Genomic DNA, 144,179 nt, shown 5'->3' on the forward strand with positions numbered 1-144,179 from the left:
TTCCACAAACACAAACACAAACCCAAAAGCATGATTACACTCATCATCCTATTATGCTCATCTATTTAGTCAACTAAACGTAACTCCTTGATGAACAAAAGAACATACATTCACAAATGAGGTTTCTCCCAACCATCATTACACAGAAAGAAAAGGAAAAAAAATGTATGAATTTTACATCCTATCTACCAGGAGGTAGAAGGTACTTGACTTTATATGGTTTTCTAGGATTAGAGATAACGTAGTGAAATTTGATATTGCTGAACTACTACTCCAAGTTGTGCATGCTCCAACCTCTGAGCTGCAGCTTCTGCAATGGAACATAAGCAATCGGAGACGATGACGACGCTGAGGACGGTGATAATGATGGTGACCATGAAGATGAGCAAGATGATTGCTTACCTATTGGATACAGGATTAGGACCAGTTGGGACTTCATGGGCACTGTCATTGTAGAGTGAAGATGGAGGAGAGGCTCTGTTTCTAGTATGGAATGCTTGAGTCTCCAAGAGATCGCGGCTCCGGTGGCTCGCTGCGACATTTCCGGCCATCGACTCATCCTCAACAGACCTTATACACTTGATCTGCAGCCAGTGACAGCCATTTCTTGCAGGCCAGAGGAACAGTAGCAGCAGGAAGAGCAAGAAGACAACCAAGATAATGGTATTTGTGGAGTTGGGGGTTCTAGCATTGTTGTCATACTCAGCCATGCACAAGACACATGAATTGTAAGTGTCGACAAAGAAATGCAAGAGGGTTGCATGTTTATTAAACAAAGAGATAATTTCAAAGGAAGCAAAGTCCCAAGAAAGCAAGATTCTGCAAAGATAAAGTTGAAACATGTCTTTACTTTGCTGCATTGTGATGCATTGGCTTAAAAAATGGCATCATCTGGGGATATTTGATGCAGGTGTTAGCTGTCAAAGGTTCTGGATCTGGACCCGCCTAACCCGATAAGTCCGGACCCTTGACCTCCGTAACTTGGACAGCATTTACGCAAATTGGTCTTTGCTTGGTCTGGGATTCATGCCTGCCTGGATATGAACTCGAACCAAGTTATATGTGAACAAAGTTGGCAGTCTAGGTCATCTTTAGTGAGTCAAAAGAGACCAGGTCAGGTGGGTCAATAAAGATCTTCGCCTTGGTACAGTTCACCTTGGATCTTGGCCTAGCTTTTTCTTTTCAGTGAACAACTGCCTGGTCTGTACTTGACTGATAAGAGTCCTCATCTCTTTCCAGGTGGAGTTTCATGAGGGTTTATGTAAGTTTCATGTCACAAATATTACCCATATTTTGAAAATATCATGATTTTATCATTGATATTCTCAAACACCGATTTAATCTTGAAAATGTCTTGGTGTGATAAAGATAATGTTTATTATGAAATATCATGATACCAATCCAATAAAAGCTACTTTTTTAATGTTTCTTTATTTCATAAATTTCTTTTATATTGTTTATATTTGCCGATATTTTCTTAGATTTTCCTTTTTTTTAATTCATTGAAACTTTGTCTCACAAGAAAATCATAATACCTAAAGTTTATAGACTGTCACCTCGAGAGCCCATCTGACCAGGTCCCTGACTGATTCACCTCGAGAACGGCTTTACCTGATTCCCAGCGGCCTCTTTTATGGGCTATTACAGATCGGCTTATTGAAAAGTTACAAAAAAAACCACAAGTATGATCAGAGCTAGTAAACTTGCTGAATGAACCAAAAGTGAGGTGTTCAAGCTTGGCTCTTTTTTGTGATGAGTGGAGCTCCTCACTTAGCTCTTTTTTGCAATGAGTCAAGCAGAGCTCGAGCTGGCTCATTTCAAGAAAAAAAAAACATTATTTTAAAGCTAGAAGTAAAATTAATATTTTAGACCCATCGAGCTGTTCAAGCTGGCTCACTGAGAGAGAGAGAGAGAGAATGAACATGATTTCTTAGATAGAATCAATAGGATTCAACTTTAAACATGTTTTTGGCAGGCAAAACACTTCAGCTATTTATTCTACACTACCTTATATAATATAAAATATATCCAAACTATATTTATTATTACTTAACGAGCCTATACAAGTCAAGCCTAGCTGAACACCCATTGTTCATGTTTGAGTTGCCGAGCCTATTTTACGAGTTCGAATGAGCTCTTTACAAGCCAAACTACAAGTGGTGCACTCACTTCCCTGCCCTAAGTAAGGTGTTTTATCATATGCGACCAGTCCTTGAGATTTTTATGACCAAGTGTATGAAGTATGAACTTCAATCTTTTCATGGCTAAAAAGTTGCAGTACAGGAAGTTCATCCTCCCAACCATATCTATATAAATGTTCAAAGTTCAAAACCATGTTCAATCGAAGCTAGTCTTCTAACCATGCAAAGTTCATGCAGAAGTATGTCAGGACTCTTCCGAGCTCATTACAAGGCCCAATAAGGTTCCATGTTTGTTAGAGTCCTAAGGTTTACAGACTGCAATCTTTAACCGGTTGGATCAGGTTGGTCCCAATCTGGCTCAGCTTAATTGTATAAAATAATCAAAATCCATTTTCCATGGTCATGGATCCTGAAACCTATTAGAATTGTGTATTTGAAGATGTATTATGTTAGCATACATAAAAGTGTCGCTGTTTTGGTAGGCTTGTGAAAGTTGCCAAGCTGAAGAAACGTCACAAGTTCGAAAACACATCATTTGCCACAAGGCTAGGGGTGTCAACAGGTCGAGTTTGGTTTAGACCCAGGTGGAACCAGACTCAAACCTGAACTGAGATTATGGTATCGGGTCTGGACCCGGTTTCAATCGTACCCACCATAAGAGAAATCATGCCTGAATCCTATAAAATATTTCATGAACCAGAACCAGACCATAAACGGTAAAATAATATTTTTTATCTTTTTTACATTGAAAATTTGTGGATCTTAGTTGGAACTCATGTCGGGCTTGGGTTTGGTATATAATTTCACAAACCATACCTGACTCCATATATTAATCGGACCTGAACCTTCTTATTTATCACCAAACCTTGACCCTAGCTATTAGGGTTTAGTACGGGTCAGATCCAGGTCAAACCCAACCCATTAAAAACCCTACATAAGGCAAAAGGAAGGCATATTACCTGTTGATCAATGAAGGACTTGGGGTTTTTACACCAATAAGCTCGTGAGCGAGTGAGGTAGTTTTTCCTATACATCAAAAAAAGCACCTAGAGTTTTTCTTATAATAAAAAATACACCTATGTTCTTCATATTGTAAAAAACACATTTGAATTTATGCTCCCTTAATCACAAACACATTTCTATCAAATTAACTTTTGCTATCTTTAACCCAAGTTGAGTTAATAAGATAAAGTTATTGGTTGGTCCTCTAAACAAAATCTTTTTCTTGAGAAAAATTTTCAAAAACATACCTAAACTTATGATGACAATAAAAAACACTCCTAGGTTTTGGTAATTGTAACACACGTTTATCAGCAACCTTAATGGAAGCAAACCATAGATTTTTTTAATTTCTTTTATCAACCATAAAAAAAAGTTCAGGTGTGTTTTTAACAATATTGAGAACTTAGGTGTGTTCTCTTATTATCACCCAAAAATTCAGGTACATTTTTTTAAATTTTCCAAAATAAAAAATAGTTGTCTATCTTAGCCCACTCATCCTTAGGACCAAACCTAACCCGAGTCTAGGTCCATGACTACATTCCTTTTGAAGGTCAGCTTAGCCACACCCAACCCATGAACATATGCACATAAGCAAATGGGTGGTGAGACTTAACCAACTCTTCACTAACCAACGACTCGTGGAGGCTGCACCCCTCCCTCTTCCCCTCCTTCCCTCTCCCACCCATTCGCCGACTCCACCACCAATCTCTTCCTCCCTCCGCCGCTCTTCCACCACCCATCCTCTCCACCGTTATCACCACCACCAATGGCCATCTTCAATACCTCTGCAAGCAAGGCAATCTCGGCGAAGCAATCCGCCTTCTCATGAACCAAGAAGTTGATCTATCGGACCTCCAACTGGGCCAGAAAACGCATGAGTCCCTCATCCTCGCCTGCACCCACCTCAAGGCCCTCCGGCTCGGCCGAATCGTCCACCGGCACCTCGCCGACGGCAGGTTCTTCCATGACGCCTTCCTCGCCACCAAGCTCGTCAATATGTACTATGCCTGCAACTCGATTGACGAAGCTCGGCTCGTCTTTGATGTCGTAGAGAACCCATCGATCTTCTTGTACAATGCCCTCATTCAGGCGTTCGCCGTGGTTGGCCATCTCGACGAATCCATCTGCGTCATTCGGCGATTGATCGAAGACGGTGGCGTCGTTTCCGATCGCTTCACGTATACTTGCATTCTGAAGGCTTGCTGTGTTCCTGAGTTGCTTGTGCTTGGGAAGAAGCTTCATGGTCATGTTCTCCGAAAGGGGTTCGAGTCTGACGTCTACATTTCGACCACCCTGGTCGATATGTATGCGAGATGCAAGTGTATCGAGTATGCACGCAGAGTGTTTGATGAAATTCCTGAGAGAAATGTCGTCAGTTGGAGTGCGATGATTGCGTCTCATGTGAAGAACGGACAGGTGGAGGATGCATTGGAGATTTTCAGAGAGATGATGGATGAGGGCGTCGCACCCAATTCGGTCACTTTGGTCAGCGTCCTTCAGGGTTTCAGTGCATTGGCTGCTCTGGACCAGGGGAGGATGGCTCATGCTTTTGTTCTTCGAAGAGAATTGGATTCGGTTTTGCCTGTTAAGAATTCGTTGGTGGCAATGTATGCAAAATGTGGTAGCTTGGTTGATTCGAAGAAAGTGTTTGATGGAATGACTAAGAGAGACACTGTTTCTTGGAATTCCATGATAGCTGGGTATGGTGTTAATGGGATTGCAGCAAAAGCTATAGGGATTTTCAAGGAAATGATTCAAGCGAGAGTGCCATCCAGTGATCTCACGTTTTTGAGTTTGTTGGGTGCTTGCAGCCACGATGGGCTTGTCGACCAGGGTCTGCAATTCTTCGAATCCATGGAGATCAAATACAAAGTTTCTCCGTCTGTCACATTATGCTTCCATGGTTGATATCCTAGGTCGTGCTGGACGATTGGATGAAGCTGCCAAGATCATAGAAAAAATGCCAAGTGAGCCTAGTGCAAGTGTGTGGGGTGCATTACTGGGTGCATGTAGAATTCATGGCAATGTAGAGCTAGCAGATTGAGCAACACGGTTTCTTTTCGAATTGGAGCCTTTGAATGCTGGTAATTACGTACTGCTTACCGACATATATGCAAAAGCAAATATGTGGGAAGATGTTGCTAGGGTGAAGAAAATGGTTGAAGAACGAGGATTGAGAAAACTTGCTGGTTGTAGTTGGATAGAAGTGAAGAAAGGGATCTATTCTTTTGTTTCAGTTGATGAACCGAAACCTCAAATTGTGCAGATTCATGCATTGCTGCTTAAGATTTCCAAAGAGATGAACAATGGGGTTACGTTCCCGATACTGATATTGTGCTTTATGAACTCAAGCAAAATGAGAAGGACCAGATCTTATTGGGGCACAGCGAAAATTTGGCTCTAGGTTTTGGGCTTATCAATACTAGTGGTCGTGAAACCATTCGGATCACAAAGAACCTCCGGCTATGCGAAGACTGCCACTCAGTAACAAAGTTCATTTCCAAGTTTACAGGAAGAGAGATTCTTGTGCGTGATGTGAATCGCATCCACCATTTCAAAGATGGGTCTTGCTCATGCTCTGATTATTGGTAATAGACTAATAGCTAATATCCCAAGACTCACCTGTCACTCAGTGGCCAACATGCATGTTTGGTGCAGCCTAAGAATACATGGGCAGAAAATAGCCATGGGGCCCTCAAAGGGAATCATCATTAATCAAATTCATGATTCCTTTGATATTCAAAAGAACAGGAGCAACTTGGCCATCTCATTAAGAGGCACAATCTTAACCAAGCTCAGTTGAGTGGCTCTGTTGGGGCTCTAAGACCGTTTTCAGGACATCGATATCAATGGTTTTAGTTCCACAACTGCGGGTCATTCGGTTGAAAACTCATGAAACTGCATTTCCACATGGGATAAGTTCTCTTAAGCCATCCATATATGTGAAGCCTGGTGTACATAGGCGGAGCTAGGAGGGGCAGGACAACAGCCCAGTCCTGCATCCCGAAACAGTTAAATTTTTTTTCAAAAGCCCAGTCCTAGCCCAGCCCTGATTCCATATGAAATAGATTTTTATCCATTTTTTTAGCCCAGTCCTAGCCCAGCCCTGACTGCAGCAAATAGTTTGATTTGTTCATATGAAATAGATTTTTATTAATAATTGTGGCCATTTTTTACAAACCAGTTTTTTTTTCCTACACCCCTGTTTGCCCCCCCCCCCCCCCTCCCCTCACATGAATCCTAGCTACACCACTGCTGGTGTAGTGGTCACAATATACAGTATAACTCAAAGGTACTAAAGGATTGCTGTGTTCGTTGAATGATAGGGGGAAATTTATCTGAAAATTAAGTTAAGGTCTATTCAAAGGACTTGAGAGGCTTCATGGGTAAGGTCCTATCTAGTGTCCTACTCCAAGAACTTGTACAGCACAAGATGCAGAGCCCGCAGGTTGACATGTGTGCACCTTTGTAGTTAACACAGTTGCACAATGCAACGCCTGATTCAAACACCCCCCAATTCTTTGTTGTGAATCGGAAACAATTGGTTGATTCTGACAGTATAAAAAATAGCTTAACCAAACATAGCTTATAATTAGAAGAGACTAGAATTTGAGAAGTACTGTATGAACAGCAATTTTCATGATTTTTTTTGTTGTTTTCTCTTAAATCTAACCGTACTAATGTGATCTATATGCTTGGTTTTATAAGGACCAGCTCTTGAATCATCCAATTATGATGCCTAAACAAGATTTTTTATGGCTTTAAAATTGATGGCTCATAATCTTCATTAATATTCAATTGTCCAAAAGTCTATTTTTTCATCGAAAATACACAATCCAACAGTTGATTTCTAACAATTTCACAATCCCTAACACAGGGTCCTTTATCTTTCTAGTTTCTAGGCTTTAGGGAAGGTCTTTCTTTCCCTTCACTTTAAAAAGCTTTGGTCTATATATTTTGAGTACCTCCTTGAACCTAGCCAATTTCTCAGATCGGGTTTTCACCTGACTCCATGAGCTAAGCGTCCGTTTTACTTGGAGGTGACATGTCTTGCTGCGCGGCTCTTGAGTATTAGGGGCTCTTGGGAAGCTTCATGTACAACCATATCTTGGGTCTCTGTAGGATACCCAAAACGTTTCGCTATGGCTTCCACAAGTGTATGAACAATTCGATCGTCCGGCTTGGCCTCCAGCCTCATGTCCTGGGGTTCAGTGATTCTTGGCCTCCATATGAGTCATGGGCCTATAATCGCCATGCCTCTCCTTCCAATCCTGCTTGCATGAAGATTCGTCATAAACTGAATCCTTCTGGCCAAAACGTGGGGATCTCATGGACGGTTTAAGGGACTCCCTTTCACGGGTCCTCCTATATGTTATACACGTGGCAAGCTGGGCGATCATTGACCTCTTGGCTACTTTGAGCCCATCTCCTCAATATTTCTTTTTGGGAGGCCTTAAATGGGTGCTTGACTTGGCCTTTGGAATCTTTGATAGCTTTGATGAGATCAAAAGCGTCTGTGCACAGAAATAGCTTTGATGAGATCATAGTAAGGGATACAGTAAGGAGTACATTATAACCACAATTCAAGCTTTAGTTTTCATGTAACAGAGGAAGAGGATGCTCTAAGATGCTGATGAAAATGAAGACATTGGTTAGCCCCACCCAAGTAATTAAGTCACTGATTAATGTATCCAATAAATCTTTAATTTATCAGGTACTATAGCATGATAACACATCAAAAGGGTTGGAAAAACTGAAGTACCAACACTTGAAAACCAACATTTATACTTACAAAATTCAATAAGATGACAGCATTTACATCAAAGGCTTACTCTTGGGAATAAGAGCTCATGAGTGTACAGTAAGAAAGCTGTATGCAGTTTATGCAATCTTCAGGATCAGAAAAATAAATTCTTATTTTTTTGAAAGAAAAATAATATATAGATTAATGGATAGGAAGGATTAACACATTACAACGTCACAGCGAGTGATGAGTTAACATTCGCTGTAAAAGAAAAGGAAAAGGGATACAGAAATCTACAATGAACATCCCTTCAAACCTCCAAGCCAGTCAAGGACAGTAAAGTCACTATGAACCCACAGCGATGACCACTTCTACTGACCACAGGTTACCAGATGATGGATCCAAATGCTCCAGTTGGCCAAATCCATCAGCATAGAATGCCAACCCGCAAAGAAAATGATAGCAGGGGAATTGACGACAGCAGGAAGGTACGCAGAAGTAGAGAAGCCAGCAGAAAACCGACAAAAACAACTATGTGAAGGAGGATCCCGGCCACTAGAAAACATGCCAAAAATCAGCCAATATCAATTTTTGCACCATCAGCCCCGATCGAGCAGGACCTCCATGAATCTGATAACACATTAGAACGAAAGAACAAATACACGGAATGTCCCTGCATGAAGGAGACTAGAACAAGGGCTGACAAAGGAGAGTCAGCTCCCTTCCAAATTATCATGCAAGCCTTTGAACACCCATTGAGCCAAATGAATCTCCATGCAGTTAGAAGCCATACCCGCCAAGCAAACAGTCATTTCTTACCGAAAACTTGCAAGTGCAACAATTGGAAAGTGCAGTCCCCAAAGTTGAGGTTCAAGTCACCCCAAGCCTTAAAGAGCAGAGTCGTAGTAAAGGCACACTCCCAAAATAAGTGCAGAGAACGACGACTTGCAAGATAAATACCATGACGCTTGAGCCTAACATCAGTGTTAACCTTACCTTACAGAACCAGCCACCTCATTAGGGAACTTCTAAGTGGCAAGCCGCGCTCCCACAGTGAGTTCTTAGGTAACCATTGCGCCCAAGGATTGCTCATGGCAAGATACAACGATGCAGCCTTATATTGACCATCACCCATCAATGACCATTGCGACAACTCCCCAATGAGAGGACCATTTGTTAAAAGCCAAAGAAGAGGGGGTCTCTACGAAGAATAATATCCCAAGAGCCCGATGCATTGGACCAAATCTCATAAATCCGACAATGTAAAGACATAATACCCCACCACCAATCATGTCAAAAGAAAGTTTTGCCCTCATCCCCAACCTGAACTTTGAGGAAGGAACAAAGAGGCTTTGAGGCAAGGATCCACCCCTTCCAAATGCCCGAATTCCTCTTCCATTTGGAGTTCTCTACCCAGTTTTGAGGCCAGCCCACTAAGTCATATTTATCAAGAAACAATACGGATAGCTTACTATCACCTCGACCTATCTACCATTGTCACTTAGCCATTAGCCAAAAGTGCTAAATTAAATTTATGCAAGTCGTGAAGCCCCAATCCCCTGAAGTGAAGTGATTTGGCTATTTCAATCCACCAAGTTTTTTATGAAAGAGATTAAGCGGGTGATTACTTCTCTTCCTAATGGCAAATTACCAGGTTTAGATGGATTCACCATTGAGTTCTTCAAATACAATTGGGATTTTGTCAAGCACAATTTATTCTTAATGATGAATGAATTTCATTCTAATGCTAAGGTGCCCAAGACTTTGTTATTCTTATATATTCTCATACCTAAAGATGCCCAGGCAGAGGAGATTAACAGGTTTAGACCAATCTCTCTATTAGGATTCACTTTCAAGAATATATTGAAATCTTTGATTGTGAGAGCCAATCCCCTTTTGGATAAGATTATTTCGGACTTTTAGAGTACTTTCTTCTCGGGTACGAGACTTTATGAATCTTGGATAATGCCTCCTCATGAAACTTTGCATTCCATTAAAAGCTCAGGTGTGTGCTATTTTGTCCTAGAAATTGATTTGGAAAAAGCCTTTGACTCTATTGATTTAAATTTCATGTTTTGTTGTCTTAGCAAAATGGGGTTTGGCGATAAATGAATTTTCTAGATTAAGGGGCTGCTCATAGCTGCCTCAATTATGGTCTCTATCAATGGGGAGTATGGGAAGCCGTTTACCCCCTCTAGGGGTTTGAGACAGGGTAATCCTCTATCACCTATTCTTTTTATATTGGCTATAAAAACCTTATCGGTGATGATTAGATTGGTTGAAGAGGGGGGTGTATTTCGGTCAACTTGTTTCATGATGACATGTTGGTGTTTGGTGAAGTATAGGAGAAAAACTTATGGGCACTTTGGATCATCCTAAAATGCTTTTAGGAAGATATCGGGGCTACATATGAATGGTAACAAATGCCAAGTTATGGTGATAAATGACCCTACATGTGTTATGCAAAAGCGGGCTTCTATCATATTTCTCTTCCTATGAATTTCTTGGGCCTTCAGCTACACTTTAGATACTTCTAAAGAGGTGCATTGGGCTAAGTTGGAGAACCACATTAGAGTGAAAACTCAATGGTGTGCATCTCGCCTATTCTCAAAGGCGGGAAGGATTAATTTGGTAAGATTTGACCTCTCTTGCTTGGCTTTGCATTATATACTTATATTCAAAATGCCAAGGATGGCTGAAAAGCCTATAATTGTTATTTTTCAAAAATTCATTTGGAGTGGAAAATTAGACGGGAAAGAGGAACCAATGCATGTGGTAGTGCAAGAGTATCCTCATATCTAATGCCATCAATGACCAAAGAGACCATGTTGTTTACTCTACCACAGGAGGTATGGAGCCAATGCACCTTAACACGTTGTCTCCATCTAGTGTTCTCCCTCACCCGCCACTCACAAAAGAGCTAGTGCAGAAAACACCAAGATTTCATTGACCTCACCAATGGGAGCTCGCGTGGTTGGTAGGAGCTGTCGGTGCATGTCTCCTTGTGAGGAGACGTAGGTTCAAAACCCAGTGATACAGTTGAATAACTGGTGGGGGTCTGCCTAACCCAAGCTGCCATTCAAAAAAAAAAGATTTCATTGACCTCTGAATTTTGCATATGCCTCTAGGTTACCATTCGCTTCAATTGTTTGGCCGTTTTCTCAGCAGATAATACAGTAAACCAGATCAACAGATAACATGGTTATTAAAAGTGCTAAAATCAAAATAAATGAAAGAGAAATTGCACATTTAATTTATTCAAAGATAAACTTTGAATGACTACATAAAAGAGGAGAATTAAATAAGAATGCTGAAGTCAAAATGAGAAAATATGTTAAGCTATTAGCATGGAGTAAATTAAGAAACCTCAAGTCAAATGAGCAAATATGTTCAACTATTAACACAAATACTTCCACAAGCTTATGCAGAGGTGTTGCTCCATTCATTTGATGCATAGATTCTAATGACAACCACCAAAATATGACAAAAACCCAATCAGGATCAAACAGACTTTTATGCAAGCCAAAACATACAGAAATGGTAAATCTAGAAAAATAAAACCAAATTTCAAAACAAACAAAAAATTTAAAAGAAATTTGAAACTTAGCCAGAGAGGTTAAGAGCTTGAAGCAACATAACCAAAACTAATAAAAGAAAGACAACTCTGGAAACCATGGTGCAGGTACACCATCCAGCCTAAAAAGTTTTGTTTTTCAAAAGAAAAAATCATTCATTAAGTGGAGTGAAGTAGAGATAGAGAAAGACAATGGACGATGAAAGGTCACCCAGTGCCAAGCAAACAAAAAAGGCTACATATCAAACAGGATAAAGGAAGGCTCCACAGTTTTAAACACGACCAATACGGCATTCCCCAAGCCAAATAAGATCAAGCCCCTGCCTTTTCAATCCAGCCTAGAATGTAAAATTCCCCACAAATCAGAAAGTTTAGATCCCCTCTTATTCAGTATAATCAATACACATGGGGAAGTTCCACGGACCAGTACAAAGAAAAAGTGAAACCTCAACTCTAGACTTATGGAAAAAACCTGTGTGGTACGTAGTGCTGCATGAACGAAACAAACAATGGTGCATGTACAGTGAGTGGTGACACCATGTTTGAAGAGAAAAACATTAAGCCCAGCACCCACTGGTTCGTTTCTTGTTTTTCAGCTTATGGTGTTTTTTTCACTTTCAAAAAAAAAAAGACATAGTAATTGAAACACTTGGCATAAGAGCCAATGACATTTGTGAAAATAAAGAAAAAAACTTCATAATTAGAAACCGTACACACTGAAAATCGTGAGACGCATGGTAGAGCTTTCAAGTATAAGGTGCAAAACACACACACACACATATATATATATATATATAGTAGAGCGCAGTGGCGGAGCCACGGGTGGGCGGTCGCCCACCCTAGAATTCGAAACCGAGTCGACTCAGGACCCGGGCTATCGATGCGTCTAGAGCCTGTCGAAATGGTCGAGGGGTAAAACCCTCGCCACTTTTTCTCTTTCCTATGTGCTCTGCCCTTCTGTTTCGGCATTCCGTCACCGGCAACCCCATTCGCCGGCTCTCCTCCTCTGTCCTTTGCATCCACCGGCGACTGTCGCCGGCCTCCCTTCGGTGAACCCGCGGTGCCCCCCAAGCTCTGACGACGCGAGGCACCGGTGTAGCAGTCGGACCTTCCTCCTCGTTCGCCGACGACCATTGCTAGCCGGCGTAGCCGCCGACCGTCGCACTGTCGCAGGTAACCTCCCCTCTCTCTTGCTTTTCTAGTCGATCGGCAGACAGACACGATAACCCTGCTTTTGAAAACACGATAACCCTGTTTGCGTTTTCTAAGAAACTGAAGCCTTCGGTTTCTCAGAAACCGCAAAGCGTCAGATGACCCATGTCGCCGACCGAAAGACCTGCCGGCGACGACTGCCAGCACGACGCCCAGCGGACTTCGGCGAACATCTGATCCCCTGTACTTTTCGGCGATGGCAGCTGGATGGCCGACCAGAGCTTAAAAGTTAAAACCCCCTTGACCTTACAGAGAAGCCGTTAAATTTCCGGTGAAAACGGCGACGCCCGGCGATAGAAACCATTGTTGGCTCCCCAATGACGATCCATGGTCGGAATCCCTTTGAAAGAAACTCATTCAACGATGGTTTCAGGATTCCGGCCAACTCGGTGGTCTGGTGATGGTTGTGATCTTGTGATGTCGGTGATGAAACATGGATGTCGGCGGCGCCGGAGAGGCCGTTGGTGATCGAAGCCCCTCAGGGCCTCAACTCCTCGGCGAGCATCAGCAGGTAATCAAAAAATCGGCAGTTGATCATGGCTATGGGTCACTGACCGAGGTAGCTGACCCTCACCGGTGGAAGCAAAAAGGGAAAAAACCCTGCTGATGTAAAACAAAGTCTATCTGCCAAAATATTTCGTTATACTAAAAAATCTGAAACATTTCTCGCATCGAATGAGAATAGATTTTGTCATGGTTTGAAATTCATCACAAATTTGACTTTTATCAAGAGCTTAATTTTCTCTGACTTTTGAGTTTGCTTGATTTTGGTAAGCTGAGATATATTTCAGTATCTTTGCTTTTACATGTAATACATCTTTTGAAGTTTTATGCCTAGCCGATTTGTTCAGAATGCATGACTGTCTTCTAGTTAATCAATTAAAACATATTTTTTGTTTTCATTATTATATGATGTTAAGGGCATCTGAATATGGGTACGTAGAATGGTTGTTTCCTTTGCATGTTGATTCTTCGCTCTAATGCTTTGCTTTAGTTATATATACTTGCAGATCAAACAATAAAGCATATCTTTTCATTTATTTGTTGTTGTTTATGATTTTTTTCCCCATGTGTTTTATCATGAATTTATTGTTACCACTTTACCTCTCTTTCCATTCTGGTTCTTGGCCATCTACTTAGATGGTCTATTATTTTGGATGCAAAATCCACAATGGATCAGTCCTTTTGGCTTTTGTAGATCAACTGGACCCTTTTATAGTTCACACTTCTGTTGCAGTTTCTATGCTCATAAAGTATAGGACTACAATTCTCTGAGACTTCTGTTAGGTACTATTTGTGGTGTCAATGTTTTGCTTGGGGATTAGGTTGGCCAGTGTGAATGCCTTCTGCTTGGTTGTGCTATCTGAGTAGGAAGATGTATAAGATTTATCATGCCAGGTCATTGAATGGAAATGGTAGTTCATACATCATCTGGGTCGCTTGACTTTCCCAACTTGTGTTTTTCCGGTGGAAGGCTTCACCCCCTTTGCCTCTGCGAGCCCTTCCCGACAGGGGACTTTGCCCTCTGTCCCTCGATTATCGGTTGGGGCTTTGCTTCTGATTGCCACTTCATGCAAGAGATCTGAGCTTATTCGAGAAGCAAAATTTATGTGAATTGTTGAAACACTTGCATTGGATGAACTTGAAACAGGATGAGGATTAAATCAAGAAATAAGTTCCAAACGACATGGTGATACTCGGTGGGGTTCTCATTACGATGCTTTGGTTAATTTACTCAGTATGTACTCTTCTGTTATTCAAGTGTTAGATTTCATTGCAGAAGATACATATTCAGGAAAAAGCTCAGATGCAATTATTTTATATCATCAGTTGCAAGATTTTGAATTTGTTTTTTGCTTACATTTGATGTGTAAAGTTTTGGGAATAACTAATGATCTTTCACAAGCACTTCAGCGAAAAGATCAATGATGCTTTGGTTACTTACATAGAGAAGGAGACATTTGATACCATTAGTGATGATGTAATTATGAATTGTTTTCAAAATATGAAAAATAGAAGATGTCAATTGTAAAATTTTCATGAATTTAGTTGTTTGTATTTCTTAAGTGAACAATCTTTGTTTTAGTTTAAAAGTACAATTTAAGGTTTTATCTTATTATGTTCACAAATTTAGTTGTTTGTGTTTGTAACAATTGTATTTTAATTCAAAGGCTTATTTAAGTTTTATCTCTCCATGAACGGTTGTTCCTCCAGTGAAATTTTTTGGCTCCGCAACTAGTCCGAATAAATGGATCGTCCTTCAAGACCATAGCACTGTCCCCGAGACCCGAAGTCTGCCCACCCAAGGAAAAACTTCTGGCTCCGCCACTGGTAGAGTGTATCTACTTGATGAGTAGGTGTTTGAGCATTTAATCAAGTTGACCGTCCATGAGACACAAAAACAAAAAACAAAAAAGTCAAAAATGAGTTTTTCTCCTAAAAATACTTCGTCACTCAAAAAATGTCGCTAAAGAGTTAGGGATGCGCACATCATTACAAAATTATAATTATGTGCACATCCTTTTGGACATTTGGTGACCCTTTTTGAGCGCCGCTAAAGGTCTCAGTTCTACTGGGACCTTTAACGGCACTCAAAAAGCACCGGTAATACCCTTTTAGGCATGTTTTAACCCATTTTTTATGGTATTTTATTTGTTTTTGCACTGGCCATCCATCAATAGCACGATGGACGGCTAGCATGATCAAGTAGGTACTCAAGCACCTATTGATCAAGCAACTAAGCTCTACTATATATATATATATATATATATATATATATATATATATATATATATATATATATATATATATATATATATATATATATATATATATATATATATATATATATATATGGTAATGATAACCTTCTCAATAAAGATTTTTTGGTATTTTTTTTCAAAATTCTGACCGTACATTTGTGTTCAGCTTGATTGATTTAAGGATCATGAATTTTGGATAGAAAAAATGGTATTTGGAGCCTCAAAATTTTATGAATGATTTTAAAATTTATAAAAACCTATCCATGAATCGAATGCTCCAAGAGCTGATTCTTATAAAAACAAGCATAATGAAATTTTCGCACATTGTGGGCAGTTGATTTTTACACCACTTTAAAAACCAAATTACTTGTGAGAATCACAAGATTCAAAACAAGTTTCCTACTAAACAAAACATGGAGATCACATCCTCAACATATGATCTAAAAAAACATGGAGATCACATCCTGAACATATGATCTAAAAAAATTTTGATTTTTTTTTTTAAAGAAAACAGTGATTTCTACTACTCTTGAACTTTTGGATATAACCATGTCGATGTCAAAGGAACGTCTTGAAATGGAGGGTAGAAATGGGAAAATGTCCAACATTAGCAGAAAGCGCCATTCTGCAAAAGTCAAGCAGAATAAGGAACAAGGAAAGCACGTTCTTCTCCAGGGGCCCAATAACCCTTCTTATCCTCTCAACGGTGTCCAAAGAATTACATTTATACCCTTTACTTTTAGATAATTAGCCGTGAAAAGGTTTCTCACTCTTCTGCTGCCAGTTCTCGGACGAATATGGTTGAAAACTGAAACCGCCATTACGAATGTCACTGGATCGAATTTTATCTGATATCTCACCAAAATTGTCTTTGTTTAGTCAGACTGAAACCGTATCTGATTATAATCGGATGCGTTTTGGTTTTTTGCCACCAAATCCTACAGATATGCAGATTTGATGGATATCCGAATCCGATTACATGTAAAAAAGTGGATTTGGTATGAGCTTTCTACCACCTGAGTCTGAATCTGTTTAAACATCCTTGCCTATCAACTGAAGCAGTCACTAGTTGATGCATTCAAGACCCGGTTTTTCAAAGAACCAGTGGACTCTGGTTAGTATCCGAATCAAATTATAAGCTATTCCATCTATCATTTTCTGTTCTATGGGTTGAACTAGTTCCACATCAGAGTTACCGGAAATGCCATAGGAGGATGGGAAACACATTTCCTAGAAAGCCATTCTCAAAAGGAAAAAACAATGCATTTCCAAAATGTGTGAGAAACACCAAAAAAATTATAGGAAACATGTTTCCCATACTGTAGGAAATGTGTTTCCCGCCCTAAAGAAAACACGCTTCCTATATTTGAGAAACATGTTTCTCATGCGTTTCCTGCATGTTTTTTCCAAGTGCTTCCCTTATATGTGATGCATGTTTCTCATGTTTGGCAAGTTTTTTTTCGTGTTAAACATTTCCCATTTGTTTTCCAATTCTTTTCCGGATCATTTTCCAATTCATTTCCCGTTTCCTCCTGCACATGCACATGAACGTCGTTTCTCATTTTCATTTCCCAAGACATTATACGCCTTTGTTTTCCTTTTTAGCAACCTTGGTCCGAATCCATGGATTCAGCCTGTTCAAACATGATTCCGATCAGCTAAGACCTTGCACCCAACCAAGAGTGTGACCCTGTTGTCCAGAAGTAAAATGGCACACACAATTTGGCAATTTCAATGTTGTCAGCATCAAAAAATCGATACGATACTGAACTGAATCAGCTTTTTTTAATAAATGTAAAAAATGCTTAAAATTAATTGTTTTAATAGTTTTAACACGTCCCATTCTGATTGACACAAAATATTTTTAAATTATTTTTTAGTAACTTGAGAATCGGTATCGGCCGATTCACCAGAAACGTTAGCCAAACGACCGATACCGATACTGACAACATTGGGTAATTTGTCTTCCCAAACGATGAATAATGCCAAACAGTTGAATAGGGTATGACTGTCGGCACAGTAAAATATTGAGCAGGGCAGGGTCAGATATTGAGTGGGATATTTTGGTAAATCACATGAACCCTGGCCCCACTTCTATAGAAGCAAACCCATAAACATAAATAGGGACAGAGCTAGAGAGGAAAGCAAACACTCAAAGAGAGAGAGAGAGAGGATGGTGAAGAAGGCAGTTCTGGTTGGTATCAATTACCCAGGCACAAAGGCAGAGCTCAAGGGCTGCGTCAACGATGTGAGGAGGATGCACAAGTGCTTGGTGGAACGCTACGGGTTCGAGGAAGAGAACATAACCATCCTGATCGACACCGATCGCTCCTACACGCAGCCCACCGGAGTCAACATCCGGCGAGCCATCACCAACCTGATCCAGCACGGCCGACCTGGAGACATCCTCTTCTTCCATTACAGTGGTCATGGCACCCGCCTTCCGGCCGAAACCGGCGAACAAGACGACACCGGATACGACGAGTGCATCGTCCCCTGCGACATGAATCTCATCACTGGTAGACACCATCCTTCTAATTTTTTCTCATATCTGCAATTCAGCCATGTTCTGGCAGTCTCACTAGTTAGATTCACAATGTTAGGAATTGGTCTGAACATGTGATGTGAGTACCATCATCGTCCAGATCGCAGCCCTTATAGAACAAGAAGCTACAGTACAGACCTAGATAAAATCCAGCATGACTTCAGACAGATCAATGAGCACATCAATAACCAATGATTAGATCCACATACCCAGTTATTAGTTTCATCTTGATAATCACTATATCTGGGTAAGACGTAGGATTGCTGATCTTTGATCACAACAGATGATAGTTTCAGTCCAACCATTGATTTTCATCATCACCATAACACCACCATCATCACCATTAACATTCTTGTCATCGTAGAAACCTGAATCTTGAATAAAAAGGGAACACTAATTGAAGAATCTGATCTTTGGTTTTCAGATGATGATTTCAGAGACTTTGTAGACAAGGTTCCACAGGGCTGCCGTTTGACCATTGTATCTGATTCATGCCATAGTGGGGGCCTCATAGACAATACCAAGGAGCAGATCGGCGAGAGCTACAAGAGGGAGACACCAGAACATAAAGGCGGTTCCTCGGGCTTCGGCTTCAAAGAATTCTTGCACCAGACGGTCACGGATTCGTTCGAGTCACGGGGGATTCACCTTCCTTCCAGCGGCCACCATCAAAGGCATCACAATTATGAAGATGATGATAGCAGCGCCGGGTACAACAGCCATGGACGTATCAAGAACAAGTCTCTACCGCTCTCGACCCTGATAGAAATCCTCAAGGAAAAGACTGGAAAGGATGACATTGATGTCGGGAAGCTGCGACCAGCATTGTTTGATATCTTTGGAGAGGATGCCAGCCCCAAAGTGAAAAAGTTCATGAAGGTGCTGCTTGACAAGCTCCAATCCAGTGACAGCAGTGGTGGATTTATGAGCGTTGTGGGAAATCTGGCTCAGCAATTTCTCCAGCAAAAGCTTGATGAAACTGATGGTGATTACGCAAAACCAGCGCTTCACGAACAAGTCCATAGCACCCAGGAAGTGTATGCAGGATCTGCTAAGAAAGCGCTGCCGGATATGGGAATTCTCATTAGCGGATGCCAGACGCATGAAACTTCAGCTGATGCCAATCCATCAGGCCGGGCTAGCGAAGCATACGGAGCACTGAGCAATGCTATCCAGACCATTCTTACAGAGAGTGATGGTCCCATCACAAACCAAGAGTTGGTGTTGAAAGCTAGAAAGATGCTTACCAGGCAAGGATTCACACAGCATCCTGGTCTCTACTGCAGTGACAGGCATGCTGATGCCCCATTTATATGTGATTAACCAGCTGCATAATTGAGGGGTGGGCAATAATGTGTGGGATGGGTTCATATGCGAGTGTGTTTTTTCTTTTTTCTGTTTGAAGTGGCCATGCGTACCAGTTTGCCTTAAAGTTACTGTGCTCTTTGTAATAAAACAAACAATGACAAAGCGTGTCCTTTTCGATCGTAAAAGAATGGTGTATGTCAACAGAAGATGACTGCTTTCAATATCTTCTTAATTTTGTGCTTTAATAATGTCAATTTTACAAGTCTGTTGTGTAAAACAAAAAATGAGCATGCATATTTCTGCATGAAAATTTTAGATTACATGATATACAATGTGACAACCCTTATGGTAGCCAGTAACACCTTGTGAGAAAAAGGAGAGCCTTTCGACACCGACCATGTCAGAAACTGTAGCTTGCAGCCTTCAAAAAGTAGCCCTAAGTTTATGTGTTCGAGGTGGTACCCCACAAAAAATTGATACAAACACCAAAAACAAATCCTTCTACAACTTCAAAGGTCAAGATCCTGAACCCATTGCAGATCTGCAAAATGAAACATTAATCAGTAACAACGTTAACATGAGACCACTAGTTGAAGTCCATCTTGAACTCATGAATGTCTTTTCTACATCAGAATGAATTAGTTCAAAGCCTGATTATTAAAACTAATGGTCACAAATTATTAAACCTGCAGACACTAACATATTACCATGCTGAATTTATGTTCAGCCTCTAAAATGCATAGAGATTCAAGGGGTTGCAAAATCCAGTTGAAGAATAACGGAACTTCGTATATGTTTAACCAAAGTATGGTTGTAAATATATGCTAACAGTCGTGTAAATTACGAAAAAGAACACTACCTTGTAGTACAGAGGGAACTGCTGGATTTGGAATGAAGAGCCCAACTATACGTTGCCTGTCTTCAGTAGTCTCTAAACGTACAACACGTAACCGAGTGTGTCTCTGATGAACCTGCTGATATAAGAAACCAATTAGCAAACATAAATCAATCTCTAATACATCAACCAAGAACTGAAAGAATCTGGTATTCCAACAATCATTTTATCTCCTGCTATAGCATTTTAATTGGTAATGAGACCTGTCTCTATTGGTCTTGAATGAAAAGAAAAGCCTGTAAATTGTGAAATCGATGGCATGATTTCTTCAATAGTCACACTTGTGCAAAACAAGGCTGGTTTCTAAAAACAAGGAATAATCCCAAAAGCCACAGGAAAGCTCTGTTATTGCACTTGAGAGATATTAATGGAAAGGGACACATTTTTCGATACTAACAATATGTTGCAGATTGCAAAATAGTAGTAAGTAATTAGGAATTTCAATCCGTCTGCTGCGTACTACACATTATTACCACTTATGTGCAGGGTGTTTCAGTCACTGCCGTAGTCATATTTATTTTGCTTCTTATGAAGTGACAAACAGTAGTTTTTCATTAAGAAAATAAAAAGTTTCCTTTTCCTACCTGTCTTTTCTGCTCCTTTCACATTATTAAAGCATTTGAGTCAACCAAAATTTGAAGCTGAAGCTATAATCTAAGATTCAAGATAATCTGGAATTCTCCAGCAAATTGTCTCTTGTTTCTAGCATAAAAAGCAATTGACAAGAGCTGAACCCAGTCATAACCAGAATATCAGCTTGATTTGAAAGACCCTAACTTCTAACGTAATGCAGACTTCATTGTGACACCACATTTGAACTCACTATATTCCCTGACCATACTTCAATTTTCATCACCAGATTTGAGCCCAATATCCTGATCCAAGGTGCCAAACTCAAACGCTCAGTGCATGTGCTTGATCTGAACCCAATATATGACATTAAGACAGCAACGATATAAATAAGCATAAAAAACGCTCTTGAACCTCATCCTAAAATGGACTACAACCTGCGATTATCTAATGAAGCAAATTTAACTTGAATTACTCTAAACCTAATTGTGACACCATATTGAATCAAATGAGAGCCACATGGACCCAATTTTCAACATTAAATTTGAACTTGATTCAAATCATAATATGAAGCTGATAAGAAGCACTATATCACCCTAAACACACCCCACCTGTAACAAACCCGAACCCAATGGTAATATCAAAACAGCATCTACGCGTAATCAGCAAACAGAACACAAAATTGCAACTTGGACTATTACAAGTACCATACAAGTTACAAGACCATAGATGTAATTCCAAATTCACCTGTGGGAAATTGAAGGCGATGAACCAAAACAGCATCTATACATAATCAGCAGCCAGTAAAAAATTAATTAAGTCTTTGCTCTTAACAAGAAAACCAGGAGTTTCCACTCTCCTGCTGTCCATTGTTAAGCATTTTCTATTGGAGAGGAAGACAAAAGAATTCAGAGATTCTTTATGTCACAGACATGTCAGAGGAACTCATGAGATTCAAATTCATCATCAGCGGTTCGCTTTCAGATTAAAAAACTTTTTGCTACCTTCTGACAACCAAGTATTTGTCTTCTATATGAAGCCACAAAAGAAATTATTTATCCCCCCAAACTGATAATGCATTGTTCAACGGATCATGAACTTCAAAGGGCTTGGGTTAAGAGGGAGTGGACATTTGCCTGATGAAATAAATGCTAGTCAAGGATTCAGTGTCACCCACACAAAGTGTAGAATATGTAAGAGGTAAAAAATAATTCGAACGGTATCACTTGTCATAGCAAAGTCATGGAATAACACACAAGCAAATATGTGCAGTTGCTATTTCAAAGTCATAACCAACATAGACTACCAATGCCATCATTTTAGCAGTATCAGCTCATCATGCTACAAGGAAGAAAAATCAAAGCTGTGACAAGGGGATGTTAAAAGTTTTTTTTTAATAATTTAACATGATAGTCACTAGACTACAATAGAAGATCTCAAGTGATTGAATCATACTATTAAAAAAAACTTCAAAAATAAAATTCAAATACTACAATGTACGCAGCAAGCAGGTTATGAGAACATATACCTGCTTAGAGAGGGCTTTTTCAATAGTTCCCCACACAGGAAGAATAAGGCCTCCTAAAACACTAACTTCTTGTAGTCTCCTTCCAACAGTACAGAAATTGCCATTCTTACATTTAGGTCCATGCATGCACTGTAATGTAAATTAGGAATAGACATATCATTTCAACCGACATTTTGGTTACAGAAAGGCATGAAGAACAACTTTCAGTACCAAAACTTTATCAGTTCTTAATAACGGTGATGCCTTCAAATCTCTGTTTCGAACTGTTGCATATGCACAAAGTTTCACAATGACAACATTTCATGCATGGTATTTCACCAATCTTGCATGGTGGCAACATTCAGTTGAGGAAAAACTGTAAAGCATACAAACAAACAGAAGCATAAAAAATTTTGAAAGAAGCAAGTTGTAAATATGCCTTTCAATCATTTAGTTTGAAAACAACACTAGATTTCTAAAAAACCTGAAAGAGTTTTCCTTCGTGGAATTTGGATACTAATAGTTCAAACACATGCATATCAACCAATTTCCACAATTAAAGTTGTTGCAATTATCCCATGGGAAATGCAGAATTTGAAAGATGCAGTCAAAATAAATTGATGCAATAGTTGATCTTATGATTAACATATCTCACTAAAATTATTGTGCAACACTTTCCTGAAGGTCAACAGAAAAGATAATCAAGAAACATTTCATAAAATGGTTGGACAAAAAAAATCTGAAGTGTTTGGAGAGCAGAAAGAAGTATCGCTCGTGGTGAAATTACTCACCTGCTTAGAAGACATGTTGTATTCTTCCTGCCAACCCTTCCGAGCTTTCTCCAGTGAAGGTACTTTTCTATACTTACTTTGAAGCTCTTCTAAAGGCATTTCTCTTGACCACCAAATAAAGGATAAAATAGATTTTTTTTAATGTTTATCTAAGACAAAATGGAAAGGTTAAAGCCTAATGAAAATATCTTCTCATACCTTACAGCTTCTCCAACTGCAGGACGAAACATTTTGAACATATCCGAACCAGAGGTAGAGCTAGTAAGATATGAAGCAAACAAATAGAAATGTGAGACAAGTATTCAGAAAACAAATTCCAAAACAGAAAAGAATTATTTCTTGATAAAACTTCCATAACAAAATGTCGCACTGATTCCTAAAGTAAAAGAAGAAATTTATCATTATAAAACTAACTTGTGATATAGGCTTCCTTCTGTTTTTTTGGTGGTGGGGTAGGGTATTAAGTGAAGTAAAGCCTACACTGAAAAATATGACCAAAGGATAACCAATCAAAAGTAGAGACACCTCTGCTTAATGTGGCACTGAACCACCGTAAAGCATGACACTGCTCTCTTGATTTACATAGACGTTGTTAAAAGAGAATATTTATGGGTTTGGGTAGCAATATGTAATTATGGCAAATTAGATTGTCTCCTTTTGTAAACTAATTTTAACTAATCCCTTTAAGAAGGGATTAGTGATTAATGAGAGAACGACTCTCTCTCTCTCTCTCTCTCTCTCTCTCTCTCTCTCTCTCTCTCTCTCTCTCTCTCTCTCTCTCTCGATTTCCCTCTTTCTGCCTGTGGGTCGGCTGGTCGCTGGATCTAGGTCTGGCAGCCAGGCCCCTTTCAGGCCTGATTCAACACGGTATCAGAGCTGGACCCTCATCTGGGATTCCACTGATGATCGGTGATGTTGAAGATGCTCGTGGCGTGTGGATTCTACTGTTGATCGGTGATGTTGAAGATGATCGTGGTGTGTGGATCGTGGAGAAGATCAGATCGAGTGGAGATCTGATGCAAAAAGTCGTGGAATCAGATCGAGTGGAGATCTGATCTGTCAAAGGTCATGAAGAATCAGATCAAGCAGAGATCTGATTTGTTGAAGGTCGGGAAAAAAAATTTTGTGGCAGATTCAGATTAGGAATTGCAATCAGGCCTCGCATGGAAACTGGTTGTGGATTAACGTGGTAGAGTCAAACCATATATCAGATCTGACTTAAAGTCACGACAAATCTGACGTGAAATTTTTTTTCCTGGTCACAGATCAGATCTGGGTTGGTCTAAAAATTTTTTTGTGAAGATTGTGATCAGATAACACCTGAATCTTCTCTAGGGAGACTGTATACGTGCAGGTCCTGTCTGGTGGCTTGTTGAGTCTCAATCAATTTCTTGGAGAATATAAAGCCTTTGCAAACCTTTTTTCTTATGGGTCTTCTGTCAAGCTAGATGACTCCAACTATGCCAGGTGGTCCCGGACTTTTATGATGTCTGTTTCAGGTCATCGAAAAAAGCATATTCTATTAGAACAGGAACCAGCAGATAAATCAGGAAAATATAGCACATGGGATGAAGATAATGATATCGTTATGTCTTGGATTATAAACAGTGTATTGCCTCATAGTTGACGGTCTTATTTACTATACCTCCGCTAAACAGATGTGGGACAATCTTTGAGATACGTACTCCCACGAAACCAATGTTAGTTGCATCTTGCAAGTTGAGCAGGAGATTTATCAACTGCAGCAAGGAGATCAAACGTTGTCTCAATATTATGCATCTGTAAAATCTGCTTTTGAAAGGTTGAATACACACAGGCCTCTATGTTGTACAAAGCAGAAGTCCCATCAGGAGCAAACCATGGTTGCAAGATTTCTTACTAGGCTATCATCTGAATTTTCTGTTGCCAAGGTTCATATGTTGACTGGATCTGATGTCCCGACTCTTGCCGAGGCTTACAACCGCCTAAGCAAATTAGCTATCACTCTTCCACAGACTCAGTCTGATTCACAAGCATCTGCTCTTGTAGTCACCCCGGGTCGTGGAAGAGGAAATTTCCTAAATACTCATGAAAGAGGTCGAGGTAGACTTCAGTGTACCTTCTGTGGAAAATTGGGACATCTTGAAGACGGGTGTTGGGACAAAAATGGTCGACCCCCTTCTCAGACATCAAACATGTCCAAGGCTCAAGTTGCAAAGCTTGACACAGAGACTCCCACTGACTCCTCCAATAATTTGGTCACTCTTAGTCGTGCAGAGTACGAAGAATTAATGTCTCACCGCCCATCTAGATCGGGCACAGTTACTCCCATTGTTGATGTTGCTTGCTCCGCAGGTGATGGATCAAATTACCAAGGTAGTAGATGGATTATTGATTCAAGTGCCTCTAGGTACCTATGTGGGACGTCTAAGAAATTTTCTAAGTTAGATCCCATGTGTAAACATCACAATGTTGTCCTTGTCGATGGGAGCTCATCACCCATTGCGGGTCAAGGAAATGTTTCCATCTCTCCGTTACTTCAGTTGACAAAAGTGTTATTAAAAGCGTGCCTCAAGGCGCAAAAAGCGCGCCTCGCCTCAAGGCGAGGGCCTTTGTGCCTTGAGGCACAAGCATAAAGCGCAAATGCCCCAAGGTGTGCGCCTCATACGCCTTGAGGTGCACGCCTCGGAGCGAGGCGCTCCTCAAGGTGAGGCGTATACGCCTCTCACTTTTAATCCTATTTATTCATCCATTCATTCAGAGAGAGAGAGAGAGAAAGACCTACTGGAGCATGCCGCGGACGGTGAGGGTGTTCCATCGCATGATGGTGCGATGGCACTTGCAGAGGCGGAGGGCCTCGAGGGTCCGCTAGTGGAGCTTTCGGGTCCCTGGCAGCCCTCTCACCAGCGTTATGTACAGGTGGGGGCTCCACTCGATACCCACCCTCGCCTTGAAGAAATTGAACGCGTTGTTCATCTCTCTCTCTGTGAAAACAGCCAAGGTGAAGAGTGAAAGGGGTTGAGGTTGAGAGGTTGTGCCAAAATGATTAAAAGTGGGATGTGAAAATGAAAGAACACAAAGGTCAAGTTTCCTGAGTGAAGCTGCAAATCAAGGCAAAAACAGGGGTATTATTTTAAAGACCCGAAGAGATTTTGAAGGGTACCATCACCCCTGGGTAGTAACTGAGTAGCTTGACTGACTGACTTTGGTACAGAACTTTTAGACAAAGATGATGGGGTCAGTAGAATATGTTTATTGAAAATATGTTTATAGGAACGTGAATTAAGGTATGTTGAGTCTTTTTTGGTGGAATCGGATACGCATTCGATATTATCCATTTGTTGTAGAATTGCCTAATTTTTTTAGGGGGGTGTTGGCAGTGGATCGAGAAAAAGGGAGTTCAATTCAGGATTCGTGTCGGCCCTGTATTGTTTGGCCAACAATTCAGGTGAATGACCAATACCGATACTCAAGTGAATAGTTTTAAATTGACTAAAAAATAATTAAAAAAGATTACATGTCAATCAAAACGTGACATGTTAAATTTATTAAATTAATAGTAAAATAATAATTTTAAGTATTTTTTATATTTATTAAAAAATAACCGATTCAGGGTAAAAGGTATCTATTTTCTGCCGATACGATACGACAACCCTCTTTGAAGAGAGTTGGCAAACCAACTGCTAAGTGAGCTCGGCAAACAGGACTGAGCAGCTCATGTAGTACGAGCCTAGTCAAACACCCACTATTCGGCTTGACTCAAACTTATTTAGGATTGTCTAAATGAGCATACGTGATACAAAAAATAATATGTTGGCTCAATTAGTTGGTCGGTATTCTTGTAGCCAATGGGTCATGGTTCCATTCTCATCACGGACCTTTAAAAAATTTCAGTTATTTAAACTAAATGAGCTAGCACGAGTTGAGCTCAAACTCAACTTGAATCATCTGAGCCAGAATTAAGGGTGTCAAGAGGTCGGGTTTCGTTGGATTCAAGTGTGTTCAAACCCAAATTTGATTTATGATACTGGTACCGAGTCCGGATTCTGGTTTAGTGAGACCTACCACGAGAATTCATAGTCGAACCATATAGGAATTGCATAACCAAACTCTAACCATAACCAGTAAAATAATATCATTTATATTTTTTACATTGAAAAGTTGTGGATCTTAGTCGAAACTGGGGTTCTAATCGGACCATATATTAGTCAGTGTTTTTGAATTTGACCCAGGTTCTAATCGGACCTCCTTGTTTATCACCATACCTTGACCCCATATGGTTTGGTACGGGTGTTGGTGCAGGAAAGATGCATCATGTTTTTCATGTATATTATTTTTTCACCAGTGAAATTACTGATTTTAAGTTGGTTGTTGCTTTATCAATAAAGCAATTTTTATTTATTTATAATTTTAAATATTTTTTATAGTTTTTTTTAAATTTAAAAAAAAAAATTGAGGCTTCCGCTTTACGCCTCGCCTTAGATTTTGATGGAGTGCCTCGCTACGCCTCAACGCTTTTCACAACACTGGTTGACAGATGTGCTCCATGCTCCTTCCTTTCCTCAGAATTTATTATCAGTTAGCCGTATTGCAAAGGAGCACAATTGTAGAGTGATCTTTGATCCTTTGTGTTTCAGGATTTGCTGACGGGGAAGAGTATTGGTGGAGGCTATGAAGAAGGAGGTGTCTACTATCTACATCAACCACTTGGAGTCGTGCACACCATGTCTGAGTCATTCTCTAGTTCTTATCAATGGCAGCTTCGTCTTGGTCATGTCCCGTTGCCAAAACTTCGTCGACTTCTTCCTCAGATTCCACCTTCTGCCTCATTCCAGTGTGAAGCTTGTCAATTGGGTAAACACCACAGGAGTTCTTTTCCTTCCAGTCAAAGTCCATCGGGTCAAAGGTTGTTTGAGCTTCTTCACGTTGATGTATGAGGGCCTAGTAGAGTTTCCAGTAGGTCAGAGTGTCGTTATTACTTAGTCATTGTCGATGATTTTTCCAGATTGTCATGGGTGTTTTTAATAAAAGACAGATCGAAAGTTCCTTCGATCCTTATGTCTCTCATTATTGAAATAAAAACTCAATTTGATTCTCTTGTCAAGATTATTCGCACTGACAATGCTCTTGAGTTTAAAACCAATGGGTTACAACTGTTTTATAGAAATCGTGGCATTCGACCTCAAACTACTTGTGCCCATACCTCCCAACAAAATGGGGTAGCTGAAAGGAAGCATAGACATCTTCTAGATGTTGCACGCACCCTTATGTTACAATCAAGCATGCCTCCATCATATTGGGGAGATGCCATTCTTACAGCTTGCTACCTTATTAATTGCATGCCGTCATCCTCGTTGGGAGAACAAATTCCCTTGAAAATCCTATATCCCAATGCACATCTTTTCTCGATCTCTCCCAAGGTGTTTGGGTGTGTTTGCTTTGTTCATAAACTAGGGCCTCATCGAGACAAATTGTCTGCTCAAGCCATAAAGTGTCTTTGTGGGCTATCCAAGAAACCAAAAGGGGTACCGGTGCTATGATCCCATTTCTCGTAGGGAGTATGTCAGTACGAATGTATCTTTTTTTCAGTCTGTTCCTTTCTTTTCAAGTACCGCCTCCAGATTACAATGCGATCAGGGAGATGCTATGCCTTTACCTATCCCACCTCTTCCCTTGGAGTCAATTCCTATAAGCTTTCCTATCTCACACACTCGAACGCATTATCATGACCCTCCTGTGGTCTACTCTCGTAGATCTCCTCTGAAATCAGAACCTACACTACCTGCTTCCTCAAAAGTAAGTCCTTCTGCCATGATTGAAGTCTCTACTGTGGATGATGACTTGCCCATTGCTATCAGGAAAGGTAAAAGGCAATGCACTTTACATCCCATTTCTAAGTTTGTTACAGATGCAAGACTTGGGAGTCATATGAAGAAGTTCATCATAGCTCTATCTGTTGCATCTCTTCCGCTTAATCACCATCAGGTAGTATTAGACCTCAAATGGAAAGTAGCTATGCAAGAAGAGATGGATGCCTTAGTTTCACGAAATACCTGAGAGTTGGTTACTCCTCCTGTTGATGCTAATATTGTCGGGTGTAAGTGGGTCTACACCATTAAGTACAATTCAGATGGCTCAATCGAACGTTACAAAGCCAGATTGGTGGCAAAAGGGTATACACAGACGTACGGGGTAGACTTCTTTGAAACTTTTTCTCCAGTGGCTCGCCTTAGCACTATTCGGATTGTTATATCAATGGTTGTACATAATTGATGGAGTTTATGTCAGTTGGATGTGAAGAATGCATTTTTGTATGGTGATTTGTCTGAGACTGTGTATATGCAACAACCTCCGGGGTTTGAGGTTCAGGGGGAGTGTTACCAGGTGTGCAAGCTAAAGAAAGCAATATATGGTCTAAAGCAAAGTCCACGTATGTGGTTCCAGAAGTTGTCTGAGAGTATGTCTACATTTGGCTTCAACAGGTCAGCATCAGATCACTCATTGTTTGTTAAGAAAACTCCCACGGGTGTTATGGTTATGGTTGTATATGTGGATGATATTATACTCACAGGAAGCAATACAAAGGATATCTCTGATACCAAAGCTCATCTTCAGAAGCACTTTGTTACCAAAGATCTTGGTCCTCTTAGATATTTCTTGGGTATAGAGGTGGCTCAAAACAGTGAGGGGTTAGTTCTATCACAGAGGAAGTATGTACTTGATTTGTTGCAGGAAACAGGAATATTAGGAGCCAAACCTGCTAATATTCCAAATGGATCCTAAACTTCACATGTTTGATGAACAAGCAGTAGAAGTTTCAGGTCTCTAGTTGGTAAACTCCTATACGTTACAGTGACAAGACCATATATTTCCTTAGTTGTGAGCAAGATAAGCCAGTTCATGGATAAACCAACCCAAGTGCATTGGCAGGCGGCAATGATGATTCTCAGGTATTTAAAATCTTCTCATGGAAAGGGACTACTATACAAACCAAGCTCCTCTCTCGATATAATTGCCTATTCTGATGATAACTATGATGGAGACATTAATGATAGAAAGTCCACTACGGGGTTATGTGTGTTTATAGGTAAAAATTTAATTACCTGGAGAAGTAAAAAGCAGACGTAGTAGCCCGATCTAGTGTTGAGTCAGAATATAGAGTCATGGCTCAAACTGCAACTGAAATGATATGGGTTAGATCAGTTCTTAGAGACCTACAGGTAAAGACCGCAATGCCAATGGTGATGAGATGTGATAACAGAAGAGCCACCTACATTGCTAACAATCTGGTGTTTCATGAGAGGACGAAACACATTGAAATTGATTGTCACTACATACAAGATCTAGTGCAGATAGGACAAATCTCTACTTGTCATGTTGCTTCAGAGGATCAAGTTGTTGATGTGTTTACTAAACCTCTTGCTAGTGTGGGCTTTCTTCGATGTTGTGACAAGTTGAGCATGATAGATATATATGCTCCAGCTTGAGGGGGAGTGTCAAAAGAGAATATTTATGGGTTTGGGTAGCAATATGTAATTATGGCAAATTAGATTGGCTCTTTTTATAAACTAATTTTAACTAATCCCTTTAAGGAGGGATTAACGAGAGAACGACTCTCTCTCTCTCTCTCTCTCTCTCTCTCTCTCTGCCTGTGGGTCGGTTGGTCGCTGGATCTAGGTCTGGCGGCCAGGCCCCTTTCAGGCCTGATTCAACAGACGTGATCTCAAAAAACAAACTATCCTTTGAATTACATTCATCATGCTTTGTTCACTATTTTCATGAGTAAAAGTCGAGTCCAACATGATGTTTTAGGCATAGTGGCCAATCACTGATATTTTGAAAATATCATGATATTAATATTTGTTTGTAACAGACAAAAGAACATTAAAATATCATGATATTTTCAAAATATTGCCAGAACATATATTATCACAATATTTTTGTGAGATTTTTGAAAAAAAAACTATTATTTTTATATATTTATATATTTATACATTTTTATTTTATTTATTTTACATTTTTACAACTTTTCTAACTATTTTGTATCTTTTCGTAAGAAAAAATAATACATAACCTATTATCTATATATCTTTTATTATTCTTTACATTTTTTCAATTTTTAAAACTTCCATGATTTTCTCGAGAAAAAACTTGCCAAGAAATTGCTGAGAAAGATACTGGTGACTATCGTTTTAGGTCATTTTAGAACCATCCTCTTCTTCATGAACTGTGAGCCATTGATTTTTGACTTCTTAAAAGTTGATCCTTATGATATAGCAGCTATGTCACACGGAATCTTCTAACAGGGCACCACACCCGAGTCGCACCCGCACCCAGGCAGGTGCGACACTTGGACACAGCTTCCTTTGTGCTAGGTGAAGTCAACCACACTGAGGTCCATTTCTATCCAAAAGTATATTTAGTTAACCCTAATCAAGTTCATTTTTATCTATATTATATATATAAATACATAAATGCACACAAATACACATAGTGTTAACTTAAAAGTGTTAAAATATATATATATATATATATATATCCTCCCCGCACCCAAGTTTTTTTAAAGTGCCGCATCGCCGTACCCGCACCCATACCCGTACCCGCACCCGCACCCACACCTATGTGACATAGTATAGCAGTTGCATTCTACTAGGTTAGTGAGTACCAACCATCTCAACTGGTTCATTCATTTACCATTTTTATACATCCCACATGTTCAAGAATGACATAATATTTTACATCTTTCCAATTATGCTCCCCAACCACCTTGAGTTTCAACAATTTTCAGATTTCAGAGGCCCTATGAATGACAAGAAATTAATTATTAGGTTCAGTGTTTTTCATGGAGATCCACTGCTCTCGTGGAATAGTATGTCGTAATGGATACTTCAATCTACTACCACAGCTTGAATGATGGCAAAGATAGTGTTGCTTAGGTGGGTGCTAAATGTAAGAACCACAAATTTTACACAAAAAACTTAAGAATTATGTGGATTTGGGCCTAGGATCCGTTATTGGACCCAAAAGAAAATTTCGGATATTAGAATATTTTAGTAATATTATATAATTAAATATTTAAAGAAATTAAATACTTCAAATACTCAGTTCAGACCCAAGTGGATCCAACCTTTGGGTCCACTGCTGTTTAAGCGACCCGGACCCAAATCAAATTTGGGTCCAGCATTTCGGGTCGTGGTTCGGACCCGGACCCGATCCACCCCCCCTGTTAAAATTTAAGAGGGGTTAATAAAGGGGGGGGCAACCCGATATGGGTTGCCCGATAAAAAGTTTTGAGAGGGGAAAACCCTCTCCCCTGAGTTATCGGGTGTTAGGGTTCAGCCGAACCCTAACACATAAGGAGATGCGAGTTGGGGGAGCGCACCGCAGCCGCCGGGAGGAGGAGGAGCTCCTTCCTTTTCGGGAGACCACCCACCTACAATAGGGGGACCCCGAACCTCTCTTTCTCTCTCTCACTCTCTTCTACCTCTCTAAACTTCGAATCAACCTCCGATCTCGGGCTGCAGCTCGAGGCCTTGCAGTGAGGAGCCAACCTCGCAGGTGGTGGTGCTGTCCAGGCCGACCGACCCTCTGGTGGATGCCGCAACAACCTCGCCGGATAATGGTAGGTTACTGTTTTTTTTATTCTGTGTAGGTAGCTCGCGTGCTCGGGGTATGAGTGAGTGGGGGAAAAGAACATCCCCAAATCACGAGTGGTGTGGTGACAGTTGGGGATTTCTACAAACGCAATGTCCATGAGTAGATCTCCCTGATTGTTTCTTGGGAGTTTGGGGTCAAGTATGAAGGGTTGTCCGATTATCCCCAAATCAACTAATTTGGGGGATCTCGGTTGTTGAGAGAAAAAAATATATTTTAAATAAAAAAAAAAATAGAACCCCAAATCTAAACTGGGAATCTGGGGTTTATCTTCCCAGATCGTTATATTGTATAAAGTTATGGAACCTGTATTCAGTGTTATGCAAATAGTTTTTTTTATTGTATGATGTAACTTCGATTATGCTAAAAAGTAAAAAGAAAAAAATTCTGGAAATCCTTATTACATGATTATTCTTTGAACTAAATTATGGTCGGCATACGTGTAACCTGTCGAAATGGGGCAGAATGGGTTATAATAGGGAAAAGTTGTAAATTAATCCCCTAGTATGATTCAGTCTGTAGTTGGGTAAGAGAAATTAAGTTTTGCTTTTCTCACAAAAGAAAATATACATAAAGAGGTTAGCCACGCCCTTGGTATGATAATTTTGAATGTTCATTTGTATCCTATTAAATTGTTACAAGTTCTTTTGGTTATGTGTAACTGGATTAACAAGTAGGAAGTTTTAGGTTTTTTTTTTTTTACATCAGTATATGACCTGTAATATGCAGCCTCTATGAGCTGTCTATGTTAGAGGAATGGGGATCATGAGGGTTGGTGTACTATGTTCTGGAAAATTTTCAGTAACAGAAATGATGCATTCGGGTAGACTGACACACAGTCTGTATACGTATGACCATGCTTGAATACCGTAAGGATCTGGACATTTGTTCTCATATGATTAATCAATGTAAATGCATGTTTAAATCCTGTGTTTTTAGTTTGAATTACTTATGATAAACCCAGGTGCTGCCCATGTTTGAGTCTTGTATATGTCCAGTAGTTGTTCTTTTGTTTTTGTTGGTTCTGCATATTACATGTTGTTTAATACTTAATAATCCTGTAAAATGCAGTAGAATGGCTGAAACCATTGTTGGATGTATATGCGGTATGAGGGCTGAACTGAAAAAAATAGGGGTGTTTAGTTCATGCGGCTAAATAAATTCTTGGTTCTTTCCTTTATTTTCTGTGTAACACACCGTACTGTACTTCACTTAGTTAATCTGTGGGATATAGTAGAATGGCTGAGTGATTCATATTGGATTTTTATTTTTGAATTCCTGTGTTGTATAACTGAAATAGGTAGAATAAGTTACATGCTCTGTTATTTTCGGCATGTATTGTGATGCACATCAAAAGGATTTGTTTTGGTATATTGGCTGTAGACACTGCATATGTTAGTTTCGACAATTGTAATTAGTTCGAGATCTTTAGGAGATGCCTATTTTCCCTTTGACATGTTGTAAATGGTATGCATAGAAATCTCACGTTCCTATTAAGGAACTATCAATAGTGGGTTTGTGAATGTGCAAATTATCATTTTAGTAAATTTTATCACCATGGATCCTTATAAAGGGCCGAGCTAAGTTAATGACGATTCCAGTCAAAGAGAGTTGTAACCACTCTTTTAGTTTAAGAAAACCATGGTAGTGATTGATAAATAAGAATAAATTTTCATCTATGTGTGGTTGTTATGGTTTAAGGCTGGCATGTGAATCACCAGGTACTGGAAGGCTTTACCTTGGTACTCAAGTTAAAAAGGGTTAATAACCACATAAATTTTAACATCCATGCTTGACTGGTTTAGAGGCACCAGAGCACTTTAGGTGGGTTATGCAATAAATATAACAAAGGATTGTGATGGTTTTATACCCGGGTAAATAAACTAAGGATGGGAATTCTACTGCCGTGGTAGTAGAAGGAAGTTGGGGAAATGCCCTGTACTTCGGGAAATAAATTTAAATAAAAAGAGTAACCCACTCAGTTTCAGGCTTACCTTGGAGAGGGTAGGTGGTACAAAACTCTGGGGACATGTGTTTAGTTTCGAGCGTAAAGCGACTCGTTGGTCCCAGTCCTCAGAGTCGGGGGACCCGGACTACCAATTGTGTCCTAGGCGGTAGTTTCATGTTCTTCTGCAGAAGTTCGGGATGCATCCTGTTTTGGTTTTGGCCTTTGGGAGTTTCTCTCGGTCACTGGCCGCTCCCTTGGGATTTCAGTCACAGTTAGAATGTTCGGGTAAATAATACAACCCTGAATAATATACCCCCGGACATTCTCTTCTGTGATGGTTGCCTTGGCCCGTGTGTACCCGCGGGATAAGAAAAGATAAACATTAATTAGAACAGTTAGGTATCACTATGTTGGAGTCATTAAAGAGACATTTGCATACTCTTTCATCATGCTTTATACTCGGTATTTATGATGAAGCGACATCCTAAACTCTGCATAGATTAGTTAATTGAATTCATATTAAAGATGTTATGTTGATGTTATTCATGTTAGTGTAAGTTCTGCTTTAATTGCTTAATACCTTACCTGCTTAATTGTTGTAGTCGCATAAACTGTTTCTTTGTGCTTAAGTATAACTGTTACATAATCTACCTTTCTATTTAGACATATGTCTGTTATTGCTGTTGCTTCGAATTCCTTAGGTGTTTATGTTTAGACTGAAATTTAAATACGACACCCACATCACACACCTGACACATGATCTACTTGCAAGAATAATTACAGTTTTCCTACTTAGACGTGGTAGTCTAATTCCTATAATTTCTATTAATTTCAGGAGAAGAGTAGTTTTATGAGCGATGCGGGATGAGGCGCTGACCGAGACTTGATCCATTTGTTCCCTGGCGGTTCTGCTTACTTTCAGATTGAGATTTTTGTTTTGAGACTAAATGTGAAAACTCTGATGTTGGATTTTATTATTATTGAAGTGGAAATAAATGGTGTGGTTTGCTTTTTCCTTCCTGTATTGTTCTGAAATGCTTAACCCGAGAATTATTAGTTGTTTCCGCTTGGAAAAAAAAATCCCTAAAAATTTGGGTTAAATTTTGGGGCGTTACACTAAATGACATGGTAGCAACTAGCTTTGCACTGATACCAACACATTGTGACAATGGAGGCACAAATTTGACAGACTAAGAATCTAGAGCTTCATGCAAGGATGAAATATATTGAAGACCCCATTGTTACTATCTACATTAAGAACCTTTTTCATTAGCACCATCTTCAAAGCAATTAACAATTTTCTTCATGGAAGTTGACTGACTTGTCTTGATATTGCTCCTCTCCATGCTTCGTATTAGTGCATCCAGAGTTGAAAGGTCTACATTTTAATCATATGCTTTGTGTATGCATTTCACAATGTCATTTATTCTTCACTCGTGTATGCCCTACGCCTATTGCATTTCACAGTGTCATCTATTCTTCACTCGTGTATGCTTATAGGGAGAATATGACACTATTTCATTCCTTTATTTTGTATTTTGAAGGTAATAGTAGGTATCTTCAATCTTTCTCGTCTCATATATATGTAATTTGTTTAATTCATTATAGACTTCTTGCCTCAAAGAAACACGGCTTTCAAACTCCAAAGTTCTAATGCTTCGCATACATGAGTTGTTTATTGAGATCTTTCAACATGACGATCATGGACACTACGGTAATGAAACAACCTTCAAAAGGTGTAAGGAATCACAATAGGCACTAAGGGAAAATAAAATAGCACTAAAGCACAATCTCACAATGTAAGATCTCGTGTTTTCGGATCTTAGTCAATTCATGAAAATTTTGAAATTTGGCAAGTCTGGTAAGAAAATCGTTTGAGGCTCGAGTTTTAGACCGAGGTCTTAGAGTTTGGGTTTGACCCAAGTCTCATCAACAAGGTCTAGACAAGCCAATCGAAGTGTGGCAAAGAGTTTTAATTTCAACTTTTAAATTCAAGCGAAATTCAAGCAAAATTCAGGTTATTTTCAGGCGAAATTCGGAATTTGATATTCATGTAATATATCATTAGATGCGCCTCGAAATTCTGAGCGCAATGGCATTTTACTTTTTCAAATTCGAGTTCTGGTTGGCCCGAAAATTGCGTTTTTCTAAAATTTTAGCAGTTTGTTGAAACGGATCCGAAATTGGATCGGATTGCATCCAAGGCGTAGGATCCAAATTTCTATGGATTTGGGTCCTAGTTAGGTCCTATAAAAATCTGGAGTTGATCCAAGTCTTAATCCAAATTTTTGTATGAGTATGGGTTTGGATCTTGGATCCGAATCCGGATCCAAATCCAAGCTCAACATTTTTTATGACTTTAAATTCAGCTTGAAGCTTTAAATTGGGGTTATTAGCATATAAAAAGTCTTCATGGTCAACATGACCAATTTTGGGAACCTTTGAACATTTAAGAATAAGTAAATTCAAAAAAATAAATTTATTAATTTAATTATTTTTATTAATTTCGGGATTTGGGTTAAGAGGGTTTAGGGTTAACCATCTTCCCTAATTAAAAAGGGTTTAGAGGTTTCCATATCTTTTAGAAAAGGAGGGTCAAAAAGTCAAACAAAATAATAATGAGTCCAAAAATCTGGAAACTCCCTAAAGAGAGAGACCTAATTCTGGAAACTCTCTAAAGAGTTTCCAGCTATTAATAAGAGAAGGGAGGGGGGGGGGGGGCAGCCCTTCTCCCTCATTTGGCTGTAGAAAAAAAAAAAAAAGAGGAAACAGGAAAAAGAGAAGAGAGAAACAGGGAAGGAGAGGAGAAAGAAAGGGAGAGAAAGAGAGGAGGTACAAGAGGAGGCCATTGATCTTCAGCCCAAGCTTTTTGACAGCTTCCATTATCACGATCTTGGTCAAGGTACGGGTACTCCTTAAAACGAATGAGAAATCGGGTAAAGATTGGATTTTCATGCATCTTTTGATGGAAATCCATAAAGGAACAGTGGACCCACGATTTTCACTATTACCTAGTCGTATATTCTGTATTTTTATTGTTTCTTAACAAAAAAAAGATATATAATATATCTAATAAACAGTTTTCGCATAAACTTTTATGCTTGTCGGCTGGACTGGGCATGGCTTTAACAAAAGAAAAAAAAAATCTGTTTTCTTTTTTTGGGTTTCGGTTGTTGGCTGGCTGGCAGCAGCTGCTGGCCGAGCCGGCAGGCCCAGCCAAGTGATTGGCTGGGTACGGTGCTGGTTTTGGCAGGACCGGGGCAGGCCCAGTCGACCCAGTCGGTTGGGTGCTGGCCTGTGGTCTTGGGCATTAAAAAAAAATTATTTATGTTTGTATATGTTGTGGTTTCCTGACAGCATACACAGGCCCAAACTGGGCCTGTGGATATGTTGTCAGACCCAGCCGACAGGGTCGGCTGGGCTGGGTGACTTAGATAAGAAGAAAAAAAAAACTGTATTTATAATATAAAATAAATTATGTAGCTATGGGTTTGTTGGGCTGTTTAGCAAAGAAAAAAGAAGAAGATAAGACAAGTTCTTTTTGTATGTACCCAGGGTTCGGCTGGCTGTTAGACCATTTGAGCTGGGCTCGGAGGCCGAACCTGGGTATCGATCTGTAGCTGCAAAAAAAAAAAAGTAAATAAAAGGATATATATATATAAGGTGAGATATGTATAGGGTTTAAACATTTTTGTTAAACTCCTATGCTGCTGTTATGTTGTCCATCTTCGATAGGCTACACAGGCCGGACTGGGGACTGTGTACATGTTGTATGCTGTCCAGCTTCGACTCCTATGCTGCTGGGACTGTGTACACGTTGTCATAACCATCCGGGTGTTGGCTGGACATGGAATGGATGTTTAAGTACTGACAAACATAAATTTTTCCTTAAGGCATGCATGTCACAGTTAATGATAGACACTTACAGACATGCATTGATTGAATCAAATCATGTGACAGCAAGCATGCACTTATTTAAAAATTTTGCATTTGACTGTCACGTAGAACGGTAGTAGTTGTGTTGATGTGCCTATGACTATTGTAAACAAACTCATTTCCTTGTTGGCTGCATACACGTGAAAATACATATATGTTGATGTTTCTTTTAACGTAACAATGCATTTACCAGTGGGCATGCACATGATATGAACATATAGTGACATGCATATGTGACTCTTGTTAAGGTTTGCAACCAACATGAGTAGATACACAGTTGGAAAATAGGTATGCACATAAGGAAGCTCACTTAAAAGAAAACATGCATCCACTTGAGTTTGCATATAGGGAAATTCTGAAAATTTTTATGGTTATGCTTATGGGTTGTGAGCTTATAACTAACTTGAAAAATGTGCAAATTAAAAGTACATGATTTACTTCACATACAATATGTTATGGTTTATGCATAATGTACATCGGTGAACAAAGTGAATTACCGAGGGCTTGGAAAGCCCGAGTTGAGGGTTGCTTTTCCTTATTCCTGTCAATGCATTGCAAAAATCATGTTTTTCTAATATTTCATTTTATTGCATTGTTCTACATGTTTTCACGGGCCGAAGTCCTGTGATGGCTCTCGCGAGATAGACGCGAGCTTTTATCTTTATTTTTGCATATGATGTTGTAAAACTTAAGAAATTAATTTTTAATAAAAAGTAATAATAAAGAACAGTGTAATATACTTTCTGAGATCACCCATCTGGAGAATGGGGATCTTAGAGATCCAGTCTTGGGGAGACTGTGAGGATACAAAACTCCGTGTGCTTAATTTGGTCCCCTGAACCCGATATTGAGGTTTCTTCTTCTGGCCACGGTTTTATGGAGAGTCCGCCACTTTACCTGGGGGTGGTGTGTTTTGACACAGCTATTGTTTTTGGTACCAAAGAAGTGGCACTTGTGGGCGTGGGGTGTCCCTTGTGTCCCCGACATTAGATGTGGAGGTCTAATGTTCCGAAGGTGATTCGGTCGAGGGCTAAGTTTGAAACCCAGTAATAAAATACAAATTGTGTGCTAAGCTACCTTGGGAACCTAACTTGACCTCGGAGTTTGTACATGTTTGGTGTATCCGCGGGCAACGGTAATTAAAAAGAGAAACTTTAAGTTGTATGCATTTAATAGGGCGTGCATAGGGAAACAAAAGACATAAATGAAAGATAATAAAATGATTCATGCATTGCACAAAAGTCATGTGTTTTTCTGTTATGCATAGGGATGGCAGTGGACCGGAGGAAAGCGGGGCCCCGCCTCGCCTCGCCCCGTTTGGACCGGTGATGAAGGGTATGAAACGGGGATGGAGGCGGGGACGAAGGTTAAAATCCATCCCCGTCCGGAGGTGGAGGCGGGGATGGACTGGCACGTTCCCCCGCCCCGCCCCGGCCCCGCCCCGGCCTCGGCTCCGCCCCGGCCTCGGCCCATCCCCGTCCCGGCCCCGCCCCGCCCCATCCCCGCCCCCAACCCTTTATATTTTTATTGTTTACTAACCCTAACTCCCTTCCCTAATTTCCTAACCCTAGAGCCGCTGAGCCAGGCCGTCGCCTCTTCCCCTTCCCCATCCGCATTATCATTGTAGCCAGGTCGTCGCCGACCACCGTTGGTCGTCGCAGGGGGAGGCCTCCACCCTCATACTCAGCCTCCTCTGCAAGCTCGACGGGAGGGCGGAGCTCTAGCGAGACGTACCCCTCTCCTACCTCTTCCTTACGAACAATCTTCAGTACATCATCGTTAAGGTGCAGAGCTCTGATCTCCGACTCGTCCTCGGCGACGCTTGGGTGCGAATGCACACCAAGAAGCTTCGGCAGTACGTTGCTAACTACGGGCGCATGGCGTGGAGCGAGGTCGTGGCGGCCATGGTGGAGATGCCGGTGGTGATCGATGCCGAAAGCGTGAGGCGGGCTTTCAGGCGGTTCAACTCCGCCTTCGAGGAGGCATACCGGGCACAGACTGCGTCGATCGTGGTGGAGGACATGAAACGGGGATGAAGGCGGAAACGGGGGCATGGCGAGGACGGGGACGGGGACGGGGCGGGGGTGGAGGATAAAATTTTGAGGCAGGACGGGGGGTGGAAACCTTGTCCCCCGCCCCGCCCCGCTGTCATCCCTAGTTATGCATTAGATCATGCATACTTTAATGGTTCTCTTAATCAATACATGATGGTAAGTGTTGAATGTTTATCTCTTGTTGTATGCTGAAGTTTTATTACATGTTACTGCTTTACTGTCTTTGCATGCTTAGCATTTATAATTGTTGCATGAATAAAGTCCCAAATGCTATAAACTGTCTTGTATGTATTTCCCTCAATTGTTGCATGATATCTTACCTTAACCTTTTATCTCACTTGTTTCATTAAGAAGTAGTTGTGGTCAGGATTTCGATTCTGACACCCTACTTCATTGGTTTTTCGCAGGAACAGGTGATCAGTGAAGTCGACAGCTACTGTGAGGGCGCGGTAGTCACAATGAGTTTTTGGCAGCTTCATTTGTGGACAGAGTGACTCTTTCTTTATTTTGGTTCTTCAGTCTAGTGTTCTTTTCATTTACTTATTTTTCATCAGTGGTTACGTTACTTTCTGTTGAATGAAACACTGTTTTTTAGATTAGTTCTTAACTTATAAATAAAGGTATTGGTTTAGTTTTATGGATGATAATTGCAAGTTCGTTTGTGGTATTTGGCTATCCAGTTGGAATTGGAACTGTGAGGACCCCGGGTCTCTGGGAAGTTTTCCGCACTGTTTGAAAAAAAAAATATCGCATTTTCAAAGGGGATGAGTTGGGGTCGTTACACACAATCACAAGAGAGAACACAGAAAATACTAATTTCATTAATAAAAAGCTCTTAAACAAGCGTTCTGCCCAATGGGCGAGATGCCCATATATATGTACAAAGAAGAGAGCAAGAGGGACACTACTAACTGTAGGCATGCCTAACGGCTAGCTTAATAGCTAATTCCAAATAAAATAAAAAACTAAAAAATGTAAAATATAATTTCAATATATATTATATTATATTTCATATATATATTTATATATATAGACACACATTTTAATATTTAACATTTCCCTTAAAACTTACGATGTGATCACCAAAAGTTTGCTAAGGAGAAAGAGAAACCACATCGAATTTTTGGCTTGGTGAAAAGTTTACAAGCTAATTTTTTGAACACAGGGCAAATACTCCTCCTCAATATAATGGCAGTTTATCTCTATGTGCTTGATACACTAATAGGTGTGGTTGTTGGCAATATATATATAGCACTCTAATTATCACAACACAACTTCGACGATTTTGTCTTGTCAACTTCTATGTCTTCAAGGAGGGTCCACAAACAAATGATCACAGTATTAGTAATGGTCATAGCTGTATATTCAACTTTTGTACATGAGCACTTTTTTTTGTTTTTTTCATCTCAAAAAGTAAAGGGAATCACCTAAAAATATACAAAAACCAGTAGTTGAGTATCGGTTATTGGGATTTCTTCCTTAATTAGAATCAATATAAGCAATCAAATTTTAAAAAAACAAGAATAAGAAAAACCGTTTAATAATGGTGTTTTTATATATCTGACAATTATCAACATTGCACTGAATGTGAACTGTCTTTGGTGTATGTTGAAATTGATTTGCAATGTATACCGCATGAGCAATATCTAGACGGGTAATGAACAAATAAGTCAGAGAGTCAACATCCAATGGAATCCCATCTTTGCATTGATAACTTATGGTGTATCCACCCTTTTGTCATCTGTGATTCTCAAATGAGCAAGTACATCAACTAAAAGCTTCATTTGACACATACATCCTCTTGAAGAACAAGCAACCTCAATACCTAAGCAAGACCTCATAAAACCAAGGCCAGACGTATCAAAAATTTCTTTAAGAATTGCTTTAACCCTTTTTGTCACTATCAGCGATGATTATATCGTCCACATACAAGAGTAAGATAACAATATTAAAACATATAGACTTCACAAAAAAACAATATCAGTATGGCAAAATTTGAAACCTAGATCCAATATAACCTTACTAAATCTATCGTACCAAACCTTTGAAGCATGTTTAAGTCCATATAAGGCTTTTCGAAGGCACAAAACCTTTTTTTTCTCGACATTAAAATCAGGAAAAGGATACATGTACACCTCTTTGTTCAAGTCACCATTTAGAAAGGCATTCTTAATATCTAATTGGTAAATGAGCCAATTTCTTATAGAGGCTACGACAATTAGAGTTGTAATACTAATTATGAAGGCCACATGAGCAAATATTTCTTCATAGTTTATACCAGGGTTACCGGAAGCGCCTAGCTAAAAGGGGAAGCGCGCTTCGGAAGCGCGAAACGTCGCGCTTCCAAAGCGTGGGGGGAAGTGTCCCCCTTTTTTGGGAAGTGCGCTTCCCTTTAATGGGGGACGTGTTTCCCTTTAATGGGGGACGCGCTTCCCTTTAATGGGAAGCACGCTTCCCCTGTTTTTTCAATTTTTTTGTATTTTTTTATTTTTTATTTTTTATTTTTTTCACTTCCCCCTCGCTTCCGAGACGCTTCCTAGGTCGCTTCTGAGACGCTTCCTAGGTCGCTTCCGAGACACTTCCCGAATCGGTCCTAAGTGGTCCCACGCTTCCCCGCTTCCTAAAATTTTGAAAGTGCCTCGCTTCCCGCTCCCGCTTCCCGTATCGCTTCCCGCTCCCGCTTCCTCAACTGGCAACCATGGTTTATACTACATTCTTGGGAGGGAAAGGAGGTATTATCAAACCCCCTATGCATTGAATGCCCATCAGACGGGCAGTTGCACGCCGAACATCCAAAAAAAGTGTTTTTAGCAACAATCGTGTTTTTTTCCTGTGCGAACACGGATGATTGCGTGCATGATCAGCAATGCACGAGCGTTCGATATAACGTCGGATGCTTTTAGTGTCCGATGTTACACTCTATTCTTCTTGGGAATATCCCTTGACAACTAACTTGTTTTATACCTTTCTAATAATCCATCACTTTTGGTCTTAATCTTAAACACCCACCTACATTCTATGTAGAGTTGTAACCTGGTTGGGTTCGGGTCAGGTCTTATCAAACCCGATTCTTAATCGGGTCTAAAAGTAAGTCCCAAACCTGACACATTCGGGTTCAGGTTCAAGTACAGCTAAAAATTGTAGACCCATATGGGTAAACTGGTTCGGGTATAACTGGGTCAGGTCTTTAGTAGACCTGTTTTTATTCGGGTCAGGTTCAGGTCTGGATATGGCTGAATAAAGTACTCATATAGGTTAACAGGTTCGAGTATTAACCTGTCAGGTTTTAGGTTAGGTCTTGATATGATAGGTGTTCTAGACCTAATTACCCGCCAATAAAAAAATATGTAAATTAATGAAATCAACTGTTTATTAAGAAGATTATATGCTAACAACATAGAATCTTAATAACTATTCTAAATAATGTTAAAATCTAAATATAAAAATAGTATATCCATACCAACCAAACATTTCAAGTTGAAACAAAAAACCAATGATATATCACATCCAAAATGTATCAAATTCAATATGAGTTCTCGAGTATTATTCTAGGATTCACTTCAATCTGACAATTTCCACGACAAAAGAGCAACCGAAAGTATATGCACAAATGAATTAAAATTTAGATTACTAAAACGCAATGCATATTAATTCTATGTTTATCAACATCTTTAAATGTTTAATTGAATATATAATATTTACTAATTAGAAACTTTCAGATGGATCGAGTATGAAGTAGGTTCGGGTACGAGTCGATTCAGGTGTATAGTTCGATTTAGTTTCGAGTGTATAATAAGTTTGGGTACATAATCGGCCCGAGTCAATTTTAAAATATGAATAACCATTTGGGTCCGGGTACATAATCGGGTCAGGTTCGTTCTTGTTCAGGTCTTCATTTAGAATACCCAAGACCCGCCCTGCTTTCACTACGAGTCTATATTTTAGACCCGACCCAAACCCACAAGTCCATCACTATCGGTTCGGGTCAGGTATAATCAGTTTGGGAGATCAGGTCGGGTCAGGTATACGGTATACCCGACCCAGTTACACCCCTAATATTATGGTCTTCTTACAATTAGGCAAAAATTGAACATCTAAAATGTTGGCTTTGTGAAGGGCTTCTAATTCTATTCATAACTTTAACCCATTATGATACATCTTTAGCTTCAACATAAGATGAGGTTCATGAAAACTGGTAGATATTGTCAGAAATTGATGTGGCACCACAGATCTATTCAGCAAGAGAATATGAGAAAGGAGAGAGAGAAACAGGAACTTGACGGCAGCCACACATGGGTTTGGCGTGCCCTAAACATCTTATATTAATTTATGTTACAAAAGACATAAAAGCCCTTTGGCAAAAAGGTTGAATTACAAACATATCCTACACCTACGCAATACAGAAGTTTACACATAAACATGGATCTGGATCTATTTCAGACCCAATCCAATACAAGAATAAATCACGTGTTTTCACCCTCCCTCAAGTTGTGCATGGTTTTGAACCATGGACAACTTGTTCTTTAAGAACCAATAATGATGTTTTGTTAGACCTTTTGTAAACAAGTCAGCCACTTGATTTTCAGTCATAACGTGATGAGGCATGATTTCTTTATCTTCCACCTTTTGCCAAATGAAATGCTGATCAATTTCAATGTGCTTCATGCGGTTGTGGTGAATCGGATTAAAAGAGATATTGATGGCACTCTGGTTGTCACATAACAATAATAAACTTGTGATAATTTCTCCTAGATCATGTAGCAAGTGCCTCACCCAAAGTTGCTTCTGTTGTCCCAGCTGCCATGGACCGATACTCTGCTTTTGTGCTAAATCTGGCAACAGTCTTTTGTTTCTTACTACTCCATGATACTAGGTTATTTCCTATGAAGATGCAATAACCAGAAGCAGACCTTCTTTCATCTGGATCACCTGCCCAATCTGCATTCGTGTAAGTAAGTATTTCATGACCACTCTTGCTTGACCAACTCCTTTGATAAGCAAGTCCATCTCCAATGGTTCCCTTCATGTATCTCAAAATTCTCTTCATAGCTTAAACATGTCCAGTTCTCGACTCATGCATGAACTGAGATACTTGATTCACAGCATATACAATGTTTGGTCCGGTGAACATTAGGTATTGTAACATTCCAACAATGCTTCGATATTTAGTGGGATCATGATATATTTCTCCATCCTGCGAACTTAACCTTTGGTTTAGAGCACTGAGAGTAGTCAAGGGTTTGCAATTTGTCATCCCGGCTTTACTCAATAAGTCAAAAGTGTACTTGTGTTGTATAAGAGTCAAAACATCGCCTTTCTTATCCACTTCAACACCAAGAAAATATCTCAATTCCCCAAGGTCTTTCATCTTAAAATCCTACATTAGCAAACCCTTCACTGTCTGTATGTGATCGTCAAAATACCCAGTGATGACTATATCATCAACATATATGAGCAACAAAGTAGTCACATCTTCATTTTTTGTAAATGAACAAGGAATGGTCAAGAAAGCACCTACGAAAACCATAATTTTGTATTTTGAATGAGAAGCTTTCAAACCAAGATCTGGATGCTTACTTTAACCCATAGAGAGCTCTCTTTAGCCTGCACACATATGCTTGTGGATCTCCTTCAGCATTGCCGGGGGGTAGCTCCATATATACCTCTTCCTTCAAATCTCCATGCAAAAAAATATTATTTACATCCAACTAGCTCAACGTCCATCTATGCTCAGCTGCTAGTGAAAGGATGATACAAATAGTTCCCATCTTAACAAGGAGACTAAAGGTCTCATTATAGTCTTGTCCATACTCTTGATTAAAGCCTCAAGCAACGACTTTGCTTTATGACATTCTATACTTCCATCAGGCTTGTATTTAATTTTGTAAACCCATTTTGATCCTACAACATTTTTGCCTTCAGGTCTAGGAATAATCACCCAAGTTTGGCATTCATGTAGAGCTTTCATTTCTTCATTCATTGCCTCAATCCACTTATGTGACTTGATGGCTTGATGAAATGCAATAGGGTCGTCTTGCCTCTCAACCTGTGACATGAAAAACTGAAAATCCAGAGAAAATTTGTCATAGCTAACCCATCTCTGAATTAGATGACGATTTCTTAGAGACCTCCTTACAGTGGGTTGATTTATGCTCTCTTGTGCATTGTCAGAAGAAGAATCCTTATCGCTTCTGGCATATACTTGGCCTGAAAATTTTTTAAAACCTTCAGATGCGGCAAGCGCCCCTTCTTCTTACATGAGTTGATCTTGATGATTTTCCTCCCTTATCTCAGTTCTATCACAAGAAGATTGACTAAACTGCCTTTCACTGGCAAACAATTCTGCAATCATCCAGGGATCGTAGACTTCTATATTGCAAGGTTGACTTTACTGAGATGAAAGCTCACCTTCAAAATTTTGTTCATCAAAAACAACATTTCTGGAGATTTTAACACATTTGGTAATGGGATCATAGCATCTATAGCCCTTGTACTCTTCTGCATACCCCATAAATATGCATTTAGAGGCCTTATCCTGGAACTTATTTCTTAGAGATTTATCAATATGCACATAGCAAACACATCCAAAAACTCTCAAATCATTATAGTCAGGGTGATGTTCAAAAAGAACAAAATAAGGAGATTTATCTGCAAGAACAGTCATAGGCAGGCGATTGATAACATATACAGCAATGTGAAAAGCTTCTGTTCAAAGACTAGTGAGAACATTGTTGTCATGGAGCATGCTCATGGCACTCTCAACAATATGGCGATGTTTCTGTTCAGCCACTCCATTTTGTTGAGGTGTATGGGGGCAAGATACTCGCCGACTGATCCCATTATTTCAAAGAAACTCAATAAAGTCGGTTGAGGTATATTCACCTCCCCCATCGCATTGGAAATGCATGATATTGGTGGAAAATTGATTTCTAACCATTGCACAAAAATTTAGAAACAACTCAAAGACTTCAAATTTGTGTTTCATGAAGTGTATTCAGGTATAGCGAGAATAGCTATCTATAAAAAGAACATAATATCGACTTCCATAAGAGGAACATACAGGAGCAGGTCCCCATACATCGGAATACACAATTTCAAAAGGTCTTGAAGCTCTTTTATTTATGAAAGAAAATGGAAGAACATGATTCTTGCATAACTGACAACTGAAACACTTCTTAACATCAGACTCAGAAAGTAAACCACACTCTGGAACAAGATTATTCGACACAAGCTTTTCAATGAAAGTACATCTACAGTGACCAAGGCGACCATGCCATATATATGGCTTATTGCATTGACTCATACTCAAAACATTCGAAGAACTTGACTCTGGAAGCTGTGATGATGACTTCGAAATAAAAGATGGCTTCAAGACTGCAGTAGGAAGATCCTCGTTGAAGACGTACATATTCCCTCGTCGCTCCACTCTAGCGAGCGTCTCCTTCGTTTGAAGATCCTTGACATGCACAGAAGAAGGGGTAAATTCGACTGAAGAATTTGTATCATCAACAAGCTTGGATACAGAAATAATATTCTTTTTTATATTAGAAGCAATAAGAACATGAGACAAATTAAGACTAGAAGATGACAGTGGAATTTGTGCATTTCCAGTGTGAGTAATAGAACAATACTACCTTTTCCGAAATAAGGAGATAAGTTAGTGAGCTTACTCGAATTACCTATCACGTGAGTGGCTGCTCCAGAGTCTATATACCACTTTCCCTGATCATTCTGCTTAATATTCATCTGTGAAAAAGCTGCAAGAGTTGTTGTACATCTCCAGAAGGCTTCGATCCCTCAGTTTTCCTTTTTCCCTCTGCTCTGTTATTTCTGCCTTTGTTTTGAGGGTTGAACCAACAATTTGCTTTGATATGTCCCTTTTTGTTGCACAAAAAGCATATGTAGAAATATTTTGATTTCCCACAGTAGAGTTTTCTGATATATTCGAAGTGGGAAGAAGCCCACGACCTCCTTGTCCATGACGTCCATGGCCTCTTCCACCTCGAAAATTGTTCCCACCACGAGCACCACCTTGATATATATATATATATATATATATATATATATATATATATATATATATATATATATATATCAAAACATTTTGTTTATTGGATTGTTCATTCCTGGTAGCCAATCTGTTCAGACTCATCTCATACTGTAGAAGCTTAGCTCAAAGGTCTTCAAAACATGGTAATTCTGGCAAGCACGACAGAGATGTGGTAAGGACGTGATATTCTTCCCCGAGGCAATTCAAAGTTTGTTGTACTATCTCTTTGTCTAATACTATACTTCCAATAATAGCAAGTTGGTCTTTATTATCTTCATTTTGTTCAAGTACTCCATAATGGACATGGTACCCTTTTGGAGAGTCTGGAATTCTCGCTTCAAGAATAAGACCCTAGCCTCTGATATTTGGGAATATGTCTGAATAAGCTTATTCCATAACTCTGCCGCAGTGCAATCATCAGGAATGGATATCAAGACCTCTTGAGACAAGGTCGAAGTAATGTAGGCTACTAAAGCCCGATCCCGCTTCATCCAAGTCGTGAACTCTGAATTTTGTGTCGGCTGAATCGATGCATTCCCTTTGTCATACTTTGTTTCCTGCGAAATAAATTGTGGTGGGGTAGGAATTGATCTATCCAGATGCCCAGACAGATCTTGTCTCCTTATATAAGGAACGATTTCTCTTTTCCAAGTCATAAAATTGGAATGGTTTAAATTTTCAGACACAAGTTGACCGAGGAAATTTGAAGAAAGACCAGCATAGGAAGAAGAAAAATCCATATTAAGAATGGAAATGAAAGGAATTGCAGACCTAAGATGAATAAGAAAACCCCCTTTTTTTATATCTTAGGATTCAGTCCAACCAGAGATGCATCTGTATAAGTCGACAACCTGCGATGAAAGAGTATTCTTAGGATATGTTTGATGGCTTGTCCAGGGTTGGATGAAATAAACAAAACGAACAGAACAGAATATTGGTTTTGTTCGTTCTGTAACAATTGTTCCAAGTCCAACGTTTGTTTGGATCGTACTCAAATGCTATGTTCCAAATGTCCGTTGTTTGATGATGATGTGCGAACAACTTGGACAGTCAAGGATAATGGGTCGAATTACTTTGTTTTGGATCGTATAACTTGATCCGTCCACCATTTTACATGTTTTAACAAATTTATTATGGTTTTTTGCCCAGATATGGATCCAATTACGGAATTATATCTAAAATCATGATTTTTTGAAATGAATATGGATTTGGAATTGGATTTTTGCCCCCAATATAGACCTTGAATGACATTTTTGCCATGAATATGAATTTTGCTCCAAATAAGGATCTCAAATTAGATATTTGTCGAATATGGATCTCGAATTGGATTTTTGGCCCAAATATGATTTTTTGCCTCAAATATGGATCTCGAATTGGATGATTGCCTTGAATATGCATTTTTGCCTCAAGTATGGATCTCAAATTAGATTTTTGCCCCGAATGTGAATCTCAAATTGGATTTTTCCCCTGAATATGGCTCTCTAATTGGATTTTGCCTCGAGTATGTATAATTTTACCCAAGCCACATTCTAATAATCGTAATAATAACTATGTTTTACCCAAGCCACATGCACGCATAGAATTTTGCCAAGATGCCTTTAGCATTGGAAAAGTCATTCTTTTCACTAAACAATTTAATTGATTAGAAAAATATGGGTACCCACCTAGTGGGAAAGAGAATCGAGAGAAGTGAACATAATCATCAAGTTTTTTATAATAGAAAGACATGTTTCATGTGAAGCCAAACACAAGCTTAGACTCAATTAAGAATACCTTTGTTCAAGAAACGTGTCTTGGAACTTGGTGTTTCATCTTGAATCTGAACTAGGGATGTCAAAGGCTTAGATTTACATATGATACCCAACACAATTTGAATCCCATCAGTCGGATTTGGTAAAACAAGTTGAATCCAATTAATAGTCAGATTTGGATTTGGTATGCAAATTTGCATCTAAATTCAAGCTCGAGCCCGAACCAGATCGACATATGATGCTGGATATGATCCTTCTTCTGGCGAGGTAACCAGTGTTTTTTTGGATACATGGTGTGTTTGGATCATCGCTTTATGTAACTCCTGATGCTTGTGGTTGCATTTGGATAAGAGAGAAGGTACAATGCTTTGTGTTATGGTTGTATCCAAGCATTGTGTGCATTTCTGAATGCTGACATTGCAGATCATCATCCAATACATATCAGTTGCAACCCTAGAGTGTGCAGTGGGAAAGCCAAGGGAATTCATAGTTCTTGGTGTTCACTCTGTGGGTCATTCAGAAAGTTGGTGTAGTACATATTTTATATATTCTGGAACATGTGAATGAATTCATATTATTGTGAATGAATTCAGCTTGGCATGGCATGAGCAGGTCGTTACACGACAAGCTGCAAGTGACTCGTCACGACAAGCTGCAAGTGACTCGTCCTTTGCAAAAGTCAATAGTTCCATTCATGTTCATGAGGAAATTCCCAAGGGAAATCACTAGTCAGACTCCCATGAGCATACCTTCAATAGTTCATCTCTTCCATTACCATTTAAGACTTGTATCTTTCTCCTAGTTCTTTTTTGCAGCAATGGCTTGACAACCTAACAAGTAATCATGGTTTGCCCATCATTGAATAGCATAGAAAATTTTGAAAGAAAAGGTTGCATCATAGCATCAATAGATATTAAAAACTCTATAGCATATCTTAAAGAAGTACCCTCAGAACTAGAACCACAAATTTTATGAGCTTCTTTCTCTTTTCGGTTCAGTCCCAGCCAAGGCATGAGAACCTTATAAGCTAAGAAATGACATAATCACTCTAAATTGCCAAATAATAAACTGAATTAACAAGCCACAGACAAGTTTTGGAAGACTAACAACTGAAATCAAAATTTTCCTGACTCGATCCAGGTTGTCAGTTGGCAAGTTCCAACTGGCACACCAATGTCCTATGTGACTCCAATTTACTCTAGCACCTTATCAACTTCAGTATAGGAAAACAAACATAGAAGGCTAAATGGGATCTCAAGACTTCAAGAGTTGTAGGTTTACTAGTTTCTCTAGGCTTTATCGTTCACTTACATGTCCCACTCCTCTTGATTGTGTTATAGTTGTCGCTTCAGATCACCCTATAGCACTGGTTCTTGTTGAGTTGAACGATGTGCACTGTCATTTCTCTCTGCTGGTTCTGTGTCAAATGTTCTATGGTTTTTCCATGGAAAATTCTACTAGTTCTGGAGCATGATTGTTGAACACAAGGCTTTTCTTGATATCGATTACTGGTAGTGAGTGAAACTATGTGTATTACTTTAGCTTTAAGTGGTTGGTTACAGAGAGAGTTGGTTTTGTTGTGTAACAAAAAGAGCTAAAGAAATTTATCAGAACCAGCTGCTTTACATAACATACACGAAGAGTCAAATTGCCAAATAGCTATGATACTAATCCAAATCTCATAATGAACCACCAACAATCTTCTCATTATCCAGTTAACACCTGTATAGTCTGTAGATATTAAAAGAGTTCTATCTGCAACGAAGGGATCTCATACAAGACAATGTTTGCAGATACAATCCTAACCTTGTAATATTGACATTCCAAGTTGAGATGCCTTCAGAAGGTTCCCAAAAAATTTCAATTATTTTATGTAGACAATACTGACAGTGATGCTAGCAGGTGATGTCAGCAATAATTTACAGAACATATAAACTTGATGGTTGTAATTTGATCTATGCAGCCTCACAAACTAACTGGTCTGTGATGGAAGCCAACTTATTATTGTCAAGTCTTAGGAATAAGTCTTGCACATCAATATGAGCAAAAGAAAAAGGAATAAGCCCCTGCACAGGTTTATGTTAAGCAAAGTTCAGTACATATGAAGCACCTATATACTTCTGTTTCATTATATTCATTTTAATTTATGAAGCATGGGTATCATTTTTGGCTCACCATTGTTCTTCATGCAATACAAGTGGAGGGTTCTGCTAAAATATAAAGATGGTAATGCAGAAATCTAGCCAAGTGGGTTGGAGCATCAATCAAAACAACACCAGTGACCTGGCTCCCTGTAAAGAGCTTTAAGTCTCAACATATTATGTACTCCAACAAGTGACAGAAAACTGTAAAAATAACTTGACTATAATACACCATCGCCACTTGCAACAGGAAACTCTTTAGTTTCCAAGAAATGAACCACGAAAACATTTTAACACATAAACTTTCACTGTTACCATCTTACAAGTGGAAAGTATGCTAAAGGAGAATACAATGCAAAACATTCCAAGCAAAAAAAATGTGCACCAAGATCAGAACTTTCAATGCATCTCTACCATTTCAAAAAATTGAAAACAAAAGAAACCAAATCAAACCACAAGAGAAACATATAGCAGATCTAAAATTATAAATAAATAAGAAATGCTTTATTGATGAAGCAACAACCAATAAAAAAAATCTCAAATAAATACGGAAAAAATATGAGATGCAAAGGGGTTAAATTCATCTCTGTTGTAGGCATTACAGAATCCAACCTAGTAAGATCTTACTTTAAATTCAAATTCAGAGTCAGATGGGAAAATATAATACGAGCCCACATTGACTGGTAATCAGATACATTCTATATGTAATTAGTTCATTATCCTATGGGTTTAAATTACGATTTGGTTCAGATTCAGATGTAAGACTGCATATTGAACTCGAATCTGATTATTTACTACCTGCTAGCTCTACTGAATCCTGCTAATTGGATATGGATTTGTTAGATATCCAACCTAAATCTGAACCAGAACTAAGTTTGAAACCTGATCATTCCAATGCCCCCAAGGCCACACTAAATCTATTATAAAGAAGTGTAAAATCTCTTATTGCTTAGGCGTTTCATGCACAACCAAAATCAATACAAGAGTACAAATGGATCGGATTTGAACTTTTTTCCCAAACAGAAACCTTAATTAAAATAAAATCAAATTTGTATATCTTGATACTTTTTCAGATTCATGATCTCAGGCCATTCCCTTTTTTCTCAGTTAGAAATTTTGGATTTCTAAGGGTTTTGAGATCTCAGAGATCCCCCAGTTGAATGAAGGTCGGATCTGGGGTGGCCCGCATGTCTAGATCGGATCTTGAACCGCAAGCCATGCAAACACACCCTAAGTGTGTTTGTTCTTGTGTATTTCATCTTCCCATCTCCCCTTTTTTCCTTTATCAGAACATTTTGAAGAGTTTGAGCATGCAGGGCAGTGAAACAAGCCAAGCCACTCAAACTCATAAAAGAGGCTTAACAAGCTGAATGTGAACAATGGCTACTTGGCTCAGTTTGACTCGTATTAGGTTGAACAATGGCTAATTTTAACGCTAAAGGAGATTAGAACTCAACTGAACATAAAAGAAAAATATATACAAATATATAAAACATGTACCTCTTCTTCTTCTTCTTCTTCTTCTTCTTCTTCTTCTTCTTCTTCTTCTTCTTCTTCTTCTTCTTCTTCTGAAACCTAAGCTCGGGTTAGGTTGACAAACGAGACGAAGAGAGGTGGGAGAGACCGAGACGAGAAGTGGGAGACGAGTGAGGGACTGTGAGAGAGAGATGAGTGAGAGGCGAGTGAGAGACTACGAGAGACGAGTGAGGGACTGCGAGAGAGAGATGAGCGAGAGACTGCGAGATGTGAGAGAGAGACTGCGAGACGAAATGAAAATTTAGGGCTTAGGGTCGAGGGGGCTGATTTAATAACATCTAAGTTTTGGTCAAATGGGGGCTTTGACCCCCGTTTGACAAACAATGAGAGGTGCATACGCCTCTCATTGAGGCGCATTTCGCCCTGAGGCGTGCGCCTCAAGGCGTATGAGGCGCACGCCTTGAACCTTTTGTGCTTTATATGTGCGTATCAAGGCATAAAGACCCTCGCCTTAAGGCGAGGCGCGCTTTTTGCGCCTTGAGGCGCATTTTTAATAACATTGGGCGATACCAAGAAATAGTGGGACACCCTACGACAGGTGAAGTATGATAGAGTTGAAAGTCATTCCCTGGGAGGCCTTTAGAGAGGAGTTCATAGATGCGTACTTCCCTGCTTATGCACGAGAACGTATGCAGCAGCAGCAGTTCCTCGAGTTGATTGAGGAGAACATGAGTTTGGTGGACTACACCACCAAATTCAGGAGTTTGGAGAGCTATTGCCCGAACCTTTTTGTTGATGATTAGGCAAGGGCAACGAAGTATGTTCGAAGGCTGAAGGACGGACTCCGGGTTCGTATGATGACAAGTTGCCCTACTACATTCAGTGATGTGATCTAGTCTGCATCCATCTTGAACGAGGAATGGGAGAGGTTAAGGGTGGATCGCAGAAGAGGGGTAGCAACGGAGGCAGCACCAATGGCGGAGTGAGAATGAACCCACCTACGGGCGGCAAGGCGCAGGAGGGTAAGGCGAAGAGGCAGAGGACACAACAGGGGCACCAGTAGGGTCGACCCCAGCAGAAGCAGAAGCAAAGGAAGACTCTGGTCGTGTGTCGTAGGTACAACAAAAGCCATCCTCAGGGCTCTTGTCCACTCTTCAAGGGGATCCTCAGGGCTCTTGTCCACTCTTCAAGGGGGGTTGCTACCAGTGCCAGCAGCCCGGACATATTACTACCTACTGTCCGAACAAGCCGACGGCTCAGGAAGGACAGCAGTAGGCACAGCGGAGGACCAACGGGAGATTGTACGCTGCCACGCAGGGCGATCAGAAACGACCTGATCGAAGGTATTTTCATAGTCGCTGACCACTATGCTCGTGTGATGTTTGATTCGGATGCTACCCATTCCTTTATATTATACTCTCTTTTGCGAGATTACTTGATCTTGTTCCATCTAGCCTCAAGAAAGCTCTTGATGTGATGTCTCCGATGAGTACATCTTCTTGCGAGAAATACTTTCCTTCAATCTGAGTGGTCATAGAGGGGCATAAGTTGTCTGACGACCTAATCATACTGGACATAACCTTATATAATGTTATTCTGGGTATGGACTGGTTGTCCAAACACAATGCAACTCTTCAGTGTCGGGGAAAGAAGGTTCTATTAGAACGCCCTGACTTGTCTGCACTGATGTTCCAGGCAACCAGACCGATGAGTGAGGTGAAGAGTGTCTCTACATTAAAGATCTCCAAGTACCACAAGCAGGGTTGTATGGTGTTCTTGGCCAGTGTGTCCGCGACGAACAGTCAGGTGACACCCTTGGAGCAGTTGGATGTGGTTCGTGAGTTTCCGAACGTCTTTCCCGAGGACTTATCGGGTTTGCCACCTCATAGGGAGATCGAGTTCTCGATCGAGCTGGTGCCTGGCAGGACACCAGTTTTGCGAGCATCGTACCGCATGGCACTTGCAGAGCTGATTGAGCTGAATAAGTTGCAGGAACTTCTTGACAAGGGCTTCATCAGGACGAGTGTGTCCCCTTAGGGTATACATGTTCTCTTTGTCAATAAGGATCGGTTCATGCGACTCTGTATACACTACCACATGCTGAACCAGGTGACGGTGCAGAACAAGTATCATTTTCCTAGGATTGATGATCTGTTCGACCAGCTGAGGAAGGAAAAGGTGTTCTCTAAGATAGATCTTCATTCTGGATACCATCAGTTGCGGATCAAGGCAAAAAATGTTACGAAGATGGCATTCAGGTCCAGATACGGGCACTATGAGTTTTTTATGATGTCTTTTGAATTCACCAATGCCCCTACAGCATTCATGGACAGTTTATAACTGGATTCTTTTGTCATTGTATTCATCGATGACATTCTTATCTACTCCAAGAGCGTGGAGGAACACTGAGAGCATCTGCGGATTGTGTTGCAGACACTGAGAGAACATCAACTTTATGCTAAGTTCTCGAAATGTGAGTTTTGACTCGACAAGGTGATGTTTCTCGACCACGTGATCTCAGAGAAGGGCGTGAAGGTTGATCCAGCCAAGGTGGAGGTAATGTCGTCTTGGAAGTAGCCGAAGACAGTTTCAGAGATCAGGAGCTTCTTGGGATTGGTGGGCTACTACCGTCGATTCATACAAGATTTCTCTCGTATCGTTGCCCCAATGACTCAGCTTCTACATAAGGGGGTGAAGTTTGTTTGGTCACCTCAGTGCGAGAAGAGCTTTCAAGAGCTGAATATGAGGTTGACCACGGCCCAATGTTAACTTTGCCTTCTAGGACGGGCGGATTCGTTGTGTACAGTGATGCTTCAGGAATCGGACTGGGTTGTGTTGTGTTTTGATGCAGCACGGAAAGGTCATCACGTACGTTTCTCGGCAGTTGAAGGTGCACGAAAATAATTACCCTACGCATGACTTAGAGTTAGTGGCGATTGCCTTCGTGCTGAAGATCTAGCGTCACTACCTGTATGGAGAACAGTTCGAGGTCCTCTCTGATCACAAGAGCCTTAAGTACATATTCACGCAGCATGAATTGATTTCATGCATATCACAAGAGCCTTAAGTTATTCATGCATATTTATTGTTCTGCATTAGTTCATGCAATTTTACTTGTTTTATTCCCTACTAGTTGTTGATAATGCATGATATCTGATTTTAAATGCTTGAATGCTAAGTGAATTATGAAACTTTTGTAGTTACGTTTCTCTAAAGATATTACATGAATTTGATTTATGCTTTTCTTGCTTATTTGAATTGTTAGAGGAATTCGTACGCAGAATCTTTGATTCTAACCCTGCACCCTTTATCTTTTTCACATGACCCGAAACCCAGTGATGAAGACGTATGCTATATGGGGGCTTACGAGGTTGCGTGACTACTTTCTGATAATTTGTTTGGGACAGTGTGGCTCCATAATTTTGGACATTTATTTGATTATGTTCTTAAACTTTAATTATTGATTAATAAAGTTAATTAGTTGATTGTTGGGTTAATGTAAGATCCCTATGGTTTGGATTGTGTTATGTCTGTAAAGCCCCGGATCTCTAGTTTTGGTTTCCGCAATTGTCTTAAAAAAAATCACATTTTAACAGGGGATGAGTTGGGGTCGTTACACTAAGGCTAAGAAGAAAGGAGAAAAACTGCTCTTTCTTCATTTGTCTTTCACTCATTTCAATTGGCGAACTTTCCACTTAGGTTTGAAGAGCACTGAGTCATTCAACAAAGGAGATAGTGTGCCATAATAATCTCTTTCACTCTTATCCCCTTGTTTTATGGTACGGGTTTTGTCTTTTAGCTAATATTTTCGTGTAAAGTCTCTTTGAACAAACATTTCTTTAAGAAAGACCCATACATCGCAAGCCCCATTGAATTTGATAATGTTGTGGCAATCTTAAGTTTCAAGCTATTCATGAACCAAGATAACATTTGTGCATTCTACGACTCCTAATCCTCCATCTCATTGTGATATTCTTGAATGGTCTTTCCCCTTTCATTATTGTAAAGAGCCTTAACTTGATCTCCTCCTTTCTTTACGAGCTTTCGTTCTAGTTCCATAGTGGTACCACGGATATAAGACCAAAGCCTTTTGCCCTTAAGATGATTCTCCATGATAAAGTCCCACACTAGACAATTGGAGTCATTGAGCTTGAAGGAGATGATGATTATGGATTCTTTCTCGAACATGATGAAAGAGAAGTTAGACCACAAACAAAGATGAGACAATCCACAACCACAAACCGCAAACAAGAAGTGTGCCATGAGCAAGGAAAATAGCACTTTCATGAGCCGACATTCCAAGAGCACGATAAGGATTAAAGACCCTTTAGCTCTGATACCATGTAATGAAACAACCTTCAAAAGGTACAAAGAATCACATCAAGCACTAAGGCCAAATACAAGCCACTAAGGGCAAATGTAATAGCACTTTAGCACAATCTCACAATCACGAGAACACATAAAAAATATTATTTTCATTAATAAAATGCCCCTAAACAAGCATTCCACTCAATGGGCTAGATGCCCATATATATATATATATATATATATATATATATATATATATATATATAGGAAAAGTGGTAGGTGCTTGAACATGCTGGCTGTCCATTGCGCGCTTGATGGATGGCTAGTGTAAAAAAAATATTAAAATGAGTTTTTCTGCAAACGAGCAATAGCGATGACAAAAGTCGCTGCTATTGACCTTTAGCGGCGACTTTTATTGCTCGTTTGGAAGAAAAACTCATTTTTGACGCTGGTTGTCCATCATGCGCGCGATGGACGGCCAGCATGTTCAAGTAACTGTCAAGTACCCAATGTTCAAACACCTATGCACTACTATATATATATATATATATATATATATATATATATATATATATATATATATATATATATATATATAGATAGATAGATAGATAGATAGATAGATAGGTAGATAGATAGATAGATAGAAAAAGAGGTAGTTGTGCAACCCATAGGTGCGCAACTACAGGTGGGATTAGGGGTGGCAATTTCTGACCCGACCCGCCAACCCGCCTCTTAGGCGGGTTCGGGTTGGGCTTAAGCCAACCCGTTTAATAAACGGGTCGACCCGTGTAACCCGTTTATTAAACAGGTCGGGTTTGGGTTGGGGGTATGCCAACCCGCCAACCCGGCTGACCCGTTTAATAAACGGGTTAGGCGGGTGGGTCAACCCGCCAACCCGTCTGCCCGACCCGTCAACCCGACCGCCAACCCGACCCGCCAACCTGCCTACCTGCCAACCCGATCCGTCAACCCGCCAACCTGACCCGCGAACCTGAAAACCCGTTTGCCCGACCCAACCCATTTATTAAATGGGTTGGCGGGTCGTGTCGGGTTACCCGTTTATTAAACGGGTCGGGTTCGTGTTTGCCACAGCCGACCCGTTTAATAAACGGGTCGGGTTCGGGTTGAGGTATGCTGACACGCCAACCCGCCAACCCGACCCGATTGCCACCCCTAGGTGGGATCATGCTGGGATGTGATGGACGGCCAGCACCCAAAACTGTGGAAAAAAAATGATAAAACGTGTTTTTTTGTGTTTTTTATCCTTAAGCAGCACTTAAAAAAGCACCACTAAAGGTCTCAGTTCTGTTGGGACATTTAGCGTCGCTAACGCCCCAGGAGTGACGCATCATCCATTTTCTGAAATCATATTTAACGGCTGGCTAAAACCGCCGGTGAATGTCATTTTTGGGTAAAAAATATTGTTTTCAGTGTTTTTTGCAGCGAAAAAAGCTGAGCGTCCATCACGCCCCCATGATAGACGCTCAGCATCATTCCACTGGTAGCTCCGCACCTAAGGGTTGAACAGATCTCTCTCTCTCTCTCTCTCTCTCTCTCTCTCTCTCTCTCTCTCTCTCTCTCTCTCTCTCTCTCTCTATATATATATATATATATATATATATATATATATATATATATACACAAGAAGAGAGAACAAGAGTGACGCTACTAGCTGTTAGGCATGCCTAACAGCTAGCTTAACAGCTAATTCCAAACAAAATAAATAAAAAACAAAAAAAATGTAAAATACATTTTCAACACACACACACACACACACACACACACACATACTCAAGTAAATATATATATATATATATAACAACTATAGCAGCAGCAAGTAACAACTTTCCTTGAGTACCCACAGTCAGGATAGCATGAGCTATATCATACTGAATTAAGTACACAGGATTCGCAGTTGCCAGCAAGCCACATGTAATGACTTCAAAAGGAAATTTAAAGGTTAAAGTACTTGTAGACATTTATTCAAATAATAGCTTTGTGGAAGACTAATAACTGGATCAACCCCTGCTAAAAGAAAAGAAAATTTTAAGGAATTGCACTGATACATGATTAGATTTCTGCATATTATACCTACAATATAAATTCTGCCAAAATAGCAGAAATCTTTCAAATTCCCTACACTTAGTATTACAGATGAAAACATAAAGCTTGCTGCAAGTGCAATTCATCACAAAAATAATAGCTAACTACATTTAAATAAAAATTAATCGGTCTGATTGCTAAAAAACATCTCCAACCATCTAAGCATCTCAGAATCTGCAATAGGATAAATATGCAAGATCACAACTACACTGTTGCCATAAAAATAAAGGATTTCAGAAACACTGTTACCATTCAAATGCTAAGAGAAAATGTCGTCTGCCCATCCATTCTCTCTTAGACTCATAAAACCCGTCACCGCTAGAAGAGAGTCCATTTTCTTGATTCTGATCAAGCAATTTATTGGCACTCTAATATGACAAAATCACAAAGAAAACTAAATTAGTAGTGGTGTAACATAAATGCTCAATGATATCGCTCCAAGAATAAGACATACTTCAGAAAATAATAAAATAGAAAAGTATCATGAACCTTAAGTTGCCAAAATAGACTGTTAAATTGGAAGGATGACCCTTTTTCCGTGTGCACATGAAGACCCTGTAAGGGTGGGCAAGGACTCCTACCTCTTGCAAGAGCTTTGCATTGGCTGGATAATAGCTTGGGTCAAGCTTTCTCTTACCAGCCAAGCTCAACCAAGGCTCGTTTAACTAAACCATCCAAGTTCAATCCTAAGCTTGGGCTGACTAAGAGTTTGATAAGCTCATTCAAGATGTAAACAATATGATTATGAAGTTCGCATAGGTGTATTCTCCTTGTAAAGGAGGTCTGAGTTCAAAATCCATCACTTCCCTCTATCAAACATTTCTAGTGGTTTGGTATGTTGGGTCAAGCTTAACCAAGCCAAGATCAAGCTGAGGATAAGCACAGATGCTCAAGTTCGGTTTGAGCTGAACCTACCTACGGGTCGACATCAGGTCAAGCCGGGCTGACCCAATTAGCAACCCATTAGGGCCCTACAGGCCCGATGAGAATTATGAGTTGCCGAAAGCTTGACCTGACAGTTATTGGGTCAGGCTAGGCCCGACATTTTCAAGCTCAAGTATGAAAAGCTTGCCCGCGACCCACCGACAATATTCAATCAGGTCGTTCAGGGCAAACGGATCCACAGGTCTGAAAACAGACCCTTGTGTTAATGTATAAAGGACTGCCCTTCATTTATATGCTTTGCATGAGGGCATACCTCTCTCCACTAATCGATATAGGACTAAAGGTATGCATGAAAGCCTTTCTTTTTCTTTGACATAAGAGGGAAAGAATATTAATAGCAAAGCATTTATGTGAGAGAGCATTAGAATGGTGCACATACAAAAAAGGAAACTTGCTCATATATCATTGATACACCATGCATAATTACTTTGTGGGATGAATAGTCTCATATCGAAGAACCAAATAAAGGACAGGACCCTCCCCTCCATGGGTTATAAAAGGAAGAGACCTTCACCTTTTTAATCCAATGAGTTGGGTTTGGCATGTTTATGCCCAATCCAAGACCCAAAACATAAATATATTTTATGAATGTAATTTTGTTTTTTTGTTTTTTTATAAAGTCCAGTTCAAGGGCCCGACTGGGGGCCCGAGCAGGACATTTTTTGGGCTGGGTCCTCAAAATGAGGCCCGAGCCTGACCCCAGTAGGTCGGGCCATAGATTACTTGTTCCATTGACCACCACTAAGCCAGTCTGTGCCAACCCAAGCTCAAGTAGCCAAGGCTTGCATTGTGCTCAATCAAATATAGCACTACCTTCAAGGCAAAAAAACAGTATATATCTGAAGGTTTAGAGTTGAGGACTGAGCCTAGCGTACCAAACCAAACTCAAGCAGTCGAGATTTCACTGAGCTCCACTCGAATATAGACTCATTTCAAGGCAAAGCAGAAGTATATATCTTAACATAGGCTCAAGGCACCGTATCATAAATTATATTTCATGGCGAATTTGCTAAATGCATGGGCTGAAAAGATTTTAGTTTTCCAAAACTGCACAGCTTTTCACTCTTAGTTCCAAACTGCACCTCTTTCAGTCAGTGGAACAAGAAGGTTTGGGGGCAGAAGTGTTAAGTATACAAGGCATTGAACCACACATAATTTATCAGAAACTAAGATATCCAAACCAAATCCTAGAGCTTCTGTCCAGGAAGCACTCATTCCTCAACCAGATTTATCCTGCAGCACTTCCACATACTTTGCCCAGGCAGAAGCAAGCATTTGTCAGTGCTATCACTTATTAGACTATGAGGTAATTTTTCAATTCCCTTTATACATTAAGGCTGTTACAGGTTGAAATAAGTTACAACCAAAGATCATTACAAATTCAAGCACGAACAAGAATTAAACAAATACCAAGTTACAGAATATTCCAAGTTAGGAAGTTATTTTCTAGCCATTCTCAAACTATAAAAATGCAGTCTACATATACATAAACAAATACAAAAGAAACCGAATACATACATATACATCACAAATACCACATAAATTTAATATATTGCTATAAATTTAAAATATTGCTAAGATAACATTACTAGAGTATCCAGTTGCCACTTTTTTTATTTAACAAGGGGAAACCCCAGTTCAAGTGGTGGGTCCCGAGAGAGCATGACGCACTGCCATATCACACCCCCACAAAGAAGGCTGCTGCTTAGTCCTAGTGGAGAGGATGCACACCGTGGGTATCAAACTCTTGATATCCTTCAACTTGAATGATTTAAGCTGACCCACCTAGCCAGGTGCAGGGAGCCCCTGTAGACTTTTTGCTAACATGTGGACATCTCTTATTTATTTTTATTTTTTTTGCCCACAAGTGCTCCGCTCATCTGGTAGGGGCGACTTGCAAATGTCACAAAGTTGATGAGACATCACAAGTTCAAAACCCACGGGTGGCATCCCTTGCTGCAAGGTCGAAGCTGGGTGAACTCCCCAAGGGGTAGGGGAGACCTCAAGGCTCTAAACCGGAGGCCAGCCATTATGCGGTCGGTGATGGGGGTGTTTTTACCTTGTTATATTCCTTTTCTCTTATCCTTCCTAGACCTTTTACCAAGAGTACAAACTTATTGAATATCCACTGTGGAATTCCCTTATGAAAGCCAACAAATATCCAAAGAGAAATCATGTGACTAGGGGTGGGTCAAGCTCGGGCTTCAATTTGAGAGCCAAGCCGGCAAGATATCTTATTGAGTCGGGCTCAAGTACCATAGTCGGCCCAGGTCGAGCTCTTACACCAGGTTATATTTAATATTTTTTAATTAAAAATTATAGATTTAAATTTTATATTTTACAAATATAACCACCATCATCCACCGGGTCACATAACAGACCATGTTTAATTAGATCTACAACCCAAGCCGGTAGGATGTACTCTTTGGTAGTGGAATGCCCTTAGTTTTATAGTCAATGGAGAGATCTACGCTCCCTTCAACCCATCAATATAGGACTATTTTCCCACGAGCTACATTTTCACATCATGCATGGATTGCATAAAAAAATGTAAAGTTGCCTTTAAAAAGATTGCTATTAATGTCATTTCTTTCATATAAATGCATCTTCTCTCTGTTTCTCAAAAAAGGAGCATTCACATGTGTTTTTACTTTTTAGGCATAGCACTAAAAAGGTATGTTGGCTGGGATTAATCGCATATTGATCAGGGAAGAGAGGGAAGACCTTTCCTAAAACTATAAATAAAGGTTTTTGCAAAACAACGTTAGATCTTTTGGGGCTCTTGGGTTGTCTTGCTCCAACACGTGTTAAAATATGTTGTGTATATATATATAAGGGGCTTTTTGATAATTTTACATCATGTATTAGGGACAACCTAGTAGGGGTTGTATGGACCTTTTAGGGTCTTTATTTTCTGTATTTTTTTTTACTGTTACCGTCATATTGACTGTTACAATCAATATGACTGTTGGAGCAGTCCAACTAGCTGTTGGACTGCTCCCAACAGTCATATTTTTGACCGTTGGAGGCAGTCCAACTACTAGCTGGACTGCCTCCCTTTGCCTCTCCTCTTTGGCTCTATAAATAGAGCTTGGTGTGGTTCAATACATTTTATGTTTTTACATTGTGTTTTCTTTGTGACTTGTGTTTGGTGATTATCGCCTTTGTTGAGATTGTGATTGGTCCATTAGTGGCCCTATTGTAATTGTGCTCTCTTGTAGCTCTTAGTGGCATTTTATTGTATTTGCATTGTTTCATTTCAACCCGGCCTGTAATACATTATTCAGCAGCTATGTCACAAGGATTCGGCCAGCCGGGTGCGCGTACGGGTGAGGCACCTGGTGCGGTCAAACCGACCCTGGGTGCGTAATGTCCAATTTTTTTACTTAAAAAAAACGCCCGATGAAATGGGCTGGGAGGGGGATTAAGGCAAAATCTTTTTGCCCTCTCCTCCCGACCCCGATGTTGTGACGGTCTTCTCCGTCTCCCGACCCCGACGTTGCGCCTCTCCATCTCCAACCCAGATTTCGGCGTGAAGATTCCGACAGGTATGTCTCCAATCTCTCTCTCTCTCTCTCTCTCTCTCTCTCTCTCTCTCTCTCTCTCTCTCTCTCAATCTCCCTCCCCTTGTCTCTCTCTCTCTCTCATTCCAGCCGCTCGTAGATGGGTCGCACTTTTTTTTAGGGCCGTTGATGCCTTAGATACAGGTCATCTATGGCTGCCAAAATGAACCGCTGAAACCACTGAGCCAACCATAGCGTTTTGGATGTCGTTCATCGCATGGATGAATGGCATCCATTGGACTTCTGACGGTAACCCGTCACGTCAGGTGTTTGTTCTGACCTGATATACATTCTATTTTTATAAACACGAACAAATACAAGAAAAAAAAACTCATTACGACATGACCATGTATTAATCCTCATGATATTCTCTTTAATTTGAGTTATTGCATGCATGATGATGAATTGATTTGATGATATTATGATAATTGTTTTTTATTTCATTAGTGTTACTGTTGTTAATCGTTAAAAACTTAAAAGTTATATATATAATTATATAAGTTATATATATAATTATATATATGCCATCCCGCATCCCCGCACCCAAGTTTTTTTAAAGTGCCGCATCGCCGCACCCGCACCTATGTGACATAGTTCAGCAGGTATGGAGCAAGCCATTGGTACCCGAGCCCGACCCAACAATTGTCAGGTCGGACTATTGGCAGGATGACATCTGTCAATCATGTCGGGGCCTAATAGGGTTTGGATCAGGCCGGGCCGGCCCAGCCTGATGGCCATCCCTACATGTGACATAAGCAGGGTCCATGGTCATTCATGGATGTAAACATCGCCCACACATTTATATTCCTAACAAACTTCATCGTGGCATGGCAGTTTGATGCATTAATTTTCACCAACCATGGGTTTTTTTGCAATTATATGAAGAAAATCACTGTCATTTTAAATTTTATAGGGTATAAATTTGTAGTGAAGTGTTAGCATCCACGGATAGCTGCTGATATTAACAGCTTCCCCATATGCATGTACACACACACAAATGTGTAGATAAGTAGGGCTATGTCACATGGATACAGTTGCAGATACAAGGATTCAGTCATTTTTATAAAGTTTTCAGTATCACTAGCATATAAAGAGATACAGAATGGGTGTCAAATGAACTATCTATGTGACAAAGAGATATTGTAGAGGTATGTTCGGATGTGCATACACATCTTCATGCACACATGCATGTGTGTATTATTATTGTCATGCCATAGACATAGATGCTATTTTGAAAATACTGCAAAATGATTAAAATGAAAACTATCACGATTTTATCAAGATAATATCACAAAATTATTGCTATATTTTCAAAGACTATTCTACTTTTCTTTTTTATATATTTTAAATATGATCTTTCAATTGTTCACCTTCTTTTATAAAATATTTCCACTACTTATTACATTTCTGGAAAAAAATAAATTTGACTAAAACCTGTTATTTTCTTTACCTTTTTAAATTCGAAGAGTTTTCCAAAAAAATTAAGATCTATACAAGAACCTATAATATCCTAAGCTTCTCCTTGCCAAGATCTCTCTCTCTCTCTCTCTCTCTCTCTCTCACACACACACACACACAAAATCACTTCAAAACTTTCAGATGTTGCCTTTTATTGTCCATAACCCAATGAATTCCCCTCTTTAAATATCAAACAGTGCAACCACTTTCTATGGCAGCATTCCTTCAGGCACACAACCCAAAAAATGCTGTCATGCAATCTGTGCAGGAAAGTACAATCAAGTAGAGCTCCAGGCACATAAAAAAACAGATAAGGAAGTTGTGAAATTGTCTACGAAGAGACAATCCATAAACAAGCATAAAAACTTTATAAAAGAAGTGCACAAGAGCACTCTCACAACACTTGAACAAAATACACAAAAAGTGTATAAATAATAAACATGCAATAATGCATGTATTTCAATATATAAAAGCAAATGCTTGAGACTCTCAAGCTTGGAAAATACAAGGGGGGAACACCCCTATTTATACAAATGTTAGAAGGTGCAAGGGGGGCTCCCAAAGGAGTCGTTGGGGGCCCCCAACGGTCACATTTGTGACCGTTGGGGGCCCCCAACGACTCTATTGGGGGACCCCCAATGCACATAAAATCAAAAAATAAAAAAGAAAAAAAAAAGAAATTACAAAAGTAAAAATAAAAAGAAAATTACAGCATATTCTAAAAGTGAATATGCGCAAAACAGGAAATGACAGAAATGCCCTTTCGGGTAAAAATATATAAATATATGTATTTATATATATAGAGAGATATATGTACATATAATATATTATATGTAAATATATCTCTATGTATATAAATATATATATTTATATTTACAATGATTTTAGGAGCTACATTTTAACACCCCCCTCAAACTTACGGTGTGATAACCGCAAGTTTGTCAAGAAGGAAATGAAATCTGGGCGAACATAGAGCTTTTGTGAAGAAGTCGGCAAGTTGATACTCAGATGTCACATATGGCAGATCAATGACCTTCTTCAAGTATTCCTCTCGGACATAATGACAATCCATCTCTATATGCTTTGTTCGCTCGTGAAATGTGTGATTCTTGGCAATGTAGATGGCACTTTTATTGTCACAGCATAGCTTTGTTGGTTCTTTGACAACTACTCCCATATCTTCCAAAAGACGTCGAATCCATACTATTTCCATGGTGGTAGATGTCATGGCTCTGTATTCGGCTTCAGTGGATGATAAGGAGACCTTCTGTTGCTTTTTACATCGCCACGAGATCAAGGATTCTCCTAAAAAAATACAAAAACCAGTGGTGGAGTGACGGTTACTAGGGTCACCTCCCCAATCTGAGTCAGTATAAGCAAGCAATTTTAATTCAGAAGAAGAGGATAGGAATACTCCCTTATTCACTGTTCCCTTCAAGTATCTGATGATGCGAAGTACAGCACCCATATGGACGGTTGTAGGAGCATGTTGAAACTGACTGGCGATGTGTATAGCATGTGACAAATCGGGTCGAGTAATGCTCAGATACATTAAAGAACCTACCAACTGTCTGTAAGGAGTAGGATCAGTTAGAGGAACACCGTCGTCAATCTTCATTTTGGCTCCCACAACTTCAGGAGTTTCACATACTTTGTCATCAGAAATCCCTGATCTGTCAATAATCTCACAAGCAAGTTTAGACTGAGATAGAAAATAACCACGTTGCGAATAGGCAACCTCAATTCCAAGAAAATATGTCAGAAAACCTAAGTCTGACATCTCAAATTTTGAAGTCAAGACGGACTTAATACCCTTGACTCCTTGTATATCATCACCTGTGATTAACATGTCATCAACATATAATAACAATATTACAATCCCTGCTTTAGATTTTCTAGTAAATAGAGCAGTATCAGTATAACATGAGGAGAAACCATTTTCCAGCATTACACTGATAAATCTGTCATACCAGGCTTTGGGAGCCTGTTTCAAACCATAAAGGGCCTTTCGAAGACGAAGGACTTTATTTTTAGGGATCTCCATGCCAGGTGGAGCATCCATATACACTTCTTCATTAAGATCACCATTTAAAAAGGCATTTTTCACATCCATTTGAAAGATATTCCAATTTTTGATAAATGCAATAGTGATAAGACACCTAACTGTAACCATTCGGGCTACAGGAGCAAAAGTTTCTTCATAATCAATCCCATACTCTTGTCCATACCCTTTTGCAACTAAGCGAGCCTTATACCTTTCAAGTGATCCGTCACTCTTAGTTTTAACTTTAAATACCCATCGACAACCTATAGTTTTCTTTCCTATAGGTAGAGATTGAAAATCCCACGTTTCAGCCCTTTTAAGAGCACTAAGTTCATTTTGCATAGCTTCTTGCCATTCTATACATTTCTTTGCTTCTTCAAAGTTTCTTGGTTCAAAATAAGAATGAATGGCACTAAGACAAGCCCTATACCGGGGCGAAAAGGAATCAAAGGAGACAAAACGAGTGGGAGGTCTCCTATTCCTCTCAGACCTTCGGTGATCGAGAACAGGAGTGAGTTCACTATATTGGTCAATAGCACTTCTAAAGGTGTCTTGGTTTCTACGAGAGTATGTTATAGGATCATTAGAAATCCTGTCTTCTTGTTGGTTATGCTCTTCGATATTACTTTCAATGTTCTCATCATGGTTTGATGACATATCATCATCACTGGATGTATCATCATTACTAGATAATAAGTCAAAAAAGGAAGGAATAATCAAAATTTTCTTGTTGAGAAACATTTTTTTCAAATCCACTTTCATTTTCCAAAAAAGTTATATTTCTAGAAACATATAATTTATCTTCTCGAAGATCATAGCATCGAAATCCCTTTTGAGTTTCGGAATATCCAAGAAAAGCGCAGGGGATAGCCTTGGGAGAGAGTTTGTCATTCTTATCCGTAAGAATGAAACACTTACACCCGAAGACTCGTAACCTATTATAATCTGGTTCGAGTTTATACAAGATCTCAAAAGGGGATATTTTTCCTAATATTCTAGAAGGCAAACGATTTATTAGATAAACAGAAGCAAGAGCAGCTTCAGCCCAAAAAATTTTTGGTATGTTTTGAGAAATAAGAAGGGTTCTAGTGGTCTCAATAATATGTCTATGTTTTCTTTCGGCCAACCCATTCTGTTGGGGGGTTTTAGGACAAGATCTTTGGTGAATGATTCCTTGATCTTCAAGATATATTTTAAATTGGTTGGAGAGATATTCTCCTCCAGAATCACTTCTAAAAATCTTTATGTTACTATTAAATTGATTCTTGATCATCGAATGGAAAGTTCTAAAGCATGAAAAGACTTCATGTTTGAATTTAAGAAAAAAGATCCATGAATATCTAGAGAAATCATCCACAAAAATAACATAATAAGAAAAACCTCCTTTTGAGACAACAGGTGCTGGTCCCCAAACATCGGAATGCATAATTTCAAAAGGTTTTGATGAGAACATAGTTCTTTGCTCAAAAGGTAAACTTTTCATTTTTCCGAGAATACAGTCATTACAAGAAAAAGAACTTTTACATAGGTCTTTTGCAAAATGTAAGTAAGACAACTTGGTGATATTAGGATGACCAAGTCTTTTGTGCCACATGTTTATATCTTTGTTTCGGGCAACATTACAAAAAGATTTTGGAACTCGAAGAGATTCCATGTAGTATAAATCGCCTTTTCTAAAGCCTTCCCCAATCAATTTCCCGGACAGGCGATCCTGTATTGAACATTTATCACATGAAAATTTAATATCACAACCATGATCCGAGAGTTGAGAAACAGAAAGAAGATTTAAATTAAGTTTAGGTATAAATCTAATTTTTGGAATAAAAAAATCTTGAGTTTCAAAATTACCTATTCCTTTAATTTCAAGAGAAGTTCCATCCGCAGTGGAAACAAAGGATGGAGAAGCATTTTTTGAATAATCGGAAAGTGAAAACATGTTTGGGGACATATGAAAGGATGCACCTGAGTCCAAAAGCCAAGGGACTTTACCTGGAATGGAAGAAGTAGACACGGCGGCACCGGATGTAGCTCCCTTGAGAAGAGGTTGAAGGGCTTCCATTATTTGGTTCAACGAGAGTGACCCACTTGATGATGCCTCTTCCTTTTGTGGTGCGCCGGTGGTGGCCATAGCAAGAAGCTTCTTCCATTTGGGACATACTGGCTTGATATGCCCCGATTCTTTACAAAAGTGACATATAGTCTTGCTATAGTCCCGCTTCCCTCTTTGTCCACCATCTCCTCCTTGATTTTGGAATTTAAAGTGAGGAGGACGATAGGTCTTTACATTATTTCCGGGTCTTGATACGGCATTAACCTCATTATTTTCTTCATAATTACAAGGAACCATAAGAACACTTGGTCCTTGTTTACATAAATTCATACGAGTCTCCTCACCACTTAATTTGGTGAGAACATCTTCAAGAGAGGGAGGAGAAAATGAGGATAGAAGTGATGACCTTATTTGCTCAAATTCTGGTCTCAACCCATTCAAAAAATTGAAGAAACGATCTTCTTCAAGTTGCTTGTGGCGGAGTTCAATTGCCTCTCCACTCCATTTCGGTTCAAGCATAGAGAGCTCATCCCAAATAGAGGAAAGATCGGCAAAATATTCCCTAATAGACATTTCACCTTGAGTAAGGGAGAGGGCCTTCTTTTGAAGGTAATACTTATGAGATAGGTCTCTTGATGTATACATCTTCTCGAGATAATGCCAAGCTTCCGATGCCTTTTTGAATTTGATAATGTTGGCATTAATCTTTGTTTCGACGGATGCGAAGAACCAAGAAAGAATCTTGAAGTTCTTCATTTCCCATTCGTCGTGTTTCTTTGAGTATTCTTCAAGAGCTTTGATCCTTTCCTCTCCCTCAAGAATCTTGATTTCACTTCCATTCATTATGGTTATCTTGGGTTCCGGCTCCGGAATCGTTCCTTGCACATAACCCCACAATCCTTTTCCTTTTATGTGGGCCTCCATATTCCCGGCCCAAATATGATAGTTGGACCCATTCAATTTGAAGCCAAGGGCAAAGTGAGACTCTTTCTCACCCATTAAGACGTGGAGAGAAGAAGAAAAAAGACGTACCAATACGATGTTTCAACTTCTTCTTAGCACAAGATCCTTCTAAAATATTTGAGAAGCAAGATCCACCACTTCAATCTCAAAAAATCCGAAGGCACGGTTTTCGAGGCACTCGAACAAAGGCGGATCTCACGATCTTCAATCACCAACCGAGCTTTGATACCATGTGAAATTGTCTACGAAGAGACAATCCATAAACAAGCATAAAAACTTTATAAAAGAAGTGCACAAGAGCACTCTCACAACACTTGAACAAAATACACAAAAAGTGTATAAATAATAAACATGCAATAATGCATGTATTTCAATATATAAAAGCAAATGCTTGAGACTCTCAAGCTTGGAAAATACAAGGGGGGAACACCCCTATTTATACAAATGTTAGAAGGTGCAAGGGGGGCTCCCAAAGGAGTCGTTGGGGGCCCCCAACGGTCACATTTGTGACCGTTGGGGGCCCCCAACGACTCTATTGGGGGACCCCCAATGCACATAAAATCAAAAAATAAAAAAGAAAAAAAAAAGAAATTACAAAAGTAAAAATAAAAAGAAAATTACAGCATATTCTAAAAGTGAATATGCGCAAAACAGGAAATGACAGAAATGCCCTTTCGGGTAAAAATATATAAATATATGTATTTATATATATAGAGATATATGTACATATAATATATTATATGTAAATATATCTCTATGTATATAAATATATATATTTATATTTACAATGATTTTAGGAGCTACATTTTAACAGAAGTCTGGTTTACCTCCCAAGTAATTCCACGATCAATGGTAAAGGTAAAGAGCACTGTTGAAGCACCAGATGTGGAATCGACATAAACAATCTGAAAAAGAGACAAGAAATGTTCAGACAAGGATTAACAAGAGGACCACAGCAAGACTTCCAGATTTGGATGTAACCTTTGGAGGTGCCTTTAGTTCAATGTGATTCCCTTTAACATCAACAATCCCTGAGTCAAATTGTCCTTCTTTGCGGGCATCATGAACCAGAAGATCGAGGATAGAAATGAAAAACTCAAAGAGCCTACAATTAAAAAAATAAATAAATAAAACTGTTACAAACCAAACAAGAAATACTGTTATGACATGTTATCTGATACTCAATTTACAACCTATTCTGAATGTCAGGAGGCAGTCCTAGGAGTCGATTAAGGAAACGTCCCACATCATTCATATCAGATTCTACTATACGACCAGAAAATTTGCCATTATCCTTACCACTACCTGCAGGAGGTATTGAAAATGGCACTTTTAGAACATGAAAGTAGGAAATTAAAGAATAGCATGCAAAAAACAAGAATAAGCATGTGCGTGCGTGCGTGCGTGGTGTGTGTGTGTGTGTGTGTGTGTCCAGTTTCAAAGACAAAATCTATCAACTTTGTACTTGAGACAACCAATTTGATATTTTGTTTCCAACACATTTCACAAACATAACTCCATGTACCAAGAATAGAGTCTCTGATGATGCCCACTGATACAAGAGCAGCTTTCGCCTTCGTAAGGTAGTCACAGATGGTGTCTGGCTTTTCCTTAGAACAGCCTGGAGGCATCATGGGCAGATCACTCTATAATAAAGACCAGGTCAATTTTGGAACAAAATAAACAATCAAACAATTAACAAGAAATCAGCAGTGACAGACAAAAGAAGCATGAACCTGTTCCATTATTGCTTTGTATAACATACTAAGGGCCTTCTTCCCATAATTACTATCATAATTATATGCACTCAATGATGGCCCTGCCCTGAATTAAATGGAAGTCGGTTGGTCAATTTTCAGAGTAACAAGAAAATTTATTCCAAAAAACAATAGAAAAGGAACCACAGTAGACCTGCGATCTCCCTGTGTCAAGGCCCCAAGTGTCTCAAGTCTTTTTGCAACAATAGATGCAAAGCGCCGCTCACCACCAAGGTTTGTGAAAAGAAGCCTACAATACACATGCTTGGGAGTTAAATGATCTATGCAGTCTGAGTTGCCAAGCACTAGGAATAACAAGAAGACATCAAACAAAGCAATGTAAATATCACACCCAGGATACAGATACAACAGCCAATATTATTAGAAGTCAAAATAAATTGATAATTCACTAACTCAGAAAGTGTTAAATTACAATAAGATTCTAGATAAAAACAAAACCATCTGATCTTCCCCAAAAGGCAACTAAGAACACCCTTATGGAGGGCGCCAGATATGGAAAAGGAATAAATGTACTATTCGGAAGTTTATCTATTGGATTTCTATGCGTAAAATACGAATAAAATGGTTAGCAAAATCATTTAACAATATTTTATCTAAAGAAAAAACTGTATACAAGAACAAGGGTGATTCATAATTGCTCTAACTGGAGTGACATTAAACTTACGTGTTGTGCTATGACTTTTGAAGAGAATAATAATACATCTAAGAAGCGAAACACATGTACGGATAAACGAATTTGGTTTCATGCTAGGAAAATCAACTATAATGATCATTTTCTTGTTAAGATAATTCATAAAAAAGTTTAGACTAGACGAGAAGATTGAATACGGCCTTTATTGATTTAGGAAAAGCTTATAATAGAGTTCTAAGGAAACTAATATGATTGATATTGAAGAAGAACGATATCCCATATAAGTATATTCAAATCATTTAATATATGTATGATAGAAGTTAGAACTATAACAACTAGTAGGACCAGAGTTACCGGAAGCGCCTAAGTGCATGGGGAAGCGTGCTTCCCCGAAGCGCGTTTCGGAAGCGCAAAATGTCGCACTTCCGAAACGTGCAGGGAAGCGCGCTTCCCAATCCCTTTTATGGGAAGTTTGCTTCCCCCCTCGCTTCCCCATTTTTTCATTTTTTTTTCGCTTCCAGTTCGCTTCCTAGGTCGCTTCCGAGACGGTTTGTAATTTTCTTCTAAGTCATCCCACGCTTCCCTCTTCCTAAATTTTTTAAAGTGCCTCGCTTCCCGCTCCCGCTTCCCGTATCGCTTCCGGCTCCTGCTTCCTCGACTGGTAACTCTGAGTAGGACCACACGTGGAAAGACAGATGCTTCTAACTAAAGTTGTGCTATACTTCAAAAAAGTTTTTCTTCATTTAGGAAAAAAACAAAAAAAGGGCTATAATAAGGATATGCTTTAAGCCCATACTTATTTGCATTAGCCATAGATAAAGTAGCATCTTATGTCCAAGATGAAGTTCCATGATTTTCTCCGCAGAAAAGGTGTAAAACCCAAAAAAAATTGCTACCAAATTTTTTGTTTATGTTACAAAATATTTTAAAATATGCAAATTGGGCCTAGATCCACATTTTGGATCCAGGACCCATAAAGGGGTAATTAGGTATAAATGATATCAATCGCGATTTAGTAATAATAAATAGATAAAATTTTAATTATAAAATTAATTCGAGGATCCACAGTTGGATCCATTTGGATCCAACTTGTGGATCCATATCATTTAGGGTCGGGTTACGGATCTCGGGTCCAGACCCGAGCCGCACCCTCTGTGAAAAAAAAAACTTTTTAAAGAAAAGGGGCAACCCGATAAGGGTTGCCCGATAAAGTTGTAACAGAAACAAGAAAGGAGGGGCAGGGAGGGGGTTACGCAAGGCGTAACCGACCCCGCGCCTCTCGGCAGAGGAGGGGGTCTGGGCCGATAAAAGGAGTGGAGAGAGGGCTTTGCCCTCTTCTCTTGAGCTCTCTCTCTTCCCCCGTCTCTCTCTCCCTGTCTGTGTGCGCGCGCCGGAGGAAAAGAAGTTGCCGACGAACTGCGGCAACCAACAGCTACCACAGGCCACGGCGAGTACTCCCTGACACGACAGCAGCGAGGAGCTTCAGCCGCGGCCCTGCCTTCGCGTCCCCAGCCTCCGATCGCCGGAAAAGCTTCAAAAAGGTACGGTACTTCATTGGATCTTGGTGAGGGATCGAACAGGGGTTCGATCCCGTGTATGGTTTCGAGATGAGGAAGTCCGGGGGTTTCAGCAGCAACCCAATCTATAGAAAATAATTGATTCATGAGAAAATATTGTAGAATGAGGACTTTTTGATAATAAAAGGAAAAACTATGAAAAAACATTTGTAGGAAAGTATCATGGGAATGCCATCATCATTCTTTTTGAATTATTATGATATTTTGGAGCTCTTTTTAGAATAACCCTTTGATAATGAAATATAATTAAAACTATTGCATTTGGTGAGTGTGGTATAGAATATCTATGAATGGTCCCACATGCAAATGCTTGCATGTCTGCACGCCTGACAATACAGACATGCACGCATGCACACATACACACACGTGCACATAGACACACATACACATGTATGTACAATGTATGAAGTACAACATAAATTCTGTATATTTTATGTTGTATACCAGCCCAAAACTGCAGTATCCGGATCAGAATTTCTTCACCCGAGGTATGCAAACTACATGCCTCCTGATTACAATTTCTTTTCCCAGGCTTATGCAAGCTACGATGTGCCAGTGAAGACAAAATACATTGACACTTTATAAGAAAGGATAAGTCAAGCATATGTTGAAAGTTCAAGAAAGGAAAATCAAGGATATGTTTAACGCAGGAGTTCAAGAGTGCAAAAGAACAGACTCAATGTAACAAAGGAAACACTACCTATACTGGGGTGCTGAAGCTTGATTGGATCGATGAGTTCTTCCAAGTTGTTGAATTGCTCGATCAGCACTCCAGGGCAGTTCAAGTGTTAGATGAACCCTTCTTTTCTGAGACACAAATATTAAATTTCCAACTATTCAAAAAGCATCCATAACTAAAGATTCATTTTTAACATATTTCTGGATAACATTTCATGACAAAAGCTCCATGCAACTAGAGCAGTTGCATCTAAGTGGACAAAAACAATTAGCATTCATTAAGAGTGCGTAAAATACCTGATTTTGTGCCCTTCTATCAGCTTGCAAGGAAACACCAGCAGATCCAGCTTCAGATATTATGGCTACCAATTTTTTACCATCCATGAACATTTGTTTCTCGTGCATGTTGACCATTTCCATGGCCACTTCCTTCCTGAGGAAAGAAAAAAAAGCCATTTCAATCGTGACTGAAAAAAATTTGCAGAAAGAAAATAATCATATAGGATAGACAATCACTCACTTATTTCGTGCTTGGTAAACAACTCCTCTTCCTGTTGAGGCCCTCACCAGCATACCACGTCTACCGGTCAGTTCTGCAACATTATCGGGCCCTCCCAACTGCATATACCAAAGGCACCAGACAGCTTGTCAGCCAAAACAGTCCACCAAATTACAGCATGACTTAAGTAAAGAAAGCATTCCATTAGTACATGCATATGCACACATATATATTGTGTATATGTGTGTACATACATGCCTGGAAATGTGTTCATGCATCATAATCATGATATTTCCAAAGAATAACAAAAGTACTTTATTTTAAAATTTTGGGAATTTCCATAAATCAATATGTTATCTTAAAAATAATTACAGGAAGAAGGTGCACAAATAGAATTGACCAGCAAATATGAAATAACAGTTATGAAAAAATTTACCTGATCAATAATATCATCTAAAGGATTATTAGGAAGGTCCAATGAACGTATTATATCCAAAAATTTTGATTTGCGCTCTTTCGCAGCTTCATATCTGATTGAAACATCAATATTATACTAAATCCTAAAAATGGAACAGCCATTGAATGCCTCCAAACATTAAAATGTGCACCTTTTTGAAATTTCAGCTAAGTAGGCCTGACGTGCTTGCACATAATCATCTGTCTCTTCCTTGCATGAAGGACATGACCATTTCTCAAGTGGCAAGTCCATCAAAGGTGGCACTAAGCAACTAGCATGAACCAGTTTCCCACAACAGGAGCAGCAAAGCAACTTTTTTTTTTCCTGAAGAAAAGCATTGAAGCTTCAGAATGACATTTTACTATGTAACAACTAAGAAGCTTTAGCAAACATCTTAAACAGTGGGCACAGAGAGGAAGCAAACCTCTTCAGTCATGCAGATTTCACAGATTTGGAACTCCTCATCAGAATCAGTAGATTCATGATCAGATTCACCTGCATTCAACTATTCCTTAAGGACTTAATGATATTGAAAGTTAAGAAGGCTGACTGCAGTAAAGCACGTGATGCAAAGAGAAAAGCCAAGCTGGCAGTGAAGGAAACAAATAAGTATTAGAAACTAGAAACTGTCACATGGATACAGGTGAAAGTATATGGTCCAACACGGACACAGCTGATATGACTGTTTTTCAAAGGACGAGTGTGGGGGTGAGTGTGTTTACATACATACATACATATAGGGATAATGTTTGCTATCCTCGTGAGTAAGAATCCCCGTAGTGGAAAAATGTATTTTTTTATTGAGGTTTTTTGCACATCTGACCCTCCAGATGTGATCTACATATTAAGTTTGGTAGAAACTGACCTTTGGATCATGTTTTTTTATGTATATGTCAGATTTTATAAGGGTTGAAAAATCAACGTCCCACAATATACCGAATTTTCAAACATCAAGAAAACATATTTTACATCGAAAAACTATGATTCAAGGGTCAATTTTTACTATTTTGACCATGCTGACACATCCATGAGATCGGATTTGGTCAAAACAACCTCCCTTTATGAGTTCCAACTACGGGGTTCCTTACCCACACGGGTGGCGGGTAGCAAATGATATCCCATACATACATATATATATATATATATATATATATATACAGGAGTTCAAATCATCCCGGGTGCCCACATTGTGTAAGTATTAGGGGGTGTCAATGGGTCAGGTTTGACCCAGACCCAATCCCGTACCAAACCCTAAAGGGTCAGGGTTTGGTGATAAACAAGGAGGTCAGATTAGAATCCAGGTCAGAATCAAAGGGTCCGATTAATATATGGATCTGGGTATGGTTTGTGAAGTTTCATACCAGACCGGGCTCAACCTGAGTTATGACTAAGATCCACAAATTTTCAATGTAAAACAAATTAAAAAATATATATTATTTTACCGAGTATGGTCGAGTCTGGTTCATGTAGTCCTGATAAGATACAGGTGATTTTTCTTATGGTAGGTCCGATTGGACCCAAGTCCGAACCCGATACCAGCATCTCAAATGAGATCTGGGTTTGGTTCCACCTGATTCCAAACCAAACCCGACCCATTGACACCCTTAAGTATTATTAGCTCGGTTGCACCACCTTAGAGGGGATGGCGAACTATTCTAAGATGGGGTGGGCTCTCTCTCTCTCTCTCTCTCTCTCTCTCTCTCTCTCTCTCTCTCTCTCTCTCTCTCTCTCTCTCTCTCTCTCTCTCTATCTATATATATATATATATATATATATATATATATATATATATATATATACAGCTTTTTGTGAACTTTCATATGGACGGGGTATTTGTGGCAGTTCTTTTACAAGTCCTACCCCACAAATGTGTTTGACATGGTTCATTTGCTAGGAATCTTTGTAACATGGGTACTTCTACCAACCTCCCATACATGTGTCGTACCCACGCTGGTAGTTGGGTAATTCAGGTATGGGTCAACTGGGTTCTGAACTTGACTTGTATCTAGGGGTGGACACTAGGCCAGGTATCCGATGGGTTTTTGGGTACCCATCCCAACATGGGCAGGTTATGGGCGGTGATTTGGCAACTAGGCGCAATAAAAGTCTAACCGAGACCAACCCAACAACTTATCTGGTTAGATAGGGTACCAGGGACAGCTCGAGTCGGACTTTTACCTAATATTATTTATATTAAATAAACTATATTTTCTACTTATATATTTTATAAATACTTGTTGGGCTCATAATGAGTTAGAGCTGCGACCAAACCCAGAACACAGCCCATGATGAATGCCATCACAAAAGGGGGCATCTCTCTTCTTATAGGCAATGGAAGCATTCCACTCTTCCCCCATCTTCGATATGGGACTATTCTTCCATAAACTACTTTTTCGGCATGTAGTATGGGAAATGAAAAGTTTTCCTTTATAAATGCAACTGAGTGCAATTGCTATTAATGTGCTCTCTCTCTCTCTCTCACATTTAAAAAAGAGAGTTGAGAACTTGAGAAGCTTTTTTTGACTTTTGACTTTAGCACCAAAAAAGTCAAGTACATGGAGATTAGTCATATATCGATGAAGCAGGAGAAGCAAGACCCTTCCAAAACTTATAAAATGGAGATCGTCCATTGTTTACATAGCAAATCGAGCAGTTCTTGACCCATGTATACCTTATCCGATCCAAGCAAAGCATATATAATCCGCAGGTCTTGGCAAACTCCTTGTACCCGAGCCTGAAATTCTGGGGCAGAGCCTGACCCAATAATTGTCAGGCCAGGCTCTCAACGGTTACAATTTGTTTTGAGCATGTTGGGCCTTAACGAGTTCCAGATAAAGCCGGCACGGCCTGACCCGATGGCCACCCCTACTTGAATCATTCTATTCATTTTATGATATATATATTGCCTACCTATGTCACACGGGTGCGGGTGAGGGTGCGGATGCGGGTGCGGATGCGGGTGCGGGTGCGGCACTTTCAAAAAACTTGGGTGCGGGGGTGCGGCAAAAATATAAAAAATTATATATATATATATATATATATATATATATATATATATATATATATATATAATTTTAAAGTTTTAACAGTTAACAACAGTAACACTAATGAAATAAAAAACAATTATCATAATATCATTCATCATGCATGCAATAAATCAAATTAACAATCTATAATTCTATTCTACATTAATGATATGATGCAATCATCTCTCAGATTTTACCAAAAAGCACATCTATGCAGCTGCAAGGACTTTATTAGCATGTATGACTAACAGAAGTTTCTTTCATTTTTGTCTGAAAGCATGTCCTGGCGGTTGCTAGCCACAACAATGTACAACAGACATAAACGTTATTATCATCAGTCTACATGCACTTCTATCAAAAAAGGGTCAGCCGATTTAGGTATTCTGAACGGAGGCGGTTCACGAACTAGGGGAGGCACCTCTGATGGAGCCCTGGGAGAGAGACAGAGAAGGGAGAATCCGGTGAAGGATGGGGCTCAGCTAGGTCAGCAGGTGACAGCAGTCTGTCGTTGTTCTCCAGCGATAGGTGCCCGAACAAGAGAGGAATGAAGGTGGCGACGGGAGATCAAGGCAACGGCGATGAGACACGGCAGTACTTCTGATCGCCGCCTGAACGGAGGAAGGGGAAAAGAGATGGGAACGGGAAGAATGGGGAAAATAGGAAGGGGAGAAGGCTGTGGTGGTCACGACGGCGGCACGCGGTGGTCGGCTGCTGGCCGACGTTCGGACGAAAGGGAAAGACAAGAAGGTGAGGAGAAGAGGGCAAACGAGGCTGCGTGAGAGGAAGGAGGAGAAGCGTAGGACAGGTAGGGGTCAGCGATGGCACTGCTCCAGCCGACTGCTGACAGGGAAGGGGAGAAGGCGTCACGGCGAGTCACGGTGGTGGTGGACTCCAGTCGGCACTCGGACGAAGGGAAAAGAAGAAACAGGAGGAAAGAGGGAGAAGAAGAAGGCGCAGTGGGGGTCACGGCGACGGCACCAGGCCGGCCGGCATCCGAACGGGGGAGGAAGAAGAAAAATTGCCCTAATCCTCCTCCCCTCAGCCCTTTTCATCGGGCATTTATTTTTGTCCAAAAAATGGACATAAATGACCCTGGGTGCATTGACCGCACCCAGGGTCCCATTGACCGCAGCGGGTGCCGCACCTACATCGCGTCGTGTCGACGCGGGTGCGGCACCCAGTTTGCCGAGTCCCTGTAACTTAGTTGCCTACTCTACTACTGGATATAGAATCTAGTCGTAAAATTATAGGTGCAAGTTGTATCCACTCAATCTGACCACATAGATGTGTTCAGCATGGTTTGTTTGCTAGGGATCGCACTTTGGATAATCATTTGTCCATGTAAAAATACAACTTCTTGAGTCAAGAAATTTTGGTACATTGTGGGTCATTGATTTTTGAAGCCCTTGGAGAACCAACTTACATGCAAAAACATCATCCAAAAACCTGTTTTCTACTAAAGAAACTATCCAGATCACATTTATAAGGTTAGATCAATCAAAAAAGTGGCAAACTTGGAAAAAAAGAGGAAATGTTTTCTACTAGATTTCATGTACAAACGACTAGCAAAAATTTTAATCACACGTGTGTGCATCTATGGTGTGTGTGTGTGTGTGTGTGCACGAGCGCACATGTGTGTGCAGTGTACACATGCAAAATGCACAATTATGTCATATTTAACAAAATGCTCTACATATGAAATTATATACTAACTATGTCACATGGGTGCGGGTGCGGGTGCGGGTGCGGGTGCGACACGGGTGCGGCACAATTTTAAAATTTTTGGACACGGGGACTCGGCAAAATATATATATATATATATAATTTTATTTTGTTTTTAAAATGCCACACAGTCTGTGTGACTGTGCACAGTCACAGACTGTGACTGTGCACAGTCACAGTCCACAGCACTGTGACTGTGCGACTGTGCACAGTCACACAGTCACAGACTGTGCACACTGCGACTGTGCACACTGCACAGAATGTGCACAGTCTGTGACTGTGCACAGTCACCGACAGTCTGTGACTGCAGCACAGTCACAGCACTGTGCTTCTTTTTATATATATTTTTTTAAATAAAAAAATGGTTTTTTAAGGACATTTTTGGACTCAGTCAAAGTTGACCGAGTCCAAAATGTGGACGGACTCGGCCTGGACTCGTTGACCGAGTCCGACTCGGCGTTGACCGAGTCCGGGCCGAGTCCGAAGCCGCACCTGAGTCCGCACCCGTGTCGGGGCGTGTCGACTCGGGTGCGGCACCTCCTTAGCCGAGTCCGTGTGACATAGACTAACAATAATGAACTAAAAGTTTAAAACAAGTCAAATATATATACATAGTTAACCAAAAAAATTACAGTTAAATTGATACTTTCCATCTTGTGGTTTGAACTTTGAACATATAATTGGCCTTTGTTTAGTCAAACCAAAATTACTAAAAATGCCACCATTATTGATTTCTTCCATGAAAGAGCATAAGTTGAGTTATTTGATCAGAAAAGGATAACGTCATTTTACACTTCTGGTGGGTAAACTTGAAAATCATTCACATAAAGCAGTTGACTAAATGTAATAATCAAAAAAATTGGGTGTTATTTCTGTAAATTGCTCAATCACACGCATGCACACACACACACATGCACTACAGATCTATAAGATAACATGGTGAATGATCCAAAATCCCAAGACAACTTGCATTAGACAACATAAACAATTTAATCCATCAATTTGAGCTCACATTTTGCAGTCTAGCATCACTAAAATATTGTAAATAAAGCACCTGATGTTCAGATCATGTGAGACTTCACATAAGTGTCAACTAATTGTACCCCTCAATGACACATAGAAAAGGCATCAATCATATCTCAACAATAAAAATAAAGAACTAACCACCAATATCAACGTACAGCTAAGACAACATATAGCAAAATAGTTTTGCCAAGACTGCAGTACAACAGTGCCCAAAGAAATTTAAAAATCACACCAGACATTGTAATTAATATTACCATTTGATATAGCTTCACACTTCACCAAAATAGAGAACAATATTAGGTTTTTCTTTTTTAAATTCTTCTAGAGCAAAAATTCAGATGCAGCATGCTAAGAATTATAAGATAAAAGAGATGCTGGATTTGAAGAAGCTCACTGAAAAGATCACCATCACTGTCACCATCACTTGCTACTCTCCACTTAGCAACTTTCCTTACTCTTCCTTTAAGTGAAATACCAGGCGATGCTGAATGTCTTTTGCGCTGAACATCTCTAGCACCTTCTTCACCTGCTTCCAGCTAACAGATCAGAATAGCTAAACCACTATAACAAGGGAATAGAAGCTAGGATGCTGTAGATAATGCTTTACCTGGCAAAGTAGTAGGTTTTTGAGGCAAAGGGTAATTTTCTTCAACCAGCTTCAGTAACAACTCACGAGGTCCAGAAACAAAATCATCCAGTTCAAGGCCCTTCATGAGAAGCAAACAAAGAGAAAATGTCATGTGAGCTCTATCACCATCTATAGAGTGGAAACCGAAAGAAGATATGACTGAGGGTAAACACAAAGATATCAAAAGAATACATATTTCGTCACAGCTTCCTCAGTTCGAGCTTCTCCTGTGCTCTGTAGTCCAATAACAACACATTTGTCCTCTGACAATGCTTGCTTGGCCAATCTCACAGCAGCAGGCACCTTTGCAGCCATGCACATATGCCTAAAGAAGCGCTAGCAACAGCAACAATTCCATATGACATATCAGAAACCCTATCCTGTATGCTGCCAAATAAATGCAGGAAAGTGAGCATCAAGGATATAAACATGCTGATACCTGATGGCTTGACCAATAAAGCCGCCACAGCAAACTAGGATTAGGCTTTTCATCAAAAAGATATGCACTTGCTGTCAGGAGTTCAAGACGTAACTCTGCCCAAAACTCTGCAGCTTTTGTGTACATGTCCTGTGAACCGAAGGAAAATTTTCAACATAAGATATAAGATTATAATCAAATTAAGAAATCAACAGTTGTCATAACATCAGGCCAAGTTCAAATAGCTGAATGCAACAGATAAAGACTCAAAATGCATTCTAGTACAAACTTTTGATGACAACATATGCACAGAGTTACGAGTCAAGTCAGCTACATAATGAGTCTCGTGAATATGATCATTGCAATCTATGCTCTAATGATCAAGATAAATGGAATTAAAACAACATAAAGGCTATATTAGGTACTAGCTAGATAATTCCACTAATTTTCTGAGTTTTATCCCAGCATTCACTAATACTGCTTAGGCTAAATAATACATATCCTTTTTATATATTAATAACTGAAAATCCACCAGGCAAATTGTCCACAAAATAGTTTTGGGACAGGATGAAGATTGGGCTTCAATTTTTTCATAATGGAACTACCATAAATCCTTGATGGGCAAGCTGCATTCATTCATAAATGACATAAAACATGGTTAGGAACATTAGTTATCACATCAGGTGCATGCTTTCGTAGATGATGTACAAAATGGTTGGGAACATTAGCCATCACATCAGGATCCATTCCAATAAGTACAGCCTTACTTTTATTCATCTTCGCAATAGCACTGTTAAGAATATAATATTCCAAGTTTTATAACGCTACCAAATATATTTGAACTTTGAACATGACTATCAACAGAAAAGATCCCATTAGACTTCGTGATGCCATTAGGGGTGGCAAAATCTGACCCGACCCGCCAACCCGCCTCTTAGGCGGGTTCGAGTTTGGCAAAAACGAACCCGTTTAATAAACGGGTCGACCCGCCTAACCCGTTTATTAAACGGGGCGGGTTCGTGTTAGGGGTATGCCAACCCGGCTGACCCGTTTAATAAACGGGTTAGGCGGGCGGGTCAACCCACCAACCCGTTTACCCGACCCAACCCGTTTATTAAACGGGTTGGCGGGTCGTGTCGGGTTACCCGTTTAATAAACGGGTCGGTTCGTGTTTGCCACAGCCAACCTGTTTAATAAACGGGTCGGGTTCGGGTTGAGGTATGCTGACCCGCCAACCCGCCGGGTCAACCCGCCAACCCGACCCGATTGCCACCCCTAGATGCCATAGATGGTTTACTGAAAAAATTATCATGCCATCCACTAGGAAGGGCATGCATGTCATGGAAAGTGGCCACGCTAGTGACACCAGAAAGAGTTCATGTTAACCATTAAGCATGCAGAAAGAAAGGGTAAATCCTGAACATAAGGACTTAGTTCTGAAACACACATTTTTGCATGTCAAATAAATCATCAACCACAGTGCAGATCAAATGAAAGGATAAACTAAGATATGTCATCTCAGTCAATCCTAAAATGGTTACTTCCTACAATATTTGAATTATTGTGAATTGCAATATAATTGTCTTAACCAAAAAGAATGATATTCATCTAATTAAAAAATTCAAGAACAATGCTATATTAGAAAATATAAACAAATACTTTCAATAATTTCCAGCTTAAAAAAAAGAGTTCCTATATTTATTTAGCAAAAACTGTGGATTACATGGGGAGAAAAAAGAAGATAATGAAAGAACAAAACAGAATGAATTTACAAGACAATGGAGAGCATCATCCAAGTGACACTACCACAAAATATTGCTATATAGTTTTCAAGAAGAAATTCAGTGTTACCATCATGTCTGCTTCCAATGGAGCTTCAATAACTTCAAACTCAGCACCTTTAAAGCTGAGTGTTCGACAGACATACATACCCCTAACCATAAAGTGATCAACATATTAAAGTTATTAGTTGACCAACATAGGTCATTGATATAATATTTGACTATGCCAACCTAGCCTTCATATCCATGGCAACAAGCTCCAATGCACCAACACCCCCTTTATCAAGAGCCCCTGAAAATAATGTGCTAAAGATATGTTACTGGATTTCCAACTGAAAGCTAAAATTGAGGTGAAGGCATAATGCCAAGTCAACTATTTAATCATCCATACACTAAAAATCGAACAAAGACAATAGAAGGAACAAAACAAACTTAAATGGCTTGCACATCCATAATGCATACAGCTCAACTATGAGCTTAGATTTCCATTTAATTCAAGCCATGCCCCAAATTAAACAATCTAAACCTGCCAAAATGAACTAAGGCAATCAATGGAACAAAACAAAGTAAAATGGCATCACTTAAAGATGTTTGTACGCCATCCTCAATGTGCACCTCAGCTCTGAGATTAGATTTTCATTAGTACAATCCCATGCCCCAAATTAAACAATCTAGACCTGTATGGAGTAATCTGAGACACAAATGGGATACAACACAATACTCCAGGTCCCCATTGAATGAGGCGCCAGAACTCAGTTTGGCTCAGCAACTCGTCGCTGCTGCCTTGTTGCCAGTTGAAAGCCAAAGTCAATGGCATGAAAACAACATGAAGAAAGAATATATGCAAATAACTGCATTATGAAGATCAAATCAATTAGAATAACATGCAAGCCAGAAAAAACTCACCTACAGCACACAACATGCTAAGTCACAATAAATCATCTAACAGAATGTGTACTATCAATAAAATAAAATAAAAATAGAGAATGTATTTAAGATGGTTTTGACATACTGTATGGAGACATATGACGACATCAATAAGAAAAGTTGATACAATGCAAGTGGAAGGAATTTGGAAAAAGAGGAAGACCATTGAAAGCTTGGAAGGAGGCAGTAAGAGGTGCTATTGTGACTAAAGTCACAGCTCTAGACAAAAAGGAATGGAGAAAGAGGACTCATAATGCCAACCCATGTAGTCGGGATAAAGCATGATGGTGAACACACACACACACACACACACACACACACACACACACACACACACACACACGTAAATATGACCTGACTGAGTCAGTTTGTTGATTGGCCGAGTCATGAGTCAACCACAGTTACAAATAAATAATAATAATAAATTAAAAAATAAAAAAAGGAAAATGAGGCATGTTTAGTAAAACAGAAAGACGACTAAATGACACTTCACACACTTTATTGTTGGAACAAATATTTCATCTCCTACGCACATAAAATCTGATTGTGCAGGTCATTTAGAATCTCTATCAACCACAATCTCTAATAAACTTGAAGAAAAAGCATAAGCAGCAAACCTAAGAAATCCTGAAAGTGAGGGAAGCATGTCCCTGTTCCCCAGAGTCCAAGCCGTACCATGTAGCCCATATTCCGTGGCTCTGAAGCACCAGTTGCAGAGCAGTAAACAACACGAGCTTCTAGTAATCGTGCCTGAAAGACTACCAATTCATAATCAATCACATAGATTAACAAAAACATCAGCAAGAGCATAACACTAGACACTAAAATCAAACATGCAATTCCATCAATAGTTTGCCACCAGCAAACGTATTGCAAACTAATAAAAAATGCACACCAGCCTATTCCCACAATTTCCTTCAGTAACATGAGACACTGAACTTACTTCGGTAATATGAGAAGATATTCTCGAACGTAATTGAATGAGCACCAGGCTACCAGGTTCATGGTGATTAAGACACATTCAATCCTTTTATTGATGATTAGTCCACAGTGATTCAAAACCCACTTTGATGTACAAAATTGGGTTGAACCTATTTAAATCTATGTCAGAAGAAGAGATTGTTTGGCCCAGACAGGTGCACCCAATCGTCATATTGATGGTGATGCTGGTGAGACTGATCCCAATATGCCCATCACATGCAGCTGAAAGCCATGTTGGACAACCAGCAGTTGAGAAAGCCTTACCATATGCCTCCAGGATTAGACATTCCATTGAACGGCTCATGAGTTATGAAGCTTTTTCTATTAAATTTCAGAGTACTATTTGCATGTATTATTTAAACTTTAATTATTACAAAGAAGATCTCATTTGTCCAAAGAAACTTGATAGACAAGACAAGGTTCAAGATGTGTTATTGCAGAGGTCTCGGCAAAATAAGCATCCAGAACAGATAAAGCAGTCTCTATTAAACTTTGCCCTATGCGCAGAAAAAGATCGAAAAATAGCCATTATAGTCAGCACACAACCGGATTGCCAGCCATATTACACTAAAACCGAAACGTGTCAACAACTTCTGCTAGCTCACACATAGAATGATGCTAATTTTTATGCCAAGTACATTATAGATATGTCCATCATACACTTCTATCTCAATCGCATGCAAAAGAAAAAGAACGATTTTGAAAATGCAGATGTTGGATTCCTAGAATCCTTGAAATAGAAAAAGACAAAGGTTAACAGTACAAGAATGATATCAGATCCAACTGTATGACGAACAAGCAAGATTTCTGACTTCTAAATGAAAAAAAAATATCAGGGGTCACTAATGTGTCAATCTCTTGGTTGACTAATGAAATGCTTTGCAGATAGAAAATACAGACCATTTCAAAAGACGAAGAGCAAAGAAAATAAAGAGTCTTAGCATATAAGAGAAATAGCATGATACAAACAGGCTATAATGAAAAACTGTTAAAAATAGACAAAAAAAAATCTGAATATTCCATTTCTCAAGCTGTGCTTTGACAAGACAAAAAATGCATAACACTCTCAAAACATAACAAAAATTTGAGACTGAACCTGAATTTCCAGAACTGCTTCACCCGTACGAGTTGCTTGACCACCAGCCTCTGGAATAAGATTTTTAGCTTTGTGACACTGGTTAAAGAAAGACCGAATTATCAGTTAGATGACACTCTCCACTATAAATTCTTGGTGCCAAAAAAGAGGTATCTTGTCAACCAGCCAAACTCCAATTCAGAAAGAAAGTTATACACACCCATGCTTGCACATAAAGAAATAGAAGAAACAAGAAAGAAAAGGTTTATGCCTCCAACTAAAGCCTAATAAAAGTGATTAATGTATTATGTACCTCATCAAATACTAAAAGTCCATCATATTCTGGTCTGCACCATTGTATAAGCTGTTGAAGGCGAGATCTGCCTTTCTCAGATGATGCAATCAAGCTACTGTAAGTCAAGAAAAGGACTCCTTCCTTGATTCCCACTGACTTAGAGTCAAGCTTCGAGTAAGGAAGCTTGTTCAATGCGTGTACTGCAACCAATGCAGGCAAAATTCAGAAGCAACGTCTAAACATTTAATCTTCAAATGCAATAAGAAATAAATTTGAGCAAGCCTGTTACTGTAAAAACTGAAGAAATTGAATGGCATAATAAATCACTCAGCCATGTAGAAAATGATGCACCCTGTCTCTTGTGTCAAAGCATATAAAAATATAACAAGAGCAGGTGAACTGGTGGATCAAAAAAATATTTCTCCAAAACTCAGCTTTAAATTTAATTTTGGATAAAGAAGAGTATAGATTAGAAGCCATGCTCAGTAGACATCCAAGGCCAGATTACATGGGGAGAACAGCTGCAAACAAATGCACCTCACTGGAGCATAGATGGAATACCTGACGGTATGAAGTTATTCAAGAAGGTAACCAAATAGCATTGTGGAATAAAAAATATATCAACTAAGTTGTACAAGAGGTTAGGAGTCCAAGGAGAATACACGAACAAGAAAAAGCACCGCACCTATTCAGGTCTAGTTTTCTCTTCTCCTTGTTCATGTTGATTTTTTGAGACTATGGATGTCCCTCTCACTTGCCTATTATCATCACAGCCTCCAACCCCTGCATATGTTGCTAGAAACCGAGGTGCTTTGATTGTGGATGTCTGGTCAATGTACCCATCAAACTATCGGGCCCTTTGTTAGGAGATCATGGTTTGATGTCTTAATCTCACTTGCACAGTTTTCTTAGTCAATATAGGCCCCTACAAGAGTAGGATAAAATATCCTTTCCTATGGCCTGGAGAGTTCAAGGAAATTCTGGTCCAGACCAACAGATGTTTCTTTGATGACCCTGGAGTACAAGAATGTAACATTTAGAAAAGGATCAACAACTGCAATGTCTGATTGGCTGGTTTTCCTAAGATGCACCAAGTCTGCAGAAGTAGAGATGCTGCAGATTGATGACATTTGGAATATTCATCCAGTGGGGTGGTTGTGAGGGTGCTGAGATGAAGGCACCGGATCAAACCCCACTGGCGCACGGGTGTGTCAGTAGCTTTCAGAGGTGGGCCACGTAAGGCAGGGTAGTCATGGAGCCCCACCAGGGGTTTTCCTCTCTTCAGCGAGGGTTCCTCGTCATAAAAAAAAAGACATTTCGAATATTCATTCAATTTTCAGCAAGATGCAGGTGCAGAGAGATTTTCACATCTATCGCAAAATGGTGTTTAGCAATTTTGCTAGTGAGTAGTCGTTATCATAGTGCCTCAGAATCTTGGACTGGAAGAAAGAAATATAGTGCTTAAATTGATTCAACAAATGTTTTCTTATTTGAGTATTTTCCAAAAGTATGGATCACTGTGCAGCTACTATGATAGTGCATCAAAATCTTGGAATGGACAATACTAAATTGTTTCAGATACATTTTGCAAGTTTAGATCACACAAAAGGCATAGATCAAACCATCTTAAGGTCTTGTCTCAAGGAGAAAATTTTCAGCGAAACATACACAAAAAACAAAAAAAAAACTGTGTATTATTCATTCTATTTAGTTGCAGATGCTATGGAAAATACATGCGACAGGAAGTGAGACAACTGAAAAGTTTAGCAAATGTAGATTGGATGTCAAGGGTCCAATTAACTGAAAGAAAATTTTCTAGAACAATTTCAATGCAGCACAGGTAGTACCTTCAACACAAGAAGCACCAACATCATCCAAATCTCTCCTTGCATCAAACTTCAAGTCTGAACCTACAGATATCCACCTTAGGACAAATGCATCAAATAAAACCATTAAACAACAATGGAAGGCAAACAAATGCACTTGAATATGTATAAGATGGATCAGCTACTATATCTGGTTATAAATGATATTAAAATGAACTTATTGTAGAATACAATCTCAATAGCTACATAACAATGTCTAAGCTCAAGGAGCATGTTAACCAGGATTATGCTCCAGAAATGTAGAGCTTACAATGCTTTGCGTCTTCCATGATGCCAATTTTCCCATATAAGGCCGGCAATTGTTCGGCCTTTGCCAACACCAGCTCCATCTCCCATGAAAAAGCCAGCCCTTGCACCATTTGAAAAATGTTGGAGGTACCTCTGCATCAAAAAATAAATTTTATGAGATTGAAACAATACAATTTTAGATAATATTAGAGAGACAAGTATTGAAAGGAGATACTGTTAAAATGTAAACTGTAATATATATATATATATATTATTTAATATTATTATATTTTTTCTTTTATTATTTTCTTTTTCTATTTTTCTTTATTTTCTTTTTTAGCATCTAGTTCAATAGAAGCTAGATATTTGATCCAGTCAAGTTCCTGTTGGAACTTGACTGTGCAAATAGCTGTTGGACTGTAGTCCAACAGCTATAATAATAGCTGTTGGACACTAGTCCATCAGCTATAATAAGAGCCATTGGACTAGAGTCTAACGTCTCTTTTGGAGAGCTCAAAATGAGCTCTCCTCTCTCTTCCACTTTTTTGTATATATAGGGGTGAACCCCTTCAATGTAAATCACTATGCTTCTTAAGCATTTTGTTTATGAATAAAGTATTATTTATTTTTCAAGTGTTCTTCCTTTTATACCCTTTCAAGGGTCATGCTTGTAGTGTCTCCAATAGACACTTGTTTGTGAGTTATTCGTGCATTTGTTGAAGACCACCATTTCATTACATGGTATCAAAGAACCATTTCATTACAGATACACCATGCACTTCTATAATATGCCCATATCTGCACATGCACCCATTAACAAAATAATCATGCCTTTAAAATTGTAAGTACCAAATGCAACAGGTGCATAAGTTGGTTCTTGATGATACAGTAACTAATTAGGATAACAAAGGAATGAAATATTCCAACAAAACAAATAAATTAGTAAAGTACAATGTAGAAAGGAAATGAACAAGAAAAATATGACGAGCTGGGAGGTAATGACTTTGGAACCAACCTGGGAACTATACACTATTGTCTCTATCTGCAAACATGATAATGCTTTAGACTTTACAATCTCATCCTTGATTTTCAGCTCATATGTTGGTTCTGGAGGTTGCACAGCTGATAAAGATGAGGTCTCCACAACTGGATCAGGATGAGGAGGACCTATTGATAATTTGGAAGGACGCTGGAGAATAACCATTTTCTTTTAATTAATTTAGAGTCAGGAGTGCCATAGTTAAGTCGCCAATTATTCTAGTGTCATAAAAGAAACCAAATGGAATGGAACGATGATTTTCAAATAAAATTGCACCGCTTCCTCTAAAGTTTACAGAAACAGATGCTTACGTAGTCCATAAATGTTTCTCCAGCAGTTCCGCCTTCATCTTCTTCTCGCTCCACATCTGCTGCTACCTGTATTACAGAGTTTCAGCTCATTATCAAGCATGATTTTGTTCAATTTAGCAAAAAGAAATCCAGAGGAAAAAATTGAAAATTTATATACAACCAGATTCTTGTCGTCAAAATCAGCAACATGAAATTCGAATCCTGCAAAATCATTATACCCTTTAAGGTTCAAAATTTTCCTCTTTTTGGAGGTTTGCTTTCCATATTGTCAAACTAATTTTGCCCATCAGCAAACCCAACAATTTCGATCGTAAAAACTGAAATCCTGCCAAACATCCAATCTTTGAAAAATTGAAGATTGATGCATTAATGACTAGAATGGCAATGGACAGAATAGGCCAATGAAGAAACAAAAACTTGACATTACCAACCAGTTGGTTACATTGTCCAAATTTGGAATCTACATTTTCCGAACTACTCATCCATTTTATCTTACAAGTTTATCTTTAGCCATATCTGTTCTCATCGGACTGAATTCTTGTTGTCCAAACTTCTTTCCTAGTGTCATCAAATAATTTGAAGGAGAATCTAATAGAAAACTAATCTGAAATGAATAGCTAGCCTTTTCAGGCAAAAACAACATGATATATAGGTACACAAATGACAACTTTATAGACATGTCTTCCTGAGCCAAAAAAGGCAGTACTTTAACAGACTTTACAAGGGTGAAATTAATTAAAGAGAACCACACAAGCCCTTGAGTAAAATTTAAAAAGTAATACTCATAAGTAAAGCAAACAGCAGTTTTATAAAGCAAAATTTTCATCAATATCTATTTAATTGCCGGGTACTTTCCACATCCACAATCCATCAACAAGCTCCCTGTAATTTCACCCATCAGTATCTATCCAAAAAAGCCTACTCTCCCCCTTGAACCTCTCCTGGCCCCTTGAACTTGGCAGTTATTCATGATCCAATTGAATAAGTGCTTCAAGCCTTTGATACATTGTAGCGAGAAAAGGGAAGCATATTGCTCCACAATAAGCGGAGGCATCATGCAAAGCTAATCAGTAGGGAAAAATACAAGAAAACAAATAGAAATTCTGGAGAACACCATTTCAAAAAGAACTAGTGCAGAAACCATTTAGGGGAAAGAGGAAAAAAGGACAAAGGTTCTGATACTCAGTGACACACAACTTCCCAGCATTAGGGAGTAAAGACATGTTAAATAGGTATGGAAAATTGGTCATGGCATGTATGCAAAGGCTTAAACAGTTGTTAGTAGTTATAACTAAAAATGGAAGGAAAATAGGCAAGAATTAAATAGACAAATGTTCCACAAAGATTTATACCTGTGTCCATTTTTTATGATGGCTATATCACATGCTCAATAGGTCTCATTGTCTATGTTATTTGGATACATATAACTCCTATTGGCTACATTATATGAAGATAGATAAAAATGAAACTGGATTATGAAGGGAAACATTGGATCCAAAGAGGCTTAAAAACTTGTTTAAAAACATGATTTGGGAAGGCAAATGATCATGACATCATATTTGAAACAGAAGACTGCCAAATGTCATAATGCAATAAGTCTTGGTGTTTAGGCTATATCATTCAAAAACATGGTTGTTTATGGACATAACTAACAAGATTGGTATTGGACAGTTCAAGATTGGAATATTGGATGAAACTAGTGGTCTTATGTTATAAGCATGCGCTTCTTATTATGACCTAAAGTCTAGTTTTAAAAGGTAGCTTTCTCAAGGGGAGGTACCAACATTTTTGCCTCACCTCCCATATGAAGACTTAAGCTTAAGCCCCTCTCAAGGTGCGTGAGGCTATTCCTCTTAAACACGCACATGCCTACAATAATTTTTTTCCTTTCTTGGTATCGCTTTCCCTGCTTTATAACAACAAAAAATGCAAGAATGGTTTTTTCTGGTATCCATTCCTAATTTTCACAGAAATTGAAAAATATGAAGGAGAGGTGGATGTGTATAATGACAAAAGGGCTTTGGAAAATATGAGTTCCCATAATGATATTGATTTCTTCTTGAAGATAGGAAGAAAGAAAACCAGAAATGTAATTTTCCTTTTATAAATAAAATCATCTAAATTGCCCTTTTCCTAATATCCAAGAAAAAGATAAAATAGGAAAGGTTAGATTTCCTAGCTTAAATAAGTAAAATAAGTTAATTTTTAGTGTAAATAGAATCCAATTAGAATGTCTATGAAGTGATTAGCTTTGAAAAGCTACATTAATCTGGTTACTTCTTTGCTAGATATTGTAGTAAAGAAAATTTAAAAGATTAGTATGAAAAAAAAACAATGAAAGAAAAAATATGCAACATATTATGTATGTTTGCTTAATCCATTGAAATGAGTGTTAAATTATGTACATTAATCATATTATGTAATATATATATTTTATATATATATATGGTAATACATATACATATATTAATATATATGTATATGTATCTACTCAAATATATATATATAAAATATATATTTCTATTTATTTTGTCATAAGGGTAGTTTAGTCTTTTCCCTATTTTTGCGCACATTCACTTTTCGGATGTGACTGTAATTATGTTTCTTTTATTTTTATTTTTATTTTTGTTCTTTTTATTTCTTTTTGGGTTTGTACCTAAAAGGTACCTTGGGGGGCCCACCAACATAGTCGTTGGGCCCTCTCCAACGGTCACATTTGTGACCGTTGGAGGGGCTCCAACGACTATGGGTGGAGCCCCTCCAAGGCCCCCTTTAGTGATGTTATAAATAGGGGTTCTCCCCTTTGTATTTCTTCATGGCTTTGAGTCAAAGCCCAAGTTCTCAATAAATTGATTCCATTATTTTATGCCTTTGTGCATTTGTGAGTTATTTGTGGGTTGTGCTTTTTGTGCACAAGTGTTCTAAAGTGTTCTTATTGTGCTTTCGTGGTGGGTTCAATATCAAGAATATTAAGGTCTTGATATTAGTATCTTGTTGGAGATACTTTCACATGGTATCAGAGCCTCGTTGGAAGAAAGAAGATCGTGCATTTCGCCTCTTGTGAAGCACCTCGAAAATCGTGCCCTCAAGCTAGTGAAGTTTTTTAGTAAAGCATTTGCTCCGGGCAATATTTTAGAAGCAACTTTTGTCAAGAAAAGGTTGAAAATCCGTTAAGGTACGCTTTATTTTTCATCTTCTCTTCTCCATAATGGGTGAAAAAGACTCCCACTTCTCTCTTGGTTTTAAACTTAGTGGTTCAAACTACCATGTTTGGGCCGGCAACATGGAAGCCCACATCAAAGGGAAAGGTCTTTGGGGTTACGTTCAAGGATCCATATCGGAACCCGAACCCAAGCTTTCTATTATAGAGAAAGGGGAAATCAAAATTCTTGAAGGAGAAGATAGACAAAAGGCCTTAGAAGAATATTCCAAAAGGCATGATGAGTGGGAAATGAAGAACTTCAAAATTTTGTCTTGGATTTTTTCGTCCGTTGAAACCAAGATCAATGCCAACATCATCAAATTTAAAAGGGCCTCCGAAGCTTGGTTATACCTTGAAAAAATGTATACGTCAAGGGACTTGTCTCACAAATACTACCTCCAAAAGAAAGCCTTGACTCTTCAACAAAATGATTTATCTATTCGGGAATATTTTGCCGAATTATCATCTATTTGGGACGAGCTTGCCATGCTCGAACCAAAATGGAGTGGAGAAGCTATTGAGTTAAGGCACAAACAACTTGAGGAAGATCGTTTCTTCAACTTCTTAAATGGTCTTAGACCCGAATTTGAGCAAATTCGGTCCTCCCTTCTATCGGCTTTTACCTCCCCATCTATTGAAGATGTCATCACCAAGCTAAGTGGTGAGGAAACACGTATGGGGATTAGTAAAAATAACCCAAGCATTCTTGCTACACCTTCTCAAAATGACTATGAAGTGGTCAATGCCGTGTCAAGACCCGGTAATAATTTGAAGACCTACAAACCGCCCCATTTCAAAAATCAAGGGCAAAATGATCGATATGGCAAGAGAGATTATAGCAAATTAACTTGCCATTTTTGTAAAGAACCGGGACATATCAAACCAAATTGTCCTAAATGGAAGAAATTCCTCGCCGCGGCTTTAGCATCCCAATCGGAGGAACGGCCTTCAACATCGAATGAACCTCTTTCGCTTCATCAAATTATGGATGCTCTTCAACCTCTTCTCAAAGGAGGCACTTCTGGAGCCGCCATGTCATCTTCTTCCTCTCTTGGTAAGACATCTTGGCTACTTGATTCTGGTGCTTCGTTTCATATGACTCCAAGTCATTGTTTTCTCTCTAATTATTCTGAAAATCGCCTTCCATCTTTTGTCTCAACCGCGGATGGAACCCCTCTTGAAATTAAAGGAATGGGTAATTTTGAAAAACAAGATTTTTTTATCCCAAAAATTCGTTTTATTCCAAAACTAAACTTAAATTTACTTTCCGTTTCTCAACTCTCGGACTATGGTTGCGATATAAAGTTCTCTTCTAATAAATGTTGGATACAGGATCGCCAGTCCGGGAAATTGATTGGGGAAGGCGCTAGGAGAGGAGACCTCTACTATGTTGATTTTCTTAAAATTCCCAAGAATCAATTTTGTAATGTTGCTCAAAACAAAGATATTCATGTATGGCATAAGAGATTGGGTCATCCCAACATTGTTAAAATCTCTTATTTGCCTTTTGTTAAGAATCTTTGTAATGAAAATTTTGTTTGTAATGAATGTATTCTTGGAAAAATGAGAAGTCTTCCTTTTCCTCAAAGATCCATGTTTACAACAAAACCTTTTGAAATCATTCACTCCGATGTATGGGGTCCAGCTCCGGTGATATCCAAGGGAGGTTTTTCGTACTATGTTATCTTTGTGGATGATTTCACTAGGTTTAGTTGGATATATTTTCTTAAACATAAATATGAAGTTTTTTCAACTTTCAAAACATTTCATATGATGGTTTTAAATCAATTCAATGGAAATTTGAAAATTTTTAGAACTGATTCAGGTGGCGAATACCTTTCCAATGAATTTAAAAGCTATCTTGAAAACTATGGAATTCTTCATCAAAAATCTTGTCCCAAAACCCCCCAACAAAATGGGTTGGCTGAACGGAAACATAGGCATATTATTGAAACCACACGAACCTTGCTCATTTCTCAAAATATACCGAAAAAACTCTGGGCGGAGGCTGCTCTTACCTCTGTCTATCTCATAAATAGACTTCCATCTAAAAACTTGAACAAGATTTCCCCGTTTGAAAAATTATACGAAAAAGAACCTGATTATAGCAGGTTAAGGGTTTTTGGATGTAAATGTTTTGTCCTTACTGATAAAAATGACAAACTCTCCCCTAAGGCCATTCCTTGTGCCTTTCTTGGTTACTCTGAAACTCATAAAGGTTTTCGCTGTTATGATGTTAAGAGTGATAAACTTTATGTTTCCAGAAATGTAAGCTTCTTGGAAAATGTTAGTGGTTTCGAAAAACTTGAAACTAATGATGAGAATATAGATTATTCTTTTCTGTTTGATTTGTTAACTGAAGATGATGATACTAGCGATGATGAAACAAATCTAAATGTTGAATCTCATACTGATCAATCCATTAATGAAGAACCACATAGAGATCCTATAACCTACTCTCATAGAGATAGGAGTACTTTTAGAAGTGCTCTCGAAAGATATGATAGTGAGTCTATCCCTTCAAGTGAAGGAAATCTTCGTAGGACCGAAAGATCAAGAAAACCCCCTTCTAGGTTCATCTCATATGAGTCTTTTTCACCAAAATATAGAGCCTGTCTAAGCGCCATTCACTCGTACATAGAACCTAGGGATTTTGAGGAAGCACGTAAATACCCAGAATGGATAGTTGCTATGGACAATGAACTTGAAGCCTTAAAGAAAGCAAGAACCTGGGAGTTTCAAGACCTTCCTAAAGATAAGAAAGCAATAGGGTGTAGATGGGTGTTTAAAGTCAAAACTAAGTGTGATGGGTCTCTTGAGAGATATAAGGCCCGCTTAGTTGCAAAAGGGTATGGTCAAAAATATGGAATTGATTATGAGGAGACTTTTGCCCCCGTTGCTCGGATGGTCACCGTCCGATGTCTTATAACTGTTGCTTCAATAAACAAATGGAACATCTATCAGATGGATGTTAAGAATGCGTTTTTAAACGGAGATCTAAACGAAGAAGTATATATGGATGTTCCTCCTGGAATGGAGTATCCTAAAGGGAAAGTGCTTCGTCTTCGGAAAGCACTGTATGGTTTAAAACAAGCTCCCAAAGCTTGGTATGATAGGTTTAACTCTGTAATGTTAGATAATGGTTTTTCATCATGCTTTACTGATACTGCTTTGTTTGTTAGAAAGTCTAATGCAGGGATTGTTATTCTGTTGCTATATGTGGATGACATGCTTATTACTGGGAGTGATTCTAAAGGGATTAAAAGCATAAAGTCCATATTAAAGGATAAGTTTGAAATGTCTGATTTGGGTTTCTTAACTTATTTTCTGGGTATTGAGGTTGCATACTCTCATAGAGGGTACTTTTTGTCTCAAACTAAGCTTGCATCTGAGATTATTGACAGGTCAGGTATTACAGATGATAAAGTTTGTGAAACTCCTGCTATAGTAGGAGCAAAAATGAAGATTGATGATGGTGTTCCTCTCTCCGATCCTACTCCCTACAGGCAACTAGTAGGCTCGTTGATGTATCTAAGTATCACCAGACCCGATATCTCACATGCGGTGCATACGGCAAGCCAATTTCAGCATGCACCAACTTCTGTTCACATGGGTGCTATCTTGCGTGTCGTGAGATACCTAAAGCACACTATTAATAAGGGAGTTTTTTTGTCTTCCTGTTCTGAGTTAAAATTAATTGCTTATACTGACTCTGATTGGGGAGGTGACCCAAATAACCGTCACTCCACCACTGGTTTTTGTGTTTTCTTAGGAGACTCATTGATCTCATGGAGATGCAAGAAGCAGCAAAAGGTATCTCTATCATCAACTGAAGCTGAATATCGTGCCATGGCAACTACTACCATGGAAATTGTTTGGATTCATCAGTTGCTGGAAGATATGGGAATCAAAATTGAAGGGCCTACCAAGCTTTGCTGTGACAACAAAAGTGCGATTTATATTGCTAAAAATCACACTTTTCATGAGCGGACTAAACATATCGAGATGGACTGTCACTATGTTCGGGAGGCGTATCTCCAAGGAATCATTGACCTTCCATATGTCACGTCCGAGTATCAGTTGGCAGACTTCTTCACTAAAGCCTTGTGTGCTCCGCGCTTCAACTTCCTTCTTAGCAAACTCTCGGTCATCCTGCCCTAAGTTTGAGGGGGGGTGTTAAATTATGTACATTAATCATATTATGTAATATATATATTTTATATATATATATGGTAATACATATACATATATTAATATATATGTATATGTATCTACTCAAATATATATATATAAAATATATATTTCTATTTATTTTGTCATAAGGGTAGTTTAGTCTTTTCCCTATTTTTGCGCACATTCACTTTTCGAATGTGACTGTAATTATGTTTCTTTTATTTTTATTTTTCTTTTTGTTCTTTTTATTTCTTTTTGGGTTTGTACCTAAAAGGTACCTTGGGGGGCCCACCAACATAGTCGTTGGGCCCTCTCCAACGGTCACATTTGTGACCGTTGGAGGGGCTCCAACGACTATGGGTGGAGCCCCTCCAAGGCCCCCTTTAGTGATGTTATAAATAGGGGTTCTCCCCTTTGTATTTCTTCATGGCTTTGAGTCAAAGCCCAAGTTCTCAATAAATTGATTCCATTATTTTATGCATTTGTGAGTTATTTGTGGGTTGTGCTTTTTGTGCACAAGTGTTCTAAAGTGTTCTTATTGTGCTTTCGTGGTGGGTTCAATATCAAGAATATTAAGGTCTTGATATTAGTATCTTGTTGGAGATACTTTCACAATGAGTTTATGTTTGGACAGTCCCAACTCCCAAGGCTTACCACCTTGCCTCGTATAACCAAACCCTCAACTTTGTGTCTTGCTTTTCAGAACCTTGTCTTGAAGCAGACATTGAGCTATATACCCATGTCTTTTCGAGTAAAGCAAATAACATGAGCCTAAACTGGCCTCCTTGACCTGAAATCAAGTTAAAACTTGAAAAAGTTAAAACCTAAGGCCTTTAGGGCACATAAAGAGATAGAATGCATTTTCCTCCAAATGAATCACAAAATTTTTGGCTTAAATTCGCCCAAATTTGGCCAAGGGAATAAATAAAATGCATCTAATTCATCCAATAAACCAAAAGTCTCATTTGCTGTAACATACTGATTCACTTCCCATGAGATCTACGTCCTCTCAAGTCTCACCTATTACATACTCAAACTGAGATGGTTGCTCCTCATCTATTTAAAAAGGACAATCTTTTGCATAGCTAAATGATAATAAACTCCATCTAATAGTTAACAAGCGGTCACCACTGCTGAAACTAAGATATATGTCATATAGAAGAGAGATAATAACTATGATCAGATACAATAAGGCTACATATCTCGCTGTAGACCAATTCTTGACAAGCAAATTGAATCCAAGTAAATCAACCTGCAGCTCTAGATCTAACAGAAATAGTGCATTCTGATCCCATGATGAATGACATAATGATCAGAAGCTTTCTCTTCAAAGATTCTGTTATTCCTCTCTAACCAGACATACCACTATGCACAAAGCCACAAACTCATTCTCATAAAGACTTATCTGCAAACTTACACTGCTAAAAGATAAGCCAACCTATGCTATTCATTTCCATCTCAGGTAACCAATTCCAAACTCTTCAAGTGTGCGGCTTGTGCACTCTCTTAAAACTAGGGGACGTGTGCAAACTTGACTGAGACAATTTAGTATATAAAATTAGCAAAGTAGATGATCAATCAGTGATGTTAGACATCATTGAGTTTTATATGTCTAATGTGTATTTTGATAAATAATTTTGTGGTGTCAACATAAAATGCAGTGACGCGAATCAGGAATTCTTCAACAAAGCTTTTAGAAAATTTATTACCACCAAATTGACAAAAAGGAAAACTAAAATGATGTCACATGATAGACTCCCATTTTATATAAAGGTCTGAGTTTCAATGTGGCTAAGAATGTTGATATACCGAAGAAAGAAAAAAACGAATTTACCCAAAAATAGGAAGGTGTAATACTATTGCCAGTTCAAGATAATAAGGCTGCCATTCAACATTTCTACAGTTTGAAGACGATCCTCCGCACAAAAGGAATCAAATATCAACAGTCACTATAACAGAAACAATGATACATTTTCACACTAGTCGTCTCAGTGAGCATAAGCAGTTGTAGCATTCAGATCAATACCCCATGATCGCCTTTTTTCATTCCTGGCCTTTATGAAGTTGAAGTTGGTGTATATGTCAATTCTTCACATCAATCCATTGTCAGTAATTCTATGTACACGAACAAACTATGTGATTTCGATTCGACAGTACCCAACTCATTTTCTAGGTCGATTCCTAAACTGGAAATATCCAATTCAATGATGCCAAAACATTCTCCAATCATTTCCTATAAGGGAACAATCAATTCCCGCATAGCCCATCACACTATAATAGATTTCAATCCAGATAGCGATCAAATGCGGCAAAAGTCAAATAGAAGAGCAAACAAAGCGGAGTCATCCAAATGAATCAAAGAACCGAACCGAAAAAACAACAAAATCAAAGAAAAAGAGACTCCTGGAGAGGAAACCAGCCAACCTCATTGACTTCTTCGACGGCGTCAAAGCCCGGGAGCATCATCGGGGCGTTGGACATGGAGGAGAGGTAATGCTGGAGCTTGGTGAGGTCGACGGCGAGGTCTACACCGCACTGCGGGCAGGCGAAGCGGGCGAGGCCGTGGGGAACGTTGAGGAGAGCGTGGCAGTGGGCGCAGGGAAGCTGGATCTTCGTGGTGTCGATCCCCTGTGGGGTGGCCGGGCCGGCATCGGTGGCGGCGCGGCTCTTGGAGAGGAGCTCCGGCGGGAGCATCTGAGGGAGCTTGCACCTGGGGCAGCTGAACTCGTTGATCCCCGCGGGCACGTTCAGGATTTCCCGGCAGCCCGAGCACCGGACTTGGCAACCGGACGGCGGTGGAGCATCGCCGGAAGGAGAGGGAGAGTTTACCATCTCTCTGTCTCTCTCACTCTCACTCTCTCTCTCTCTCTCTCTTCAGTGAGGAGGGAGTTGCAGAAACAAAATGGGGAGATGGAGGGGATCCTGGTTTTTACAGGCTCCTCCAATTTTCTTTTTAATTTCGGTGACAAGGATAATACACAAGAATAAAGTCATGAACATAACACTGCCGTGTGTAAGCCTTGGTCAAGTTTTATCCTTTTTTTAGTCAGGGGACGATTTCTAACGTGGCGCAAGAAATTCAATTGGATTTGTTCTCAGAGTGACTTATTTGTTACGTATGTTTTTTTGGTTTAGGAAGCAGGTTGATGAGCGACGCAGCTCTGGTGCTTCCCTTTATCGCGCGGAGATGGGACGTCCGTCCATCTGGAGATGGGCGGCTGATTGCTTTAGCGAATACTTCAGAGCGATTGTTGCCTTCTGGATGCAACATCAATCAAATCATGAATATTGAGTTGTTACATATAAATCAAGCCACTATGGCTCTTCTAAACTTGATGATGAAGTGTTTTCTTTTGTAATCTTGCCTTTTATGCAGCTGTGACAATGTTTCATAACGTTTGATTTCTTGTCTAAGATTGGACAGAACAGACAGAATCTATGTTATGTCTGTTCTGTAACAACCGTTCTTCATTCAGCGTTTGTTTCGACTCAAATAGTAATTTATATTTCTCTTATTTAAAAAAAATAAAACATAAATAAACTTTAAATTACAAGAAAATAAATCTTAAATAAACTATAAATAAAACAAAAAAAACTAAGCTACAAAAAAAAATCATAAAATTAAATATAAAAAGTCATAATTAAAGAAAATCAAAGAAAAAAGCCATAATCAAATTAAACAATAAAGACCTTAATTACAAAATTTTGATTCAAAACTATTTCCTCCAAGAATTTTGGTTACTATTCTTATATTATATATATTTTGTAGGTGACTATTGAGTGACATGATAATGAACATAGGAGGAAATATCCAATTTCCAAGAAGGCAAAAAATATAAAATAAAAATAAAGAAAATATCCACCGAAAAAAGACGGCAGTTTTTTTTTTAATTAAACGCCCAAGTTCACAGCCTTCTTCTAACGAATATTTTATTGCAATATTTTCAAAACCCATCATAATATGAAAAACACAATATTTTTAACATATTGTCTATTTGAAAAATACCATTTTTTCACCGCGAAACTACACTTTTACATATTTATAATATGGAAAATTTTCAAATACCCGACGGACCTTTTGGTCTAATTCATATGCACACCAAAACTTTTGGAGCTTTTCATTTTCACGCCAAAGGTTTATTATTGCTAAGCAAATGACCCCACACATTAACTATTATCAGTTTGTCTTTGGGTTGGCAATAACCTGTATTACAAATTTACTATTACACCCTTGTAGCAAATTGCTAAGTTTAGATGTATAGTGAAATTTCCAACCAAAAAAAAAGGGAAAAACTTAAATTACTTTTTTATCCTTAATATTTGGATTCAGGAACATTTAATATATTCAAAGCCAGATTGACCATGGACACAAATTCTTGGTTTTTCGTTGCATCCATAAGTCATGTAGACTAGGGGTGGCAATCGGGTCGGGTTGGTGTGTCAACATACCTCAACCCGAACCCGACCCGTTTATTAAACGGGTTGGTTGTGGCAAACACTAACCCGACCCATTTAATAAACGGGTAACCCGACATGACCCGCCAACCCGTTTAATAAATGGGTTGGGTCGGGAAAACGGGTTGGCGGGTAGCGGGTCGGGTTGGTGGGCGGGTTGACCCGCCCGCCTAATCCGTTTATTAAACGGGTAAGCCGGGTGGGCGGGTTGGCATACCCCCAACCCGAAGCCGAACCGTTTAATAAACGGGTTCGGCGGGTCGACCCGTTTATTAAACGGGTTGGCTTAAGCCCAACCCGAACCCGCCTAAGAGGCGGGTTGGCGGGTCGTGTTAGGTTTTGCCACCCCTAATGTAGACCATGGTTTTGATAGATGGATCTATCACCACTCACCCTGAGATTCCTTTAGTTCCTGAGGGTAGGATTGAAAATAGGTCGGATATTTAGTCGGTTCCAACACAAACCAAGAGAATTTAGGTGGATATGGACTAAAAAGCGGTTTCATTTTACAAGTGGATCGGACTTGGAATAAGTGATTTCACGATCAGAGGAATCCAGATCAGAATCGGATAACAAATAGGGTTAGAACTGGGTTGCATCTCATTCAACACAATCAATTTTGTATATTTTGTATGAAAAACTATATAGTTGACCCGTTATTTTGTGAATCCAATGTCAAAGCGGATCAGATTACATTTAGATGCGCCATGTGGTTTGAGCGAATCTGTATTCAAAGCCAAACAAGCTCATGAAAAAGTCCAATCCGGTATTGTTTGGGCAAGATCCGACCTATTTGCAACCTTGCTTGATGGTGTGAGAATCAATTGGTACCATTTATTGTTCCCAGCATAGGTGACCTAAGTAGCCATCCATCAAGTAGATCTGGTCCAAACAATGGTTGGATTTGGGTTCAACTTTTCACAAATCAACTATTCTGAAATAAAAAATATAATTTCTATGACTTACAGTTGAATGGAATTTGGGACAGGATTCAACCACATAGCCTATACTTCCCAAGTAGGTTATATGCCCCCCCCAAGACGGTTGTTAACCACAGTGCGTGTTCGAGGGTCTCAATGAGTGCCATGTATATAAGCTCATGGGGCTCGTATCCCCGTGTGTGTCAGCATCACTTAGCATCGTAATCTGGTGCAATTGCAAAGACATAAGTACCTTTTTCTGTCATTCTTGTCATGAAACGACGGTTCAAAAAGATAACAAAAATGTCCTCCATTCAAAAAAAAGGAAACGATGGTTCGAGATCCTCCATCTAGAAAAGTAAAACGCCAGTTCAAGAATGATGTTAACTCTTTAAAGTCCAAACTTTTGTTTTCGCCTTAAGCCGTAAACTTTTGCTCCATCTGCTGTAACAGGAGATCGCCTTAAGTCGTAACTTTGTTGTCGTCTCATGCCATCAAACCGATCAAACCCTCCTTTGCCATCGGCTGTTGTCGTCGGAGCATTCTTTGTCGTCGTCTGCGTTGTTGCACCCTTTGCCATCGTCTCCTGCCACATAAGCACCTTTTGTCGTTGTGTGCTGCCTCTGAAGCACCCTTTTTCGTCGTCTGCTGTCGTCGAAGCACCCTTTGCCATCGACTTCGCAGTGGCAGCATCGTTGCCACCATCGACTGTGTCTACCTTCTGGGTGTTTTTCCTCCACCGTCAGATTACCAAGGTTTCGTTATGCAAACAAAATCGATTTGTAAATATGAATGCTAAATCTTACAACTGGTTTTATTATTCATGATAAATAACACCTATTTTCATACTGGAAAAAAATCAATTTTACCTATCCACCTTCTGGGGGTCGACAAATAGTTATCACGATTTGTTCTTATGAAGGCCAAACATTTCAATGATGTGTACTTATGAAGACTAAATTTCTACAACGATTTGTACGTTCGATGCAACAACGATTTATACATTTGAAACAGTAACAATTTAATAAAACTACCATGATTTGTACTTAAGTTTGATAAATCGTACAACAATGTATACATATGAAGCCAAACGTTACAATGATATATACTTATAAAGGTTGTGATTTATACAATGATTTGTAAGTTTGAAGCAACAAAAATTTATACATTTAAAGCACTAGCGATGTGTATTTATGAAGTTACCTCGATTTGTACCTAAGTTTGCTAAATCTTACAACGATATTTACTTATGAAGCCAAATATTGCGATGATTTGGAATGTTGATGATTGTGTAACGAATGAGATAATTTGTATTATTATATACTTGAGGAGGCAATTATAACATATAATGATGTGGTTAAATTTACGTGTTGTGCAGGTTAGCAATGTCTAAAGCTCGTCACACAATAAATCTCTCTTTGTTCTATGGGATGAATATTAGAGAAGTTATCCGCCAGTCTGATCTATTATGATTGTTATAAAAAGTACCCAAATATAATGAAGATCGAGAATGATAAAGATAGGGACAAAGCGTTAGAATTGTTTTATATGGAGGATTATCCATCAAATATTGAGGCTGAAGAGCCAAGGAAGAATGAGGAAGAACTAAAGATGAAGAAGAAGAAGAAGGATGATGAGGAAAATGAAAAGCAAAGGAAGAAGAAAGAAGAAAATGAAAAGCAAAGGCAAAAGAAGAAGGCAGAGGAAAGGAAAAGGCAAAGGAAGAAGGAGGAGGAGAATGAAAAGCAAATAAAGAAACAATAGAATCAAATAACGCTAACGTATTAAGAACCGAATAGAACTACATGTCATTATCACTAAAGATTAAAAAGAAACAAGATAAACCAACTGGAAGGAAAACAGATACAGAGAATAACACGCAGCTTGGCTAAAGATCAACCGACTAAACAAAATTTAGAATGTAGTGAATGAAAAAGATGTTGTATGCTGAAAACAGAAAAAAAAATGACTCAACGATTTGAATTAAGCGCAAACAACTAATTCTAGAAATAATGTGCCTATCGTTTAATCTACTGACAGAAAAAATTTTGAACAAAAGAAATTAACTATGTGACTGATAACAGAAACTACATATAATGAAATCTAGGTTAGAAAAAAAAAACGACAATGAGATCAATGCAAGCACATCGGCTAAAAACTATTTCTTAAATTAATCTAAAACAAACATTGACTAATAAAACATGAATCATCTATACTATGCCGAATCTAAACTGGACTAATAAAAAGAAATTAAAACGTTGTTCTACAATCAATAAAACAATAAAAACGATAAGATGCTATTCAACTTGCTAATCGGCTAAACTATCAAAACAACATATCTTTTTTTTCTATTTTTTTTTATTTTCTTTATTTTTTTTCCATTTTCAGATGATAAAACTAATCTAACATGCAGATCCAAATGCAACATGCGAGTTGCAAAAAAAAATATGATGATGGAATGCAATGCAATCTAGCTACGATGGAGAGAAGAGGAGAAAAAAAGGCAAATCGTGATTTGCTTTCGATGGAGGGATTGGGAACAAGAAGTTGGTGATTCCAGCTAAGTGCACACAATCCCGATGAAGAAGAAGAGGTTGCCGATGAAAAGAAGATCTGAAGCTTGATGAAAAGGAGGGAGAAGAAGAAGAGGAGAAGAAATGAGAAGGAGAAATCGTCTATCAGAGAAAGAGGGCAAGAGAGAGAGAAGAGAGAGGCAAGATGGAAAGGGCATGTTTCCCTAGGCTGGAAAAACGTCTCTTCTTTGTTGACTATACTGTTTATAATATAATATTGGGTTAAAACAGGTTTTTCAAAAAAGTCCAAAAGTTTTCAATAATTTCCAAAAAGACCCTATTTAGAAAACATGTTTTATTTTTCTGAAAATCAAACTTTCTAAACTAATTAAAAATTAGCTAATACAAACCTAAGCTAACTAAACTACAATGAAGAAATTCTAAATCTAATAAAAACACTAAAAATGCAGGGAAAGCTTTGAAAATATGATTTTCTGATAAAATTCAATTTAATGCAGTTTCTCAAAATTCACGATAAAAATGAGTTTTTAAGGTAATTTTACCATGGATCATGCATAAATAATGATTAATAAAATGTAAAATATATGCATGATCAAATACCCCCATGCTTATCGTTTGCTAGTCCTCGAGCAAACTGAAGCAAAAACAAAAATATTAAACTAAACACAATAAAAACCTAACTCACTTTCGTAGGAATCACAGTTGCATTTAGCGTATGCAACAAGCCCTTTCAACCCCTGAGTTACCCCAGTGGACGCGTAAGGTCTCATGAGGGTTTGCAGTGATGCTACACACAAACATCTCTGTCATGTATGCATAAAAATTTTAAAACACAAAGCATTAGGCAATTAAGGAGTTTATTTTCACAAATATTTCATGCCATTGCATTATCAAAACATGATTACAGTCTTCTACCTGCCACCACGGAATAAAACATTTTCTTTCGCATTTCTAAATAGCATAATCATTTATGTTTTATTCTCAGAAAATCAAATATATGCATGTTATTATTTATTTTTCCTCATTCATATATTTTTTCACAAGTTTTTCCAATATTAGCTTCAAAGCAGTGAACTCTTTTTTTCGCTCTTTTCTTTTTATTTTTTTTGATTTTCATTTTTTCACGCATTTTTTCTTTTTTTTATTAAGCACTATACCAAATTTTCAGTTTTCATGACCTGCGTAACGAGCTTTGGGTCGGTGACTCCTAAGCCAGATGACCTTAGGGCACCAGATACAAAGTATCCTTCAGACTTAATTGCTTGAGTCACTAAACCTTCAATTTTTTATAGTTTACGTATAGTTTATTTTTGTGTCATGTGCAATGTCAATATCTATTAGGCTTTCTATAAAGTCCATGTAACGGGCTTTCGGGTTGGTGGTTCTCAAACCAGATGGCTTTAGGGCACCAGGTGTAAACACCCCTCAGGCTCTACTTGCTCGAACAAAATAGGCCACCGATATCAATGTAGATAAAAAATTGACTTACTTCGTTAACCTTTTCGACATGGAACTCAAACACTTCAACTTGTGTCTGAGCCTAAGTATTGGGGAATATGAAGATATCAAACAACTAAACGTATGCTCGTTTCTCTTTTTGAGCTATTTTGCAATATTGTTCATTTGCTTAGTTTTCAAAAATAAAACTGTGTATATCCATACTTGTGATTCAAAATAAACTCTAACATGCATCTATCGCCATTTCTTTAAAATCCACATAAACAACCATGGTTTTCTAGATCCATATCAATTTTTTTTTTCGTGGGGCTTAAAAATTATCTCAAAACATTAGATTTTGCAAAGCAGTCATATAAGTTTAAACTCGTTCCTTAAAAGTTCAATTTTTATGAGTTGTCATCTAAAGTGCAAGTACTAATTAAGACAAAATTTTGGGTGTGCCAACTACACCCTCTCCCATGCTTGAATGACACTGTCCTCAGTGGCACTCTCACATGCTTGCATGAAACTAAGTAAATGCATATGAGAACGAAATGAATGGGAGAAAAGGGTAGAGGTTACCTAATCCACATTGTGGAACCTTACATGATATGGCATGCGAATGACTCTGCATAGGTTCCACATGTCTCACAGTTTACAACTCATAGAAATATGCAAAAGAATGCAATGCATACATGATCTAGGCTTGACGCTCATGAAGAAAAACTACCTAAAAATAAAAAAAATACTAAAGCTATTAATGGTACATCACAAATATGAGTTGCCTCCCATAAAGCGCTAAGTTTTTTGTCCTCAGCCAGACGGATCTCTGGAAACCCTTCATCGTCCATGAGATCAATGGAGGTGAAGTCGTACTCAATCGGGCTCTCTGAGAAAAAGAGTGTCATCTGTGACACTGCGTACTATATTTTCACCCACTCTACCCCTAAAAGTGATATCATGACTCTCTACACTGAAAGGTAAGGGGTTAGTCTTCTTGAGGAGACTGTGGTCAAATGGTGAGTCAATAACCGACCGACTATCAATATATGCAACATCAAGCAAGGGATGGATGTGATCCTGCTTGACTAGGTCAAGCATGTCGTGAATGTAGGCCGCTTGCTTGCTAAAAGCAATCGATTGCCCTAAGTCTTGGAGATCTGGGGCTCGGGAAGTATATGATAAAAACTCAAGTTGCGGGCCCTGCCCCTTCTCTTGGGGCCTGGTGAAGGAGATCAACTGGTCAGTAGGTAGAACAATTGGCTCATCACTCGATTCCTGAATAGGGTGACATGCCTTCCCACTCCAAAGGGATATAACAGATTTGATATGTGCAGGGTGTGAATCCGTGGGGTGCATGTCAAATGTCAAAGAATTTGCTCCCTTGGAGATGACAACATAATGACTAGATAGGCTTCCCTCACTTTGCCTGCTGAAGGTCTCAACCAATTGTCCCATTTGAGTCTCTAGCTTGGCTATTGACTGCATGTGGGAACAAAGAGTGTCATTAATGTCAGAAAAGGCTTCTAACATCTTGTCCTGAAATGATATGCGCAGTGTGAGTTTCTGAGGAGAAGGCAAACTATAGTGGGGGTGGACCTGTGAAAGGATGGGATGCAAGTAACTTTGTAAAAAGTTACTCTGTCTATGTTGAAAATTACACAAGTTAGATATTGATAAGCTTCACGTAATACAATTTACATGGGAAGCAATATAATGTCTTACATACTTGTTCATGCGAAGAGCTTGGTTGCTTTTGCTTATTGGTTGGTTGTTTCTTAGATCTTTTCTTGCCAACCAATTCTAGTGCACCCTTTGTCCTTCGACGACTGCGATCAAATGCATGTTTTCTTTTGATACCTTTTGCTTAGTGATTTTTTTCCATCATAATCTACAACGTTCACTCTTGACTTGTTGAAGATGATGTTTACGCTTCGACACAACTTCTCATGAGTATTAAAAAAACATAATTTTCACCTATGTTGTTCACTCTCATTTTCTTGGACTGGTCTTCATGAGCTGCAATAGATTGATGGTGAATTAACTGCACGTTTTCAAGTAACTCCCTTGACGCTTTTCTCATGCATGCATAGGCTTCTTCACTTGTCGATGCCAAATCTACAACATGTATAAATGACTTACACAATTGTTGGTAACAGAAAGTTGTGTGGCACTTCTCATCAACACCAGATTAACTGACATTATCTGTGTCCAGCAATTCAATTTTTGCTTGTCTCCTCCATCTTCGCATTAAATATGACTCATGTATTGCTTGTATTTTCTCTTGATTAAGTGTCTTTAATACATGACAACATAAAATACTTTTGAATTCATACTTTTTGTATGTACATTCAACTGTTCCGTTGTCAACATTGTACGTGACATGTGCTTCTTGCCTTTTCTGATGCTCTCTGCCCTCCCATAAAATATGATATTTGTACATATTCTTAGTTTGCATGCGTCATTCTATGTTGCAATTTATGACCTCTATAACCTCATTCTTAATCCATTCAAATACAATTAGTGTATACAGATTTGAAGGTCATATCAATATTTTTAGGACCAAAGTTACAGGGCGTGTATTGAAGCATTTCACATCTTGTTCAAGCTCATTTTGTCGAAGACCGTCTACAAATAATTCATATTGTTCCATGAAGCGAAACATTGTTAAACATGAATACAGGGTTTTCTTCAGTGTGACATGCATAGATTCCGCTCTTTGTGTGTTTATCATACCTGCATAAAAGTATTGTCTTCCATATGCAATACCCACTCCTCTTTTCCTGCATATAAATTTTGCAATCACAGACAATCTTCAAGGTCGTATATCTGAATCATTTCCTTCCAATCAGACATAAAGATGACCTCATCTACGCTTTCAAGTATACACCTTATAAACTTTTTGTCAAACCCTGTATTCTGATTAAATATGTGTCCTATGTTCTTTGTTGCATTTTGAAAGATATGCCACAAACATAGGTGATGATGTGCATCTGGCCACACATGAGATACTGCAACCGCAATTGTGTGATCACCATCTGTAAGTACAACTTCAGGTTACTTCCTATTCATTGCCTGTATAAATACTCTGAACAACCACTCAAAGCTTTCCTTGGTCTAGTCATAAAAAAAAACGTCGCCTAATATACAACTCTATGAGTGATGGTTCACTCCGACAAGCTGCGTAAATAACTACTGTTCAATATTAATCTTCACTGTTGTATAAAAAATAAACACATCATTGAAGCATTCATAATCTGCTATTGACTTCGAATCTGCCCAAAACATATTCACAACATATCCATCTTCATTCAGTTGCATTGTACTAAATAAACTAGGGCCAATGCTTGATTTCTTCTGTAAGTAACCAACCAAAGAACATATTTCTCCATTCTTCATGTTATTTGTCCTCTTTATTCTTAAGTGGTTTTTTAGATCCATAGGTGTGAATGATACATTCTCGCAACCACCATCTATGTGCACGAACAAATTGTATGTCTTTCTTAGTGCAATGCCGACGCTATCAGCTATTTCAGCAATTGCATCATGCACTTCAGTTATTTTACGATGTGACCTTAATATAGGAGTCATAAATGAAGCTGATAAATCATGATTATGATCACTGATTAAAGTATGAACTACATATTTCTCATTCGGAAGTCTTGTTAACACCATTCTCGTTGGACATTCATATATTGATTCTGGCATGCTCTTTGTTAGATTTCCACTTGACTTCTTCCAACCTTCCTTAGAACAAACATATGTCTTTGTCACCACGACACCCTGTGCATTTTTTGACTAAGAATACCTTTTAGCACTGAAGTCAAATTTTAATGCATAATCATTGTAACTTTTATATGCATCATCCTCATTATTAAACTACATTCCTTCTAAGGAGCATAGTCAGGTGTACTATCATGTACATTCTCAGTGCCTGCACTTTTATCAAGTGTACTATCACGATCGTCTACCTCATTATCGATTTGCATTTCTTTTGCTGGAACATTCAAGTCAATAGTAAATCCAATGCCTGCACCCTTGTTATCATGTGCATCATTAATGCACATGTTCACTTCTTCTTGTGCATCATTAGTACATATGTTCACTTCTCCATGTCTTTCAAATAATTGAGATAGATCATCTTCATTACAATGAGATGATAAGCTCACCACTGTTATAAGCAAGATATCAATTTGTGTTAGAAAATGTATACGTTTACTACGATTTATTCAAGATGCATATAACAACGGATACCAATAAGGTTAAGCAAGTCAAAGAAATGATTGAATGAATCACAATATAAAAGCAACATCGATTTGTTATTTGCTTATACTATACATTAAGTTGTTACTTACCATGCCAATAAAAGAAACAATTTGATGTATATGTGTGTTGACGATAGCGATTTAATTATATCTACGATGCTGTGAAGCGATTTCAATAAAAATTGCTAAATGAGCAATAATTTGAATACAAAAATCGCCACCGCAAGCACGTAACAATGTATTTATGCACACACACGTTTTAAAAGTCTTCCTACAAATATCTTATAAATCGATGCTAGAAAACACATAATATCTTACAAATCGATATATACATATCGCATAATGTATTACAAATCGATACGGTAATTCAACATAATAGCTTACAAATTGACACTATAAAACACATAATATCTTACAAATTGATATACATATCGCCAAATATATTACAAATCGATACAAAAATTCAACATAATAACTTACAAATTGATATTAACAAACAAAACAATATCTCACAAATTGGTAGTATGTTACTACAACCGCGATTTACGATACATTGCATATACTGAGTAAATGGAGGATACCAGATGGGGTAAAGGCCCTTCCTCGCATCTGTAAAAAATATTCTTGTCAACAGGTCTGAACGTCTTACAAATATCTATAAGTTTCCAACCAAGGAAAGGACAAGATCCACCTGCAATAACAAAACAATGCTTTAATGACACTCACGATGACATACGTTCTTCAACGATAGCATAATGACATGAAAAGGTACTCACGACGCCTTAATGACACTTGTTGGAATGTTTGTGCATCATTGCTTTCTTTTATAATGCCTAACGACAACAAAAAAGAAGAGAAGACTATAAAAAAAGTTGGCCGACAAATGCCCCTATGACTCCCACTAATGATCGAACCAGTTGATCGCAAACTCGAAAATGCTTTGTAACACAAGGCAGGAATGCGAAGGCGACAATGTGTTGTAATACAAGCTAAAAACCAAGGCGGGAACCTTTACTCGAGATGACGACAAAGGCTGTTACTTCGGTGGCAGCAGACGGCGGCAAAGTTTGCATCGTCAAAGAGAGCTCTTGTTACAGCAGATGGTGCAAAAGTTTACTGCTTAGGGCAAAAACGGAACGTTTGGACTTTGAAGAGTTGACATCATACTCGACTTTCTGGATGAAGGACATTTTTGTTATTTTCTCGAGCTGTTGTTTCTTTTTTTTTGAATAGAGGACATTTTTGTTATTTTTTCGAACCATCGTTTCATGGCGAAAATAGCAAGAAAGGGTACTTAAGTCTTTGCAACTCCATCAGACTCCGATGCTAAGTGATGCCGACAAACACGAGAATACGAGCTCCACGTGCTTATATACATGGTGCTCATTCGGACCCCGAACATGCACTGTAACAAACATTGCATCTTCGGGAGAGAACACACAACACCCTCGTATATGACCTAATGGGGGTTAGGTTTGAATACAAACCCATTTGGAGGTTTCTGAACTCAACTCTCTCTTTTTAAGATTCTTTTTGCCAAGTGCAGCACAATCCGTGTTTAGAAGTAAGAAAGATGTAAGAAAAGTGATACCAAGTAAAAAAAATATATATATAGTTTTTTCGACCATTTTAAATGAAAAAGACATTTTCTTAAAAATATACTATACTTATTATAAAAAACATGATTTATACTCTCCACCGCCAATCTCACCACCACCGATACCACCTACCATCTTACCATCACCACCGTCAAACTCACCACCACCACCAATCATCACCTGCCTCCCGAAAACTGTCCTCCCCATGATGATTTTTCACCATTTATCTTAACACCTACCATCACAAACCTCTTAGAAAACTGCATTGAAGAAGCTTCACCATCACCTCACGATGATTTTTCATTATCACTATCACTTACCTTCCAAAAAATCTTTCTCCTCATAATGATTTTTTTCACCATTCATCTCACCACCACCACTACCACCTACCATCACCGATGTTCCCAAAAACTACATCCAGGAAGCTTCATCACCACCATCCATCTCACAACTACCACCACCACCTCCTATTTATCATTTTTTAAAATTTTTTTATTTTATTTTTCTCATGCTACCCAAACAAGTGAAATTTTTTCACTTGTTTGGGTAGCATGAAAAAACAAAATGAAAAATCTTAAAAAAATGAGAGATAGAAGGAGGTGGTGGTGATGGAGTTTCTTTGATGCTGTTTTTCAGAAGGTGAGTAATGGTGGTCAGTGATAATGAAATGGATTTTTGTGATGGCAATAGTGAAAAATTATCGTGAGATGGTGGTGGTAGATTTTTGATGTTATTTTTCCGAATGTAGGTGATGGTGGGTGGTGACAGATGGCGGGAAGGGCGATTTTTCAAAAGGTGGATGATGGTGGTGATGGAGCTTCCAGGGCGTCATTTTTAATAAGGTGGGTGATGGTGGATGGTAGTGGTCGCTGTAATATGTATAATGGTGATGGGTAGTTGAAACTTATAGTAGGAAGGGCGGTTTTACAAGAGGTGGTGGTGGTGATAAGATGGATGGTTGGAAGGACGGTTTTATTTTACGAGAGCTAAAAGTTTTTCTCGTTTGAAAGGGTTAGAAAAACATACCAATTTTCCATTCTTTATCACTTTTCTTACTTCCTTCCACTTCCAAACGTGCCCTAATTGATGAGTGCAAGTTTTGAGAAAGTCAAGCAAGATTCAGGTTTGAGGAGGGCAAGTTTTTATTTGAAAAGATTTATGTTAAAAATACATGATAGATTCGTCATTTTTACAGATAGAGCTTTTTACCTTAACCCACCTCGTAGTCATTTGCTTAACCTAGTCTCAAACTTTGGTTGAAAAAAGTTTATACATATGAATAATTCTGAAAGGTGGTTTGAAGGACATTTGAAAAATTCCCTTTATAATATGTTTATTATTTTTTATATATTTTCTTATGTATATTTAAAATTTTAACATAATGATGTTTTCTCTAGAATTTTTTTTTTTAAAATATTGGGAGATTATCCCTTACGGAGAAAATCCCGAAACTGAGATTTGTGACTGTGATTTAAAGACCATCACTTTCGTCTTCGTGGCAGCTCTCATCTCTTCCTCAGGACACCCATCTCTCTCTCTCTCTCTCATGGAGTCATAGTGAGTGGAGATGAAGTGAGAGGGTGGTGATGATGATGATGATGACTCATCTACTATCCCAAAACCTCCATTTTTCCTCTCCCCTGCGCTTCTCACGAACACCCAACAGAGGAAAATGGGCAACGAGTACCCCCCAACATGCCCTTCACAAGGACACCCAATTCCCATCTCCTCTCTTTAGCTCCCACCCACTCTCCTTGGTGGGTTCCTCCTTCCTCATCACCAAATTGGAAACTGCACTCAGGGAAGAGGTTGGAGACAAAGAAAAGAATGATTTCTACGTCAATTTGGGCTATGCTGTTAGAAATCTCAGAGAGGACTTGCCTCTGATGTTTACCAAGGACCTCAATTATGAAATCTACAGGTAATCTTTTGTCCTTTTCACTCTCTTTGTGGTCTTTGCCTCTTTGGATGCTGTTGTGCTAAGATAATTTGTTTGCTAAATCATGGTTTTTCTTTCTTTTATTTTCTTGGGTCTTTGTAGATAAGAAATAACACTTATCTCTCTTTCCATTTCATGCTAGTGACTCAGATAGTTTAGAATATCATAATTTTGGCTCAAAAAATCTTCTTTGTAGAGAATATATAACTTTTAGCTCTTTTTTCTCTGTGTTTATAGTGAAGTAGACAATTTGGTAAGTCATGATTTTGAGTCAGTTTTTTGTTTTGGATTTTTGCAGAGAAAAAGAGAGTTTTTCCTATTCCATGTGATTCTAGCATAAACTTTTCAAAATCATGGGCTTGATTCAAAATTTTATGTTGTTATTTTGTAAAGAAGACATAACAGCCTCATCATCTATGTGATTCTGGTTAGTGGGATAAGTTACATAATCATGTTTTTTATTCAAATTTTGTTTGTTTGTTTGTAGAGAAGACATAACATTCACAGACCCATTGAACAGATTCAATGGAATTGAGAATTACAAACTCATATTCTCAGCGTTGCGTTTTCATGGCCGGATATTTTTTAAGGAAATTTGGCTCGAGGTCTGTAAGGTTTGGCAGCTTTCAGAGTATGTTATACTTGTCCGCTGGACCCTCCATGGCATTCCCCGTGTGCCGTGGGAGTCAAGAGGGCAGTTTCAGGGGACTTCAAAGTATAAACTGGATAAGAAAGGGAAGATTTATGAACATACAGTTGATAATTTGGCTCTCAATTTCCCAAAGATGCTGACCCCAGTTTCAGCTCTTGATATAGTTGCTGCTAGCTGCTCGGCGAGGCCCAACCCAACTTTCTTTCTGGGATGTGGGAGTGTTCCAAATGATTTTTTTGAAAGATCATCATGGTGGGATTTCTATTTCGCAGTCAAGCAAACATTGGATCAAGAAGGTCATCAGTTTGCTTTTTCCTGTTGCAGATGATTAGTTTGACTTTGATCATATTAATTTTATGGTGTAGCACTTTGAAGTATTTTAGGGGAAGAAAGTATCATCTGCAAGGTTGATTTGGTCAATTGTCTACCTAAATGTTCTACAGTGTGTACTCATCTGTTGTCATAACTCATAAGTTTGTTGATGTGGAATAAGACGATGTGTACATAGGCAATTGTAATCTAATTCTTGTAGCCACATTTTCAATAAAATATGTCATGCTATGCTTCATGAGCTTAATGTGTTTTTGGTGGTTTATTTCACTTGATGCTTATAATCTGTCCTCAAATTAGAGATCCTGGCTTTTCATGTGTAATCTTGACTTAAACAGTTTTATCCCTTCCATGTTTGTCTCTTACCGGTTTTGTTAGGCAATCCTGCTATCTATTCTGGACAAGCTTTCTCTATTTGGTTACTATGACTTTATTTTATATACTTTAAAATGAAGACCCTTTCATTTGATGTTCCTTAAGCATTGGTCTAAGGGGACCCCCTTAATGTTGATCTTGCTGTTGGCATATAAAGTTCATGTGGTGATAATGATGGTTTATACCAAGAGGCTGACATGTTGGCTGATGGTTTAACTGACTGTACCAACTTTATAGTATCATGTTTTAGCTTAGTCACACAGGCTGTTTGAGAATCCTTTCTCTCTGTTTTTATGCTTCTGTGGCAAATAAATATATTTTTCTATTCTTTATGCTAACTATTAAGATAGTAGTATTGTGCATGGTGTTCAATAGTTTTAGTCTAGTCTCTCTGCATGTTAGAAGTATGTGTTGTTTGTTTCTTTGTGATACTTATATGCAAAGACTGGCATGGAAAGCAGTAAAATAAAAAATTTCAATAAACCAACCAAGTATGTATCTTAATCAATGCATTCGTACACACACACACACACACATGCATATATATATATATATATATATATATATACAGGGGCGTAGCTAGGATTCATGTGAAGGGGGGGCAAGCAGGGGTGTAGCAAAAAAAATGTTATTTGTGTGGTAGTCGGGGGTTCGGGGGCAGCGCCCCCGAAAAAATTTTTTTTGAGATAAAATAAAAAATGGCTACAATTATTAATAAAAATCTATTTCATATGGACAAATCAAACTATTTGCTGCAGTCAGGGCTGGGCTAGGACTGGGCTTTAAAAAAAAAACAAAAAAAATTAACTGTTTCGGGAGGCAGGACTGGGCTACAGCCCAGTCCTGCCCCCCCCTAGCTACACCCTTGTATATATATATATATATATATATATATATATATATATATGAAGCTAACTTCTTGTTTCCAAGATTAATGTATAAGTAAGCTGTGAAAACTGGTACCTATGTGAATCCAAGGCAGTCTCAAAGAAGAAAAAAGGAGAGGCTATATGGATGGGGCTGCATTCCTTCAGTTTCTACTATTCCCAATAGGGAGAGCGTGGGTATTCATCTAATTATATAGAAAATAAGATACAAGGGCACTTGACAAATTTGCCCATAATGAATACAATACATGACATTTGATACAAAGGGTAATAGTGTAAAGAAAAGAAAAGAAACAAAACACAATATGACGTGATTCCTTGGTAACGTCAGGCTGTATTGGATCTGATCCAAGACCCAGGTCCAATATTGTTATCTCTCAATATAATCAGCATACTTGTATCAATCCACAATTGTGAGAATTTCCTTGCTTCCTTTGGGCATATGTTCCATGTAGAATTGCTTAATCATTTGTTGCATTCTGACTAGTGCTTTTATTTCAATACTGAGCTCCTAGAGAAAGCTTAGATTATTTACAAACATACTCTTCTGTGCTGGAATTAATCTAGCTAGATTATTTGGATGCTGGTTGTTCACTAAATAAATAGCCGTCTGCTGTCATTTGGGATATGAAAACATATATAATTGGGATATATCCACTTGTTAGAATGGACTAACTCAAAGGGTTCAAAAATTTAGATTATGCTCTTCAAACACCTATATTATTTGCTAGTTGCGTATTTAATCATGCCTTATTTAGGCCTGTCAACGGGTCCAGTTTGTATTGGGTACCTGCTGGGCTGGAGCTAGATATGTGTCAGGTAACCCAAAAATCCACAACAGGGGGCACTGGTCAGGAATCAGGATGGGCAGTGCCCAGAGGCGGAGCTAGGTATATGTCAGGGTGGGCACGTGCCCACCCTAACCTAAAAATCCACAACAGGGTGGACAGGTCAGGATTTGCAGTGTCCACCCTGACCCGATCCTTCAGCTGTATAAACCCAGTCACTGCAGCTGGAGTGAAGCTCCTTTCACCCCTTTATATAGCTGACTAAACACCATCACAAGCTCGGAACGATCAATATGGGACCAAATTTCAACTAGGAAGCCACAAGATATGAGCAAAATAATTAAAAATGAAGCATAAAAACATTATGATCTCTCTCATTAATTGTCTTCAATGAAAGGCTTGCAATTTACTTACTCTACATGGGCTTTCCTAGAAAGCTAGTAAATACATTTAAATAAATTTCTTTTTTGGATGCTGACCTAAACCTACACCTAGAAAAATGCGCAAGTGAAAGATAAACATGCTTTCCAGGTTGCATGTTCAAAACCTACAACATCCGCTATAGCACTTTTTAGCAATTCGGTTATGAGCTCAACTCCAAACCTGGTTCCGAAAATACATATTCAAATCCGTCCAAACTTGTATGTCTTTAGTTCCGGCCAGATCTTGTTGTAGAACTGATTTTGGTTCCAGATCTGATTATATTCATGTCATTTGATTTTAGTTTTTCAAATGACATGAATATTTAATTAGGCTTTCTAGGTTTTTCTGTGTTTTTTTAATCATCATTAAAGATAATTCTATGAATGTATGCTTGATTTTGGTTAGAACTTAAGTGTTTTGGTTTTTTCTTTCCATTTAGCATATCTATGAATTATGTTTGTAAGAATTTTGGGTTTTGATTTGTTTGTTTTAAATGACATAAATGTTGAGTTATAATTTTAGGGTTTTTTCTGTATTTTTTTTCAATTACCATTAGTCATGAATCCATGAACGACAATGCTTGATTTTTTGAAAATATATTATTAATATGGTTTATTAGTAATAAATTAATAATGTTTCCTTTTCACTGTGTCTCTGCCCACTAAGGGGGTGTCAATGCTCGGGCTTGACCTAGGCCTGACCCATCTCAAACCCTATAGGGTCAAGGTTTGGTGATAAAAAGGTCTGATTAGAAACTGGTTCAGACCCAAAGGGTCCGATTAGTATATGGATTCGGGTATGGTCTGTGAAATTTCATACCAGACTTAGGTCCGATCCGAGTTTCAATTAAGACCCATGATATTATAGGTATGGACAAGGTCTGCTTCATGTCATTCTTATAGGATTTGTTTTTTTTTCTTACAGTGGACTCAATATGACCTAGGTCTGGATCCGGTACCAGCACCTCAAAAACAGATTTGGGTTTAGACTCACCTGGGACCTCACCGGATCTGACCCGTTGACACCCATAGTGCCCACCGCAGTTTAAAGTTCTGGCTCTGCCCTTGGGTACCTGACTGACCTGAACCCTGAATTCTCGGGTATGGGTATGGAAAGTGCTGACCTGAATAATATTCAGGTCGACCCGAGCAATATGCGGGCTGGGTTTGGGTCATGATTTTTTCCGGGTACCTGACCCAACCCAGATTTTTGGCCGGTAACCCAACCCGACCTGAGTATTATATATATATTTTTGATAAAAATAAATTTCTAAACTTATGCGGGTCTGGGAATTTATTTTCATGACCCGACAAAACCTGAACCCAAATCCGAACCCGGTTATTAGTTATATAGGCGTGTCTGGGTCAAACCTGATTCGACCTGACACATTGACAGCCCTAGCCTTATTTATTCTATGATTAGGTTTACTTAATATTGTAGTTATTGCCTAAATGTGTTTTGTTTCTTTTTGTGGTCAATTTCTTTTTAATCTCTCTCTCTATATATATGTGTGTATATATATATAATTTTTATGTTTACTCTTTAAATTTTTTTGTTTTTTGAAATTTTCAACTCCTATTCAATTGTAAATCCTTTTTCATGTATCTTATGATACAATTAGGTACAATATGACACACCTTTATCTCAGGCCTTTCCGTTATGCTTGCAGTACACATTTTAGTATTTTACAACATTAAGTATTGCATAAACACAATTTACTTTTGTAATATTCTTGTCTTCAAATGTTATTCTAGCATGTTTCTCTTGAGTGCTTTATTTTCCCAGACACTTGAGTTTGTCCTTGTTATCTTTCACCATATTACTTCTTCCTATACTGAGGGGGTGTGAATAGTCCTATTCAAGCTCAAGTCAATTCAAGTGAACCTAACTCAAACTGAGCTTGAACAGCCACATTCCAGGTTGGCTTCAGTCGAGCTTGAGAGCTCAAGCTGAGACACTTTCTTTTACTATTGATTATTTAGTGAAGATAATGGAGGGACAGGATTTGAATCTACCAGACTCAAATATTCACTGGAACCCTAGAAAACTTTACTAAACAAAGTACCAAAATGCAACTTCAGTACAATAAAACTTTAAAAAATGATAATAATAACAACAATGAAAAAGAGGAATCTGACCTTCATTCAGGGCTGCAACTGGAGCCATTTGGTTGGGCCAGATTTTTTCCTTTTGTGGTTGGCTGGTGGTTTTGATAAGAGATGTTCAACATAGAAATGAACAGTTTCACATCCAAAAAATGAAACAAACAAACACTTTTTTACCTAAAAATCATAGGTAACATATGACAAGCGGATCTTGTTTCACCTCCTTCAATCGAATGATCAAAATTACACCAAGTGAAAATCTTTTTCTCCAAGAGTAAACCCAACTTTAGGGTTTGAGTTGAGGCTTAGAGAGGGGGAATCGTAGTCTGATGGATGCTGCAACAGATTGTTCTTTGCTGCCAGATGCCCGAAGCCACCCCTTCTAGGAGTCTATCTCAAAAACATAAGAAGAGGAGAAGGATTAACTTATTATATTTGGACCATCAATTTCTTTGAAATTAATGGTCTACATTAAATGTCATACATAATATATATAGTATTGTATGGTTTATAATTTAGTAAACTGAGCTTATTTGAGCTTAACAACCTTGATCTTGACCTGTTAAGTGCTTATGCTTGGGTCAATTCACTTAATGAGTCTGGTCTCAAGCTCAAGTTCGATTGGTGTAGGTTATGGATGAGTATGGGTAGAGCCTAAATGAGCTGATTTGTGCACCGCCATTGCTGCCTATGCCACATCCTTTGCCTTGCACACTATCCTGCCACCATCTTTGCCTCTTATGGAATTTGTCTCAACAATGAGTCTCCACCTCTCATTCACACTTCTGCCTTGCCTTGCTCCATCTTCCTTTTCTGATTGAAGGTAGCCACTCCACTACTGGTATAGAGGCCAGATAGAAGGTTGCTTCTTCTTTCACCAGCAGCAGTGGCGAGGAAGACAACAAAGCAAGGGAAGGTTGCAACCATGCTTCCATAATTAATACAGAAGAAAGAACACCTTTTGACTTGTGCTTCTGAAAAGTAACCAATGTTTTTTGCTTTTGAATAAAACTGTGAGGATAATCTTATGACGTGCTTCTCACTTGCATGCAAGTAATGTTTCACGAAGGAGCATTTTTTCAGCGCATTCTTCTTGAAAATCATAGAATTATCTCCAAATATTGCTAATAATTCTAATAGTACTTTTAATTCCACTGCAAGTCATATTAACGATAATACTTTTAATTTCACCAAGTTACTAATCAGGAGATGGTGTACATTTCACTTCTATAGTGACAAACATCTTGATATTCAATTATTGAGAAAGGTTTGATATTTTGGGGAACATTTAAGACTTTGTTTATTCACTATAGGTTGAAAATATCACACTTTTATTGTAAAAGATTAATATATTACAAATTTATTGTGATTTGTGATATATTTGATATTCTTAATATCTTGGGAAAAACTCTCATTTCATCTCTTTCCTATTTTTATTTTCGATCCTGTTTTTATAACTTTTACTTATTTAATATTTTTGGCTAGATTTTCTTAGTAAAATGTGACTAAACCTTCCAGTAAAGTTATGGCTGATAAAATAATTTTTTTAACTTTGGTTATGTATGCTCATTGATGGTACTTTTTGTCTAGGTTTACCTCGCTGTTCGTTTTATTGTATCTTTTGTCGTAGAACTTTTCCTAGTAGGCTCTTATTGCATGATAGTTCATGTTCTTTGAGAAATAATTGATATTTCATACTTCAGTTAGGAAAACTAATCTAGAGAGGTACTCATGATCTTGTATTGATTTTCAAATCAATTGTTCACATGCATGTCCACATTAGAATGTGCTAAAATGTTAATGCACTTATAAGTTTTATACACTAATATTCTTATATTGAAGGTGTGTCAATTAGCTTTTTTAAGGCAAATATGAGGCTATATACCTTTGCTCAGATTTTTTTAAAGGAAAGCATATTATCGATCCTTCTCAACTGCTCAACTTTATTTTACTGCTAAATAGAAGGGCAATTAATATAGTGAAAGAATATCCAAAAGCGCTATTGTAGCCCATCAAATTTTTTGGTAAGAATAACCTGTGGTTGGTTTATCCAATCAAAATGAGAGGTTAGATCTATACTTGTTTCTCCTGGTCTTCATCATTTTTTGCCAATCCTCTAGGAAAGCCATCTTCCAATCAGAAATGGAAGCATAATGAAGGACATTAAAAAGAACAGTTATCATTCCTAGCCTATGTTGGTCGAGGACCTAATCACGTTTTCTTATTAGAATTTATCCTTTCAAATGATAAGGCATTTACAAGATAGTGGGAGGAGAAATATGAAAATTCAACTGCATTTACTAATTAAAATGATATCCGAATAAATGAATAAATAAATAGATGTGCGCATGTTTGTGTTTTGATTGTTGAGAGCCACTACTAGTTCTTACAGTTTGCATTAACCATTAGGGACAACATAATGGATGTGTTATTACTTACTGTTGTTACTTTGCCGGGAGTTTCCTTCTTATAGCCTGCCATGTTTTGTTCTGCTGTAGAACTTCATCTTATAAAAATTGCATTTGTTTTTTATGTCTTACTTTGGTTACTCTCTGAACTTAATCCATGCCCATTGAGGAGGTCTATTGTATCTTTGGAGGTTTGTGAGCCTTATCTACATTGTGAATGTGGTTCTTTTCTGTACTTTACCTGGAGAAAGACTTTTCTCGGCTTAATCTTGAAAATCATGGGAAAGAACGTTGTGCATCTAGATTATTTTGCAATTCTTTGAATTTGAAGAAAGCCTAGGGTGGCAGCTTGGTAAATACAAATGAATTCATTTACATGGTAGAGCATAACACTGAACATGATTCTTTCTGTACTGGGAGAAAGAAGTTGCTCTTCTTCAAATATTGAAACCATAACGATGAAGGATTGCTCTAACCAATATGCAAATGTTTCAAGATGAGTTCTGGATTGTTCTAGATGACAGCTTGCTGTTAAGATATATAGTTAAAAATAGCACTTGTACTAACCTACCCGATACTCATTTTTAAGGCACATCTGATTCAGTTTCTAACATAAAAGGCCATTTCTTATAATAAGTTCCTGGCCAATATGGATAAGACCTACAATGACAAGAAGAATGCTCATCATCTGATCTAGCGGTCCACTGTCACCATTTTTAATTGTACCTGTAATATCTTATACATTAGATTTTGTGTTGGGTCTTTTGGGTTGTTTCTTTTGAGTTGTTCTGTAAAGTGAATATCCAAAAGAAAATGACTATATAACATTGTAGTCATGTTGGAATGAAGCTATCATGCTCTTCTACTGCCAAGATATGGCAGATTTTTTCCTCAAGGCATCTTCATCTTTTCTGTTTTTTTGTCGGTTCCCCAAGTCCCAGCTCTTGCACACTTGGTAGCATTATAAATTCATGGTAGTTGCTTGACTTTGAATTTGCTAAATATTCTTGTCGTCAGACTTGACAGTGTCATGCTATTTGCATGACTTGTAGTTGTTATCTTCAGTCATTATATCATTGCTTATATCTGATTCCCAGGTTCTCAGAATGTGATAGTTTTTGCTATTTTTAGAATGCTGAGGGTAGTAGTTTCTTATAGGTCCCAGAACTGTCTGTGGTGGGGAACTCTCAAGTCAATGATGGAAAAAACATGAAAATATTTTCAATAAATGTTGGTAAAAGGCTGTTGGGAATAGACCTGGAGGAGATGACGAGTCGTAAACAGATTCTTTGTTGCTCCTTTTTGGTCATGATGGGTGATTACTGGTGTTGTATGGTTTCCATTGCTGATTAAGCAATATGCATGCTTTGCATGAGGAATTTATTGTGGTGGAGAGAGAGAGAGAGAGAGAGAGAGAGAGAGAGAGAGAGAGAGAGAGAGAGAGAGAGAGAGAGAGAGAGAGATTTTACATATAGGGCTGGTAAAATAACTGAGCAGCTCGTGACTCAGTTCGGTTTGACTCATCACAAACGGTTTGTGATCGGTTCGTATAACTGACGAGCTGAGCCACGAGCAGCTTGTTCAGCTTGAACGAGTCGAGCCTGAACGTAAGGTGTTTGGCTCTGCTCGGCTTGGCTGAGCTCGTATAGATAAAATATGTATATATTTTATGTGTATATAATTTTAGTATAATATATAAAGAGAAAAATGCGTAGAATATGAATATAAAGAGAAAGATGTATAGAGCCAAGCCCGAACATGCCCTGTTGGGTTCGTTTACCAGCCCTATTTATATGTAAAATACAAAAATAAACACATGGATTTGATAAAGAATGCCACTAATTTGTATCTTGGGGTAATTAGTTTCTTAATGGGAGCTGGTACATGGGATGGGAGTTGAGAATTTGGGTTTAAATTTGGTCAAACTACTATGGTGGTGGTTGTTTGGGACAATGACATTGATAAGATAGTTTGTGGAAATGAGAAAGGAGGCGAAACTGTTGTTTGTACTTGCACTTAAAACTGATTCGTTGCCTAATCCAATAATTAATAGCTTCAACCTTTCCAAATGCATAAACTTCAACAGAGCCTAATTTTCTTTTATTTTCCAAGGCAGTGTCAGCTGGTAGTCCCAGACCTTTTGGATGTCAAAGTCTCGAGGGTGGAGTTGGTGGTGGGGCTTTGGGTGTCTTGGTTTGACTGCTTGTGCCAAGCTATATCATTAAGACATGGGTTTGACACGTATGTTCAATTTTTTTTTTTCAAAAATCAGATACGGCGACAGATTTTTTTGAATATTTTGATCAATAAAAACTATTTTTTGATGTTTTAATATATAAAAATATTTTTTTTACTGAAATATTATTAAGAAGTAATAACATAAGCCCCAAAGGGGTTTGGCGTGGTGGGATGGGGCCTGGGTCGCTAGGCAGGCAGTCTAGGTTCAAATCTCATGGACGTCACTCCTTTGCAAGCCGAAGCGTGATGACTCCCTGGGGGCAACGGGTAAGTCCACGGAGTTTTACGCTTTCCAGGACAGTGATCATAATTACGGCAGGTAGAGCCAGCACGGTTAGGTCTCTGATCTTGGGGTGGTTTCTTCGTGTAAATATAAAAAAATTAATAAAATAAAATTTAAAAAACATTTAATTAAACCGTTGAAGTGGTTTGTCTGTACATGTCATGATCGTGTTGGTGTATCCCACTGTGTCTGACTCGTGTCACCATGACATGCCCCAAATGGCATGTCATTGTAATATAGGTGCCAAGTTGTGGTAGGTCTAGTAAGGGTGTTGTGTGTAACGGTTTGAAACCACTTCAACTTTTTTGCCTATTTGAGTTGGGCTTTGGTTGGTAGTCTCACAGATAGGGTCTCACCAAAATCCTAGGATCTATGTCACATAGGTGTGGGTGCATATGCCGCAATGCCGCACTTTAAAAAAACTTGGGTGCGGGTGCGGTCAGGGTATATATATATATATATATAATTTTTAACAATTTTAAGTTAACAATGTGTATATGTGTGTACTTATGTATTTATATATATTATGGATAAAACCGGACTTGGTTAGGGTTAACTGAATTTACTTTTAGACATAAATGGACCTCTATGTGGTTGACTTCATTTGACACAAAGGAAACCGTGTCCAATTGTCGCACCTGCACCCATGTGGGTGCAACGTGGGTGCAGTGTCCTGTTACAAGCGTTCGTGTTATGTAGCCTAGGATGGATTAAGTGTGGGGAATCATATTCATATATTTTTCAGTGCTCAAAATCCTAAATCCGAGGTATTCTCATGAGCATTTGGTTTCTTACAGATTTTAGTTCCTATTCTTGATTTTTGGAGAGGACAAGTAAAATTCTGTATGACACAGCTGGATGTATCTCAAATCCTCATCTCTGAAATTCTAATCATATGGCTATTTCTATCTGACTACAAATTCCACTGATTTTTTGGTCCAAGTAATTTTTTTTTAAAATTCAAGAGGCCCAAGCTTTTAATTCCGAGGTATAAAAAATCTTAGCATCTGTTTGAGAGCATCCGGGGATCTGACATGGCACGGGCAACTACTGATGTGGCATGGGCCTATGCCATACACGGTTCTATCTATCGACGATTTCATATACAATACCTGGGATTTGAGAATGAATGCTCTCAAACACATCCTAAGGGAACGTTTGGAAGAGAAAAAAGCTCTCATAAGAAAAGAAAGTTTTGCCTATGAGAGTTTTTGATATGAGAAGTTTTTCAAAAGAAAGTTTTTCACTTGTTTGTGTAGCTTGAGAAAAGCAGTGAAAAAATGTGAAAAAAGTGAGAGAGAGGAGGAGGGTGGTGGTGATGGTGAAATTGTGGGTAATGGTGGTGGTGGTGGTGAGATGGGTGTTGGGGAGTGTAAAAATAAATATTCTCTTCTTAGTAAACATTTCTTCACCCCCCATGGAGGAATGCTTCCTATCAAAAAGTGTACTTTTAGAAATACTCTCTCAGCGAAAAAGTTTCTCTCGTTTGAAAGGGTGAGAAAATCTGTATGAATTTTTTCATTTTGCATTACTTTTCCTACATCTTTCTTACTTCCAAACATACACTAAGGGGTGGTTTCTTTCATGTCCTTTTTCTAAGAAGGAAGCCCTCTTACACATAATAGAGCCTCTTTCTTAAGGGGGGTGAAACAAACATCTTCATGAGACGTGGTGGGGTACACATGATAAATGCAAAAAAGCATCTTTCCCGTCATAATGAGTTTACACCTCTCCCCATGGGAAATCAATTTCCCTCCTGAGCGTCCCTTACAAGGGAAATTGGCTTCCCATGGGTGGGGGTGTAACAAAGACCCACCTTAATCATTCATGTTCTATGGTAATCGAACAACTCCATGGGGTTTTAGAAGCCCACAAAAGCTCAACTCCCATTTCTCGGATTCTAAATGCGTGGTTTTCAAAATCTTGGTGATTCATGATAAACCCTGGTAATCAGATTTCCTTTTCAATGGCTTCTTTATCTAACCATGCATACATTGATTATTTTAGACGCAATGTTGGGTGGGGATGTTATCATGAAATTATGACTACTAGATAGTGGGCCTTCAGTGGCGTAATGATCCAGTCAAGTTGGTGCTGACCTTGAGCAAAGGAGTCTATTTGGCTGAACCTTTATGAAGACTAAATATTATTGGATTTAGGTCCATCACAGACTCTGAGGGAAAAATAGAGTATCCTTCTTTTGAAATTAAGTTTTGTTCTTGTAACTGTACATGTTTGAAGCTTAAGTCATGTGAGTTGCAGATCATACAATTAATTTGCTAAGCATCATGAATAATAAACATATTGGAACCCATACCGTGATTTTTTAGTGGAAGATCAGAAGTAGGTCGACGATAAAACCAACCAAACCATATGCCAGTCTCGCCAATTGACCGAACAATGTTCTGTTTGGTTAGGTGAACAACAGGAGATAATCTCAGTCATTTTTATGAGATTGGTCTGTGACAAAGCAGAGCGACTTGACTAGCACTAGTAGCTCCATTTTACTAATGTTAGTTAACAGTTCCAACCTACTACTAAAGTGAAATCTTATTAATTATGCACATTCTGCAGGCTATGTAGAAATTTAGAAAGGAGAAAAAGAAACAACCAACTAACCAACCAAGTCTGGGCAACTAGTCACTGTACATTTTGATCACCTAAACCTTTTGATTAGTTGAGCAGAGTGGGCCACCAAATAAAGCTGATACTTAAAATGATCAAAGAAAGGGAAAAAATAAATTCATAATAATATTCACACCAACTTTAAATTTGATTGGATTTCTTCTATAATTTCATAAAAAAAAATTGTGAGAATGACATTGTATGATAAAAACATACATGACAACATGTAACAAATACACATCAGGCCTTATGACCCTTTCTTCCCTTTATAGCAGTACGAGTGGCCTCATCTTTTGAGCTCATGCTTTTGCTTGATCATCAATTCCTACTAGCTGGAAACTGACAATGTGTTTTGATCCACTGACACATAAACAGTAGCTGATACTGGGGTATCAGACTCTACAACTACTCTGTTACTTGAAACATTTCTTAGGGTATTGCTTGGAAACGAGCCCACGGTGTAAAATGTGTACTGCACATGCCTTATAAGATCAGGAAATAGCAGAACATTTGAGAAATCAACTGTCCATGTGCTGGTTTCATTCCCACTAGACATCCCTCTAGCTACTGTAGACCTCAGATTCATGCCTTTGGCATTGTTTCTGTCTATCACCACTTGATCAATTGTAGTAAAGGCACTCTTGCACTGATCCAGTTGCACTATGTCAAGTGACTTTCCATCACTAGAAAAAATGTTAACTATATTGAGCCCATTTATGATACCATTGACAGACTTCAAAGCTACATATGCGCCTCCTAAGAAGAAAGAATTTGAGATGTAAAGTTGCACTGAATCTTCAGCAACGATCCCAGTGTAGTCTAGATAGCAATTCACGATGCGGGTCTGTGTTAGACCCGGCAGTTCCACCGTAACCAGTTGCTTTGTTGTAGTAGTGAACCCCTGTGATAGTGTTAGCTTGGCCTGAGACTAGAATTCCAATTTCTGCTGAGAATATAACAACATCAGTAATAGCATTATCATTGCCCATGAGATTGATCCCTACACCGGAGAAATTCTTTTCATCGCGGTCACCACCATCCGTAATATGTTGGCCAATGAAAGAATTGTGTATGTAGGTCTCATGGCCACCCTTAACTAGTATACCATCAGTCATGAAATGAGATACATAACAATTGTCTATTCTAGTCCTTAGAGAATCAGTAACTGATATGCCACCACCCCTGTAATTTGCATCCAACAGTAAGTCTTTGAATGTGATATCTTCATATCCGTTCGATGGGGAAGATGGCCACAACTCTATCAGGTAGCCATCAGTAGGAAAATCACCTGACGCTCTTAATGATCCACCATGAACCTGTGGATCAAAAAGAAACATTAATGACGAATTAATAAACTATTTCAAATTATAAGATGTGGGTTGTCATTTTTATTCGACATTCTCACTAAGAGTCTTGAGCACAAGGGAAAAGGCCCTCAAAGTGGTCTTTTATTGCTAGCATATGCACTAATAAAGAAAGGAAAAAGAGATTGAACTAGAGGCACTTTTGCGTAGACGCCTTTGAGAATCATTTTCTCTAGTTTTGGACAAAGAATGATAAGAGAATATTTCTCAGGAGAACCAAAATCTTACGTGATTGCAAACATGAGTTTTTGGTTCTCTTTGTACGAGTGAAAAGGCTTGAAATGGAAAATGATTCTTCAAATCCTCTAGGGTCACCTAGGTCGACCAGTGATTTAAAATTATGAGAGAGATTCTCATGTGATTTTGAACTACTTTTTTCGAAAAGCCAGCAAGCATGGCACTTTTAATAAGAGGGTGGGGAAATTAAAAGAGAGCTCATCAAGTCAGACGCAGCTCTACCGTCAGAGTTGTCTTGGATGTGTGATGAACGGCAGCTAAAACACCGTAGATGGATAGGTCCCACAATTGTTTTGAGAGCCATTCATGTTTTAGATGAACGGCATCTACAGCCCCAAAAATCAACGGCTGAAGCAAAATGAAACAGTGTGGTGTTCTGGCTGCCGTTCATCACATGGATGAATAGCTCTCTCCAATTAAAACAAGTGTTTTTTTCTCAAAAAGGACATGGTGGGTGGTTGTTTTTATGATCTTAGGTACCAAGTGGAAAAGCATAATTAACCATAGACCCTCCTTTTAAGAAGCGTAAAGAGTAGGTGAAGTTAGTTCATGCTTTTAATAGTATTTTATTCTAAAGAGAAGGCGAAATCTTGAAATAAAAATTCATCCAAAAACTATTATAGGCTGTTTGTGGTTTTTCATTCTACAGTGCCATAAGAAATTAAAACCATGTTTGGAAATTATAGTGATAGATCTCAAGAGAGAACTGATAAGAAAAAAATTGCTTTGCTACTGCTTCTGCAGTTGCTTTCATTTCTGAATATCTTTGGCTTGGAGACGGAGCAGAAAGATAAGAGATCAACGCTAAAATACTTACCAAGACGTTCCCACCACCAGCGGTGGGAAACCTGATAGGGCGGCTGATCTGGTATACACCACCATCAAGACAAACCTCTGAGCCACCAAGATCAGCAATCCCAGACATGAGAATATGGTCATTCGTCGCTTGAAATGCTTCTGATATTGCTCTCATTAGCGCATCGGTGCTGTCAGTTTTACCTGTTGGGTCCGCACCATAAGCAGTTATATTGTAGACCCTCGAAGACGGTATCTTCTGCAAGATTTGATAGTTTCTTTTATCAGATAACAATGCAATATATTTTTGTTAATCGTGCTTGAGCGAAAGTAATACTTGATGACATGTGACATCTAATGAAATGTCTGAGAAACATGACATGTGGTAACTGAGGTGAAGGCGATGCATCGATCAAGCTTCTGTGAAGAAGCGAAGCCTTGAGAAAATGTGATTCTCTGAGATGTGAATGATCATGGTTGCTGGAAAGCGCCTCCACCCTCCATTCTTGGCCAGATTCTACAATCACAAGTGAATTAACTAAGGCGACCAAGACAACCAACACATATCTTGTAGCCATTTTGAATGTATGTGACTGGGCTACAAGCCGTAGGGGGAAGAGGGTGAGCTCACAAAGGCTCCTTGGATACAGACCACTTCTATATATAGTTCTCGATCTATTTACTGAGGGGCATAAAGATTGTGTACTAATTGAATTTGGTCATACCAAAGCAACTCAACAAACTCAAAAACGTTCAACACCAAAGTTGCCCTTTTCCTTTTTCACCATTAAGAGGTTGTGAAAATGGCATTGATATGGACACTAAATAAATTATCTTAATTGTATGTTTGGTGAAAGATTTCTTTCTTTCTAGTCTGTTAGTTTTATATGGAGGGACCCTTGACTCTTTTAAGAAAATTTATGGGTATGTGGTAATTTCAAAGTGGTGGGTATCATTGATTCAGGGTTCCTTGGGGGAATAAATAATGGAAGAATTTAAAAAGAAGGAATTTATTACCTTGGTGCTTCTCTTCCAACTGCACAAAGGACATCCAATTCAAATATGCACAATTTGTAATTTTGATATAAGTACTTTGTTTTTCTACCTCCTCTTTTGGGACCTCTTTTCCATTCTTAGCAGGAAGAATAAAGTGGAAATCTTGTATCAATGAGATGGATTACATTTTCTCATGACTTTTAAATGACAAAAGTATGTCCTTTCTAGATGCTTTTGATTATTTGAACTATTACGCTATAAGCTGGACTCCATAGGAACTGTAATATTTATGTTAGCTTGATAAACATGTTTCTTTAGAGGGTAATTCCACCTTTGACCCGAAATTTCATGTTAGGTACCACTTTTTTCTGAAATTCCTGTTATGGACCTACCTTTTCCTGACAGAAGACAAATAAGGACTTTGGTCATACACGTGAAACGGTTTAAACTTGGGCATCGGGCCGGCCCGTTGGGAAGACCCTGGCATCCCCCGTTAGGCCCTTGGGCCTAGGGTCGGGCCTATTATATAATATATAATAGATATAATATTATATTATTTATAAATGTATTAAATTATGTAATATATATTGTCTTATATACAATGTATTATAGCATATATTATGCTATATATATAATGTATTATATATATTATGTCATATATATATAATATATATAGAGTAATGGGTCCGTATTAAATGAAACATACTAAATGGGGTTTTCAAGTTTTTTTTTTTCATTTTATTTTTAAATTATGACTGTATAGATGTGATCTATGTAGTTGATTTTATAGGGATCAGCTCGTGAAGTATTCAATTCCGACACATGGGTGAGTTTTTATAACGGTCAATCAATGGTCTAAAATATTTGTAAATTTTTAAGGCTAAAAGTATCATTTTTTTCATCGAAAACACATGATCCAGATGTGGATTTTTCGTAAATCGATCATGCCCAACACATTTACGGGGTTGGAACTGCAAAAAAAATACGGAAAGAGCATAAAAACCTATTTTAACATATTTCATTTAGTACCTACCCATTTCTCAATATATATATATATATGTATATATATATATATATATACATACATATATATACATACATATATATACATATATATATATATATATATATGTATATATAATGTACTTAATATACCTATACACGGGGCCAAAAGCTTGGTTCAGGCAGAGTTTGGGCCTAATTTATAAGCTCAAGCCCGGTCCGTGGTGGGCTGGGCCGGAAGTGTTTAGATTTGCTATTTTACACTTGCTCATCAGAATTACGTGATCGCCCTTTTAAAACACAAAAAACCCAAACTACCCTTTTACATTGAATGAGCTTACATCCGCCTGACCTTAGACGTTACTCACTTATGAATGGTCAAAACGGATTGTTCTGACCCCGATCCGAAATGGATCTTACCATCTTTTGGGTTTTGAATAGCATATACCTAAAGTTGGGTCAGACTGAGGATAAATATATATTTAAGTTTTGGTCCAGGTTGAAAATTTAAGCCAAAATAAGCATTATAGTTAGTTTAAAACTCATTTTAAAGCTGATCCGTTCTTTTACGTAAAAATCAATAGTATGTCTCTTTTTCAACAAAATACTGTATGACTGGCTCTCAAATTTTAAGTGGATTCACAACTTCATTATGAGACCTGAGTCAAATCTTGGTTTAAAACTAGAACCAATATTTAAATTAAATTCAAAACTAATGTGACCCAATCCAGGTTAGAACTAGATACACATTAAAGTTGGGTTTGGGTTAGAACTAGGTCTACTGTGACCAATTTTTCCACTTCAATTTCAAAAGGTTTAACTCGTTTTTTATGCACCCAATATCACTAGGGGTGTAACTGGGTTGGGTCTTATCAGACCCAATTTTGAAGCAGGTCAAAAAGTCAGACCCAAACCCAACCCAATCTAATTTGGCTTAGGGTACAACTAGAAATTATAGACCCATATGGGTTAACAAGTTCGGGTATACATTTAGTTGGGTATAATTGCATCGAGTCTTTAGCAGACCTATTTTGATTTGGGCCGCATTTAGGTCTGGGTATGGCTAAAAAAAGTAAACCCATAAAGGTTAACGGGTCCAGGTATTAATGGTTCAAGTGTTAATGGGTTTAGGTTTCAGATCCGATCTTGATATGATGGTTATTCTAAACTTAGTTACCCGTCAATAAAAAAATATGTAAATTAATAGAATCAGTTGTTTATTAAGAAGATTACATGCTAACAAAATAGATGCTTAATAACTATTCTAAATAATGTCCGCTTAACCCAGCTTGTCTTTTAAAAAAAAACTATTCTAAATAATGTCTAAATATAAAAATAATATAACCATGTCAACCAAACATTTTAAGTTAAAAAAAATGATATATAATATTCAAAATGTATCAAATTTAATGAGTTCTAGAGTATTATTGTAATATAGTGTTTTTTCATACTTAGCCAAATTATGTTTTTTTTTTCAAAAATTTGGCTAAGTCTGAGGAAAAAATCGGTTGGACCCCGTTATTTAGACCAATATTTTTTTATTCTTAGTTTGGCTCAGGTCTCATTTACAAGGTCGAGACGAGCCAATTGAAGCGTAATGAAGAGTTTTAAATTCAACCTTTAAATTTAAGCAAAATCCGAGTGAAATTTAAGTTATTTTTTAGTAAAGTTCAGAATTTGATAGTAGTGTAATATGTCGTTGGATTTGTCTTGAAATGCCGATCGCAACGGTATATTATTTTGCTGTTTTCGAGTTTCAATTGGCTCAAAAATCATATTTTTACAAAAAGGGAACAGTTTGTTAAACTGGATCCGGATTTGGATCGGATCAGACCCGATGGGTTTGACCTAAATTAATATGGATATGGGCACTATCCAAGACCCATATTAATTTGAATTTGGTTCAATCCAAAATCCACTTGGATTTATAGAGTTGGATTTGGATCTTGAATTCGAATCCTGATCTAAATCCATGCCCAACATCTTTACAGCTTTAAATTCAGTTAGGAGCTTTAAATTAGAGTTTATTAAGTATAAAAAGTCTTTCACTCTAATTTTCTATGAAATTGTCTCATGACTATTATCTCTTAATTAATAAAAAATTGGTTTGTTATGGTTTGAATGATAAGTGTAAGATCCCTTGTGGTTGGTTGAGTTATCCAATGGTGAATGGAACTGTAAACACTCCGGATCTTTGGGGATATTTTTGCAATGATTTAAAAAAAAAATCTGCATTTTTGAGGAATATGAGTTGGGGTCGTTACAATTATTCTGGAATTCACTTTAATTTTACATTTTTAATGACAAAATGAAAATAGAAAGTATATGCAAAATGAATTAAAGTTTATATTACTAAAATGCTTATCAACATCTTTAAACGTTTAATTGAATATATAATATTTATCAATTAGAAACTTTCAGATGGATTGGGTATGAAACGGGTTCAGGTACAGGTCAGTTTAGGTATATAGTCAGGTCAGGTAAGGGTTGGTTTGGGTTTGGGTTTGGGTACATAATCGGGTCAGGTTCAGATCCGTTCAGTTTTAAAATATGGAGAACCATTTAGGTCCGGGTCAGGTCCGTTCGAGTTCGGGTCTTCATTTACAATACCCAAGATCCGACTCATTTTCAGTATGGGTCTATATTTTAGACCCAACCCAAGCCCACAGGTCCACAAATTATATTGGTTCGGGTTGGGTATAAGCAGTTTGGGGCTTCAGGTCGGGTCAGGTATACCCGACCCAGTTACAACCCCTAAATATCACAAAAGTCTCATTTGCTAACCTGATTCAGAACCTTATTGTGAAACCTGAGCTGGATCCAAATCTAAAACTAAAATGGATAAAATATGCATAAATTCGTGTGAGATCTATAACAAATATATTTGGGTTTATTTGGTTCACGGTTGGAACTTGGAACTGTGCAAGCATTATTCTCAGAGTGAGGGGTCAGAATGGGGTTTAACTTGTCCCATTTTTTTATCCTTGAAAACCAATAGGTTTAGCTCGTTTTCAGTTTATCCAATATCATAAGGTCACATAGAACTAGATTAGGAACTTTATTATCATGAGATATAAGTTGGATATCGATACTAAACAATAACAAATATGTAAAAATCAGATTCAAAACCAGATCATATCCATAAATTCAATTTGATGAATTTCATAGATATATCTAAAATTTGGGGCAAATCCAAAACTATTACGTTCGTGTTTTCTTGGATCCAAGTTGGACCCAAATTCATGGTGAATATCAATGGGTTGAGTCATGTTGCCATAAAAATAGAAAATCATATACAACCAAAAGAAACCAATTTAACAGAAAAATTGAATACGGGGTTCCTTCAATTGCATGGGAACCATGGCAAATTAAGGAAAAAGATGACACACTACAAAAAGGTCACCTTTACTGTCGAGAAAATCATGTCAGTAAAGGTGTGGAAAGCGCTAGTAAAGAGTTCATTTTTTTGTAGTGACAAATGAAGAAAAAAGAAGTTACGTGATAACCATGTAGAAAAGAGAAGCAGAGAAAGTGGTTGCATGGGAACACGAAGGCCAATGGAGAAAGAAGACAATAATGGAGAAAAAAGAAATTACGTGGAAACCATGAAAAGAAATGAGAGCTGGGAAGGAGTGGTGGAGATGGGAAAAGGAAAGAGTAAAAGCATGCTTTTGGCATTTTATAATTTATCTAATTTAAGTTAATCAAACGATGGTAAAAGTAGGTTACAATAGGTCCTTGTTTGATGATTGTTAGAAAAAGTTAGGTCCATGTCAGAAATTTCGAAAACATGGTTCCTGACATAGAATTTCAGGAAAATGGTGAGTCTATTTTCAGAAAATTGCCTTTTTTTTGGGACTTTAGTGTTCATTATAATTAAAAAATACATAACTACTAGCTATCATCATTACATCATCAGGTTACTTTTACTTCTGTTGTTTATTGACATGTTTTTCTTACCCCAAATAATTAGGTGGATGGTTGAGAAGGTGCACCTTTGCTCCCGTGAAGAAACTATTTTTTTGAGAGAAGATTGAAACATAAACAACCTAACTGGGGTTTTTGGTAAAAAATAAAAGGTTCCGAGTTTCAAATTTTGACCTTACTGGTTATTGATTTGTTTTTCAATATCAAAATACCTTGTCATAAAATACATCTTGTGGCCCATGAAACTTCTTGTCTTTTCATATGCCAGGCTACCCTTGGTAGAAATAGCACTAAAAAGGTCAAGAAGCAAAGTGTTTATTTTCTTTGACCAAGGACTTCCCTAATCTTTTTGTTAGGCATAAAGAACCCTTGAAAAGAAAAAGAGAAGAGGGTAGCCTAAGGATTGTTTGATGGATTGGACGAAATGAACAAACAGAATGGAGCACAACATTGGTTCTGTTTATTTCATTCTTGTTGTTTCAAGTCCAACAAATGTTCATTGTTGATGGGGGAAGAATGATGAAGAAACCCTAATCAATGAAAAAAAAAACATAATAAAGAAGAGAACCCTAATCAATAAAATCAAATAAAAACCTAATCTATGAAAATCAAACAAAAACCCCAAGAAAGCCTGAGAAATTCCATCCAAATTGTAATAAAAGAAGAAGAAGAAGAAAAAAGAAAAGAGGAAGAAAGGAAAGCGGAAGCTCGCCGACGGCCTCGCATCACCTCGCCGGCCTTGCGTTGTCTCGACGGCGGCCTCATCCCCAGCGTCGATGACCCCGGTGCCAGTGAACCCCAAGCTTCAAAGGGGAGAGAGAGACCCCTACCACTGACTTTTTTTATTTTAACATGCATTTCCCGCATCCTATTCTTTTTGTAACAGGGGGAGAGATGTTACGAAATTAACATCTTTTTAAGGATGCGGTGGACACCGTTTCGAGCGTCCACCGCATTCAACGTTTGTTGAAATTACCATACCCCGCATTCATTTCATCCCATTTCGGGCATTTCATGGAAGGCTATACTGGTCAAATTTTAAAACATCATTCCAACAAGGCAGGGATGATTTGTCCTAGTATAGGGCAAGGACAAATAAAGTAGTTTCAAGCAGCCAACTAACCTCTAATCCTTTTTGAATGTTGTATAGGCTCAGTAATAAGATTTACACTAATAATAAAAATGATATTTTTCCAATAGAGATGCGAAAAATTTCCTACGTGTTTTTATGCACGTCACTTATTATTTTTCATTCTGGTACGATCACCTACAATGCTACATGTGTTTTATAATTTCTCATTCCTTTTAAAATGTATAAATGATAATAACCGGTACAAATGCAAATATCACATAGTATTAAAACTTTTTATGAAGAAAATATCATAATATTTTAAAATATGGTTGTCCATTGTTGTTTGCCTGGAAGTCGGCCAGTTGTGTTGGGATTAGGATTGGGGTGTGCGCAATGCGGAGGAGCGCCCCATCGACAAAGGAGAAGGGGATTGTAGATTTGATTAATGATCTGCTTTAAGGGGGTTTCCTTTTCAGTCCATTCCATCCGTGCGTAGGGGTTGGGGATATATATATATATATATATATATATATATATAATCATTCTTTCGGTAGCTATTATCCTAGCCTTGAATGAGGTTTTTAATCTCATTCGTAGAGTTTTAACTCACATATTATGTGAGTTATGAACCCACCATCGTGTGACTTATGATTCCGGTGTGAAACCCTCAGTACAAGGATGAGAGTCAATAGCAGTGATACAAAAAGTCACCGCTATTGTTGGAGTTGAATTGCCACAATAACAGTGACTTTATATATCATTGTTATAGATATATCTAACAGTGACTTTATATATTGTCATTAAAAATGTCTCTAACTGCGATTAATAAATATTGCTGTTATAAATTGTCTTTAACAGTGACATATGTGACTGTTAAATCTTGCTGTTAAAACACTTTTAATGGTAATATTTATTGGCCATTAAATGTCAGCATTATTGATCAATGACATTGACATTATAATATTGCCGTTATAAGGTTTTACTTTATAACGACGACCTTGTATGTCGCCGTTATAGATGTGTCATTAATGGCGATATGTGCGGCCTTTATATATATATATATATATATATATATATATATATATATATATATATATATATATATATATATATATATATATAAGGATTATGATCAATAGCAGTGATGCTTTAACGATGACATTTATGTCACCATTATTGAGTTTATAATTAGGGTCCGACGGACCCTTCTCAAATTTTTTTTGCTCTCTTTCTCTCTCTTTCTCCGGCCTCCCTCTTCCTTGCTCAGGTGATGCCGCTAGACCTCAGCCTCCCTCCTCTCTACTCGACTAATGCCACAGGAGCCTGACCCCCCTATTGAAGGTTTCTCTCTTCTTCCTCTTCCTCTTCTCTCTCCTTCTTCTTCTTCTTCTTCTTCTCCCCTCGTTGCGGCTTCTGTCAAACCCAGCCTGGGCTTGAGATTTTTTTGGGGCTGGGCCAAGGGAAGCCCCCAATCTCCAAGTGCACATTAGCAGACCTGCAGTTGGTGAAACCCTTGAGGTCTCCCTTAGCCACCTATGAACAAACCCAATTTCAACCTTGTGGCAAGGAATGCCCCCAGTAGGTTTTGAATCATGGTCGTCCACTGTCAAATGACAAACCATGGTCGCTCCTAATCAGGAAGAGTTATGAGATAATTGATTAAGTTTGCTTCAATAACAACATTTGCTGGCCTTGAATCTCCATGCATCTTACTTGGGCACGCCATGATGTATCAGCCATTCACTCCATAAGATGACACAAAATTTATGAGTGACTAAATCCAACTTACCACAGGGGCTTCTTATCTTGTGCGAGCACAAACTCTTGAACGTTCAGCTGTCCCAATTTATAATTCTGAATGTTGTCATTGTTTTCTGTTGTTTGATCTGTATTTTCATTGTCATACTGATATTTTCCCAAGAAACGTGTTGGATTCGTGTTTCTTAGATTCTGCTTCATCGATGTCCAGCATGCTGGATGGACCAAGATCCATTAATTGCTGCACCATCATGTTATCACCTTCATTAAGCGTGCACTGTTATATCAAAACACAATAAAAAGAAACATCAATACACCAATTTAGGTGATACTCTGTCATAAAAAATGTGCATATTTTTTGTGTGTTTTTATGTCAATGAACCTTAAACTTAGAATTTTATGGTTTTTAATTATTATATATATGAATGATGTTTGTTAGAATTTAGGTTTTATATTTAGTTTTTTTAAATAGCATGAATATTTAATTAGGTTTTAGGTTTTTTTACTTTTTTTAATTAGCATTTAGGTGTTTGATTTTGGTTTTTTAAATAAGGTAAATATTTAATTAGGTATTTTAGTGTTTTTATTTTTAATTAACATTAAGCATGATTCTACATGCATAATTTCTGTTAGAAACTTAAAAATTTAGTTTTTTTTAATTAGCATATATATGAATGATGTTTGTTTAAGATTTAGGTTTTTGATTTACTTTTTATTTTTAATAGCATGAACCATGAATATTTTATTAAGTTTTGAGTTTTTTTATGTTTTTTATATTTTATTAGGTATTTATGTATTTTTTTTCAATCAACATTGAACTTAATTCCACGTGCATGGTATATGAATTGCGAATTTGGAGAAGATGACTTAGTGATTGCAAATTTTCATGTTATTTTGAATGTGCAGTAAAATATTATTTTCAATTTTATATCTTTCCCAAATTACTAATTAGAGACATTTTTTTTCTTTTAAAAAGTGCATTTGTTCCCACCATAGTTTAGATTCCTGGATCCGCTACTGTTGAAAGATTCTCTTCTTGAATATAATGGGCTCGTTGTCTATGAATATGAATCAATTATGGATACACCTTCACGATAGAAGTTCTGAACCGTGTACCTCTAGAATTGATCAATTGTTAGAAGTGGCATATGCTCATGTTGATGGAGGTGGTAGGATGAGATGCCCATGTCGAAACTGCAAGAATACAAAATATAGACGTGTAGATCACATCAAAACCCACTTGATTGCATATGGTTCTACCATGAAATATATTCAGTCCCATATGAGTGTGGCCCAAATCCACATAGATGGAGTGCATGTACAGTTCATAATGATGAGAGCGATGATACGACATAAGATCATGATCAGATCGATGAATTGCTAGATGTCATTATTATTTTGAACAACATTGGATGCAATTCCAGATGATGATAGCGAACACAAGCACCTTTAAGACTTAATGGGTGATGCCTGAAGCGATCTATATTGAGGTTGTAAAATGTTAACAAAACTAGCTTTCATTCTTAAGCTATTACATATCAAAACATTGAACAATTAGAGTAATAGACCACTCGATATGTTGATTGATTTATTGAAGGAGGCATTGCCCGAGTGAAAAAGATTGCTAAACTCTTACCGTGAGATGAATAAATTTGTGAATCACATCGGTTTTAATTACTTAAAGATTGATGCATGCATTAATGACTGTGTGCTTTTCTGGGAGGAGTATGAGAAAAACAAAATGTGCCCAAAGTGCAATACGTAAGGATGAATACTTTATGCACATCAACATGTCTCACACAACATATGCAGATGATCCCTTTACTTTAGCCTTTCAAGCTAAACAAGTATTTTATATTAGAGATCCAATAATTAGAGAAATGCATATTGAGTAATAGATAATACCAATAAATGTGTACGAGATTCTACCATTTTCAGTTGAACAAAATAAATAACAGGACAACGATGCATATCAGGAGGTCGATTGCAGAGGGGTTCATTCATTACTCTCCCACACTATCGACGAAGATCCCATGTCGTTACACCGAGATGATTCAGAGGATGATTGAAAAATATTATTTATGTGTATGATTCATTAAGACAATATTTATGTTATAAGAAAATCTTATTTAGCATTTAGTTATGAAATATTATGATATTGTAGAGCATTTCAGAAACTACAATATGTATCCATCACAAGTGGAGAAGGAAGACCCTGTGTTGTCAGAAAGTCCTAATTGGTTATTGGACTCATGGCTAGACCCAAAATTTGATATAGGTGCAATTGAACATCTACCTATTGAAGTATTCAGAAAGTATCTAGTGTCACAATGTAAGTGCATATGTTATTGCTTTGTTTATATTTTATAATTGTGTGCAATATGATGAGTACAATATCAAATTTAATATTGTCATTATATGATAGTGAATATTCTTGTATGATTCAATACTATATATTGTAGTTAGATCTAATATTGTTTGCATGAAATTAACAAATGTCGTTATTTGCATGACGATGACATATTCATTTTTTCGCCTTCAGTATTGCTTCACTACTCGACTAGACTGTACATATATTATACTTAGGTAATACTTCATTAAAGGAAGAGGAGCCCCCCCAAAACTACAGTCCATTGCAACTCTAGAGCCATCTACGGTGGCCTTAGATAAATATTAATTCAGTATTTCTTTAGTATAATTAAAATTTTATTGATGTCATTGCTATTAATATTTATAAGTAAATACAAATTAGCAACTGCAGGTTCTTTCTAGCGCAAACGTGAGAAGAACAAATGCGTAATCCACTTGAAGCAACTCAAGAAAGGAAAAACTTTAGTAACCGTCAAGCCTGTGCTGAGTGAAGTCGTGGGTGAGGCACAACATAGTTTTCTAGGAGGCTTACGTGCATCATCAAGGAGAATGCCAGACTCACTCACCAATCGTGGATAAAG

At 38.3% G+C, this 144,179-nt stretch overlaps 3 protein-coding genes and 2 pseudogenes across 3 annotated transcripts; 3 read left to right on the plus strand and 2 right to left on the minus strand.

The window, feature by feature from the left end:
- Positions 1 to 3,968: 3,968 nt before the first annotated feature.
- On the plus strand, positions 3,969 to 5,758 carry LOC149844771 (pentatricopeptide repeat-containing protein CRR2, chloroplastic-like; annotated as a pseudogene).
- Positions 5,759 to 17,596: 11,838 nt separating this feature from the next.
- LOC149844772 (metacaspase-5-like) lies at positions 17,597 to 19,491 on the plus strand. The gene is made up of 2 exons (XM_089995269.1): positions 17,597 to 17,954; positions 18,405 to 19,491. Exons 1-2 carry the CDS (start codon positions 17,609 to 17,611, stop codon positions 19,301 to 19,303), a joined length of 1,245 nt encoding a protein of 414 aa, XP_089851395.1. The 5' UTR covers positions 17,597 to 17,608; the 3' UTR covers positions 19,304 to 19,491.
- Positions 19,492 to 19,503: 12 nt separating this feature from the next.
- LOC149844773 (protein FORGETTER 1-like) lies at positions 19,504 to 102,683 on the minus strand. Its single transcript, XM_089995268.1, has 32 exons — positions 102,240 to 102,683; positions 92,441 to 92,506; positions 92,106 to 92,279; positions 91,113 to 91,243; positions 90,824 to 90,900; positions 88,995 to 89,176; positions 88,703 to 88,780; positions 87,243 to 87,375; positions 85,930 to 85,990; positions 85,769 to 85,850; positions 83,939 to 84,067; positions 83,692 to 83,835; positions 83,479 to 83,578; positions 83,266 to 83,397; positions 77,522 to 77,592; positions 77,249 to 77,421; positions 77,077 to 77,170; positions 76,662 to 76,759; positions 76,439 to 76,574; positions 76,164 to 76,270; positions 73,389 to 73,484; positions 73,214 to 73,301; positions 73,003 to 73,123; positions 72,671 to 72,782; positions 72,459 to 72,582; positions 72,305 to 72,382; positions 60,704 to 60,822; positions 23,250 to 23,309; positions 23,052 to 23,154; positions 22,282 to 22,410; positions 20,148 to 20,259; positions 19,504 to 19,829 (listed from the first exon to the last, which is right to left on the minus strand). Exons 1-32 carry the CDS (start codon positions 102,645 to 102,647, stop codon positions 19,798 to 19,800), a joined length of 3,750 nt encoding a protein of 1,249 aa, XP_089851394.1. The 5' UTR covers positions 102,648 to 102,683; the 3' UTR covers positions 19,504 to 19,797.
- A 13,856-nt stretch (positions 102,684 to 116,539) lies between these two features.
- Positions 116,540 to 118,192, plus strand: LOC149844774 (uncharacterized). Its single transcript, XM_089997334.1, has 2 exons — positions 116,540 to 116,945; positions 117,451 to 118,192. The coding sequence occupies exons 1-2, from the start codon at positions 116,611 to 116,613 to the stop codon at positions 117,941 to 117,943; spliced, it is 828 nt and encodes a 275-aa protein (XP_089853460.1). The 5' UTR covers positions 116,540 to 116,610; the 3' UTR covers positions 117,944 to 118,192.
- Positions 118,193 to 130,346: 12,154 nt separating this feature from the next.
- Positions 130,347 to 132,666, minus strand: LOC149844775 (polygalacturonase QRT3-like; annotated as a pseudogene).
- Positions 132,667 to 144,179: the final 11,513 nt, after the last annotated feature.

The sequence above is a fragment of the Nuphar pumila genome, chromosome 2, assembly GCF_984573655.1.
Source record: "Nuphar pumila chromosome 2, dmNupPumi1.hap1.1, whole genome shotgun sequence".
Classification (NCBI taxonomy): domain Eukaryota; kingdom Viridiplantae; phylum Streptophyta; class Magnoliopsida; order Nymphaeales; family Nymphaeaceae; genus Nuphar; species Nuphar pumila.

Excerpts from the sequence above, each read along its gene's own strand:
- LOC149844772 (XM_089995269.1), top strand. The coding sequence starts at position 17,609 with ATGGTGAAGAAGGCAGTTCTGGTTGGTATCAATTACCCAGGCACAAAG. Across the intron at positions 17,955-18,404 it reads CGACATGAATCTCATCACTG|ATGATGATTTCAGAGACTTT; the intron begins GTAGACACCATC and ends TTTGGTTTTCAG.
- LOC149844773 (XM_089995268.1), bottom strand. The coding sequence starts at position 102,647 with ATGGTAAACTCTCCCTCTCCTTCCGGCGATGCTCCACCGCCGTCCGGT. Across the intron at positions 87,376-88,702 it reads AAGCAGTTCTGGAAATTCAG|GCACGATTACTAGAAGCTCG; the intron begins GTTCAGTCTCAA and ends GTAGTCTTTCAG. Across the intron at positions 77,171-77,248 it reads TTAGCTGAAATTTCAAAAAG|ATATGAAGCTGCGAAAGAGC; the intron begins GTGCACATTTTA and ends TGTTTCAATCAG.
- LOC149844774 (XM_089997334.1), top strand. The coding sequence starts at position 116,611 with ATGATGATGATGATGACTCATCTACTATCCCAAAACCTCCATTTTTCC. Across the intron at positions 116,946-117,450 it reads CTCAATTATGAAATCTACAG|AGAAGACATAACATTCACAG; the intron begins GTAATCTTTTGT and ends GTTTGTTTGTAG.